General features: G+C 40.6%; 2 protein-coding genes across 3 annotated transcripts in view; one reads left to right on the forward strand and one right to left on the reverse strand.

The window, feature by feature from the left end:
* The window catches only part of AZI2 (5-azacytidine induced 2), a 47553-nt gene extending 10620 nt beyond the window's left edge, over nucleotides 1-36933 (forward strand). For both annotated transcript variants that reach the window (XM_026649365.1, XM_026649364.1), the window contains exons 2-8: nucleotides 2201-2430; nucleotides 8357-8482; nucleotides 8851-8950; nucleotides 14288-14424; nucleotides 21321-21382; nucleotides 30121-30239; nucleotides 35377-36933. In XM_026649365.1, the coding sequence (XP_026505150.1) occupies nucleotides 2206-2430; nucleotides 8357-8482; nucleotides 8851-8950; nucleotides 14288-14424; nucleotides 21321-21382; nucleotides 30121-30239; nucleotides 35377-35783 (1176 nt within the window). In that variant the 5' untranslated portion in view covers nucleotides 2201-2205 and the 3' untranslated portion in view covers nucleotides 35784-36933. The remainder of the gene's footprint in view (nucleotides 1-2200; nucleotides 2431-8356; nucleotides 8483-8850; nucleotides 8951-14287; nucleotides 14425-21320; nucleotides 21383-30120; nucleotides 30240-35376) is intronic.
* Nucleotides 36934-46210: 9277 nt separating this feature from the next.
* CMC1 (C-X9-C motif containing 1) lies at nucleotides 46211-112657 on the reverse strand. The gene is made up of 4 exons (XM_024202706.2): nucleotides 112413-112657; nucleotides 90652-90744; nucleotides 48702-48792; nucleotides 46211-46524 (listed from the first exon to the last, which is right to left on the reverse strand). Exons 1-4 carry the CDS (start codon nucleotides 112435-112437, stop codon nucleotides 46404-46406), a joined length of 330 nt encoding a protein of 109 aa, XP_024058474.1. The 5' UTR covers nucleotides 112438-112657; the 3' UTR covers nucleotides 46211-46403.
* Between the last annotated feature and the right edge of the window lie 19141 nt (nucleotides 112658-131798).

Below are 131798 nucleotides of genomic sequence, written 5' to 3' on the forward strand. Positions count from 1 at the left end.
CCCTGGGGCCAGCTGCTGCTCCAGGGCTGACCCCTGGGGCCAGCTGCCCGGGGCACCCAACCAGCGGCTGGCCTCAGGACAGAGGTGGGCAAACTACGGCCTGTGGGCCACATGTGACCCACGGGACTGTCCTCCCCGGCCCTTGAGCTCCTGGACGGGGAGGCTAGCCCCGGGTCCCTCCCCCGCTGTTCCCCTTCCCTCACAACCACACGGGTGGCGCTTTGGGCGGCGGGGTTGCGTGCTCCTGCCGAACAGCGCGGCAGCATGTCTGGCTCCGGCCGGGCGGCGCGGCTGCCAGACATGCAGCTCTGAGCGGCATGGTCAGAGGGCAGCGGGGTTGGATAAGGGGTGGGGGGTCCCGGGAGGCAGTCAGGGGACAGGGAGCAGGGGCGGTTGGATGGGGTGGAGGTTCTGGGGGGCGGTCGGGGAACTGGGGGGGTTGGATAGGCATGGGGTCCCGGGGGGCCTGTCAGGGAGCAGGGGTGTGGATAGGGGTCGGGGCAGTCAGGGGACTGGGAGCAGGGGGGTTGGATAGGGTAGCTGCAGCAATGTGATCAACAGTGAGAGAATTTGAGGAAAAACCTGAATATAGACATGCCTGGACAGTCAATCCTGACAACTTTCACCAGTACTAAATTAATTTGAAGTGAAAGATTGATATAGTCTGGTGTTCAATAATATTAAATGCTAGCATCTGGGTCTTGTTCCATCAGTGTGTCTACTCAGAAAAGATAAGTAGAGATGATGTGTCTGAGGTGTGACCTGTGATATGAGCTGCTTTCGTTGCATAGCTGGTTGTATTCTCTACCAGTTGCCCTCGTTTGTTTGTTTTGTTTGTTTTGTTTGTTTCAGAAAATAATTTGTCATTAACTGTGTTCTGGGGGGCATCTTACTCTAAACACTTAGAGCAAGAAGTCCAACCAAAGTGTCTGTTTCTCCCAGTATCAGTCAGCATGAGCTAACTACCTGTCAGGTTTCTTTTTAAAGAAAAAAAATATTTTGAACTGCAAGAGTCATAAAGCAGTTACAAAATACAATAAAACATTATTTTTCATAAAGTTTTTAACTATTCTAAAGCCTTGTTTATGATGATAATCATTCATCAGAATTAATTCCCCTCTGTAGTGACATGATGAGAACAAAATGTTGTGTTCTGTAGAGCACTTCCATTTAGGGTCCAAAGCTCCAGAGTGCACAGAAATGTATTTAAATGTGCTATTTATTTATTGTGTATTAAGCTACATTTAAATGTGCTTGCAGAATAAAATACATCAATCCAGGATAAAATATAGATATCTAAGATAAGTAATTTTTGTGTCTGTGTGTGTGCGTTTGTCACACAGATGTACTCTAGTCTGCTAGGGTGACGTTTTTTCATACACTTTAGGACAGAGTATGCATGTCATTAAGTAAGTGTGTTCTGCATCTTTTTTGCTGTTGCAAAATAAAGAACGGCTTTGAACTGCTGTGCAGTAGGGCACTTGTGTACTGTGGCCATTCTACTGCTTCAATGGCCTATAGTAGATCGTTTCAAATTTGGATTTGTAGATGGTAGTATTTTTGGGTTGAGAATGTGTATTTAGATTTTTCTAGAATAAAAGTTCTTTCTGTACAAAAAAGTGTGCATTCCTTTTGGCACTGATGCTCCAGTACTATGGTGACTGGTGGGGAGGGGCACTAAATAAATTACTAGACTGCTTAAATTTATACCTTTTTGAAAATTATTATTACTTGATGTAGTTCAGAGATGTCAGCCCTGTTTCTGTCATGGACTTGCAAAAGCTCCAAAGACTGTTTCTCCTTATGATCCAGATATAACTTGGAACAAGCCAAGCTCTAAAACAGCATTAATAATTGTTCCATAAGTGTTGTTTAAACACATAAGAGATTATGGATTTTGGTCAATGGAAAATATTGCAGACAGTGAAAGTTGTTGAAGTTTATAAGTACAGAAGAGTGTAAATAGAGAATGAGAAGTGTAAGCATATGGAAACATCTGACTGTATAACTTGAGCATTTTGATGAAAAATGGGTGTCATGGATTCTCTGTAAACTTACAATGACATGGCAAAGATAAATAAGAAGGAAATATTTTTTTTAAGTGCCTATGGCATTATGCCTGAAGGCTTTTTAAACTGTAGTGCTTTTGGCATGTATCTTGGTGAGAATTTTTTTAACACTATTATGTCTTTTCAAACAGCTGTCATGGAAGAGCTGGGAGAAGATGACATCTATATTTTGAATCATGAAAAAGCAGATGGTATTCACAGAAGAGAGCGAGAGATTCCTGTTCCAGCATATGCAGGGGATGAGTCCATTGCTTCACATTTTGCACTTGTCACTGCTTATGAAGATATCAAAAAACGACTAAAGGAGACAGAGAAGGAGAACTCCTTCTTAAAGAAAAGAGTAAGACTCTTAGAAGAAAAGGTAAGTGCCATTTTTTTACTACTTTGTAATAAGACTTTTTTCCCTTAAAGTTTGGATAGATGGGTGTCAGTTCATAATATCATTAATCCATATATCCTTTAAAGAGGAAATACTATGTTTGTAATTTTATTTATTTTTATATAGATAGTCTTTTAAAACACAATTTGTTTTCCTCTGACAGCCTAGTTTACTGTTAAATAGCCTTTGGCTCTTGAGTTCTAGAACCCCACTTTCCTGTGAACAAAATTTTGTAAATAGCAAAATCAAAAAACGTAACTAGAAATGTAAAATAAAAATATTTGACTCACAAGTTCAGAGCCTCAGAGAAAGGGCCAAAATTGATGTTAAGAGGGAAACAATAGTTCTTATCCTGGTCTTCTAAAACTTTATTTAAGAATGTAAAACTTTACCGTGTTTTTGTGTGTTTGTTTGTTTAAACTACCCAGGCTATGAATTCCCTACAACTTGAGCAGATATATTATATAGTCATCTCTCTACCTCCCTATAAAACTCTAAAGTTGCAAGTGGGGAATGTCCTTGTCACAATAATGTAAACATTTAGTGAATATTTTATTTCACTGGCCAGATGGGTTCTAGATTTGAATAGACAAATGAGATTGTCTTCACAGTAGTTAATGACAGGCAGTTTCTAAATGAGTTAGGAGTGACCTGATGATGTATTCAAAGACACTCATTTACCTTTATCCATCTTTTTATAAGGCACTGTAGACTGCTGACACCCAGAACCTTTTGAAGCCTCACGTCACTTTGATTTGTATTGGAATAAAGAACTGAATTGTGCTTAGTAGGGCTTCATAAAAACAAAACAAAATACCTCAAGCTATTGAAAGAGTAATTTTTCTCGAGGGGTAATTCTTGAAATAGTTATGCTGGCAAAACTTTTACTTCAGTGAATTTTTTTTGCCTGAGTAAGGTCATTATGATTTGGCCCTGAATTTGTGTAAACTTCTTGAGAAATTGTAAAATACTTAATTTATTCATACAGATTTCATAATGGATTGATTTAAATCAAAGCAGTTTAAATCACCAATTTTAATAATGATTTAAATAAGCAGGCAGGAAACCATGATTTAAATAATTTATTTTAATCCTGTTGTGGATTTGTACTTTAGTTATTTTCCTAAAGAGAGGTTAATTCTTATTGGTTGGTAACCATTAAAAGATATTGATTTGCAGTTTATTTTTTTTTTTACATTATTTTTTTTTTTTTTTTTTTTTTTTTTTTTTCCTGGCTAACCAGGAGGGTACACTAGATCTATCCATGTTTAAACAATTATATAGCCTAATTTACATTGTATTCAAATTATGACATTTTAGATTTTTTTTTTATGATGTTAGAAAATGGTGAATGATGCATTTCTTATTTACTAGATGATAAATCTTAGTCCAAAATTAATCAAGGTCTATTTGGATTGAAATTTAATTTTTTTGTTATATAAGACTACCTTTAAATGTGCTGAATGTATAAGAAAAGTTTTTTATATAAAAAATAGGGCTGTCAAATGATTAAAAAAATTAATCATGCGATTAAAACAATAATAGGATTCCATTTATTAAATAGTTTTGGATGTTTTCTACATTTTCAAATATATTGATTTCACTTACAACACAGAATACAAAGTGTACAGTGCTCACTTTATATTCAATTTATATTCACTGTAAAAAATGAGAATATTTTTCAGTTCACCTAATACAAGTACTGTAGTGCAATCTCTTTATCATGAAAGTTGAACTTACAAATGCAGAATTATGCACAAAAAAATAACTGCATTCAAAAATAAAACAATGTAAACTTTAGAGCAGGGGTCGGCAACCTTTCAGAAGTGGTGTGCCGAGTCTACATTTATTCACTCTAATTTAAGGTTTCGCGTGCCAGTAATACATTTTAACGTTTTTAGAAGGTCTCTTTCTATAAGTCTGTAATATATAACTAAACTATTGTTTTATGTAAAATAAATAAGGTTTGAAAAATGTTTAAGAAGCTTCATTTAAAATTAAATTAAAATGCAGAGCCCCCCGGACCGGTGGCCAGGACCCAGGCAGTGTGAGTGCCACTGAAAATCGGCTCGCTTGCCGCCTTTGCCACGCGTGCCATAGGTTGCCTACCCCTGCTTTAGAGCCTACAAGTCCACTCAGTCCTACTTCTTGTTCAGCCAATCACTCAGACAAACAAGATTGTTTACATTTGCAGGAGATAATGCTGCCCGCTTCTTGTTTACAATATCATCTGAAAGTGAGAACAGGCCTTCACATGGCACTGTTGTAGCTGGCATCACAAGATATTTATGTCCCTATATGCTATATATGCACTAAAGATTTGTATGTCCCTTCATGCTTCAACCCATCATTTGAGAGGACATGCGTCAATGCTGATAACGGGTTCTGCTCGATAACCATCCAAAGCCGTGCGGACCGATGCATGTTCATTTTCAGCATCTGAGTCAGTCAGATGCCACCAGCAGAAGGTTGATTTTTTTGTTTTTGTTTTGTTTTTTGGTGGTTTGGGTTCTGTAGTTTCCGCATCAGAGTGTTGCTCTTTTAAGACTTTTGAAAGCATGTTTTATACCTCATCCCTCTGATTTTGGAAGGCACTTCCAATACTTAAATATTGGGTTGAGTGCTGTAGCTATCTTTAGAAATCTCACATTGGTGCTTTCTTTGCGTTTTGTCAAATCTGCAGTGAAAGTGTTTTAAAATGAACAACATGTGCTGGGTCATCATCCAAGACTGCTATAACATGAAATATATGGCAGAATGCAGATAAAAAGATTAGGAGACATACAATTCTCCCCTAAGGAGTTTAGTCACAAATTTAATTCATGCATTATTTTTTTTTAAGGAGCATCATCAATCAGCATGGAAGCATGTCCTCTGGAATAGGGGCCGAAGCATGAAGGGGCACACGAATGTTTAGCATATCTGGCACATAAATATCTTGCAACGCTGGTTGCAACAGTGCCATCTGTATTAGATATGTTGTCACCATTTCCTATTGTGCGGCACTGTGGGGGTGCTAGTGAAACATAGAAATCATTTAAGGGTAGAAACATTCAGAACTACAAGTCACTATCTTTTGTGTGCCATCACTTTTCACAAAACAAACTACAATATCGTAATAACCCATAAAAGGCTAAATTTTCAGAAACCGACTTGATTGTTCATAAAAGGGTTTTAAAGGTACTAAGCCCATGTGCAACTCTGGAAATATGATTGTATGTATAACTGTTTTCTGTGAGGTGCTGGGCATTTCTTTAGTATGTGTGCATGTACAATTCCACTTAAGGCAAGTTATGTATCTACCTAGCAACCTGCAGGATCAAAACTATGGGTATTCAGTTTAATCTTGAGTGCACATGCATACCTAACTCTCTGTTGTTGTTGTTTTGTTGTTTTAATTGCAGTACCTGGGTGCCAGCCATGGTGGGCATGCAGTCTTGTCCACATATATTAGAATATACCAATAACTCTGTCATGTTAAATATTGTGTGTACCAATACAATACATACAATATGTGTCCACTAAGTCTACTGTCAAACTGACAAGGAAGCCATAGTGGTGCTGATTCATTATAGGGAGGCAAGGTGGATTGATTTAAATAACTGATTTTAATTCTGATTTGATACTCACTAGTTGCAAATCAACATATTTTAATGGTTATCCACCAAATATAGCATTTACACTAAACTTGGTGCTTCTTGCTAACCAGGAGGATACCTAAATAAAGGTGTATAGATATAGTGTAATTGAATAAATGTAAGTTAAGCTCTACAAATTCTTAATTTTTACATTTTTATTAGATAATGGTGAATGATGCGTTCATTTACTAGATCATCCTTCATTTTTTACTTGTGATTTGTGTTAGGCTCTACTTAGATGGAAATTCAGTTAAATTGCATAGAAACAGCATTTTAAATTATTTTAATTAAATGAAATTACTTTAATGCATCCGAAGAAGTGGGTTGTAGCCCACGAAAGCTTATGCTCTAATAAATTTGTTAGTCTCTAAGGTGCCACAAGTACTCCTGTTCTTTTTGCGGATACAGACTAACACGGCTGCTACTCTGAAACCTGTTTAATGCACTAGATACATATGAAAAAAAGTGTATCAAAAAGATAACCAAAACATGTTTTGCGTTTAAAACTAAGTGATTTATTAAACAAAGGCAATATTATCTATAGTTATTGACTTGAATTGATTATTTCTGGTCACTTGAAGATTTTAGAACTAGTTGATTTCATGCTCTTACCTAGTTTTTTATTAATAAATTGACAGAAGAGAAAGTAGGAAACCTTGTCAACTTCCATTTTTTTTAACTTAGAATGAACTAATCATTGAGCCAAACTAGTTGAATAAACTGAAATGAAGAAAATATTCTCTCTGCATCTGCAGAAGAGGCTACTGCCCTGTGAAGTGCTTTCTCTCTTGCCTCAGCAGCTGCCTCTTCTGTATGGTCTGGATTGTGAGTTAACTCTGCTTGGGCTCCTCTTGTGTGTACACACAGGAAAATCAGCTGCATATGCTTAGCTGTGGTTCTGAAACTAAATTCGTGCTCACAACCTGTGCCTAGTTTTAGGCATTTGCATAAACAGTTTTTGAAGTACTATTTGCCCAAAAGAGGTGGCTTACAAGTCATTAAAAACTTAAGACATGAAGGGATTAAGCATTCGGTTGTAAATGTTAGTAAAAGCTAAAGCAAAGAAGTCATTGTGTAATGCACCTAATTGATGTTTACTGAACTTTATTTTGTCTAATTTTATACTGTAAAGGTGTTATGGCTCATATAACTAGAACTGGGCAAATTATTTTTCTTTTTTGGTTCAGCTAGAAAACAAAAAAAAATCAGAAAAAATATTCACGTTTTGTTTCTGAAAAAGTTTGTAATTAGTCAGCAAATTGGAAAAATCTGTTTTGGACCAGCAGAGTGTGTCTGAGTCTGTCTAGTCATCCTCCTTTATAACCTTTATTCCAGTGATTAGGGCACTTGCCTGAGATGTGGGAGACCCAGGTTTGAATCCCCACTCTGGAGCAGATACTTGAACTGAACTCAACTTCCCCCACCCTCCAGCCAGGTAAATATCCTAACTCCCCAGGCAGTGGACTAATGTGGGGTGGGTTACTCTCCATCTCTCCTGTTGAAACTGTTCATTGTGTATAAATACTTAAATATTCGTTGGGTCAAAGCGAGAGAGTGAGTGACTCTGTCCTGGTGACTAATTTGCTCATCTGAGTGGGAGGAGATGTGGATTCACATCTTCTCTCTGCCTGATTCAGAGAAGGGATGTGGAGCTTCATGCAGGGATTCACGGGACCTTCAAAAGGAGAGACTGAGAGCAGCCCACCCCACATTAGTCCACTGCCTGGGGGTTAGGATGCTCATCCAGGAGGAGTGGGGAGAGCTGAATTCAAGACCCTGCTCCAGAGTGGGGATTCAAACTTGCACACATGCATTTTCTTTCGTCTTTCTTTCTTAGCTACACTAAACCAGGTCAAATTCAGGAATATTTTTGATTGGCCAAATCTGCATTTATTTATTTTTTTGGCAAATAAACTATTCTTCTGGAAACTTTTGCCCAGCTCTACTTGTGATAAGACACACAAACTTCTGGATTATCCTTGAATTGAGCTTTTTAAAAGGATCATTCTTACATGTAATCTAACCATCACTAGTGATGACTAGGAATAGACTGCAGAAGTCATAGGTAATTTTTATTGCTCTCTTAAAATTTTGGTGCATATAAATGTACATGTGTGACATGACTTAATGGCAGCTTCATATTCTGGAAAACTAAGTTTACAGTTGCTGGCTGTAAAATATCAATAGTTTGATAAGAAGACAACACTGACTGTTAAAAGCTATTTCGAATATAAAAGGTGAGGATTATTTCTTTTGCCTACTAAACACAGCTCCTTGGCTCCCGTTTGGAAGAAGAAACAAGCTCAGTTGGACGTGAGCAAGTAAACAAGGCCTATCAAGCCTATCGAGAGGCCTGCATCGACAGAGATAATCTGAAAAGCAAACTGGATAAGACGGTATGTCCATTTGCATAACAAATTAAAAACAGATGCACATCATGCAAGTATATTATAGAGTAAATATATAATAAAGAGGGAATTCTTGGGTTTATTTTACTGACTTGCTGAAGACCCGTATTGCTTAAAAATCTAAACAAGTGAGCATATGTGTTAAATACATTTTGGTGGTGTTTTGGATAGGAATAAGAGATAAAGTTCTAAATAATGCCTCTGGCTGTGGGCCACCATTGTTGATGGTCTAGTTTAATATTGTGGCTAATCTCCAAAAGAATGCAGGAACTGTAAATAGTTTTGTAAATAAGAGTTAGCATTATAACTAGCAAAGTGCAGAAAGTTCCCTGACACATTTTTTTTTCTTAAACTAGATAAAAGAGAATACAGAGTCCTTCAAAAGCTTGAGTGAGCAGTTGCAGTCTAAAGAAGTGGAGCTCCTACAGCTAAGAACTGAAGTGGAAACTCAACAAGGTATTCGGTTTTGTCACTATCTGCTTGCCTACACAGTATATTAGCTAGCACTAGAGAGGTGTAAATTCTAGTGTGCACAGGATTGTTGTTCACTAATTATCTGATGTGGATCCTACTGGCATGCAGTAAGTGTTTCCTAGTACATGTTAATGTCATCCCATTTGAAACGACATTAACATGAACTAGGGAACTTTTAATGCACGCCATCAGGATCCACATCGGGCCAGTTAGTGTGCAGCACACTAATGAGCACTAGAATTCAGTGCTCTAGTGCAGGCTGACACACCGTGTAGACAAGTCCAACGTCTTGGCATACAACTATAACTAAGTGTCTCAGCATATGCAATGCAGACTCTTCAGAACTTTAACACTACATAGTGTTGGCTTGATGTGTTAATGAGTAAGATTGTAGTGCATTGTAATAGTGGAGGAACTTTGGGCTAGCATGTTGTGTGTCTATCCATGGTCATCAGTTTATTTTGTTGTACGGCAAGTCACTTGCGTGAAAGAGTTGAGGCTGACAAACTTTTTTTCACCTCCTCCATTGTTCTAACTTTTATTTACAGAGCATAAAAAACATCAGGTTTAACAAATCAGTGGCAGATACATACTGCGTAACTGTTTAGTTTTTAATAGACATCATGGCAAAGGAGAGATTTAAGAAGAGATTTGAAGGAGGATAATGAGGTAACTTTGCGCATGTTTGTGGGGAGCTTCTCCCCATCATGAGGGGCAGCATGGGAGAAAGCAGGAAGGTACTTGCAAAATTTAACAAGTGGGTGATTGGAGGCTAACCTCATGGGCTGATCGAAGGCAGGAGTCAACCTCTCGATACTGAATGATAGAGGAAAGGCTGGGTGGGGATAGGTTGTGAAGGACCTTGAAAGTGAAGACAAGTGTCTTTGGTTTGGTGCAGTACAGAAGGGGAACCAGTGGAGGAATCAAAGAGAGTGGAGACATGGTCAGAGTGATGGGCTAGGAAAATGATCTATGAGCCGCATTCTATATGGATTGAGACACGTGCATTTGTCAAGGTCAGAGAAAAGAACATTGCAATAATCAAGACCAGATGAGTTTCAGCTGAATGGGTTAGTAGGAAAGTCCATAACTTAGAGATGTTATGCAGAAAGAATTGGCAAGACTTACACATAGCCTGGATGTGAAGATCTGGAGATGGGTCAGAGTCAAAGATGACATTCAAGTTCAGGCCTGAATGGTGATAGCATTGTCCTTAATGATCAAGAAAGGAGGTAGCAGGGAGTCTGTTTTTTTGTGTGGGGATGGGAGAGACTAACCTATGTTTTAGTCTTGCTGAACTTGAGCTGATGGTTAGACCTCCACACAGAGATTTCTGGCTGAGATTTTAGTTTTGATAAAAGGGGGCAGGTCTGGAATAGAGAGGTGGAACTGTGAATCGTCTGCATAGAGATGGTAGTTGAATTTGTGTTGGTGGATGAGATTACCCTAAAGATAGGGTGGAGAAGGGAGACCAAGGACGGAGCCCTGTGGAACCCCCACAAAGTGTTGGTGGATGAATGAGGAGGATCCACTGAAGGAACAATTAGAGAGCTAGGAGGAGACCAGGAGAGGATGACATCACAGAAGCTAAGGGAGGGCAAGATTTCAAGAAGAGCATGGTTGATGGTATCAAAGGCACTCACAAGTCAGAGGATGAGGATGGAGGGTTGCTTTTGAGACTTGGCAAGGAGGAGGCTTTAGTTTCAGGGGAGTGGAGTGGAAGCATAAAGGGGTGAAAGCTGGACTGGAGAAAGTCTAGGGTGGAATTGGAGGAGAGGAATTCCAGACAGCAGTTGTAAAACATAGAGTGGTAGTTGGAGAGGCAAGTGAAGTCAAAGGTGGGATTTTTAAGGTTGGAGAGACTAATGTATGCTTGTATTGTGAGGGGAAAGAGCCAGAAGAAGTTGAGAAGAGTATAGGAGGGGATAAGAATGGGCACAGGGAGATAAGAGCAAAAGGGAGAGGTTCACTCGGGGAAGTGGTTGGGTTAGAGGAGAGAAGATGAGAATCTTTTGCATTTGACTGCTGAAGTAGAGAGTTGTGGGAGGCAAAAGGGGACGGAAGGTAAGATGAGGGGAGGGGAAAGGCTACATTATATTTTGTCAGTTTTCTCTTGAAAGAAATTTGTGAGATCCTGTGCAGAGGAAAAAGTAAGGATTTGAGTAGTGAGTCAAAGCTGTCTGGGAATGTGGGCATGGGATTCAATTAAGTTGGAGAGGTAGAGTTGTTTTGCTAGGAATATGGCAGAACTAAAAGGAGAGATTGAATTTGTACAGGAGGATGTCAACCTAGTGATGGGATTTCTGCCTGAGATGGTTTGCAGCAGGAGTGGAGGAGATGGATGTTGGGGGTAAGCCAGGCCAGGGTTGCCAGGGTGGACTTCGTGATGTGAAAGAGGGGCAAAAGAGATAATGGTGGAGGAGAGCAAAGCTTGGAGAGAACCAACCATATCCGTGGAAGAAAGGAAGAAAAGGGCTGAGAGTGGATGAGAAGTTGGAGGTATAGAAAGCTGTATCCTGTACAAACATTTGAAAGGCTTACAGAAGAACTTCAGAGTTACGGACACCTCGAGAGTGGAGGTTGTCCATAACTCTGAACAAAGCGCAATTCAGGCTCCAGATCCAGCAGCTGACACTCCAGGCCAGGCTTCAGAAACAGCTGAGCTCCCTACTCAGTGCCTGGCATGAGTTTGCAAGCTTGTCCTCCTCCTGGCGGGGTGTGTGTGTGTGTGTGTGTGTGTGTGTGTGAGAAAACAGCGCATCCCCTTCCCGGCTGGGGGTGGGAGGGGTGAAAGTTGCGCAGACCCCAACCCTGCGCCTGTTCTGCTGGCTCTGGCTGCCTTGGGCTGGCAGCCCCTGCATCTTCGCCTCCTAGCTAACTGTAAATGGCAGCCCTGCACGTGGGGGTGGGGTGGGTACAGGCAGCCCAGATGTGCCTACCTTTAAGATGCAATACAGGTACAGTACTGTATTTTTCTTATCTCTGCTGCTGCCTGATTGGTTACTTCCAGTTGCATATGGTGTCTGGTTGACCAGTCAGTCTGTAACTCTGGTATTTGTATCTTTGAGGTTCTAATGTATATCAAAATACAAATGGCATATACATGAAATTTGGGAATGCTCCATTCTTCCATATTTGAATCATGCTACCTTCTATGGGGAATCGAGAACATTTTGGGTTTTTTTTTTTTTTTTAAGTGGTGCTTAGGGGAATTATAGTTCAAATTCCACCCTAAGAAAGTTGTTTACGAAAGCCATGTCTATATTTATGGGGACTATAACAGCATAGCTACAGTGCCATAGCTACGCTGGCATAACCCCAGAATATAGACACCTAGAACAACAGGAGGGGTTTTTCTGTTGCTATAGAAACACCACCTCCCGGACTGATGGTAGCTAGATTGAGGGAAGTATTCTTCTATTGACCTAGCTGCAGCTATATTGGGGGCTAGGTAGTCATAGCTATGGCACACAGGGGTGTGGATTTTTCACACCCCTGAGTGCCATAGCTGTGTCAGTCAGTGTTTCAAGTGTAGAATGGGTCTCAATGTGGATTATTTTTATATTGCACTGTATCGGGGTTCACTAGTCATTGCTGGTGCGCCTCTTTGTGGCTCATCTGGGGATTAGCTCGCCACTGATCAGATGGATGCCCCCTCCTGCAGTGGCTCAGCCCATTGACCCTTCAGGACTCTAGGTAGTTGTTAGGTACTTTTGTGACTCAGCTGCTCCCTCTTTTTAACTTTGCCCTACAGACAGTCACTCTAGTCCTCGCCTTCCAGGGTATGTCAGTCTCTCAGGACAAGCTGTCCCTCTGCCATTGAGGACAGTACTCCATTCTCCGTCCACACACACACTGCCGCTCGGACAGTGGCTGGAAGGGGAACCTGGGCCCACTGTCTACTCTGGGTTCCATCCCACGGACTAGATAAGGGTCTGCAACTATGGTCTGTGTACCCCAGACCTGTTTCCTACTTCCCTGGACTCTGACCTACTATCCTCTGGCACCTCTGGGTTTACCCCCCCTCTGAGCTTCCTCCACTTCCCGGGGCTCCTCTTCTTGCCAGACCCTATCATCTCCAACACACCTCCCTTCTGTCAGGAAGTGACTGCACACTGCTTCCCCCTGCACCTCCTCCTGGTTTCTGCTTCTTAGCTTTATAGAAGCCCAGTCTGTTCCTGCCTGGGTGAGCTTCATCCTTAATTAAGCATCATTGACCCCTATCTCCCACTCAGGATCAGCCTACATGGCTAAGTGGCCCATCTAGCCTACCTTAACCCCTTCAGGACTGGTGTGGAGTGAACATCCTATCACATACACTGTATGATAATACATTTAAAAACTAAATCATTCAATTTATCTTGAGTTTGGATCAGTGTTCTGTGTTAAATTATTCAGATAGCTAATCTTGCAGTGAGAGCCTGTATGCTATGGAAAACGGTTTTTTTTCCACCTACTGCATTGATATTGGGATGATCTCTACTTGGGATTAAAAAAGCCTTGCATATTAGTCTTATTTGTATGTCTAGGCCACCTCTGGATATATATATATATATATATATATATATATAGTTTGTTTCCAAATAAGAGGCAAACATGACTCAGGGTTCTTTAGCTAACCTTATTCCATGGTAGTGTATTGTGCACTTCTATTTGAAACTTCCCAGTAGGCATAATTGGGAAAAACTTCTAGTAAACCTAGCTTGTATAAAACTGAGAGAAAAGGAGCAATATTTTCCTATGTATGCAAGTTGGGCATGCACTAGCTTGAGTAGTTGGATCTGATCACTTCCCAGTATCAAATCTGTATTTATGGTGTGTGGGGTTTTTTTTCCCCCCCCCCTTCCTTCAATCCTGTTTTTGTATTGAGGCATTTTACAATATGCTTTGGAGAGGTTATGTAAAAGAAAAACGGGGCTACATGCATTAAAGGGACAATCTATTTTCTGAGTTTTCTGCTGTCAACAAATTTCTGTTAGCTCTCTTGATAAATAACCATTGGGAAGCCTATTGCTTTCACTTCCTGAATGTGATCTTTGTACAAGGAAGGCTAGTCAAGAAAACTGTTTGTTTAGGAAAGGAGATATGAAATATCAGATGGTGAGTAATGCCATATTACACAAAGCAAGATATTGTCAAATATATTTAAATTGTGATACTAAATATTTTTAAATTAACTTTATTGATGAAAACAAACTGAATCTTTGAGACCTTTTTATTTTGTCTGATGCAGATGCTCATCATGAGCCATGACATGATGTCTAACTCTGAAACCTTATAACGGGAGTGGAAATCAGTCTGTTGCTTATTTTTTTGTAGTGATGAGGAATCTAAACTCTACTCCATCTAGCTGGGAAATAGAGAAGCTGAATAGTGACCTGAAAGTTCACAGTCTGGAACAGGAACTAGAAAAGCTGAAAAAAGAATGCAATAGTCTCAGAAAAGAACTGCAGAAGGTACTGTTGAATTATGGAATTGAAACATTAATAGACTTGTAAAATTAAAATGAATATATAATATTGAACCTTGACATTTACCCCATTCTTATGTTCACATGAGAAATATATATATGAAATATATAATGAAAAATGAAAACCTTTTTCTTCATAGTAAAACTGAAATTATCTTCCCATGAAATTATTTATCTCTTGTAAATAATACTATATTATATGCAGGGCTGGTAGGACTGCCAGTTGTTAAGGTTGCCCAAAACCTGATTATAAGACCCTGTTTTAGTTGCTTATAATTTTGCCAAACTTCAACCATGTGAGCTGAAATTTTCCATGCCCAGTATCTGCCTCAGGTTGTGTGTGTGTGTGTGTATAACTTCTGCCAGTACAGTTCAGCTGTTTCAGACAACAAAGCTAGAGAAAAATATGTTTTGCCCATCTTTAAAACAAAACACAAAAACAACTGATGACCTTTTATTTGAACACCTCTATCATCCGCATGCTTAATGTAAGGACTTGGCAGAGCAGTGGCCTTGTATTGGGGATGTGTTGTGCTATCCCTATGAAAATCCACCCAAATAAGCTTCAAAGCCTTCGAAATACTGCAGTTTGCACTTGCTGGTAGAGACTTCTTAAGATTTATTAGCAGCAAAATTCCCAAAGATTCTGACTGCACTGGGCATGTCTGAGTCTCTCAGCTCCTGGTGCTGACCAGACTGTGTGTGCACCATTCCCTAAGAACAACTGAGCATGCACCAACCCAGGACTAAGGGGGTAAAGCTAGACTTTCCCTGCAATGGCTGCTCCCTCGTGCTCTGGGCCTTGTGGGTCCAGGACTTGAACTCTGAGACCAGAAGCCTGTTTCTCCTATGTTCCCAATTACCCCTTTTTTGGCATGTAGGCAGCCTGAAGTAGGAAACCACCTGATTTTTATGTAGAGGGGTCGAACACTGGACCAAGGGGGCAGGAAAGGAGCAAATTGGGAAAAGGAGTCTGGTGAAACTGGGACTGGAGGCTGATGAGGGAAATGAGGTGTGAGAAGTGGGATACAGTTGGCATGAGGAGGAACACTGGAATTGAATGAAGCACTGGTAGTGAGGGGGGAGACTGGGACTCTCTGGGCAAAGAGACTGGAACAAGAAGTCAGGGAAAGGGAGAGGCTAGGACATGGAAATGTGGAGGCAGTTTGAGGGAGACTGAGAATGGATGAGAACCCTGGAGAGGGAGACTGAGAGCCAGTGGAGGGAGGCAGATTGAATGAGGAGCTGGGAGGGGGGGAACTGGGACTGGCAGGGCAAGGAGACTGGGACTGAGATAGAAACTAGACTAGTGGAGACTAGAACACGGTAGTCAAGGAGAATGGGACTGGGACAAAGAGCCAGAAATGGGAAAGAGAGAGGATGGGGACAGGGAAGAAGTGGGTCAGAAGGTTTTATGGTTGGGTAACTTGGCAGAAGTCTGCCCACTAGAGCCTGCTCCCCTCCAGAGCCTGGAAAGAAACACAGGATTTTTACCATTCTTCTGTTGGCAAATATCATCTGTGAAATCCGCTGGCAAAATGTGTGCTTCATCCTCATCTAGTGCTGGTCCACAGAGGTTGTCAACCTATTACTGCCATCAGTTACTGTGTTAGTTCAAGGGCAGAGGCTGTGCAGTGGATCTAAAAGTTTCAACCCTAATGATGAATCATGTAGATGTTCATATGATGCCACAAAATAGAATGTCTCTTTTTTCATTTGCTATTTTAACAACCCAAGTGACAAACTCAGCTACTTTCAGAACACTATTAAGGTTGTGAAGTTAAGCGCTCAAAAGTTAGGAAATGCCAGAATTAAGGTTGCTTGTTTAACCTTAATTTGGCCCCTTCTATGTATGAATTACAATAGTCCTTAATTACATAACATATGAATTTTTTTCCACAGGACCCCTGCCTCATTTAGTACACAGAATGGACCTGCTCTGTGGATGAATCAAAGCTGTGCAGTAAAAGAAGCTGTTGTCTGTAGGACCCCTGCCTCACAGAATTTGCAAGGTATATACTGAATGAGGCAGGGATTGCAGGAAGAAAAAGGACAGTCTCATGGTTAAGGAAGTAAAATACTTTATTGCGTGACCCTATGCCCAGTTTTACTGCACTCCATTCAAACTCAGCTCTGAAGACAGAATTATTAATTTCCTTAAGGGCTTGTCTATGGCAGTGGTTTTCAAACTGTGGGTTGCGACCCAGAACTGGGTCACGGAATGTAAGGCAGTGGGTTGCGGCGGCTCTGGTCAGCACCGCCGACTGGGCCGTTAAAAGTCCCATTGGCGGTGCTGCCCTGCTAAGGCAGGCTAGTCCCTACCTGTTCTGACACCACGCTGTGCTCCAGCAGTAGGCCAGCAGTAGGTCTAGCTCCTAGGCGGGGTGACCATAGGGCTCTGCATGCTGCCCCCACCCCAAGCGCTGGCTCCTGGCCAATGGGAATGGTGGGGGGGGGTCGCGCGGTGCCTGCGGGCAAGGGCCACGCGGAGCCGCTTGCACACCTGTGCCTAGGAGCCAGACCTGCTGCTGGCCGCTTCCGGGGCGCAGCGCAGTCTGCGGTGCCAGGAGAGGCAGGAAGCCTGCCTTAGCACCCCCGCTGTGCTGCTGACCGGGAGCCGCCCAAGGTAAGCCTGCGCCCCAACCCCGCACCCCAAACCCCTGCCTGAGCCCCACCCCAAACCCGGAGCCCCTTTCTGCACCCCAACCCCTCATACCCAGCTCCGTTGGGTCACCGGCATCAATTTTCTTCAACTGGGTCTCCAGAAAAAAAGTTTGAAAACCACTGGTCTATGGCATTTATCACTATCGTATCTGAGTTTTTCACAAACATGAATTTATCTTCACAACATCCCTGTGTAGTGAGGGGATGGTATTATCTCTAGTTTACATGTGGGAAGTTGAGACAGAGAGAGTAAGGTCAAAAGTTTTCACTAATTTTGGGTTCTAATTTGAGATGCCAAGGGCCTGCTTTTTTTTTTTATTTTTTTTTTCCAAAGTACTTAACGTTATTTAGCATTTTATATGTTCAAAGCACTGCTCCTATTCACTTTGGTTGCAGTTGTGCATGTTCATCACACTTCAGCAAATCAGACCCCAGAGTCTCAAGTTTGGCTCCCAAAAAATGAAGAACACAGTTAGTGGCCACCTGTGGAAAGCTTGGTTTAAGTGACTTGCCTAGCATCACAGAGGAACTATGTAGCAAAGGCAAGGATAGAATCCACTTTTCCAGGACAGCATTCAACTGCCTTAACCACGAGACTTTTCTTTCTCTTCCTGCAATCCCCTGCCTCATTCACTCTACTGCTTCCAGTTCTGTGAGGTAGGGGTCCCACAGACAACAGCCTCTTTCACCATACAACCCTGAGTCATCCACAGGCAGGGGCTCTGTGGAAAAGATAGTAAGTGATCATGTAATTAAAGACAGTATCATGACACATAAGCATAAGGAGGCTGAATTAAGATTGCACAGGGAGTCTTAATTCTGCTATTTCCTAACTTTTGAGAATTTGATTGTGCAACCTTAAATGTTCTTTTAATGTAGTTTTTTGTGTGTAATGCAGTATATTTATTAAAAGGTTTGTTTTATACAGTTCTGTACATTTACACAGCTCTCTTAGAGTAAGACACATTCCTTGTCCTGAACTTCTTATATCAGACGTGTCCGCATCCAGCAAAGGGGCGGGGGGGGGGAACGGGACAGCAAGCATAATTTCTTAACTAACAGTATTATATAAACTATTAACAGCAAGTCTGTACTGAAGGTATCTTAATGTTCTTTTCCTTGAAGATGACTCCAGAAATGCAGTCTTGTTAATGAAATGAGAAAGCAGCTCGTGCATCTTAAAGGAAAGATGTTTACGTCACCTTAACTTCCATCTGTATTCTGTATTGTGCCTCATTTTTAGGTCTCCGGTTGAAAGCTACAACTTTCCAGTATTTTTTTATTTTTTTTTATACAGGACTGTATTAGAAATGTCTGTGGAACTAATGGTAATATTTAGACTTTGTTTTTATGCCCAGCCATACCAGAAACAGCCAATGGGTGCTGAAGCTTTGGTTGATCTCATTAGGAGAGAATCGAGGAATTGAACGCTTCATGTAACAATTTTTCATACTCTTAGGCCTGGTCCACACTAACCCCCCACTTCAAACTAAGGTACGCAAATTCAGCTACGTTAATAACGTAGCTGAATTCGAAGTACCTTAGTTTGAACTTACCGTGGGTCCAGATGCGGCAGGCAGGCTCTCCCGTCGATGCCGCGTACTCCTCTCGCCGAGCTGGAGTACCGGCGTGGACGGCGAGCACTTCCGGGCTCGATTTATCGTGTCTAGACAAGACGCGATAAATCGATCCCAGAAGATCGATCGATTGCTTACGGCCGGACCAGGAAGTAAGTGTAGACCTGCCCTTAGTACGTTCCTCTTTGGAGGGCTGACTTTGAGGTTTTTCTTCAGGATTAAGACCAGAGCCCAGAATCTGATTTCTTTTGGTGTTGTAAGAGCACCATTAATTATAATTATTATTACTTTTAACATTTGCTGTAGATGTATTAAGTTACTGTTTGTCTTGGTCTTTAAAACTTGGCTCATGTGGAAGGGATGTGGTCGCTTCTGCACACAGGTTTTTATAGCTGTTCGTTAAAGACACTGTTTGTTTTGTAGCACACTGCAGTCATGAGTGAGCTCTCAAATTTAAGCTACTGATCTGCTAAATGCAGCTACATGCTGCAGATACTAAATTAAAATGCACCTATAATTTTAGAAAAAGGGAAAACAGAGGCAGATGAAATGATTTGACTTTTTTAACTTAAAACAGAGGATATGCTACCTTTGTGAGTAGAGTAAGTTCTCTGTTTTTTCTAGTATTTATTAACACTATTAGGTTAGCCCTATGTTACAGATTAAGCATTCATTTTTTTTTTTTTTTAAGATAGCCAGTATTTATGGTGTGTATATCATTCTTTGGGGACTTTGTTGGGCAGTCTGATCAACTGATTGCTGTCATCAGTCACCTTTGTGCAAACATGACATGGTTTAATGTTTTAAGAGCATTTGAGATCTTCTTACTGAAAGTGTTTTATTTCTTCAGTATCTACATGTTCATATATATTATGTCCACTAGATGGTGCTAAAGGGAATTGATTACCTTGAATTGAGCATTTACTCACTGTTAGCTTTCCTCTCCTTAAGCAGGTGGTTCTTGTTTTTTGTTTATATCTAGAGTTATTGTAGGTGCCTTTTCTGACTAACTTCATAAATTTAAAGAATTAAAAAAATTGCAAACAAAATAAAGTATTTTGTTCAAAATGTTTTTGACACACAGAGTTTGAATAATGGCAACTCACATAAAGGGATTTATTGCTTGTGTGATGCATGCTGGGAGAGCTAAAAGACTTAGGCAAGTTTTGTGTAGATGGTGCACAGAACTCTGAATCAATAATGGTTACAGTAACTTTTGTCTTAAAGAAGAAATACAAGAAACTACTTCTTCCCCTCGAATCCACTAACAGATCAAGAAAGGAGGCACATAGTGTACCCTAGTTTAAAATCTTGTTCATAATTTACAGTAGCTATTTTTATAGCACAGACATTGAATATCTTGCACATGAGCAGTAAAGCTTTGGAGGAAGAGGAAAGTGACATTGCCGGTTGAAATATTGAGAGCGCTGTAGGATTTCTTAATACAAAGACCAATTTAGCAAACCTAGTTTAAAACCTAGAATTAAAGAAAAATGGCTGCTATCGTGACATTCTAGTTGTCTTTTCTATATTTTTAGTATTCTAGATTTTCTTGTTTCAGATTTGCATGGTAAGTGTATGGGATACTCATCTTGCATCAACTAAAAGCTATGCTAATAATAGAGTGGGGTCTCTTAAAGCCACAGTGATAATAGATAGCATGTTTAACAGAATCTAATATTTTTTTTGCTCTTGTAATTCTACATTATATTTAAAAATTAACTAAATTTTAAATGTTGTTTTTAGTGCCACTGCAAATAGGGTATCCTACTTCTACAAAACTGCTATAAGCAAAAAACAATTTTTTAAAAATTAAGGCTCGGATACTGTAAACACTACAGCAAGTACATTACCTTATGCAACATGTTATTTTAAATTTATTTTATTTTTTAAAAATTTAGTGGGGATAAAATCTGTCACATGAAAACAAAATTGCTTCAGTGTTAATAGAAAAAAGTCATTTAGATTTTTTAATAAGTTAGTTATTGTGAACTTTTTATACAGAAGCCAGAATTTTTCAAATCTAGATGTCCAAAGTTAAACTAATACTTAGGTACCTAAAGGTGGGATTTTTCCAAAGCATGTAGGTGACACAGAAGCACAAATCCCATTGACTTTAATCTGCAAAAATTGATGGAGTATAGCCTGGTTGAAACACTTGAGTTTACATGTCTTGTGGAAGTTGGATATATTGAAAGGTGGTGTCTGCAAGTATAGCCCGGACTATTTAGTTACCAATTTTGTGGTTGGTTTGTTCTCCCAGAAATAACGTTAATGAGACTCTGGATTTGCCTTTTTCTGTATAGATGAGCATTTTGTGTGAAATTTCTTACTAGGAAATCTCTAGATCCCATAACATTCTGAAACATTCAGTGTGGTGATAGTATTGTTGCATTTCACTCATTTTCTCAACACAATTGATCTTGTTCACACATTAATTCAGGTAGTCACAATTTATGTTGGAAACTTTTGAATTTTTACGAACTTTGTATTGTAAAATGGCACATCAATCTCTTCTTCCCTTCCCAATGTACGTCAGCTAATGAAACTGAAGACCCTCATGCTCGTAAGATTAGATTTTTGTTACAAAGGTTTTGGACACTAAATAGAGTTAACTGTTCGCTTTTTTTTTTCTTTTCAGGACCAGGGTCAGGAATTAAATCTGTTAAATGGAGACCTCCTCCAAAAACAAAATATTCAGAGGTATGAATATTTGTGGTTCTTCTGTGTTTCATTTTGTTAGTGTGTGATTTAGAAATGATGCATTGAACTGCTGTGGCAGATGGTTCTGTGCGTGAACTTATTTGAATAATATGCTAACTCAACCAAGGTAGCTTGCTATATAGATAGTTACCAACTCAAATGCACTTGATATTTGACAAAATTTATTATTTTTATTCATGTTGATAAACTATGATGAAAGTTAAATCTACTTATGTGAACTCTAAGATAGAGAAGATAGTGTCTAAATCTTCTGGATTGTTTCCAGATCACATAAGTTAAATACCAGATTTAATAGGCAGTTTTTAAAAAAAAATAAAGCTTACTACAGTCAAGGATGAAAACACTCTAGAGTCAGGAAGAGAAATGGATGTGTCTCAAAGAGGTGGGTTAGTACAAATTAGAGATCCAACATCCAAGAGTAAACTGAGTAGACAGAAATTCAAGATGAGAAGTTGATTTGATGGAGTAAGGCATTGGATAAGACTATAGTGTGAGAAGGATAGTGTAGCAAGTGTATGGAGTTTTTTGCAAACTTGTATCATATTTTGAGTTTGCTTTGGTAGTGGCTTCAAGGCTAAATTTGGTGGAGGATGGGGGATGTATGGTTCTAATTTTTACATCTCAATAGTATATCTGGATTCCTTTAAGTTTAGTGACCAGGAGTTGCAATTACTTTTTGTACACTGTTGAGTAGACAACATGGAACACTCTCTCAGGGAGTGAGTTGGCCCTTTAAATGCAGTGGGCCCAGCTCTGCCTTTGGTCTGGTTTCTTCTGAATCCTAGGACTGAGGTGTCCTTGGGTGAAGCATCTGATTGGAGGGAGCATGTGACCAGGAAGGGTCACCTGGATTAAGGTTGGATGCCTAGGCTGGAAGAAGAGCCTGCTAGAAAAGACTGTCGTCTTCTTAGACTGAGACACCAGGATTTGGGAAAAGTTCTGGGTGAGGCCCTTGACAGTGATCAGACAAAAGGCTTGTGAAGGGCTTATCCAGAAGAGGAGTTGGGAATGTGTCTGACTCGGGGTGGAGGGACAGATGTGGACGGGGGGGCAAGGACACATGGGGATGCAGGGACACGAGGATAAGGGCAGATGTGCCTGACTGAATGGGAGAGGCTAGGGGTCAGCCAGGGTCTGCATGCAGGAAGTTCTCTAACAATCCCTCCCCACCCCAAAAACCCCGTTCCATACTTTTCCCACCCATACCCAATGACCCTCCAAGTTCACACCCAGGCTCCTTCCCAGCAATTACTTCCCTCTCCCTCAGCTCCTCTGTTACCCCGACTCCCACAAGTCTTTGCACTGCTTCTGACGGGTGTGGGCAATATGGTTCTGTATTGTAGTTTTAAATGAATTCTTACTCAGAGTTCTGTATTAATAGGCCTAGTAAGGAATCTATTTGTCAGTGGTTTGAGCATTGGCCTGCTAAACCCAGGGTTGTGAGTTCAATCCTTGAGGGGGCGACTTGGGGATCGGGGGCAAAAATCAGTACTTGGTCCTGCTAGTGAAGGCAGGGGACTGGACTCGATGACCTTTCGGTGTCCCTTCCAGTTCTATGAGATAGGTATATCTCCATATATTTAATTAAGGAGAATAATAGTGGAATCACAAAATGGGATTAGGGCTCTGTCTAGAAGTACTTCCGTTTTTGGCAAATTCAGTTGTAGTTTGAAGACATTCAAGACAAGCAGATGTGAGATGACATTTGGAATGTGAGTCAACAGACATAACTACGTGAAGCCACATATAAGTGGTGGTGAAGGTAGAAGATAAAGGATCAAGGAATCAGCTGTGGGGTGCTCTATTGTGGAAAGTGTAAAGTCTCCACCTGAAACCTTAAAAGGCGTGGTTGGAAAAGGAGCATTCAAGCCAGGAGATGAGCATGCTAGAGAATTTAGCTGCTTGTTCAGTGCCATTGAAAAGGATAGCGTGAACAACACCTGAAAAGCCACACTGATATCAGGGTGAGAAAAGGAATCTGAGATCAGAGATAAGAGTAGACTAAATGCTTCTAGTGGTGATATCAATTATGTGCAAAATGCTGTGTCGTCTAAGCACATTATGTAAACTAAAACATTAGCCAGAACTGAGCATATTGTGGAGCAATAATAGCCACCCCCATCAACCACCATAACCTGCCACTTGATCTTAATCTCCATAGTTTTATCAAAAGGTTAAAAAAAACCTTTTGAGCAAAAAGAATGAGTCTCATGTGCCACCCTTAAAGCCATCTGGAAGTTCTCAAATCTTTTAATAGTAGTCAAGTGAAGTATGTAGAAGATTCATGGGTAGCTAGACTCCAACCTAATATAGTGTTTAAAAGATGAACACCTTGCATCGTTCCAGGAAGGAGATAGAAGCCAGCAAAAATTCATGGATGATAGTGACCTGTTCCATTTAAGTATGTGGCCCACTGAGGGGCAAGCCACAGGCAGGCAGTTTGCATTGGCTGAAGCTTAACTGACCTTTGTGGCTTGCCCCTCATAGTGCATTGCAACCTGTAGATAACAATGGCATAAGACATCAACTAAAATAGTTCCTGGCTTTCCTATCTACTCTTTTCCAACTTCCCAGAGACGTTCACAGACACTAGAAGAGGCTTGAAGGGTAAAAGAAATTTGCAGCTGCTAACAGGAAGGAGTTGAGTCCTGCTAGTAGTATTGAAGCTTTTGAGGATCTCAAAGGTTTTCCCTCAGTACTCCAGAAACAGCTGTTTGTGAATGTGCTCCCAGTTGAAATTTACCCTTTTCTCAAATAGTGTATAACACTGAGGTATTTTCAAACTTACATTGTAGAAGATGGAAGCAGAATACAGTGACCCAGCCTAACCTTGCTTCCACTGGTCTGTGCTGTGCTGCCTGCCTTCACCAAACAGGAAATAAGGAAGATGTTACAAATTATTCCTTCTATTCACTTGACTAAAACACATAGTAGTCCTCTTGAAAAGTGTTGGCAAATCAGATGACTGCTTTTCCTGTTGGAATAGCCCCAAAACATCTTTGCTCCATAATTGTGTGTATTGTAATCCGATACATTGTTATCCTGCTTGACTACAGGGAATGCAGTATGAGGGAGAGTTCAAAAATATTTTGGAAAATGCCCTTTAAAGAAAATATTTGGGTTTAAAGGAATGTAGTGGTTATACCGATAAATTTGTGAGCTTATTTGTACCTCTTATCCCAACATAGGCAAATTGTGTACTTACATAGTTTTCCACAAGAGGGGGGAATAGTACTTACTAATAAGAAATTGTTATGGAGTCATATTGTGTTGAGTCTTGCTTTGCCTGTTGAGAGGGGGAAGGAAGAAACATATTTTAAAGAATGAGTAGTGCTACTGGCGTTCTTTTCATTTACTCTTTAGTATTTTTATTATGACTATAATATAGGGCAGGCTGTATCCGAACTACTGCTACTCACCCTTCATCTTAAACTTGTCACATAGCGAACAGGTTTTTTTTTCCTTGTGGTTCCAATTGCAGCATCTTGCATGATCAATCTTGCATGTCTGACAGCAGAAGTGTTATCTCAAGATAAAGTAGTTATCTGTCCTTCAGTCTAGTAGAGTAAATTTTGGTTTTAAAAAGCAGCTTCCAGGTAGCAGCCCTCTGCAGGAATTCGCACATGTGCACTGTGGTTTTATATTGTAATGTGAATAACTATTTGTAATGCATATTAATGTATAGAACTGTACCGAGCAGTCAGCAACTCTTTTCACACCCTTAGACAGGTTCCTATGTGAAACATTTATTGTAGCAAACAACCTTATTGTTTACTGGGGGAGGACATATGCCGTTAACTAATTTTTTGTGAAGTAATTATTTCACACTTGTCAACCGCTTGCAAAATCTCTGTGATTTAATATAATACCTGTTTTGGAAATCCAGTTTGCTGAAGACTTAAACAGTTGTGTTGGTGCTAAGAGCTTGCCAAGTAGTATTTGTAAAAGGATTGTATAGTGGTGGATGACTTTACTGGTGAGAGGAATATTTTAGTAAAATAAGTTGTAGTATTTCACAGATGTTTGCAGTAAACATCTTTTTTTAAGATGTTGCAGTAGTGGGATGTATGTGTAGTGAGTGGATCAGATTTTTTTATGCTAACTCAGTGGTTCTCAAACATTTGTATTTTCACAGCAAGCACACTCTCTTTCAGCAAGCCTCTGAGTATCAGCCTCCCCTCCCCCATAAGTTAAAACGAAACTTTTTTTTATGTTTAACACTATTATAAACGCTGGCGGCGAAGTGGTGTTTGGGGTGGAGGCTGACAGCTTGCGACTCCATGTAATAACCTCATGGCCTGCTGAGGAGTCACAACCCCCAGTTTGAGCACCCCTGTGCTAAATTAACAGATCTGGGAAGGTTAAAATAAAGGTGTGTTTATGTATATCAATACAGCTGCCACTGTTACTTAGTAATTACAATTTACAATCTGGGTATATAGAATACTTAATAACCATGAAGAAAAGGTTTGTAGTAATTTAAATAGTTAACCAATACATGCAAGGTTCCATATTGTACATTCTCATCTGGCGGAAAATTGTACATACGACGTGAAAGTTTCATAAGTCCCATTGACTTTCAGTGAGACTTTTGAAAATGGGATTTAGGCTCCCAAGTAATTTAGGCATTTCTGAGCATTTTACTCTTAGTCTGTGGCAGATTTGGAGCTGTTTTTAAGTTTTATATAACTTGGATACTGGATAGTTTTTGTTTGGTAGAATGAGCATTGATCCAGTCATTTTCAAAGTTGAGAGCTTCTGAATAAGTGAAGCATAAATATGATTTGTCCTCTGTTTAAACAATAAAATAAAATAACAAACTTGAGATAGTTACTTAGTTTCAGTTTTCAGGTGTCACATATTCTGCAGTAGATATCCACAAATTTAGGATATGCTTTTTTGCTCTCCGTGCAAATGTGTTCAGAACATAAGAATGCCCATACTGGGTCAGACCAAAGGTCCATCCAGCCCAGTATCCTGTCTACCGACAGTGGCCAATGCCAGGTGCCCCAGAGGGAGTGAACCTAACAGGTAATGATCAAGTGAGCTCTCTCCTGCCAGCTGTCTCCACCCTCCGACAAACAGAGACTAGGGACACCATTCCTTATCCATCCTGGCTAATAGCGATTAATGGAGTTAACCTCCATGAATTTATCTAGTTCTCCTTTAAACCCTGTTACAGTCCTAGCCTTCACAACCTCCTCAGGCAAGGAGTTCCACAGGTTGACTGTGCACTGTGTGAAGAAGAACTTCCTTTTGTTTTAAACCTGCTGCCCATTAATTTCATTTGGTGGCCCCTAGTTCTTATATTATGGGAACAAGTAAATAACTTTTCCTTATTCACTTTCTCCACACCACTCATGATTTTATAGACCTCTATCATATCCCCTCTTAGTCTCCTCTTTTCCAAGCTGAAAAGTCCTAGCCTCTTTAATCTCTTCTCATATGGGACCCATTCCAAACCCCTAATCATTTTAGTTGTACTTCTCTGAACCTTGTCTAATGCCAGTATATCTTTTTGAGATGAGGAGACCACATCTGTACGCAGTATTCAGGATGTGGGCGTACCATGGATTTATATAACGGCAATAAGATATTCTCCGTCTTATTCTCTACTCCTTTTTTAATGATTCCTAACATCCTGTTTTCTTTTTTGACTGCCGCTGCACGCTGCGTGGACGTCTTCAGAGAACTATCCACGATGACTCCAAGATCTCTTTCCTGATTAGTTGTAGCTAAATTAGCCCCCATCATATTGTATGTATAGTTGCGGTTATTTTTTCCAATGTGCATTACTTTATATTTATCCACATTAAATTTCATTTGCCATTTTGTTGCCCAATCACTTCGTTTTGTGAGATCTTTTTGAAGTTCTTCCCAGTCTGCTTTGGTCTTAACTATCTTGAGCAGTTTAGTATCATCTGCAAACTTTGCCACCTCACTGTTTACCCCTTTCTCCAGATCATTTATGAATAAGTTGAATGGGATTGGTCCTAGGACTGGTCCTTGGGGAACACCACTAGTTACCCCTCTCCGTTCTGAAAATTTACCCTTTGTTCCCTGTCTTTTAACCAGTTCTCAATCCACGAAAGGATCTTCCCTCTTATCCCATGACCACTTAATTTACGTAAGAGCTCTTGGTGATGGACCTTGTCAAAGGCTTTCTGGAAATCTAAGTACACTATGTCCACTGGATCCCCTTGGCCACATGTTTGTTTATACCTTCAAAGAACTCTAATAGATTAGTAAGAAATGATTTCCCTTTACAGAAACCATGTCGACTTTTGCCCAACAATTTATGTTCTTCTGTGTGTCTGACAACTTTTATTCTTTACTATTGTTTCAACTAATTTGCCCAGAACTGACGTTAGACTTACCGGCCTGTAATTGCCAGGATCACCTCTAGAGCCCTTTTTAAATATTGGCATTACATTACCTATCTTCCAGTCACTAGGTACAGAAGCTGATTTAAAGGACAGGTTACAAACCGTAGTTAATAGTTCCACAATTTCACATTTGAGTTCTTTTAAAACTTGGGTGAATGTCATCTGGTCCCGGTGACTTGTTACTGTTAAGTTTATCAGTTGATTCCAAATCTTCCTCTAATGACACTTCAATCTGTGACAATTCCTCAGATTTGTCACCTACGAAGGACAGCTCAGGTTTGGGAATCTCCCTAACATCCTCAGCCATGAAGACTGAAGCAAAGAATTCATTTAGCTTCTCCGCAATAATTTTATCATCTTTAAGTGCTCCTTTTTTATCTCGATCGTCCAGGGGCCCCACTGGTTGTTTAGCAGGCTTCCTGCTTCTGATGTACTTAAACATTTTGTTATTACCTTTTGCGTTTTTGGCTAGCTGTTCTTCAAACTCCTTCTTGGCTTTTCTTATTACATTTTTACACTTATGTGTTGATAACATTTCATACCCATTGACATCACTGATACCCAACAATCTTAGAGCTGGAATGAAGTGAAAACTATTGTGCTGTCACATCTGTAAAGCAATTTTGAATGTGGATTCAGAAATTCTGATTCTTGTATAGCACATAGCACAATGGGGTCCCAGTCCATGACTTAGGACTCCTAGATGCTATGATAATACAAATAACCATTAATTCCCACAAATAAGTTTGCCTTGTGTGTATATTTACTGTTAAGTGGTATATCTGGTCATATTCTGTTCTGAAAGAAAGTTTTAAACACTAATGGTGCAGCTTTCTTTCTGAGAACTTGTGGTGAGCCAAGGATTTTGTTAGAGCAGGATTCTTAATTTAAAAAAAATAAAAAAAGCTGGAGATTTTCTGTGGCCAGCAGTTGACTGACAAAAGAGTAGTAGCCCAGTGCCTCTACATCAAAGGTAACAGTGCATGCATATTTTAAAATATTCCAGTAGGTCTTTCAAAATGGTAGTTGATATACAGTTGCTGTTCAATATGTGTAAAAGCATGAATGATGCTATCTAATTATTTCATTTGAAAGTACAGGGACAGGTTTTCAAACCAGGTTGTCTCTCAGCTGTTCTTGTTGTTTTCAATAGGAGCTGCAAGGTACTGAGCACTCTGAAAATAGTCTTCATGTACTTGCATAAACAGAAACGGAATTCTCTTGAAAATCTGGCCCCGGTTGTGGGTGCTAAGCATTTCTGAAAATCTGGTTCATAGAATTATGTTCTGAAATAATGTGTTTCAGTGGGGCTCTAAGTGTACCTTCTTAAGCATTTATTAAATATCAGAAAAATACTCTGAACACTGAATAATCTGCTTATTGCTTAGATTAATAAATAGCTCTTCATAATTGATATATTTTGCTTAGACATTCTCATAACTCTTTCTTGGGAAAATTTGACTTGCTGATTACCTGTTTAAGTCGTCATGGATAATAACTGCCTTAAATAACAGGAATCTTTAGAGGACAAAACAGTTCTGCCCACCACATCCCCCCGCTTCTCTGTCCACCACCAAAAATGAGAACTGGTTCTTGATAATTTACACTGTATTGTCACATTGATTTACATTCAACAGCATGAGACAGCCCAGTCAGACATAAAGTATTATTTTAATTTGGCCTGGGCATGTGTTCAGCAATTTGGGTATCAAGTACCTAATTAATCTGAAATCACTGTGGCAAACGGAGTGGTGTGAAGACTAAAATACCAAGTTTGAAATATCAGATGCTTAGTTTTTGACTAATACTGTAGCTCTATTAACATGATCTGGAATATTATGTTAGTTTGTGTGTGGCAATTTGCTAAGTCACAAACAAAGCAATTCATATTTGATTTCTTTACCACGTCTGTTTCGAAGTATCCATTGTGTGTATTTGAAATGGGCACTTAGAATATTTTTGAGGGTATTGGCTTTACATCAGGATTATAATTTAATTTCAGATGTGAAACTAGCAGAGTATTCTTAATCTTAATTTTCCATTTGGAGAGTTTTGGAATTATTGCTTTAGTTCAGAGTTTTTACGTACTAGTATGCGCAGCATTAAGAGCCACATAATCTGATGGCCTCTGCCTTACTGGCTATACTGTCCTTTGGCAATGTCAGATTGAAACGATTATTTAGTAAAACTGAAAAGAGAATATATTATTCATTAAGCAAAAAAGGCATTGTTCAGGGTTAATGTTTTTTTGTATCTCTTAAGAACTGCAATAGAGTCGGGGTGGCCAGTTGCAACAGCAGCAGAAATTTAACTTTTTAAAATGTCTTTCAGTGAAAATGTGCAGCAAGCATACTGGGAACTGAAGAGGGAAATGTCTAACTTGCATCTGGTGACTGAAGTGCAAGCTGAGGTTCTACGAAAACTGAAAACCCCAACTGCAACCAAGAAAGGCAAGTCAGTGTTTGCAGGAATAAGCCTTACAAGTACAAACCACTGATCCAAGCTATACCATTTTAAAGAGAAACTAGCTATCATATCTTATCAAAATCTCATCAATTGAAGTTGATAAGCCAGAGTGTATTATAGTTCCAGCCTAACCATTTACTGCTTTGGCTTCTGTCTCATACTGGTCAGCTTCACACATAAAGGTGTTGCTGATGTGTTTTTTCTTCAGTACTGTATTCTGTTCCCCTTGTGGCTTTTTTCTCAGTCAAGTGTCGCTGATGTGTACAAGGCTGAGGTGTTAAGTTTACTCATATTTGACCTTTTACCACAACTACTTCATATTTTTAAAAAAACAAAACAAAGATTTCACTTTTCAAATGCATTTTCTTACTTTAACAGTATCAAATATATAAAACATTTTGGTAGCATTTTAAAATTCAGGAACAGATTTTGAACTCTTTCCCTATAGCTATAATTTTTCTTACTAGTGATGAAAACATCCTGAAAACTTATCTCCCAGTGAAATAGAACTCCAGATGATGACATTCCCTGTAATCAAAATATTGATGCTGCAAAACTGGTTTACCTCCACCACCCTCTTAAAAACAATTGACAAAATTGGTCATTTCCATTGCTCTGGGTTTACTGCAGATTTTATACATTGCTGACTGAAATTATTTCTATTTCAACTCTTGTATGTAATATTTCCTTCCAATGCAGGGGTTTTACAAAAGACCAATATTTGGCACTGTCACCTGTGATCTAATGATTGAAAGCTAAAGAAGAGAACGTTCGGTTAGTGAGTAGCAGTATCCCTATTTTTCACTGGGTAGGAAATTCCAAAATGTAGGTAATAAATAGGATAAGCAACAGTCACTTGTTTATAGTATGTTTGATGATTGGTGACGACATCTGATGGTGCACTTCTTTGATAAGATAGAACAGGTCAGAGAGCTCAGATGACCAATCCAAAAGGCTAAATATTAGAGGAACACTTTGCTAATACAGAATTGGATGGTTCAAGGAATTGATAATGGGATTCACCTCTAGGGCACCAGTTTGACTTTGGTCCTGGTCTGTGACTGATGATTACTATCTGAGGTATTCTACGAAATGAGTTGGTAGCTTCAGTCCAGTTTCCACTGGATGCGTGTCTGTCTACATTGAAAAGATACACTAGTGACACATTTAACATCCAAGTTCAGAAGAGAAATCAAGGATTGCTTGGACTCTGAATAATTCTCTAGTCCTAAGAAGTCTGTTCTGGCCACGGTGTGTGATGGTAGTGTAAGGAAGCATGCATTTGCTGTACTGTAGTGGTTGTGTGGCTGTTGTCTTTCTCTCATCTGCACAAGTGCTAACAATTCATTTCCCAGCCAGAAAACTCATTGCAGCAGCATTTTCTGCAATCAGTAGTGGAGTTGTGCATCAAGGGATATAGAAGGCGGCATCATAACTTGGTCTGTTGGGGTCTGTGGATTTTTGCCAGGCTTATTTTGTAGGTTTCTTTGCCCACAATCATTTATTGGCACATATAAGCATCTGGCTTTATTTCCTGTTGCAAGCATCCAATCTTAAAGCTGGACTTGGCTTACTGATTCATTAATGTCTTGTATTAATGCAGTGCAGTTATGATGCACCTGTATTGTTAACATGCAGAGTATAACCTTGATTTGAACCATGTCTTGGACTATTCATGGGAGAAAATCAGTTTGCCTCCTAACTGTGTTCATGCAATCCTCATCTCCTTCTAAACATGAATTGGCTTTTAGGGGTCATGATTATGATAAAAGAAACTTCTAGAATTAAGAGAGCTAATAGACAAACCTGATCCTCACTTTAACAGATGTTTCCAAATATTCCATGACCTTCTAAAATGATATCCTTGCATATTATAGGGTTGACTTGAGTCACAAATTAGGCAAGTAAAACAGTGATGTAAAGGTGACTAGACTGTGAATTAATATAAGGGAAAACCTGTGACAACAGCAAAGAAGTCAATTGCTTTCTCTGCTTTCTTTTACAAGTACCACTGTATTTTCAGAATGTTTCACACATGTAGAATAGTATGTTCCCAAGCAGGCATTTTGTTAAGGAAAAGGCTGGTAGAATCTAGAATGTTTTTGGAGAAAGTCATGAGTCAATGTCTATTGAATCTTGTTCAAAAAGTTATGGGCAGGGGTAGAATGAACTTCCTCTCCTTCCCACAGTGTTTTACTCACTATTGTAAGTTCCATTTTTGAGCACTTTGAAGTCTGTTTTATAACAAGAAGTGAGGCTTTTTTTCAGAAAGCCTTTTACTTTTCAACACCGTGGTTCATACTCCTCAGAGAAATAGAGAGGGTAAGCAATTTATAGAGTTCAAAATAATTGATGCTACACGTTAATCTTGCCAACAGAATGTCAATTGCAACATGTATGTGGATTCCATTAATCCATATACAAGACACTGTTCACAAAAAGCAGCTCATCACTTCTTGAAGCATTTTGGAAATCTTTACGTGTAATGGTGGATGAAAAACAATGAGAAACTGGGGTGTTTTCTAGTGCTTTACAGTACCTTAAATTTAACAAATTTAAGATTGAAGCCTATATAATGCTGTAGCTCCTTACATGAATTGGGCATTATATAACTCTTAAATGTTGAGAGAGATCCACCGTAGGAAACTGTCTGAATTGACACACTTTTGCTGTTTGTGTTTAGAAGCAAAAATGTTCTTGAATAAGGAAGTTGCTATCTCAGAAAAATTAACAAAGTTCATTCTTGTTTTGAGTTCTTGCTTGGCTGATACAGTTGGTCAAATCTTGACTACAGCCAGCTTATACTATTTACTATTCAATTCTCTCACTGCCTCATAGGAAGGATGAAATGGAAGGTTTCTCTTTTGTTGCTGTCACTTAGAATGCCCTCTGTCTGTGGAAACAAACATTTTCCTCAGAATTTATCTTAATATTTCAACCATTTGTTTCTGTCCTGAAATAGCGCCAGACCACTGAGACTCAATCATCATAAAGTGCACTGATTTTTTGAATGGGTTTTCTCATCCTTACAATTTCATCTAGTTCTCAGTAGGCCATTCCTAGATATAAAATACACACACATGCTCATAAGCAAAATACAGCAAGCTCCGCAGGGATCACTTAATACAACAGGGCACCAATCCTGATTGGGCCTACCCACTGCTACAAAACAAACAGATAGTATATGTTGTGTATGTAACTACTCAATAGTAGGACAAGGCTGCCTAAGTGGCCTTGTGTGCTTCTCTTGTCAAATAATCTTAGTCTTTTAGAGTGTAGAAACTTGGGTCATTTTATTCAGCTGTTAATGTACTTTCAGGTTGAACATCAGAAATATTGACCTTGAAAGTTTTATTAAGTTACAACCCAGACTGTTAGTCACAGACAATAGACAGGTTGCATTGTCCCACAATTTTTTAGATGAATAGTTATGCTACTAATAGCTTGGTTGTCAATAGAAGGTTCAGTTTAACTAGAAGTATCCAAGGAGTAATAATACAATTCCCTTTCTGCACTTCTGACTGAATAGCACTTCGTCTGCCCTAAAGCTTCTCCAATCCCAGTATTCACAGCATTTGGACTACAGTATGTGGTTGCCATTTGTCCTTGTACCTATGAATAGCTTACATCTCAAGCACTGCTTTTTACACCTATCAGCACAGATGGGGTGAGTCACAAATTTCCTAACTATATCTTCTGGATGTGACAAACCAGCCATTGGAAAGTGCTTTTTACTGAAATTTGCTAATTGGTCACCATTTTTTCACTTTCCCTGGCAGGGTGATACTACATCCTGCTGAGAGGGCACTGACTCTTCTGTTTGTCCTTTATGAGCATTGTGTTTATAAACCAGAGTTTGTATTCTAGATTCATAGCTATTATAGGAAACTTCACCTCACATGTGAAGTGCTTAGCTTGTAGGATCTAACTGACAATCCTCATTTAATAATTCTCATTACATTTGTAGTGAAATGAAGAGAAGTAGAGGTGGTATGGGCAATTCATCCCTGCCCTCTCCTTGTCACATACTCACTCAACATGTGGCCAGTCCCATTCCCACTTCTGGATAGTTGCTGCCTGTTTTCAAAAGGCCATCCTCCCCTTCTTAGCCTGTTTGAAACCTGGCCCTTGAACAGAGAAGCAATAAGCTCCATGCCATCTCCCCACTGTTGCTTCATGGATTGAGGATGAGTTCAGGACCTGGCAGCAGAAGGAGGCTGCTCATTCAGAGACAATGAAATAGGATGCAAGATTCTTTGCAGGCAAGCAACATTCAGAGATTCCAAGGCCAGAAGGGACCATTGTGAATCATAGACATTTCTGAGCCCACGTAGATCATACTGGTGCAACACTCTATACTTGCCTCACCAAACTCCGAAAGATTCACCAGTCCCTCCCACATCTCATAGAATATCAGGGTTGGAAGGGACCTCAGGAGGTCATCTAATCCAGTCCCCTGCTCAAAGCAGGACCAATTCCCAACTAAATCATCCCCAGCCAGGGCTTTGTCAAGCCTGGCCTTAAAAACCTCTAAGGAAGGAGATTCCACCATCTCCCTAGGTAACCCATTCCAGTGCTTCACCACCCTCCTAGTGAAAGTTTTTTCCTAATATCCAACCTAAACCTCCCCCACTGCAACTTGAGACAATTACTCCTTGTTCTGTCATCTGGTACCACTGAGAACAGTCTATATCTATCCTCTTTGGAACCCCCTTTCAGGTAGTTGAAAGCAGCTGTCAAATCCCCCCCTCATTCTTCATTTCTGCAGACTAAACAATCCCAGTTCCTTCAGCCTCTCCTCATAAGTCATGTGCTTCAGCCCCCTAATCATTTTTTGTTGTTGTTGCCCTCCGCTGGACTCTTTACAATTTTTCCACCTTGACGTGGGAACGAGTTGATTTGGTTTTTGAGAGAGTGCTATTTTAATGAGTTATAGTGAAACTTGCAAAATATTTGAATAAAATTTGTGTTAACTCGGATTAATGAGCACTCAAAAGCAGGATATGGGATCCATTAGCTGAAAAGTTGTCCTGTTACACTAGGCACATTTCTGAATGTATGTACACTATATCTTCTAGATACATAAATTAAGAATTACATTTAGTTGTCTTCTCTCTTCAGCTTCTACTAGTGCACCAGTACAATGTGTTGAAGACGTGGAGAAGAACCTCACAAAGTTATATTTGACTTCTTCTGGGGCAGTCTACAAAAAACCCTCTCTTTCACAAAATGACAAACTTCTCTGCAATGCCGTAGCTCCCCCTCTCCCAAGAGATGTAAAAATCCTGTCTGAACAGGCAAATCTCCAGTCGTGGACAGATGAGAGACCCATCCCGATTGGCAGCACAACCTGTCATGAACAAAACTCATATGGAAAGAGCTCTCTGGAAGATAATTCCTGGGTATTCCCAAGCCCTCCAAAACCTAGTGAGACAATATTTTGGGAAATGAAAAATAAATCATCTTTGTCAAACTATCCAATAGATTACCTGGATCAGTGTAATCAAAACTGCCTGCACAAGAGCTAAGTAGTTCCTGAGACTGGGGCTGGTTCTGAATAGGTACCTGAATACTAGAATTTTTTAAAGAGAAAAGTAGTTGGCTGAAATGTGGAGGTAACTACTTTTGTCTTGTTCCAAGACCGGGGGGGGGCTGATTACTCATTGCTGTAAATCCGGACTAAATCAAAGGAGCTATACTGGTAATACAGGTGTAAGCAAATCAGAATCAGCCCCTAAATGCTTGGTCCTCTTATACTGAGCATGACACACACTTGCAAATATTACAGAGACTGAATATTGAACTCTTGGAATAAATCAAAATAATCCAGCTCTGCATTTCAGTTCGCTGTATGTACATAACACTGCTCGTAAAGGCATTTGGTATCCTGTGTTAGAAATGTCTAAAAGCTGTGAGCTTACCTCTGACAGAAGTGTCTTTCAGATATAGAACTCTCAGGTAAAGAATGGAATTGGAATGTTATTTTTACCCCCTCTGGTTTAGGAATAGTCACTGGATTTATAATGTGTGAGATATGCCAGGAAGAAAAGGTGAGATTTATAGGGTTTTTTTTTTTTTCTCTCCAAAATCATGTTTATGTAACATGTATAAACCAAAACTGCTAGGATACACTGTTTAGACTGCACTCTTTCTTTAGCCTTACTGTAAGTATTTAAAGATCATAAATGAAATTCACGGACATAGTTTTTATTTGTTGCCACTGACAAAGGAAATTAATAGCATTCTACGCACACTAGTGCCTGTTATAGAATCACCCTAACCACAATGCAATGATCTTTGTGTGCCTCATTTGTATATCACCAAAATCTTCACTTTAACGTATCGTTTCTAAGGCCACCAACCTTTTTTTTTGGTCGCAAGAACAGAAGCCTTAACTTGAGCAGCTCAGATGTTAAGTATTAGTGTTCGAAATACACAACTGTGCCATATTGATAGGGGTTTTTCATCTGTTGTGTAGAAAACTAAAGTGTTTCAAATTATAAATTTGCCAACTTTATACAGTTGAGTGTCCATATACTGATGTATGTGGTTAACTGGTAAAGACCAATTTCTCTTTAAACCAAGGAAGCTTCTAGGCCAGAAGTTCTCGAACTTTTGTATTGGTGACCCCTTTCACACAGCAAGCCTCTGAGTGAGACCCCCCCCTATATAAATTAAAAACACTTTTTTATATTTAACGCTATTATAAATCCTGGAGGCAAAGCGGGGCTTGGACTGGAGGCTGACAGCTCACGACCCCGTGTGGGGTCATGACGCCCAGTTTGAGAACCACTGTTCTAGGCAGTTAAGTCTTGCTCTTTGGGAGGGCAGTTTTAGAACTATTTGGCTTCATACACCAGGTTTAAAGTGAAATGGTTGAAATGTACAATACTTGCAAGGAAAATTCTACATTGGGTATTTCATATTCTCAGTGAATATAAAGTTTAATTGGGAGTAAAATGATTAGTACTGGTAATTACGCATCCAAATTCACTGGTCCACCTTAAGGTCAATGTAAAGAAAAACTGGATTTCACAAGAGTTAAGCAGTAAAATATAAAAAAAGCCAGTAACTTCTGCAGGAAAGTTACGACTGTAATGCAGCCATATCAGTGATGTACTATAAAAGTGTGATGAAATGTGGGCACTACGTGACTTGTGGGTCCACTTCTCCCCCCACCCCCTGCATTCAGTACTTCATATGATATCCATCTCCTTTTCATGTATTAGAGTTTTGTCTATCTTGAAGTCAAAAGAATGTCTTTGATACCATCTATTTTATTAGCAAACAGCATACATAAATATGCCTACCTTTCACCAGATATGTTTTTATCTTTCTGTTATCTTGCTCACGTATAGTGGTTTGTCTGTGATTAATGGAAATAGTGTCAGATGCTGGAATTTATTCTGACCAATGAACATGGCTGACTCAAGGGAGTACAAGCTCTTGCAAAGTAATAGAACAAACCCCAATATGCATAAAACAAATCCAAGTCACTAGGCTTTAGCTGATAGAACCAACTACCTGTGTAATAACAAAGCAGCAGAAACTATTTCTCATGTGGCTGCACTATATTGTATCTAGTTCTAATGTAATTTACTGGGTTTACTCCCTTGGTTACAAAGATTTTTGGTAAGTTTAATGTATTCAACAGCCATCAACCTGATTAACAGTTAGAATTATGCAAGGAAGGAATCCTGTTGTGTAAAATTTTAAATAAATTTATTTTTGTTTGAAATGGGCTTCACTTATAAGTCTCCTTGGGCTTTGGCAAGCATAGTGTTTCCTTTGTTGTTGCTCTCTAAATTCCTTATTTTTAGGTTGTGTGCAAAACGGGGAAGAATTTGAATCTGAGCACAGATCAGTGAAAATATAAAAAAGATTAAATTCAAGGTCCCTTCTTAGCCCTTAGGAGGAGTGTACACCTCCACAGATTGTTCTGACATATGGAGGAGGAGTATTCTCCTCCTGGGCAAATGAAGGTAGATTCTCCCTCCCCTCTTCCAAAAGTGCCCCTTTCCAATCTTGTCCTACTCTTCACCTGTTTGTAAACAGCTAGGCTGAACTTCAGGATGAAGCTGCTCTGTTCTCTGTGCAAGGAAGTCCCTGGGCCTAGGCCTCTGCTACAGACATGTGCTGAGGCAGAGGAGAGGAAGGAAAAGCAGCACTCAATGAGGGGGACTGCTAGATTCTGACAGATGAGACAAGGTGGGGCTTGCTGTAGGCTGGAGTTGCAGTCCACTAATAGCAACAAGCAGCTCTACCATAACCCTTGAAAAGGGAAGCTCTGGGTTTGGAGTCATTTAGGAACTGGCCAGTTTCTGAGGTGGGAAGGCATTTGTTGGACTGAAGTGTACAATCAAATCTTGACTAAGAAGAACAATTTAAATCATACTTTTTGTGGCTTGGAAGAATTTTTCCATTTTCAAAAATCAAAGGTTCTTATTGCACATGCTCACAAATTGCATGCTAATGCCATCACAAAAGGTAAAGAATGGCTGTAGTTTTTTGGGGTTTTTTTGTATAAGAAATCAACATTCAGTCCAGTTGATCAATGTGAAAGTGGGAGTAGAAAGCAAAAATCCCCACAACACAGAAAAGTAAAAATTCCTCAGAAAATGGGTAAATTTTATGAATTTAAAAATACTTTTTGAAAAATCAAATTGTATTAAATGTCATGACCCATGTGAACTGGTCACTGCTGTGGCTCACAGCCCTACTCATCCTTGATGGAAGTAGTATGAAAATGTTACAGAATATTGAACTTTTCTTGGAAAGATACAGTTAGTATTCTGTCCTAAACATTTTTTGTTGCTTTTTATATCAAGTGAACATAAAGCAAGTTGACTCATACTAAGTATCTGGAAAGTCACTTATTTCCCAGGGTTTTTTACTAATTGTTAACACTGGCATAGTATAAACTTAGACACTGTCAATTTTAAATTCAAAAGGTAGGAATAGTTTCAGGAACTTATGTCCTGAGTCTACTGACTGTGGTTTTCTCCTCCTTTGTTGCTGTGTGAAATATCCATGCCCAGAGGGATGAGAAGTGAAGCACCAAAACTAGCTTCCTCTAACAGGTTGTCAAGTGTATAAAGTGAACAGATGTTTTTTTCATCTGTTCTAGTTACAATAAGCTTGGTAGTGGTTGCAACGATAGTAGATTTAAAAAAAAAAAAAGTCCCTTTAAGTTGATTGTCCCTTTTTGTTTTCAATGAATAGTACAAATACAAACTAAAATCGTACTTTTCCCCATAAATATAAAGTAGGGAACAGTCTTGTTCCAAATGCTGATCAATGTTTGTGGGAAAGTCTTACACAACTTTAACAGTGAATACTACTGCTCTTCTGAAGATCTAGTACATTTAGCTATAGAGTGAAACACCTGTTAAGTTGATTAGGGACTTGGGGCAAGCAAGATGTGGATCATGTACTAAAAAAAAAATCTCTTCATCTAAGGGACAGTATTTTTTGATAAATACAACTGTTTGTGTTGCTCAGACCAGCCAAATTTGGAAGGTAAACATGCCTGTGTAAACTGAAATGAGAGGTGAAAGTTACAATTGAGGAGGATGGAAGAAATAAGGTGCAACTTACCTGGGGTGGCGGTGTGAGCAAGTCAGGGGCCCCTTTAAGCTGAGGAGGAAGCATGATTTTTATATCCCTTCCCCTGAAGTATCTGGCCTGACACACTGGAGTGTGCTTGGCTCGTCTTTGACTTTCTCTTCTATTCTTTCTACCTTGAGTTTTCAAACAGGAACTGTGAGGGGGGGGAAAAAGCACAGGAGGGCTATGGCATTGCTCCCTGCTTCCAGTGCAGGTCGGCAAACTCTGGAGGGGGAAAAAGGTGGCATCTAACTATTGCAATCTGTCTTCTTGAATGACATGTTTTTTGCTTCCTTACTTCCTGGTAGGTGGGGATTCACTGCTGAGTGAGTGTAGGAAGAGGGGATGCTAGACAAAAACACTTCACTTCAGCCTTAATATTTAAACATATCAATATGTTCACCTTCCATTAAAACTTAACCAGGTCAGACTTCTCCCATTTCAGAGACTGACAAGCAATTGTGTTAATCTTAAATAATGGAAGAGGCTCTATAGGGGCAGGAACTATACTGCCACACAGTCTGAGATTGGCTCCTGGGCCTGTTAATTCCTTCCTGGGCTAGCAGGAACTGAGCAAGTTGTAAAGATACTAGTGGGGGATGAAAGGCAGAAGCACTTAAGGTGGGTCTCCAGTTATTCCATAACAGCTAATGCTGGGACTAGCACTGAGTGGTGTTGGAGAGGCATTACCATGGTGATGGTAATGTAGTGGGGGAAACTTTCATAGGCAAAAATTAACTGTGCCACCCTTACTGATGTGTGGTACCTACTTACTTCTCAAGCAGTCCTAAAAGGACTTCAACCTAAGCCCTCACCGCATTGGAGGCTTGCATTTCTCTGCTACAAGTGCTCAAAACAGCTTCTTCTTTACACGGCTGGTGGGGTGGTTACCTCTTATTTTAAGATAACACTGTAACATCTTAAGCAAAGTTTTCTAAGTGGAATTAACATTTTGGAAAAGTGTACAACTCAATCTTCCATGGTGAAGGGGGAAATCTGAATCTCTTCCACACTTTTATCCTGAACTCAATGCAGGGTAAGAAGGATGGATATGGCTGCATTGTCATTTCAGTCCTGTACAGGAGACATTCTGTGGCATACTGCAGAGATGTAGGCAAAAGAAAGTAAACTATAGAACTATCTAACGTGAGAGTCGGCATAATTCCATTGATTGTACTGCTGTTACTCTGCTGCTATTAGTGTCTCTAGTTCACATAAAAAAAAAAAACATAACTACAGAGCAACAATGACATACCTATATTCAATCACTACCGACTGGTGTTTGCAGCACCTACAATGTTAAAATAAAAATTGAAGGCTTCATAATGCCTCATTAGGCCAAGTTTTGGGAGATAGTGGGCCTGATTCTGATCTCACACTGGTTTAAGACCCATGAGTTGACGTACTCCAGACTTGCTAATCTCACATAGATCAATGTATTAGTCTCCTTCACTTTAATGCTTTATATTCAGACGCCATTGTGTTTCTCAACTTAGCTGCTACATTTTCAAAACACTAAGGATGTACCTGCCTGAATTCCACTGTAGTGCCTTAACCCTTTTGTCTCTTAGAATTGGCAGCCCCAAGAGCCAGGTTCAATATCTAGGGGTTTCTCTAACAATACACTACAAAACCACCTTGAGTCATCACCAAGCAACCTGGGACAATTACAGACCACCCCATGGGCACCACTAAGAGGCAATACTTCTCCTCTCAGAAATACAGAATGTGAGTGTAGAAAATAAACTTTTAATAAAAGGAGGGAAGTAACCTGGCTATAAGTTGGGAAAACACCACCACAACCATGGTTCATAAACATAACCCATCAGCAAAAGACCCACCCCCCAAATAAGTTGGGTAGTGTCCTTTTCAGTCAGGTTCTTAAGTCCAGCAACCAAAAGTCCCTTTAACGTGCCCATCCTGTCTCTGCACCCTACTCACAGTTGTCGTCCTTGGTCAGTGCAGACCCAGAGTCCAGAGGTGCATCCACAGAGTTCCCCTCCCACCCTGGTTGGTGGTAGGGTAAGAAGGCACTTCACTCGCTCGCTGCCCTGCCAGCTGATCAGCACTCTGCTCCTCTTCATTGGCAGCCCTGCCACCGGATCTCCATACCACCCTGCCGACCACTTACTAATCTGCTGGGATGTCTTCAAGTCCCACCACTTAACACAGCTCTCTGTGATTTCAGCTGTCAGTGGGGGGAGCCTCACTGCTGGTGCACACTGGGCAGTCTCTTGCATTAGAGACACTGTCCCAAAACAGTCTAAAATTTAGACCTAGGTATCAATGATTTCAGCTTTGTGGTGTGTATCAAGACTCTCAATTGAGTCTAAATTAGCTGTTATTACACAGTGGAGAGAGGAAGGGTCAAATGGTGTCTGAGGCCTCCCCATACAAGTACCTATCCCCACCCTCTCTCAATTCACTGGGCTTTGGAACCTCTACCTAGCGAGTGCCATTAAAGTGAGGGTGAGTTCCTCAATCAGGATATGCCAAGTACAGTTCTGCTGCCCTTGATTCACACAATAAGGATAACAACCGTTTATTACTCCTGCCCCAATAACAAGGAGACTGGGAATCCAACACCAGCCAAAAGTGATCATTTGGACAAACAATCCCATCATGCTGAGCCCCTAGGCAGGGTACGTGTGCCCATGTAAACAAGACCACTAGATGTCAGGGGAGGGCTCATTCAGACTCTGCTTACACATTTATACACAATCTGTGTAGCAGATGCCATGTTGTTTTTCCTAGAGCATTTACATGGCAGCTCCCACTATGTTTAAGATTCTGAAACTTTTCAGGACAGCTGACTTAAAATGCACCAGCCTCCCCGCCCCTCCTCAAATTCCTGATAACTTCTGACAAGGACAAAACCTGCCTTATCCTTAAAAGATGTAAGGCGCCAAGCTAAGACTGTTCCATGTCACCATTAATACACAATTTACAAGCACTGGTAATACTATAGATTTCATATTTTTATACTGATTAAAATCTAAAGTTGTTTCCTGTTAACTTCAGAAGGAAGGAAGGGCAGTGACAAACAATACTAAACTTGCTGTTGGGAGTTTGACCCTCTTTCATAGTTATTTTCATAAAAGACAGCTACTTTAGTGGATAAGTAACATGATTTCTATGAGTGGCTATATAAAATATATTCAGGTACACACAAAACAATACATTAAAAGAATGTTAAGGTTGCAAAATGCCCAAAACTTAGCAAATGCCTAAGTTAAAGTTGCGAGTGCATTGCACTGGAACAGAACCCAGCTGGCATCCCATCCTGGACACTGAATGAAGCAAGGGTCTAGTGGTTGACAGTGCAGTCAAGCCAAGGTTTGGAACAGTCAGCATAGATCAATCAATGAGATTTGGGCCTGCCGGCATAGAAACAATGCAAGTGCCAGCTCTGCCAGCAGCGAGCTTGGACAACCGCTCAGGTTCCATATCCATAAAACAGAAGGAGAATGGTACACATAGGAGTGGAAAGGCTTGTTGCATCTGAACTGTGGACTGCACAGAATGAAAACTAGTGAATGGAAGGTCATCTTTTGGCTTTCAGCTTGGGATATCTTCTGCTAGGCTGCAGGAGAAATTCCTGCTACTGGTATGTCTGTGTCCCCTGAAGCTCCAGCTCCTACTATGCAGGAGGCAGAGTGGGGCCTGGGAGCACGCCCAGGGCACCTGGTTAGTAGAACTTCTGTGCATTTGGTGACTGCTGAGGCTAAGTCCCACAGGCCTTAAAAGAATGATCAAGAGTCAATTGTTGGAGACTTTAGCAGCAAGCCTCTAAAGAGCTCTTTGAGCATGTGCAAATGGTGATTTTCAGCAGCTTATAATTGGGCCAAATCTTGATAGATTTTCAGAGGGACAGTAAAAAGTATCTGTTCCCAGGCCATCCTACTGCTAAACTTAAAATTCCTTCTCCAAAGAAATGGTTGGAATTAACATTGGAAAAAAGCTCTTCTCCCTATCCTCAGAAATGGCTTGTCTTCGTTTGCTGAAACTTCCCCCAAAAGATCTGCTTGCGGCAGACAGCAAATGTAGAAAACCTTAGCATATAGTTAATTTGGCAACTGAAAATAGAGTGTTAAAATAGAAAAAGTGATAGGCAATCCTTAATAGGTGTCACTGCCAGCTCTATCTGCAGATGTTCTCAGGCTTCCCAGTTCATTAGGGTACACCTACACCCCATTGATTTCAGTAGTCTCAATGCCACTGAGACAATAATCAAGGACACCACCCTTTTCAGGTAATAGGCATAGACTTCAGAAGGATAGGACTGTAATTTCTACCTATAATTTAAGATATTCACATTTCCAAATGTCAAGGACAAACATATGACCAAGCAGACTTTCCATTTCAATAATTCAGGAGCAACCCATACTTGGTGGTGATAAAAGATACTGACAGGCAACAATTAAATACAAAAATCACTGAACAAATCTCTTCAGTGGGGGAAAAGCAGTAGAAGCTTCCCAGAGTCTTACATACTCAAGTAATTTGTTCATCTGAAACGTACTTACTGGTTTTAACAGTGCATGTAAGTCTCCGGCTGTAAGAAATGTATTCTCTTCCAAATAAAGTTACAAGCAAATTCTTTACAGGAGAGAAACTCCCCAAAACGTAGCAACCCCCAAACTGCCTTTTAATGCTTAGACAGGATGCTACAGTTTCAAGTTTTATCTTTTTAACTAACACACCTGTGTAGGGTTTTTTTTCCCTTCTTGGATTTTTCAGATTCAGTAATCCAAGTGCAAGACAGCATTTTAAAGAGACAGCTTCTTTCAAACAGTAAGCAAAGGCAGAAAATGCTATATAACATATCTAGAAACAATTCTGGCTTTGTCTATCACTTTCATTTCCTTGATTTATTACTAGACCCTTGCCTTACCCATAGTTTTGTTTCTTATACACATTTGGTTGCTTACTTACCACCATCCACAATAATTTCGCAAGTGCAGCAACTCAATTCCATTGTGTAAACTAGGTTTTTAATGATATAAGCATTATCACTTCTTTTGAAACAGGAAGGTAGGGGAGGGATGATACTAAACTAACTGTAGCTATTTTGACACTTCAGTAAGCACCCTCTCCCCCTTCAAAAGACAGAAGTGCTCTTGGTCTTGATCTAAATTTTTCTGAGGCCAATTTCAGATTGTGACAGCCATTTTCTTATTCTATAAAGCAGTATCTTGGTCTGCTAACACCTTCTCTTCCAGCCGTAGATGCTGAGTTTAAAAACGAATGAAATGGAGTAACACTGCCTGGCAGGAAGAGACAGATTACCAGTCTCCGCCCTCTACTGGCTGGACCATTCATTCCATCATGCAAACTTCAAAATAAACCCTACTGCCTCTTGTTTGCTCTTCTCTACCACTCTTTCTTACCTCCTAGCATTATCTTGTTTGGGGCATGGTCTGCTTTTTCTTTAAGTGATGGTTAAAATTCCCATTACACTTTGTGCCTTGTCTCTCTTCTGGAGACTTCTTTAGCCTACTATATTCTTGTTTCTTTTCCTCTCTTCCCGTAAGCCTTTTCTCACAATCCAGCTTTCACTAAAAAGAAACCTTACATTGTGAATACCTTTTCCTTAAACTATGCTCCTGCCAGTATCTCAGCTGCATTCTGTCTCTGAATGAGGTTTCCTTAAGAAGTGAGCTTCCTGAGCAGAGAAAACTACTCTAAAGTAATGAGTAATGGGGCAGTAGCCCGAGATATAGAATTGGGCAGAAGGGACTGTAATGAAGATTGAGATGGCATGTTCTCAGGAGCAGAAAGTTACTGGTGCTCTGTGCAGGCCTGACTAAACCTTTAGTTATTATATTACATACTCCTTTTAATGATAATCTCTACCATAGTGAGCTATATTATCATCACACTTTAGCTGAGTAATAAGAAACAGAGACATTAAAATCATTTGATCAGAGTTAAATTAGTCACAAGTAAAATTTTAAAAATACTGTGTTTGAACAGTTCCTGATAGGGCACTTTTCCCAAGCTAAGTACAGAATATTTTTTCAAGCCTAACTGGTTCATGCATACACAGTGTTTTGTTGTACAGCAGCTGTAACAATGTTAAATGAGAGTAAAGGCACACCTTAAATTGTTCTTTTACATAGACAATAGCTGGAATTTATTATCTTGGGTAAACAGAAGCAAAATGTCTTCCTTTTATTAGAAAAAAATCTAAATTCTACAGAGAGGAATATTAGTGGAGGGAGAGTAAGTCAGGAGAACGTTCAGTAGGAATGGATTGGTCTAATAACTTTTTTACTCAAAATATGCTACACAACAGAGTTCCTCAAACCCTTGGAGCAGGTCAAAAATATATCCTAGTTATTTTGGATTCATTCATAAAAGAGTTTATTCCTAATACACAAAATACAACATGAGATACATTTATTTCAATCAAATCCTGCCTCGGACAACTTGATTTTTTTAAACAAAATTGAGTCTGCTTATTCAATTAACTTACTTATTCCACCAAATCAACGCGTCGATAACTGAAGTAAATTTCCAAACTTCATTTTAGGATTTAGCTACATGCTTGTAGGAAGCTTCTGTTGTCTTTGTTTAGCAGGAATTCCAGTAGCTCTGAATTCTTCCCTTTGCTTCAAGTATTCGATTTTGCATTCTTCATAAAATGCTGGATCATTATAGCTACAAGAAAAACAAACAATATTGTGACTTCCACCTTAATCAAAAAAGTTAACATTTGTGGAACTGAGATGCTACCTACAGCATTAGTAACTCTATACGTTTTGAGTTTAATGACCATACACAAGTTGATTTTGAATTTGCCTCTTTCCAATAGAAATTAGCTTAAATTTGCATGTCTGTCTCCTCCCTAACACTGCCTTCTGCTGGAGAGTATGTTGTTTTCAGACCTGAAGTATGCCACTATGGCTGAAGGACAAAGCCGAGGAACTACTTCTGATATCACAATCCCACTAACCACTGCATTTTTCCTGGATACCAGCTGCTATTTCCTCAACATTTATAGTTGTACAGTTGCTTATCTTAAAATTAAACCACTTTGATAACTTGTGTTCCATGGAATAATATACTTATTTGTAATAGGAGCAGAACACAAATACCTTTTTACTCAAAAGTAGGATTTGTGATTCATGTATACAACCTATTGCTAATAACCTAATCATTACATATTAAAAATGGTTTAATTAAAAAATGACAATTGCAGATCATCTCATCAGGGGGTAGGTTAGGGCTTCTCTATAAAGGGGTGTTAGTGCAAAATAAGCTAGGGTCTGCATTCAAAATGCAATAGATTTTCTGCACTAGCGGATATTTACTGCACACAAAGACACTTTGTGTGGTTTAGCTTTGGAAGTGGATTTAAGCTAAACTGCACAAAGGTACTCTTAGTGCAGAGCCGCTAGTGGGGGCTACTTCCTCACGTCAACAAGCCCTTCATATCTGCAGGAATACACGAGTTGTGCCTTTTTTTCAACTAAGGGCTTGTCTACTGGGGAGTGTGATTTCTAAAGCGCACAGTAATTGGTCAGACCCTGCTGGTGTGCTTTAACATAGTGCTATTTCAGCAGTATCATATTAAAGCCCAAAAGGGAACCTTTAGTGTGCATCAGCAGGGTCTACACTGACCAATTAATGTGCAACACTTCAGTGTGCTTTAGAAATCACATCCCTGAAGAGCACATTACCCCATTATGTAAACAAACCCTAAGTAACCAAATCTGCCCTGTTATGGTGAAGGGCACAGTGTGTTTGGTCCTGTACAAACAAGACAGGGCCCATAAACAGTAGATTTAACTAACTTTTTGAATTCACCTTCATTTAATTTTTAGAAATACCACTTACGGTTTAGCAATAATCTGAATTTCACATTTGTTCTATACTGGTTCCCCTTGTAGCACATCTGCTATACACCCAATACTCAGATCTGAGTTCTCCACAGTCTGCTGCAGAGGCCCCAGGAAATGAAGTGCTTATATAGATATATATACACACACCTCTGAAGGCAGTTGTCAAAATTTATTTTATACAACTTCCACAAGGAAGTCCACAATTAACATACAGATTAATATTTACAGTAATGCAAACTTCCACTACATAAACAGAACTGTTAACTTGTGCCTGGCAACACATACCTTTGATATAAAGTTGTTATAAAACAATGCTGACTGTTCTGAACACCAACAGAGTAATTGTTACAGTTCCTTGTAAGGACGTTAATGTATTTTTTTTCCCCTTCAGTTTCAGACTTTTGGCCCTAGAGTGACATAATTAATCTTCAAAAACAGCCTGGCTGCAGATACTGACACCTAATAGAGTACAAGAGAGAGACTAAAGAAATTTCCAGAGTCATTGATCACATTCATTGGACAAACAAGAGCTTCAAAAGAGAGCTCAGTACAGGTCTCTTTGACACCATGGTAGAATATTAGTATCTACCAGCACTTTGCCTAAAACAGTGCTGCCACCAGCAGAGCTGCAGCAGTGTTCACAACCATGGGAAATTTTTCAGAAAAAAATGCTAGTGTAAAAGGTGCCTTGCTTTCCCTGATCCATGAAGCTGAAAATATAATTGCTTTCCTTCATAAAATACCCCAACCTAGATTCAGTAGTGGAAGGCCCAAGTCATGAGACCTTGCAAACTTGCTTGAAGTGGCTTAGCATCTCCATGCACTTCTGGAATCATCTGAAGATACGTGGTACCTTTTCGAGAACACCTTGAAACTATATAACGGACTCAGGCACTGTCTAAAGGACTTGGTGGTTGTTTTTTTCCAGTTTCTCAATAGCATCATGACTATAGCAATATACATTTATTTTTTTTAAGTCTCATGTTGACTTACTATGTAGTTAGACATTCTTTCAATGCTGCATTTTCCTGTTGACATTTCACCACCATAAGAAAGCCAGATTCTTGGCAGCATTTGGTAAAAGCTGAAATTAAAAAAAAATTAGAGTTTAGATTCTTTTACTATGGATCCACATTAACACAAGTACAATACACTATTTTAAAAGGTTATCTGACTCCCAAATTGACCTGTTTCTGGCATTATGGCAAGCTTGGAACTTTTGTAACTTCAGTATATCCAAGCATTACACTTAGGTCAGTGATGAACTTCATTCATTATTTTTTTTTTTTTTTTTTTTTAAGACAACTGCAGGCTGGCGGAAGTCAAGGCTTCTCATTGATTTTAGTTGAACATCTTAAAAGCTGATGCTAAACTGTCAGGAGATTACTACTCTTTTAGCTGTTGCAAAAGCAAGCACATACACTGTGTGACTATGGGTATGTCTATGCCGCATCGTAAACCTGGGTCTGTGGGGCACAGGCTTGTGGACTCGGTGTTTCCAAGCCTGCACTTGAGTGTCCATACCAGGTTTATAATTGCTGGACTCAGGTCTCACAGCCATACTAACATGTCCATACTACAAATGACAGGGCTTGGGCCCAAGTCAGAGTGAGACTCAGGTTCTGATCCACCTCCTGAGCAGCATCCTAGGATCTGAGTCCCGAGTGCTTGCTGACCTGAGTCAATCTGATGTATATATGTGGATAGAAGGGGGACTTGAGCTCAAACTTGAGTGAGAGCCTGTGCTTAGTGTACAGTGTAGACATACCTATGTAACTTAATCTTTACCTTTGATGTGGATGATAAATAATCAAGGCCTGATTTGCCTCTCAAACCAGTTGTACACCAGTTTAAGGCCATTTATTTTAATGGCTACACCTGATTGTTGCTGCTGGAAGTGAGAGGACTATGTATTCCAAACTACACATTTTGGGAGCACTATATGCTGCTTGGCCAGGGTGCTCTTTGAGCAAAGGCTGGTTCTGAGCTCTTGAATACCAGGGGGGTCCTCTGCCAAATACAGACCTCACAAACACACAGCCTGAATGATAGTGAGAGACCTTTAGTATCCAACTAATAATTTAATTGGGTCAAATACCATGCAGATATAGCTGTTCTGATATTATCTAATGTCTAAATCATATGACTCACTCCCCCAGCCACTATGAAATATATCCAGAAATTGCAGTATGTATATTAAGCTGAATAAACCCACTAATGCTGCTTGGTTATATTTTTGTGTGTGTTATGAACAAAACAAACCACATTATAAACATTTTCCCATTCACTGACCGAGTCTGATCTTCAAGCCCAACAACGGCTAGCCTGGAGCCTTAAGCTGTTTGTAAGGTCTTTGTCACTTGTTTAGCAACAAGATTTTAATTAGGATCTTTCCTTCATACTATATAACACATTAACACTCTCATATACAGTGATGTTGCTAATACCGCCAACCAATTTCTGAAGCTGTGTATTCTGTGACAAATCCCATTTAAAACTCTACTCGGTATGAAAGGCAGAGAGAAGTCAATGTTACTGTGGTGAAATAGCTTGTGTATGTTAAAAACACTAAATCAATGACTTCATTAGTGTTGTTAAATAAAAGTTAGGACTCTTAATGTTGTTTTTCTTCTATGACTAGGGCTTCCAAAATTTGCTAAGCATAATAATTACTACAATCTAGTGTAGTAATGACAGTAATTACTAAACCAATTAAATACCACTGGCTGGATAATTTCCTCTTGTGAAAGAGCCCTTTGGAGAGGAGCTGGAAAACACTGAGGTGAGGTTTACGCCGTGGAATTTCCAAGCAATCCTCCCTTTGGGTGACAGGTCCTAGGGGACCTGGGAGCATACAATGGGCATGGTCTCCCACTCCTACAGCTCCTGGGGCTGCACGAAGAAGGAAACCACTAGTTCCATGGAGAAAATATGCTGCCCTGCTGATTCTTCTCTATAGCAGCACAGCTCAAAGAAGCCTTGCTACTACTAGTTGTATCTCCTGTGGACTGTGCAGTAGCATGTAGCAGCATTGACTCCAGAAGGCATTTCCTCTTTAAAATCCAAAGAGTCAGCAGGGGGTAATGCCAAGGAGAATAGCTGATCTACTGCTCCGCTCCCTATCCCCAAATCCCACCGATCACTCTCAGGGGTGTCTCAAAGAGGGGAGAACACAGAGTAGGTACATCCCCGAGAGAGAGAGAGAGAGATGATGGATCCCAGTTCCATCTACTTAGAGCAGTGAAAGGAACCACCCAGCCTTAAGAAAAGTATCTTATTTTGTTTAACACAAAGACAAACTAAAAATGGAATGTATGAGGTTTTTTAAATATCAACATTTAAAAATACACACCCTATAACTAATTTCCTACTAATTAGTTACCCTGTGTAGTGTGCAATTCATTTTCTTTCCATTCAATTACTTTACAAAAAAAAAAAAATCTAAGGAATATAATTGAATAGGTTTTGTTAAAATTAATTGGCATTTGCTTAAAAGTACTTACGACTAGCCTAATAATACGTTGCTTACAAGAGGTGGTGGGTTTTTTAAAATGCTAAAATAGAAAGCTACTACGATTGCAAAAATTAAAGCCATTGTTAAGCTATATTTTTATGCTCAACAATTAGATGTATTTTTAGAGGCCAGCTAAACGTGTGCAGATATTTTAGTGAATATAATCGGTAAACTGACTTTTCAGAACAGTTATTTCATGCCAGATGAATTTAGGACACTGTTTAACAATATAATAAATATACTGCTGATTCATTAACAGCAAAATCTACCAAAGCTAAACAAGAAAGAATAAATCAAATTATGTCAGCTGAAAATTGGAAATATACTCTTTTGTTGAAAAATGTAAAGTAATGAATATTGGAAAACATAATCCCAACTATACAGACAAAATGATGGGGTCTAAATTAGCTGTTACCACTACAGAAAGAGATCTTGAAGTCATTGTTCATAGTTCTCTGAAAACATCTGCTCAGTGTGACCCAGCAGTCAAAAAAGCTAACAGAATGTTAGGAACCCTTACGGCTAACAAGATAACAGACAAGAAATATCATAATGCCACTACATAAATCCATGGTACACACACATCTTGAATACTGAGTGTAGTTCTGGTTGTCCCATCTCAAAAAAGATACATTAGAAATGGAAAAGGTACGGAGAAGGGCAACAAAAATTATTAGGGATATGGAACAGCTTCCATATGAGGAGAGATTAAAAAGACTGGGACTTTTCAGCTTGTAAAAGAGACGACTAAGGGGGGAGGGATGTGATAGAGGTCTATAAAATCAAGAATGGTATGGAAAAAGTGAATAAGGAAGTGTTATTTACTACTTGACATAACACAAGAACCAGGGATCAACCAAAGAAATGAGTAGGCCGCAGATTAAAAACAAACAAAAGGAAGTACTTCTTTACACAATGCATAGTCAACCTGTGGAACTCCTTGCCAAGGAATGTTGTGAGGCCAAAACTATAACTGGGTTAAAAAAATAATTAGATAAATTCGTGGAGGATAGGTCTATCAATTGCTATTAGCCAAGATGGCCAGGAATGAAACCCCATGCTCTGGGGGGGTCCCTAACCCTCTGACTGCCAGATGCTGGGACTGGACAGCAGGGAATGGATCACTTGATAAATTGCCCTATTCTGCTAATTCCCTTTGAAGCTTCTAGCACTGGCCACTCTTGGAAGACTGGATTACTAGGTTAGATGGACCATTGGTCTGACCCAGCATGGCCAGTCTTATGTTCTTATCTTGTTGCTCTGATTTTCCATGTTTCTCCTCCACATTTGTACACTAATGTTTTCACTCCCATGTTTTTTTGCAAACGGTGATCAATGTGAAATAGTTACACAGTAGCAAGTCACTGGATCAAATACATTTTACAAATTTAGTGTACATATAGATACTTTCTTGGGTAGGCTGATGCTGGGAGACAAGTTAGAGGAGAAGGGAGCTCAAGGCTAGGGCCAGGCTCAAGTCATTGACTGTAAGTGCAAATGTAGCTGAGTACATTTGCATGCATAATCACATTCTTTAATATAGGTGTACATTTATATGCAGACCCCCAACATAACTCCTTAAAAAATTTGGCCATGCATATTTGCCAGGACACTATTTCCAGTGGTTCACGTTGACTTACTGAGCAGTTGCTAGTGCAATGTTATTCTGTTAATGTACCCTCCACAGGCTCAGCCCTGCACGATGCTGGTACATAAGGAGTAAATATAGATAGAGCCCTGTGCAGATACAAAATCTGTATCCACATCCGATCCGCAAACATGGTCCACGGAAAACCGCATCTGCAGATATTCGTGGCTACAAAGCAGGTATCTGCAGATTTGCCGGGCTTTACACATAGGGAGATTTGTCTCCACAAAAGTAGCAGGGCGAAATCTTGCTGTTTTGCTCAAGAGTGGGCTGGCTGTGGGTTTGATCCTGATTCTGTTGAAGCCCTATCATATTATATACTGACTAAAGAGGAAGTGGGCTGCCAGTTAGACGGTTTCAAGCCATCTGAGCAGGCTAGTTGTGTACTAAAATCAGAAGGACTTCTCCAATTCACAGGAAAGCAGAGAATCTGTCTGAAATTTCCCCAAATATTGATGGGAACCTTTTTACAGGCTCATTTTGAGAAGAGGTAAGGTCAAGCTTTACATTTTCTTTTTCTTTACAAAAGATCTGTGAATGAAAAATACAGGAATGATGCACTGCCTATTCTGACCATTTTGGGGGAAATTTTCTAAAGGGCCTCAGACTGGTTTCTAAAAGGTTACATGCTGTTTTGTAGTTTTCCTGGGGCAAATTTCTGCTTGGGCAAACTCAGAAGTGTGTATGCAAACCACTATTTTATCTGCCTATACAGTACCCATCACCATGCTATCTTCAAAATACCCCTGAGTTGGGAAAGTATTCATGTCTAAGGGAGTTACATGAACAATATCGTTCAGATGTATAATGTACCAATATCACCAGAGGATGGTCAAACCTAAAGGCAGTGCAGGCTATATACTGATATAATGCACTTTTTGAGGGTGAATGAACACTGAAAAACTTTCCAAAATAAGTGTATTTTAAAGTGGGATTTGAGTGAAAAGAAGGTGCCACGTGCCCAAGGGAACATTTTCATGCACAAATTGAATACAGTCTTAAAATGCCAGACTACTTGATATATGTACACTAGTTTCAATTTTAGCAAGTTGCAAAAACTTAAAAGTCCACAAAAATGAAATTTTAAGGATGCTTTTGAACAGTTGGACCTACATGTATTATAAAATGGTGTTACTAGTAAAAAATCAGACCAATATAAGATATGCAAAATGTGCTGTAATAGCACCCAGGTATTTATTTAGCTTCTTTTTAAGATAATGCTATTACTGAATTAAAATGTATAGCTTTTTTGTTGTTTCTTGGAGATTTGTACAATGTGGCCCTATGTCACCATTTCATAGTAACGTGATAGCTATAATCAGGATAAAAAATGAAATGTGGTTCTCTCATTAAAAGCCTTCTAAAGCTTAAGACCTGTATAGTGAACAATCTGATTTCTAGTCCCCACAGGCTCATGCCTAAGTGCTGTGCTGCTTTTTTGTAATAATCAGTCCTTCTGGAAGCTGCGAAGTAAAAAAAAAAAAAAAAAAAAAAAGCTGAAGACAACAGGAGGTCCCTCTCACTTGTTAGCTCACCAGTCTTGATTGGTTAAAGGCGTGATGTCCCAGTGAACAAATCTGGAAATGCATAGCACGCATCCCCTAGCTTCAGAAGGCCCTGCTTGTGGTATATGGCCATGCAAACAGAAAGCATCATTACAAAGTGATAAAACTGCTTCAAGCTATATAGCTTTAATGTTGCCAACGCTTAACACAGAAGGAAAAAAAGGAGCAGGTTAGAGCATATTAGACATCCCCGCATGAACACTCACTACTTAATTACTCACCCTAAGCACTTTAAAATCCCTGTGATAATGGTGTAAGGGTCTATGGTGCAAGACCATTTTAGTTAGAAATATTTACCAGAAGCTCTCCAGCAGCCAGGAGAGCATTGTTCTAATTTTAGTTGTATTCAATTTTATATTTTTTTCATGAAATATCTTATGATCTCTAAATGCAGAACATCAAAAATTTCAGTGTTAAAAATCTGCTTTGGGGAATAACTGCACAAATTGGGAGCAGTATTTTCAGATGTAATCTCAAATCAAAATCTACAGAAACAGATATTAGGTTTAGCTGTCACCACAATTTTCTGGTTCTAGCTATTTTCATACTGCAGACCGATAACTTCAAGGTACATAATGGGCTATGACAAAAAAGTAAATACGTAAGATCTGATTAAACTCAAAATAGTTTAATATTTTCACATTTTTAACAGCTACCAATGTAGATTGTAACTCCAGGGGTCAAACCTTTCACATTCAACAGAATGCAGCCTGTTTCCTGATATTACATGCTGAGTGGGGAATAGTTCCTTTTTCAATAATGATCTCAGCTCTGGTGATGGGAGGCACCAGAGTATAGAAATAAAGACAGAAATTTGACATTTTGTTGGTACAATAAAACATTTTTTAAAACCTGCCCACTGGTTTGTGTGTGCAGCTAATGAGTACTCCCTCTCCTGTGGGTGTCAGCCATGCATCAAAAGACCAGGCAGGAGCAAGTGATGGGAAACCAAGCTTGTCCCATTTCAGACATTCTGGGTGCAATCCTGGCCCCGCTGAAGTCTATTGTAAAGCTTCCATTAACATCAATGGAGCAGGATTTCACTCTCCATTTTCAGAATCCCCAGTTAATGACTTCCAAGCTGTCAAACAAACCTGGTTAGCCTACACCAGTGGTCACCAACCGGTCGATCATGATCGTCCGGTCAATCGTGATCTCCAGCGGCGTAGCGGGGCTGCCACTAAGACAGGCTCCCTGTCTGCCCTGGGGGTGGGGGGACAGGGGTCTCCCTCTGTATGTTGCTCCTGCCTGTAAGCACCATCCCCGCAGCTCCCATTGGCCGGGATAGGGAGCTGTGGCCAATGGGAGATGCGGGGGCGGTGCTTGCAAAGACGGGCAGCGCACGGAGCCATGTGCCGCTCACCCCTATACCCCCAAGGGCCGCAGGGACGCGTTGGCACTTTCCAGGAGTGGCGTGGGGCCGAGGTAAGCAGGGAGCCTGCCTTAGTGGCAGCCACGCTGAGCCGCAGGCAGGGAGCTGCTGGAGGTAAGTGCTGCCTGGTGGGAGGCCACAAACCCCAACCCCCAGCCCTGAGCCCCCTCCCGGAGCCAGCACCCCAAGCCCCAGCCTTGAGCCCCCTCCCAGAGCCAGCACCCCATACTCCCTCCTGCACCCCAAATCCTCTCCTGCACCCCAAGTCCCAGCCCTAACCCCCCTCCCAGAGCCAGCACCCCGTACCCCATCCTGCACCCCAACACTCTGCCCCAGCCCAGAGCCCCCTCCTGTACCCATACTCCCTCCCAAAGCTTGCACCCCTCACCCCCCTCCTGCACTCCAACCCCCTGCCCCAGGCTCAGCCCAGAGTCCCCTCCCAGACTACGAACCCCTCGGTCCCAGCCCAGAGCCCGCACCCCCTCCCGAACCCCAACCCCCTGCCCAAGCCCAGTGAAGGTGACTGAGGGTGGGTGAGAGCGAGTGACGGGGGGGGATAGAGTGAGTGGGACGGGGCTTTGGGGAAGGGGCGGGGCCTCAGGGAAGGGGCGCGGTAGATCCTAGGTTGCCCTTAAATTCAAAAATTATCTTGGGCGTAAAAAGGTTGGAGACCACTGGCCTACACTAATCACTCTTTGCCCAACTCCTCATCCCAAAGGGCTGCCTGGGTGGGTGTCCATGCTTGCTCACCAAGCCAAAGAAAGCCAGTTAGAAGGTAAGAAATGTTGTTTGTCTGAGGCTTCTCTCCCCAATGTGGATGATGGATCTGGCTGGCAGTACGAGCCCAGAGAGAGCGAGGACATGAATGACCAGCTAGATGGGCAAAGATGACAGAAAGTGGGAGAAAAGAGAGTGCCTTGTTGATGGGACAACAGCTCCTTCCTACTAGGAAAGCAGGCAGGATTGTGGCATAATGACTGGAAGGCTCTATATTTAAATACTACACCTACTGATGAGGGCAGATCCAGTGAAGCTTGGTGAAGATATAGACAGAGTTGCAGATATCTGATCTGCAGAGCTTGGCCATGGAGGCTTCTGGTCTCTTAGTCCAAGGATTATGACTCTGGGCAACAGGATTTAAATGGATCAGGCTAGGGAGGCTTGCGGAGGCACAGGTAAACCAGATTCAGGAATTAATCCAATGGGAGGAGAGCACAGATGAGAACATTATGGGTTTCTCTCAAGAGTCTGAATGGGGAATAGGACCTTCTGAACTCCTGTGTCCAGGGCAAGTTGGCCTGGATGGGGGGGGATGAGTGCAAAGGGCTCCAAATCATCGTCCTCCTTGAGGGGTTCTGCTTCCAGGGTGAAGGAAAGGGAGGGAGAGACTCTCTTTGGCAGTGAGATAGCAGAAAGCTCTTTGGAGAAAGTGAGGGAGGAGAGAACCCAGGGTGGATAAAAAAAATCAATGATTAAAAAAAAATCATCTTTTTTTATTTAAATCGGATTTTTTTGATAAAAAATTTTTTGAGGAAAAAACCTATCTAAAGATAGTTTTAATTAAGATATAATGTATCTCATAGAATCTCATCAGGGATTATAAATTCTAATTCTATAATGAGACAATATATTAATGTAATGTTTAAGAAAAGTTTTGTAAATGAGTTCCAATAGTTTATGGATTAGGGACGCAATTTTATTGGGTTCCAGGGGCTTCTGTATAGATTATAGAAGCCAATATTTTAAGTTTCTCATGTTGACCTGGCTGACATAGTCGGTTTAATTATTATTATTTTTTTTTAAGATATTTCATTTAACTATTTTAGTTAAAAACAATTTTAACAAAAGCAAACCTGATTTTAAAAAACTTGAATGTTTAACTAAATTCAAAAACGTATATGCTTGTTTTGTTAAAATATTATGTTTGCTATTAAAGAAAAAAATCCAGAATACATAAAGTTGTTGTTTTAGTTAAATAAAACAATTTAAATGTCTGTCTGGTGATGTTCTCCTCCTAATACAGCATGGCAAGAAAATCCTCCAAATATTAATGATTAACCTGTTGAATTGGAGATGGTTCACCTCCCAATAACTTCATAAATATCTGCTTCAATTACCTTTGGTAAATGAAATAACCAAACAATCATTCATTTTCTGATATAGCTGTAAAACTAATCTGAAAAGTTTTCAAAATAAATCACTTTAAAAACACATAGTGTGTACCTTCTAAAAATGAAACCTACATCTATCTCTGAGTTGTGAAGAATATGTGTTAAGGTTATAACAACCAACAAGAATGCACTTTTATATAGAAATCCATGATTAAATCGAGTCTTCCTGACTAGTGATTTAAATCAATTTGATTTAAATCAAATCCAACCTGAGAGAACCTGTGGAAAAGGGGCCCACTTAGAGAGTTTCTCAGGGAGGAAAGTGGAAGAGAACAAAGGCCCCCCTTCAAAGGGGAAAGTAGGGAGATGATGTAGGCTCTGTTGATGCAGGGAACGGCTCCAGAATTAAGACTTTGTTTTGAGGGACAAGCAAAGAGTGAGCAAATGGGGGCAGCCCTGGAAGGAATCCCCTACTTCCTCTTTCCCTCCACTATCCTTCCAGATCTGGATCTGGAGGAACACTGAAGCAAGATGAATTCATCCAGTTTCACCCCGGTCCGTGCCTTCTGGCAAGTTGGGTGGCGAAATTGCAGAGTCACTGCTTTGTTGGATCTTAGCCGCACAAAATACACAGGAATATAAGAAAAGATGCTTCTTGTAAGTAGTCAGAAAGATGTGACTTCCTGCCAAAAAGCGAGGATGGATAGGTCTCAAAACTATGGGAAAAATAGCCTCACAACATGTGGCAACACCAAAACAGAAACAGACCATCGTTAAATGTGATATAAAACTCCATTTCTAGTGTGATACCCTATCCTAGGCAAAGACACTTTGAGGCATATTGACTTTGGTAGCATTTGTTTGCTTAATCATGCTTAGTCGAGTTACTAAAACTGTAACCACCTCCAGTTTTACTGATATGTATCCAAAGATAACATCTCTGATTCACAAGTAGTGAAGCCATACGAGAATAATAAAAGGTATTTCCTCTTAAATATGCCTCTCAGAAGTTCTTTGTCACAGGCACAAGGGCCATCTCTCATTTTCAACACCAATTTATCACCTCTCTCCATTTCAGACAAAGCTGACTTACCTCATTTTTATTGTTGTAAAGAAATTAAACCCAAATTAACTAAAGCTTTAGACACATTTCTCATGTATACCTCATTCTGATTCTCTCTCACCCTTATCACACTGAGGAATATTATCTCAAATGCTAGGATAAATGTACTGTCCAATTTAATATCCTTCCTGATTCCCTTATTTCATTTTTACATCTATTACACAACAGTTACTTCACTGAAACAAATCAGCATTTTAACGATTATTAAAACATTTTGTTCCTCTTACAGTTTGAAAAATAGATAACCTAGTACACCATTCTAAATGTCCTCAATTTGGTGGTTTACTTTAGAGAGAATGAAAATATATTACAATATGGATAGTCCTAGTATATAGTGCAAGTACATTTATTTCAGAAGGGTCGAGACAGGCTGAACCAGTATCCAAGTTGAGCCAGAAAGAAATGAATACAAAATACGAATTTCTAGCCAAAATATCTGTGTGTGTGTGTGTGTGTGTGTGTGTGTGTTTGTGTGTGTGTTTTAGCACATGAGATACACATTCTGTTTAGCTTTATAGAGTATCATTATTTTTAGTAACAAATTATAAAAGAAATTGGACTATAATTTATGAGGTTTGTTAACATACTGTATTGCATTTCTGTGATAGACAGATTTGGTATATGAAAGAGTTTGGACTGGTGTGACACTAAAGGGTAGGAGGCGATAAAGTACATGCAACTATAATTTTATAGTTTCTTCAGTGCTACATCAAAATGAAAGGCTGGGGTTACATATTGTTCCAGTACGTATAGGTACACTAAAGAGTTCTGACACACAGTAAATTCACTTGTATTCACTTGTTAATGTGTCTTAATAGTCCTCTTTGAATTATAAGCTTAAATTACTACCAATGGAGAAAAAAAAAAGCTCTCTGTGAACAGCTGACAAGTGGCATGCAACAGAATCACCTACCCATTGAATTATTTTTCTAAAGATGATTGATGTGTCAAGGTAATGTAAGAAAAAGATCTTGAATAGGTAAAAAAAGATCAAGATACTGAATATTTTTATATATAATATATCATGGAAAATTAATACGATTGTGAGACCTTTTGGCCCCATCACAAGGCTTTAAATATATTTTAATGCTGTTTAAAAAGGGTTCCAACTAAACTGATTGCCAATGCTGTTAGACAACTAATGTAGGATCAAATTATGCTCTATGTTAAAAAATAGTGCTATAGCCTAGCTTGGGATTCATATCAGAAATTGGTTTGAATGGAATCACATTTAAACAAAATTTGAACGTATTTCCTAAACTTTGAGCCCCAGTAAGTACTGGGCCTTTGTTTCTGGCTAGATGCAGAAAAATGCATACTAAAACACTAAGGGTGGAGGAGGATGGGTGTGTCTATTATATAACACACACTTGAATTACAAACATTTATGCCATTTATGGTCACATTCAGTGGGACAAATAAAATATTAAAATATTTTATAAAGTTTTAATATGTATACTTTTTTTGTTTGATCATATAGAAAAAAAATCCTTTGAATTTACTGAAGTGCTCTCCACTAAGAGGAAGAACTGCCTGGACTTCGATTTAATGTGGCAGATCCATATCTGGTGTAAATTGTCAGAGTTACATTACACTAGATGAGGATCTGCCCAAAAATCTTTAAACCAGGCAAAGGTTGAATTTATGTGAGATTAACTTGCTGTCACAGATATTTCTCTTCTTACTGACTGATGGCAGATAACCAAACAACACAGCAGAGAATGACAGCTGCGCAGTAGGGAAAATAAAACGAAGTATTTGTATTTTCTTTTAATTGTTTATCTGCCCTATAAAATTAAGGGGTGATGGATTTTCCCAACACTTATATATATAAAGTGATGTTCTAATATTGGATTTTAATTTATTTTAAAAATGTTCACTTTGTATTAGATTATGACAGTTTCAGATAAAGATACACAACAAAAGGATTTTTAATAGGAAAATTACTTTCCACCCAAAAGTAATTTTAAAATTAATCACAGAAGACTAGCATTCTCTGGCTTTAAACGGAGGCCATTCAGAAAGCTAAAAGTGAATTTGAGGGGAACAATGTTGCTTTCTTCATTTTTAAAGTGTTCGTGTTTGAATAATATTATGGATTCAAGAGCTCCCATGTACAAAGATGGTGAATACTAAGCCGATTACCTATTTTATTACTACAATTTATCACGTCTGGACAACAAGAAGCATGGAAATACTATGCCCATATATCAATACACAAAGAATAGCATTATTCTTAGTGTACAGGCGTTATCAAAAGTTACATTACAGGTGTGTGTGAAAAATTCATTATGTTGCAGATTCATGACAATGAACCTATTAAAATACCTTGCTAATAAATTGTTATAATACTACTACTTTGCACTTACCTAGTACTTTGTATTGTCAAAGTGCTGTGCAAGCTAATTAATTTATTGCAACCAGCAATTATTGTACACCCATTTTTAATATCCATTCAATATATGTAGTATTACCCATTACCAAGGTCAATCGATCCTCAGCTCTGGCTGTAGTTTATTTAAAGACTTTACAATTTTACTACTTAAGAGCAAGTCCTATTGAGGTGTTATCTCACCATTTATATTTTCTCAACACTTATGATACCGCTATCACACTCTTAAAATAAAAAAAAGCCTGTATCATGATCCAGACCAGGTTTAATGTTCTCTCTTTTTCTTTTTTGGAAAAAATAAAATAAGAAATGACATATTTCTAAGATTTGAATCACTCTCTTAGCGCTATCAACACAGGAAAAACCATCAAAGCAGCAATGGTGTTTAGGAAAACAGCAGAATCTAGCTGATATTTAGAAGAGTACACAGCCAAGGCTTTAAATCCTTTGTTTGTAAAATGTGTACAAGATATTAAAATGATACAAAACTTTGTATATCAATAATTATTTTATGACAGTTATGCTTTTAATTTTGTATTAAATTGTGATTTATTAGCTTGTTACTTTGAAGATTACTCAGTGTGTACAGAACGGATTTACTGGTGCATTTAATGAGCCAAGAAGGTAGTAGGATGAACATGAAAAGATTGTTTTTACATTGTAGTGCATGAGCTATTTGATATTTCTAACACAGTACAAAAGAAAGCTTCTCTGTAGATTGATCATGGTTCAGTTAACATCACTGAATATCTAATACCTCCAACTCAATTAATTCTCACCTGATTAAGATCAGACTGATATTCAAACTAAATCATCTCTCCAGTCAAGTAGAAATCAATATTTCTGATTTTACTTTTAAATTACAATAACAAATAAAATATATGCATCTCAGTATGCCAAGAGTGGCTTTCTTATTCTAGTCTACTATGGCATGCATAACACAGCTGATTAAAGAATTATTCTAATTTGGGCACCAATATATATAAGAATAAGATTAATTTGAATACAGAAAGATGGAATGAAGTAATTAAATACATCTTATATAGAGAAAACAAAAATTACATAAAATAAACCCTGATTCTTTTAAATGGATCTCACTGTTACCAGATCAAATATTTTATTTGCCTCCAAATGTTCATGTTATAACACACTAATAATATTATATTTATATAATGCTTTTCCTCCCAAAGTATCCCAAGCTATATACCAGCTTCACCAGACAAACACCTCCAAACTGGGGGTGGCAGACAGGCAGACAAATTAGATCATAACACGCTCCGTGGGAGAGGGGAAAACCAAGAATCCCTTTTGCGGGGGGGGGGGGGGGGGAGGGAGGTTATTCACAATATCAAAAGCCACTTTTCCTATCCCAACAGTGCTCTCTCAGCATGGAATGGCAGCCACCTCTTGAAGTGACAACATGATCAGTGGATCCTACAATAAGTTGGAGAAGGTCTCTTATTCTCCAGTATGAAATGTTGAAAAATGTCTCATAGTTGAAAGGGGAATACACACACAGAAAACTGGTAAAGGGAAAACCGGGATTAAATCACAGTGTGTAGAGGAAAGTTGCTGGAATCCTCTGAATTAGACTGCCTCTTCACATCCAGTGTAGCAACTGCATGCATCAAAATTCAGGAACCAATCTCAAGTAGTTGAACTGCCAGGGACATAAATGCTGCCATATTGGATCAGACCAATGACCCATTTATTCCACTAACTTGTTTTCCTCCGTAGTTAGTAACAGCTGCCTCAGAGGAAGATGCAAGAAATCCTGCAGTAGGCATCTATGGAATAACCACTCCTCAGGGGACATTTCTTCTTTACACTCATCTGGTAGAAGCTTGGTTTATGCCCTGATGCATGAAGTTTTCTGTCTCTTCCAGAACACTTGGGAACACATCTTTAGGTTGTGTAAATAGGCATATCTCCACTAATGTTAATAGAATTATGTCAATTTACATCAGCTGAGTATTTGGTCCTTGGCTATTTGGTGGTGATCTTTTAAATCCTTATCCATATCAACGTCAAATCCTTTTTTGAACTCTTGGCCTAAAAGATGTACTCCAAGTTCTAGAACATCCCTGCCTGTATGATCATATCCACTTCCTCCCTGCCTGATCTTTAAAGTAGCTATACAATGGCAAAGAAGTCAGGAGAAGAGACAGCCCATATGGATCTGCAGAGGCAATATATTCACAATATTTCAGGTGACTGATAAACTTTCTCATCTAATTGCTTCTGTGAAGCCCCACCATAGGAGATTAGCAGCAGTAGTAACCACCAGGAGGAGGGCTGAGAAGTTAACTAACTGAAGACTAAAGGACTGCCCTCCTGGAATGAGAATGCAATTTGACTCTACATTGGAAATAACAGTTGAGTAAAGGAGTAAACCAAACTCTAATGGTGCCCTTATGAATCTCAGAGACCAGCTACGGACAGGGGTCAAATGTCCCTCTGGTAGTGTTACACTAAAAGCTCATAGCAGGGTTGGACAGAATCATATTTGGATTATTGGATAACCTCTGGGCTGAGACAGATTGTTCTTGGCCTTTGAAGAAAAGCCCGAGAGGGAAGCAATCTCCTGAAATGGCTTGGTCATTTCCAATTAAGAACTCAAAGCTCTTTTGACATGCCATTGATGCCATCTGCCCTCTCCAAGCATGCTAAGAGACTTTTGTTTCTTTGTCTTGTATTTTACAAGAGACATAAGACAACATGGCATCTCTTCTTTACTTCCCCATTTGCTTACCAGCATCATCTAGAATGTCAGCATAGCTCTGGGAATAGGATTGGTTAATTTTTGCTTCCTCTGCTTATTGGCTGTATAGCTGCTGAGTACAATGAAACCCTACTTTAGTTTCTAAACATGCAAAGATCACGATTCTTAAGTCATGTCTACACTGAAAATGCTACAGCAGCACAGCTGCAGTTGCGTCACTGTAGCACTTCAGCATAACCACTCACTACAATGATGGGAGGGGTTTTCCCTGAGAGGCTGGAGCTAGGTCGAGGGAAGAATTCTTCCATCACCCTAGCACTGTCTGCACCAGGATTTAGGTTAGCATAGCTAAGTTTCTTAGAAGTGTGGATTTTTCAGATCCCGGAAAGACACAGCTATGTTGATGTAAGTTTTCAGTGTAGACCAGCCCTGAGTTTGTTTTTTCCCGCCAATAAAAAAGCACTAGGTTTTGTAAGAGATTTATTTTTTTAAAAAACAGTTTGGAGAATTCTCTTAGTCTGACTGTTGGGAGTTCTTTAAATTTAACTATGGTCTTAAAACTAGTTGCCTTTAGATAGACATTACAATACAATGTGCATTTTATACAATGAAAGGAAACAACAATTAGTGTTTAATTTGTGCCAGGGCTGGGCCCCAGCACCTCTAGGTTTGGCAGTGAATAGCCCCAGCACCTCTGGCTTGCTGAATAAGTTATGAAAGTAAAAAAATTGCCTGATCCCCGGCACCTCTTTCATTACAAATTAAGCACCAAGTACAATGTCCATAACGTTTATTTTTTTAAAAAGTCAGGGTAACAAAAAAAGTAACATATTTGAAATAGAGACTTTACCATTCAACTACTCTTCTACTTCTCTTTTTACAAAAAGTTTTAGTAAATGTTAAATTTTTCAGGATAGGGTCTCAAATGATTAGAGGCATGGAAAAACTTCCATAAGAAGAAAGTCCTGATCTTTTAAACCTATCTGCCCACTCATATTCTTCTCCACTCTAAAGATGTGCAAAATAATTAATGGCACAGAGAAGGTAGACTGGGAACTTCTATTCTCCCGGTCTCATAAGACAAAAACAAAGGGATATTCAACAAAAGCAAAAGGCAGTGAAAGGAAATTTTTCACACAATGCACATAGCCTGTGGAACTGATTGCCACAAAGTATTACTGAGGCCAATAATTAAGCACAACTCAATATTGGACATTTATATAGATAAGAATATCTGTAGTTATAACAGTAAGGATTTTAAAAGGAATTTTGGAAGGGCTTCAGGGCACAGTACAGACTTGGATTAATGGGGTTTAGAAAGAACCTTTTGGCAGGACTGGGGTTATTCCATAACTGCCTGATACAGGATTACTTCCATCTTCCCCTGATTCAGCTAGTGCTGGCTGCTGCTGTCAGAGATTGGACAGTGACCTAGATGGATTAAAGGTGTGATGCAGTAGGGCAATTCTAATGGCCATTTTTAACTCTATTGGTGCAGCACCTTGTACAATTGCAACTGATTAATTACTGCTGTAATATTAATACATAATAATTTATATTTATTTTTCCCACATTACTTGCAAACTCTGTTTATCCTGTGTTTCATACCATCACAGTATACAGGTGCTGAAAAACATGAAAGATCTTAACTTTTTAAATAAATTCTCAAGAAAGAAAAGGAATAACCCAGTTTCACCTGTGTTTAAAAAAAGCAAAATATTTAAAAGACAAGATGTCATGAAAAGCAATCTGATTCAAAATCAAAATGTAAAATTGAACATGAGTGGGGGTAAGTGCTTTACTAAATAATGACATAGCTAGAACAAAAGATGTTTTTAAATGTTGTATCTTAAAAATGTAACCGAAGTTTACTTTTTGACTACAGCTGATGGTTCAAGGGACACTTGGCAGACACGCACCTATCACTGCTGCTAAAAGGTAACTGGTATATCTCAATAGCACTTCAATTTCAATAGAATTTCAACTTAAACCGTAGCAAAAGAGAGCTGGGGCAGAAGAAATGATAAAGAGGGCAAGAAGCAAATAGTGAAGTGCACTGTCAGGAGTTACCAGGCTCAACATTTGACCTGACCTGATTTCCCTCTATTCTGTATGTGGTTTTTGCACAAAATAAAAACGCTACCATATATTTTCTTAAATTAAAAAAACCAGTCGGTTCCAGCACCTCCACTTAGATGTGCAAATAAACCAAAAGAACAGTGTAAAAAGCAAACACACCCATTCCCCACAATGAAAAAAAAAGACTTGTGTTAAACCTTTAAGGCTCATTAATACGAGGAAGAAAGGCTTTTAAAAAATATCATGAAAAACACCTCAATGTTTTTTGAAGTGCACATACTCTCCTTTAATTTACTTTACACTTAGTTGCTTAGGTTTTTGTCCTCTCTAGAATGCCTGCTTTACAAATAGGTTTCTCAGGTCAAAATAGCTGTAAAAAGTGAGTAGGCTTTGTCAGGTTGCAAATATATAGTATGCAACAAATGTAGTCATCTTCAAGCCTATTAGTCCAAATTGCTTCAAACAAGTGCTACCTTTAAGAGTGTGGGTTTAATTTAATTTTTCTCCCCACCCTATGCTAATAATCCTTGACATCAAATGTTACAATATCAGGCGCTGGAAGAGGCAGAACTGGAACAAATGCAAGTTCCCCCGTGGCTACTGCCCGTCAATGCCTGGTTCTATATAAGCAACCTACATCGGACTTGAGCAGTGCAACGTAGCCTAGGTGCTGATTTTCCCCTCTCCTTTGGGAGAAGCTGTCCCACGCACAGAGGCATCTGAAAGCAAGTGTAACATAGTTGATAAAATACAACCACTTCATAGTGACTGACTCCTTAGCTGAACTCTCTGCCTAAAGGAAGTCATTCTGTAAAAGCAGATTCATGGTGAGTAGCTACACTGGCAATAAGCCAGGAGCACAGTCTAAAGAGAAGACCTCTTTCCACCACAAGATGGAGATAAAGCAGACAATTTGTTCTTCTCCTGGAGCGGCAGTCACATACCAAAATCTGTACAGCTACAGCAGCTGAGGCTTAACACTGACTATTTCATCTTTGCTTAATCAAGTTACTGTACTTTCTGTGGAAGGACCTTTTCCATTCAAAATTAAATGGAACACACAGAGAATATAATATTGTGTTTCTTTCTTGTCTGAATGAATAACAAACCTTCCATAGTTGGAGCCAGATCATGTCCTGTGTCCCTGCACAGGTGCAGGGGATAGCCAGGAGTGGGGAGTTGTGGCTGGCTGCAACCTGGCTTCCAGCCACCACGTACCCCCATGCAAGAACTGGGCAATCACAATCCTCCTTTTGCTCACAGGGCCACAAGCCATCCCAAAGTGTTGCATGAAAGAGGTAGGACCATAATCGCAGCCAGGGCTTGTCTACACTGGCACTTTACAGCGCTGCAACTTTCTCGCTCAGGGTGTGAAAAAACACCCCCCATGAGCACTGCAAGTTTCAGCACTGTAATGTGCCAGTATAGACAATGCACCAGCGCTGGGAGCGTAGCTAGCCCCTCGTGGAGGTGGTTTTTTTAGAGTGCTGGGTGAGCTCTCTCCCAGCGCTATGCCGTGACTACACAAGCCATGTTAAAGTGCTGCCGCAGCAGCGCTTTAACATTGCCAATGAAGACGTATCCCCAGACAGTTGACCAGGCTCTTTGTGGAGTATGCGGCACCATCCTAGAGGGAAGCAATTGTGCATCCCAAGTCAGAGTCCCGCATGGAACTCCCCATGAATTGTTATGGCTTCATCCGCAGTACAGCATGTGTAACATGTTATTCTTATCATCTTGCTTTAAACATATAGAGCCAAATATTTAAGAGCAGCCTCCCATTTTACAAATGTACATGGCTGAGGACTGGACCGCTTGTGAAGTAAGATACTACTCAATCGAGTAAGAGTGACAGACTCTGGATCATATATTTTAATGTTTCTTTTTCAGAAGCATTTTATGCTGTGCTTACATACTGAAATTTGTCATTAAAAAGAATATTTTGGGTCCTTGTTACAGGTCCCATGTTGAGATAAAATATGCATCTGTACTTGAAAAGAATAATGTGTATGTTTGATTATGCAGGTCAGTATAAGATTTATGATTTCCTTAACTGTTTATTTCCATATTTTTAAATAGTTGAGTACACTATCACAGCTTAGTAACTTGAACTGCTTTTGAACAAAGTACTTGTGGGTTGGGGATTTCTTAAGTGGTGGTTTTTGTTTTTTTTAATTATACTTCCTTCGTTCATTTACATACACAAAACAAAGGTACAATTTTTAAAAGTTCAAATACATGGCTTGGAGGAGCATCCAGCTTATTAAGAAAGAGTGAATAATATTGGCCAACTTAATAATGGTTGAAATTCCCCCAGTAGCTTTGAAATTGTTGTGAAAATATTTTTTCGGCAAAAATGCACTATGAGCAAGAGTGATTCGTATTTTGTAAGGGTTATGGAAAATAGTGAGAATGCACTATATACAAGCAGTATATCACAAGACTTTCAGTCCCTGATTCAGGAAATGACTTTAGAGCACGTTTAACTCTAAGCATGTGTTTGTCCTGCTAACATCAATTTGCTCAAGTACATTCCTGAATCAATGCCTGAATCAAAGTGCTCTTAGAGTACTTTCGATCACCTTTCCAAAATACTGCTCAGTTCTGCTTGTAATCAGTGCACTTGGCTCAGTTATCACCCATTTTCTTCAAATATGGTTGCTAATGAGTTTTCAAGGAGATGTAACCAAATGCAATCTTCAAAGGGATAACAAGTTATTTTTGATCTAGAGCGTGATGATGACACATTAGACAAAAGCCAAAATTTCAAACCAGTGTAATGTTTGAGTTACTGGTCACTAAAACACCTTAATTTTTATTTCAGACTTTTCAGAAACATTCTCCTTCAGCATAAATCTGGTTATTTTCAGGCCAAAGCAATTTTCTAAGCCAAATCAGCATGGGGTTTATTAATGGAAGTTTGTGACCAAATTCACAATGGAGTTACCACTGCTCTATAACAAGTTTAATAAATAGACACGTGTGTAAAAATAGGGAGTAAGCCTGAGCTCATCTGCTCAGTGACTCTGATGAGGACCTGCCCTGGTCAGCAAGACTTCTGATGAAGGGGCAAGTCCCCTTGGGGACCTAGCTGAGCTCAGGGTGTAGGAGTTTCCTGCATCACTAGTCCCAGGGCCACAGTCTGGATATGAACTGCCAGGTGGGGATGGACAGGGGAGAGACAGAAGCAGGAAGAGGCAAAACTGCCACCACAAATCCAAGGTCTGCAGCCTAACAGCCACCGCTCAGAGCAGAATTGCTGGGGGAAGTTGTTTGCTGTGACTGGTGGACAGACACAGACAACTGAGGCTGTGATACAGTGCCCAGGCTTATAGGGAATACCACCACGCATTCTATCAATGGCTGCTTCTGTGGCATTAGTGCGCATGGTAACCAAACAGTTAGTACTAGACCAAAAGAGTATCTGTATAGGGCTTTATTAATAAAACCTGGTTTTAACTTCGCTACACAGGAGCTACCACTTCTCCAAAATAAACCCAGTTATTAGATGCTTGTATAAAAGTTATGTGAACTGAAACACTTAAAGACAAGCGGAGGGGTTGAAAATAAGCCTTTGGCCCAAAAGAACTTCTTAACTGTGAAAGAACCAGATTACAGAAAGATCGGAAGTCTGTTTGTCAAATCATGGCACAGTGGACTTGGGTCTGATCTCACATCAATATAAAACCTGTGAAGTGCCACTGACTAATAGAAATACTCTTGATTTATACCAATAGAGGCAATAGCAGAATCAGGGCCTACAGCTACAACACCCTTAAACCCCCTCATTAACATACAGTTACCTCATCTGCATACAAACACATTTGGGGTTTGGAAGGAGACAAGTGCTTGCATATTCATTGTGAGTGCACCTGTAGTACGTGTTTTAAATGTTGGATTCCAGTAGGTTTTTGAAAGCTTTATTTGAAGGGTGGTTTTTTTTCCCCAAAGCTTTTAATTTGAATGACACAAATAATTTTTAAAAATATTATACCCCAAAAGGAATACGCATCTTTTCATAAGAGTAATGAGACAGGAAGAGCTAAAAATTTTTGCATAAACAAAATATATTAAATATTTAAACACACAACTGCACTTTAAAGAACGTAATTGAAATATTATCTATGCATCCCATTAGAAAACTACTAGCAAAACCTGCATGTTTATAATTTAGACAAAGAGATGGTATAGCTTTGTTTTAGAAGAGCATTCTGGTCATGTCTCTTTCCACAGCACAAACATTCTACACCAGACAAAAATGAGATAAGACTGCTCAACTCTAATGAATTGCTCTCCAAGCAGTTTGGTAATGAAAAGTCAGTCATAATGATGCCCGTGCTGCAATTAAACTACAAAAATGAATGCAAGTTCAATCACAGTTTTAACACCGCTAGGTGGCTTGTATGAGGAAAGATTCAGAAAAAGTTCTCCACATAATGACCTCACTCTGAAACCATAAGATATTGTTATTTCGCAACAGATTTATCTGAGACTTAATTTTTGGTAGACTATAGCTGGGAATTGATACCTGGGTGTCAGAAAGATGAAGATTAGAAGCAAATATGGAGGGGAGGGAGAATGACCCAAAACAGAACTAAAAGACATGAGTGAAAGGGGTTGTTGAGCAACAAGATCATGAACTTGTGGAAAGCGGAGAGCCTTTAATTCTCAGAGTCAGTGGGAGTCAGGGCCAGCTCCAGGCACCAGCCGAGCAAGCTGGTGCTTGGGGCGGCAGATTGAAGGAGGCGGCATTCCGCCCAATCCTAGGGCGGCACGGCCGCTTTTTTTATTTTTAATTTTTAATATTTTTTTTATTCCGCTCCGGCCGCCCTGTGGGGGGGGGGGGCACGGAGGACGGGAGCGCCCTGCAGCAAGCCCAGCAGGGCAGTCCTCGTCCTTCCCTCCCCGCCGACTGGAGCGGAGCCCTCCCGGCAGGCGGTGTGGCCCGGCACAGTGGGAGGGGCCACGTGGCAGCACCTTGCTATAGCCCTGGCCGCCCCCTTCTCTTTCTCTCCCGCCCGCTCCCTCCCCCCGCTAGCCGGTCCCCTTGCCCCCGCTTTTTTTTTTTTTTTGCTTTGCCGTTCTGGCCACCACGTTGTTTGTTTGTTTGTTTGTTTGTTTTTTACTTGGGGCGGCGAAAAAGCTAGAGCCAGCCCTGGTGGGAGTTGAGGGTACTCAGATCTTTGCAGGATGAGAGAGAGAGAGAGAGAGAGAGAGAGAGCGAGCGCAGTATCTAACGGACAGAACACTAGACTGGAGACTCAAGAGATCAGGGTTCTCCTCTGCCACTGACCCGTCGACTGACCATGATCAAGTCACTTCAACTGTTATTCTGTTTCCCTTCCCACCCTTTGCCTATCTTGTCTATTTAGCTAAACTCTCTTGCTATGTGAGCTCCAATCATAGCTGAAGCATTTTGGTGCTACCGTAATACAAATAAATAATAGCTGGGCCCCACTAAAGGTTGAAAACAGAGCATTATTCTGAACTCGTTTACAGTTGGATAATACGGGGTAACTCCATTGATTTAAGTATAATTACCATGGATGTGTCCCCCCGGAAATGAATTCAGAATCTAGCACAAAGTCTTTACTTAACTGCTTCCAGGCGCTGAACCAGATGAACTATTTATTAAAAAAACAAAAATAGAACACCCTCTTCACGTGGTAGGTATTTCAAGGATCTCTCATACCTTTCCTTTCAAAATCAAAACCTAACATGTGCTGTATTAACATAAAACCCCTAGAGGGCAACTAAGCTTCAATTTCAACCGTCTTAAATATTCAGCTGCTTAACTAGTTTACAGATTATGTAAACTATTTCCTTCAACCTTCTATTTTTTCATTTAAAAGAAGTGAGTCCTTTTCATGCTCAAATCACATTACTGCTGCCCATTTAATATAGATTAATCACTACTGCCCATCCAGAGACAAAGTTCTCAATTTAACAAAGCTCAAATGTGGAACAAACTCCTTTCAACTGCAACAGTGAGCCACAATATCAAGGACCTCATTTAAACAAAAACTCACACGGCTGAAGTCATATTGGCATCATTTCTTTAATATAAAGATTTCCACAGCTCAGATTATTCTGTGGTTTTGTTGTGGTTTTTTAAAAGGCAGTAGCGGGGTGAAAATATATTTGCCTGAGACTGTAACAAGCGTGAATTTGGGTCTATAATGATGGGCTTGCCTTGGAATGATATACAGTTGAGAGGAACAGATGGAGGACATGCTGGGATATTTGTCTGGCCCTCCTTGCACACTATCCATGATTTAAGTTTTATATAGCAAGTATTTTGTGAGCACTGAAAGGGAAGAGGGGGCAGCAGGTATTAAAATAAAAATCTAGAAAAAATAGATTAATCTCTTCTTTAGACTGTCTTAGGTGACATATGCAATGTTATTGTAGCCATGTTGGTCCCAGGATGAGACACGTAAGGTGGGTGAGGTAATATCTTTTATTAGACCAACTTCTGTTGGTGAGAGACAGAGCTCTTCTTCAGGTCTGGGGAAGGTACTCAGGTGATGTACTGAGGGCTAGCCACACAGTGAACTCAATCTAGTCCCATCATTAAAGGTAAACTGAAACACTTGGGGGAAATAACTCTAAAGATCTGGGGTCATGAAGAGTCAGATTCTGATACCCTCACTTTGTAGAGTTCGGTTTCTGTTACTGACTAGGGAGCAGAGCATTCTCCTGAGGTTGGTGAGGGGTGAATTCTTTCTGTGCACATGCGAACTCTGTTCATGAAGACAGTAGGAGGATTCATCGGTCTCTGAAGCACCGTCCCCACTTTCCACCAGACCTTGCTGCACAAAGGGGAAGCATGCCAAAAGGGGACATTTTGTCTTCTCAATCCACCTTGTAAGGAATCCGCTGACAATGTAGCTGGGAGATGCATGACATTTCACTGGAGTTCCCTTTCACACTGTGGAAGATCCTTGAAGTGGGGAGAAAAAGGCAGCTCACTGAGGAGTCTGCAGCAGGTGTCCCCAGAGCTCAAGGGCCCCTCTGTGGATTTTGTAGATTCTATGACCCCTACTAGGTCTGTGTTTGTGCTGTGGAAAGAGACATGACCAGAATGCTCTTCTAAAACAAAGCTATGCCATCTCTTTGTCTAAATTATAAACATGCAGGTTTTGCTAGTAGTTTTCTAATGGGATGCATAGATAATATTTCAATTACATTCTTTAAAGTGCACTTGTCTAGGTCTATGATGGGGAAGAGACGGGAGGGCAAAACCTCCTCCACCCTATCTGGCTCCCATTACCATAATATCACAGCACATCACCATCTTTTTAATGTGTTATCCTCAGAACACCTTGTGATGTAGGGAAGTACTATTATTCACATTTTACAGATGGGGAACCGAGGCACAGAGAGACTAAGTTACTTGCCAGCAGTCACACAGGAAGTCTGTGGCAGAGCAGGGAACTGAACATGGGTCTCCTGAGTCCCACACTAGTGCCATAACCACTAGACCAGACTTCCTCAGAACAGTCTAAGAAAAGCCAAAAAAGGGAGCTCTGGATCATACCCTTAATGAGGTTATCACACTGAAATTGGAGAAGAGAGAAGAAGGTACTAAGAGATTTACAAAACTTCATGAGCATCAATTATTGCCAAATCAGCCATTAATTTAAAAAAAATTAATCCTCATTACATTCTGAATTGGTGCCAGAGATCCATACAAAGCTTCAATCAGTGCAGGTTTTAAAGACCTTGAGAGCAAGAGGACTGGACAGTTCAGAGTATTGTTACTGCCATGCGGACCATTTGTACTATATAAATCACCCTACAGAAATAATTAAAATCAAATGCCCATTTAATGGCTTATGTGAAACAAACTGATGAACAGTCCAATGTCTAATGGAGAGCTGCCCACATCACCAAAATCACTATATACAATTAAAAGAATAAATGTGGAGGGTAAAGAATTGGTGAAAATGCAGACTGAACTCCTTCTAACCCCTAGAGGTGATCCCTTAAGGTCAGAATTGAGGTACATTGGTGGGACAGCCTAGGAAACCTTGCATTTCAGTTTCCAAAGGTCAATAAACAGAAGACTTCATTTTCTAGTGCTGATAATCTGGCAACTTTCATCAGCCAAATAAAGACAACCCACCGCCCCCCAATCTTTGCATTTCCATGTTTCCCTACTCATGATAATAAAAATCTTCCACTTTTTGTCACCAGTGACACTAGTGGGATATTCCAATTAGTGCCTTGATTCACTTAAGCATGTGAGAGGCCCCAATGAAGTGAATGGAACTACTCATGTGCTTAAAGTTCAGAACGTGCTTAAGAACTATCTCGAATAAATATGTGCTTAAGTTCATCCCTAAGAATTTTCCTAAATTGGGGCCTAAATGAAGAAAGGCAAAACAGCAGAGGAGGTTAGGGTTATTATTAATCTGCTGGGAGAGAGGGACAAACAATTAAACTATCCCCACTAAGTAAACATCATCTAGTGCTGCCATAAGAATTCCTTCTGAGTTGCAGCGTCCATGCTTGGTCTCAGCCCAACAGTGAATGTTTCTGGAAAGTTAAAGCAAACACAGTTCAGCCATTTTGAGTTATGTGAAAATCTGGGGGAGAGAAACATCACACTTTATCCATATGTTCCAAAACTCTTGCATTCCCATAACTCCAGCATAGCTGAAGAAATAGACATCAAAATCGGTTTGTATTAAAGTCCCCACTGAGGAAGGAAAAACAATTCAAGAGTTGAGAAAAATCTGTTCAAGTCATTTTCAATGTTTAAAATTAGCATTTTTGTGCACATCTGCTGGAATTTTATATTCTCCCCTCCCTCCCCCGACATGTTTAACCAACAGTAGTTTACAAAGCTGAGAGGTGCAGATAAGGACCCTTATGCTAAGGACCCCTTCAGTCAATGCCTCCATTAAGGACACCATATTTTAAAGGTCACTGATAAAATGATTTAATGGAGTTGAAGCATCTTTACAATGATTTGGAATCACCCTATCATTTGAAAAGGGAAAATGAAAAACAAAACAAAAAAATCCAGGATATTAGATAGAAGACATTAATATGCCACTGAATACGAGAAATCGAACACTTAAGGTTTAAGGAGTTCCAAAAATTAAAATTCCATCTTTAGCCACAATGCACATACAGTATGTATCATTTTTAGTCTTGCTTGCCGTGTTAAAACCTTAGGGTATTACGGTTTATGAATTAGATTATGCCATTTACACATAGCCCATGTTAATGGGGCAATACAAAGTAGCACCACCACAGGGAGAGCACCAGGACGTACTCTGCCCTGGCAGAGGATCACCTTGAATCCCCTGGCATGCAGAGGGTACACACTTACTATTACACCCCACTATGGCCTGGTCTATAGTGTGCTGCTCCCACTCTGTGGGCCTGCCCACATTGGGAAGGAGGGGGGTATGAGGGTTTTGGTCATGGTCATTCTACCCCACTTGGGGTGTCATCCATCTCCAACTGCCTGCCTCTTTGGGCTGCCACGCATCCTGAGAAAAGTGGGATGCAGCAGTCCCAGCACCTCTTGAACGAAGGGAGTGAAATTCTGCTTTCCCCTTTAGGCTGAACTGGGTGGAGGTGAAATAGAAGGCCCCATTAGCTCTCCACTCCCACCCACATAAGGGCCAGACAGTCTAGCCTTATGCTATTTAATCTATACCATAACATTTACAGAAAGGAAAACACGGCTGAATTAATGTTGTGGCAAAGGCCCTAACTTCTGGAACTCCCTGTCTTGAGTGCTCAATTTCTTGATCTTAACATTACATACAACAAATTGTTACCAATGACGGAATTTTATGCCAAAAAAAATAAAAATTATGCACACAATATATTAAAATTCTGAAAGTTGTATTTGTCAATAAATAAATGTGGCTCCAACATGACAGTGGGGAGCACAGGCCACTGACTGCATTGAGGTGGGAGATCACCCTGAAGCCCCCCATCTTCGCCAGTACAAGGACTCGGCAGTGAGGCTGCACCTAACCCTAACACAGTGCAAGGGCTGGGCCTGCCCCCAAAACACGCCGGGGCCCTGCCCCTCTGCACCATGTGTGGATGGGCAGGCTCAGCCCAGCAGGATCCAAGTGTGGAGGGGCTTAGTGTTGGGGAATCCAGGTGTGGGATGACTGGTTTCTGTGTGGGGCAATCTGGGTGCACGCGGCTCAATGGGAGATCTGGATGCACAGGAACTCATGGGTGGGGGTCTGGGTGCAGGGACAATGGGACTCTACAGGGGATCCAGGTGAAGGTGGTTAGGGCTCAGCGGGGGGGTGGCGGGATAAGGGGGGATGGGGCTCGGAAGGGGGAGGGTCTGAGTGTGGAGGGTTCAGTGGGGGGGTCTGGGTGCTGGGGGAGTGGGGCTTGATGGGGTGGAGGTCCAGGTGCAGCTGGTTGGGACTCATTGTGTGTGGGGGTTCTGGGTGGGGGGGACTCGTTGGCGTGGTCCAAGTGTAGAGGTAGGGTGAGGGTTCAATGGGCCTGCTTAATGGGGGAGCCCCAGCTGCTGCCAAGGGGACACTGCATGCCGGGCTCCTACTTCCCCCGCGATTCCCCTATCACCTTTTTCTTCCCCATCTCATCCCCCTCCCCACATTCCCCTCCTGCTACCATATTCCACCCCAGTCCTTCCTTACTGCCTCTTTCCCCCACCCCCTCACCCTCCTTCCCTCATTTCCCCCTCACCTCCCTTACCCAGTAGGGTTGCCAACACTCCAGGATTGGCCTGGAGTCTCCAGGAATTAAAGATTATGTCAGGTGATTAAATCTCCAGGAATATGTCCAATCAATATGGGCAACCCTATTACCCAGCCCCTCCGTGGGCACTCAGTTGCACAGAAAACAGGAAGGCTCCCAGCACACAGAAGGAGAGCACAACTGGCACTGGGACCCAGGAGGCGGCCTTTAGCTGCAGAGTCAGCGGAGCTGAGACGCAGCCTCCTTCAGATGGGCAGCTTTGCGCTCGCAGATATGGGGATGGGAGGGGCAGTGGCACATAACCCCGTGCACCCCCTCATGCCTCGCCTCTGTTTGGGGGGGGGGACAATCTCCTCCCCCCAAACTGCACCCATGGTCACCCCCCAGCAGCTTCCCTTTGCTTCCCTGCCATTTTCGGCAGGGAAGCACAGGAATTTTGCAGGGGATAGGGCATTTTCTGCAGGCATGCATCCCACAGAATTCCCCCAAGAGTAAAATTGTGTATCTAAATGAAATACCTGGTCATCGTCATCATCCCCCCCACAGCAAGATGAATGGAAAGGAGACTATCAAGAAAGTTTATATATGTTAGCAAGGATTGTTTAAAAAAATATTAGTGAGACAAAAGCAAAGAGAAGGAAGAAATGAAGGAGGAAACCAGAACAAGGGATGGCAAAGATTAACTGGGGGGGCAGGGGGGGAGTAGTTTTCACTGTTGCCCTTACCAATTATTTTGACTAGAGTTCAGATTCACGCATAAAACTACTACCCCAAAGCCTGAAAAAAGCCTGAAGCCTAATACTTGAAGTTGCAGGCTAAGAATTCAAATATCCTGCTAAAACGTCTCTATTTGAAAGTCACAAGGTCATATGCCTCTCCTAACCAATAGTGGGGAATGAGCAGTAACAACACCAGCAGCCATCCTGAAAAAATAAATGAACAATTTCTTATGTTTTTACAGACTGTCCCAAACTCTTCCTTTAAATTTTTGGTTTTTATTCAGACCATTATTGGGAGCCCTCCAGATGCACAGGAGTGTTTAAAAGTATTTCTATTGACTTATTTTCACACCATAGCTGCTTCATATGCCCCCCCCCACCTCAAGAAATATTGACTGTTTTATTGAAAATAAAACATTTGCTCATTCTTTTGATAATGGAATAACAAAATGATATTTTTAAAAGAACAGCCCCTTCAGTTGCAGTAGTAGAGTAGAACAGGGATTTGCCACTATTTTCTGCTACTGGTGGAATTTTTATAACACGTAAGGACATTACTCTCAGTGCAGGAAATTGTTGCCTGTTAAAACATGCTGCATTTAAGTCTATTTAACACTGCAATCCAGATATTAGACATACACAGTCATCGACCCTGTTCAATTAGCATATCACACTAACGCAGGGCAGGATCTTCCAAAGCACGCTGGATTGGCATAACTCTGGTCCCACGGAAATCAACAGCAGAGTGCACAATTAGGACAATCCTGAGCACTTCTGAAAGTCCTACCTGTTGTCTTTAACTGTTTATCACTGTGAAATATTCATCCACCAATTTTAACTGTAAGATTAATACACTACTAATATAGTATGTAGACTATGAATTACATGTAATAAAAGTCTATATGCAAAAAACTCGAAGTTGTATTGTTTGTACAGAATTATTTTCTTCTTGCAGTAGGTGATGACAAAAATTAGGCATCAACACAGATCAACATAAAGAAGTCCACGAGTAATGTGAGTACAAGCTAAAGAACAGTGTCAATATCAACAAGTACAGGCTAGTAATCCTCCCTAAATAAACTAAGATCCCAATTTAGCAAAGTATTTAAGCATATATCTGAACTTAAGGATGTGAGTAATCTAATTGATTTAATACCACAATGGGTCCGCTCACATGCTTAAAGTTAGGCACATGCTTAAGCATCTTGCTGAATCAGAGACGAACAGAACTGCTTCCTGTTAAAATGGCTTAATTCGAGTGAGAAGATGGAAGAAGTAACTAGATTCTTCGACAGATGATGGTCATAAATATGAAATAACAGTTAACCCACACAGAGGGCTGCATTGACAGGTGTGTGCCATTTCATTTGGTAAAGAGTATATCATAAATATCCTGAAACTGAAAATCAGAGTGGAAAACAAACATGCCAAACTTTATGAAATGTTTATGTTTTAACCCATAATTTTAAGTAAGATGAGAAGGTTGGTCCCTTCTCTATCGTGATTGATAACTGCATGTTCCTGTCAGTCAACCTTGGACAACTTCTCACCAACACTGACTCTTTGCTCTATATACCCTCTTATTGCTATCAAGGTTAGATGTTGCTGGGCTCTTCCTTCATCTCCCCAAAAAGCTCTCCCTTCCTCTCTATTCCTACTACTAAGGCAAGAACCTGAGGCTTGGTCATCTCAACCTCTGCAACCGCCTCCTCTTTTATGGCCAACCTGATTTTTGCATCATTCCCTTCAAATTTATCTAATATCTAAAATCATCTTCCATGCTCCCCACTCCAATATCGTAATATCTCACCCTCACAGCCCGACTTCTGCCTGACCAACTTCCCCCACTCATTCATGCCATCTTGCCAACTTGGCAGTCCCTGGCTCCTTTTCACCCAAACGACTCCACACATTTTGGGCCAGAGACCTGTCTTTTTATTTTTCTTAAAAGTGCCATATACATCTACTGTACATATGAACAACAATAACTACAACAATGATAATGATAAATGTATTCGGGGGTTTTATAAATGGGAGTATAATAGGCTTTTAGTCAATAATATAGAACACATTTTCTTAATAAACCATTAAGTTTTGTAGCTATCTCATTGCCATGGGCTCCATTAAGTACTATGTCAAGAAGGACAAGCACTTGGGGACCCTGGAAGGGGTAAATGGCCTCACCCTTCAGTGGTCTCAATCAGACGGCACAAAATTCAGGATTTCTGTCCCGCAGGAAATTCCATTTTTTTGCATTTATTTACACCCCTAAATGAAACAAAAAGTTGAAATGTCAAAGTTTTTGATGGAACAGAAATTCTGAAAATTGTCAATTTAGAAACACAAACATTTCAACATTTTCAACAGAACCAAAATTATCTGACATTCCTGGAATAAAAATGTTTCACTTCAGTTTGCTGAACTGAACTGCATTTCACTGTTGCCTGATGGGAGTTGTAATTCTGACCCCCATTCTCTCCTATGGGCCAGGGTCCCTGGCTAGATTACATTTCCCATAATGTGCCCAGGGACATGTAATGATGCACAACACAAAAGAATGCAGTTTTATGGTTTTTTGAACTGATTCTAAACCAAGCACTTCAGGTCAGTTCAGGACATGAAATATTCCAGTTTGGGTTGAATAGGCCTGAAATGAAATATTTCATTTTTATTTTCCTGGTGGAGGTTTGAAAATTTTCTACAAAAATCAAAATTTCAAGTTTGAAATAACTGGATTTTCCATAGGAAAATCATTCCTGAAGTAAATTCGCAACCAATTCTAGTCCCAATCTTTTCTTTTACCTAGTCAATCCCAGAGGTGATGCTGGGCAATTACTTAAATGCCCCAAGGGTTCTGTAATTTGGCATTCCACAGGGTTCTGTTGGGTCATCCATCCTGTTAAATGAGGTGGGCTGCAGGGGAAAGATTGGGGACAGTTCAAGCTGAAATACTATCAGTAATTGGATGACACACAGCACAACTCTTTTTCACCTGACCTGAATGGGGGAGTCTCTTTGCTTTGTGTGTGTCTAGTGGAGACTGGGACTTGAATGAGAGCGAGCTACAGTCACGGCTCAGTCTACATGAAAGTGAGATCTATTTATCTATCTAGGCTCTGATATGGCTTCATTGCTGTGGTAGCTGATTCTGGTGGGGAGGCAGAAACATCTGAAAAGGGTGGTAATGTTGAAGTGTCTTCCCATTGTTACTGAGGGTTTGGAGCACCTTTTGTAAGGGAGGTTTCACAATAAAGTTGATGCTTATGGGTACCCAAGAATCCCAGGATTTTCGGGTAAAAGCTGTAGATGGAAGCATCCTTTTTATTTCTAGTCTGACTTTGGGTGCATTATATCTGCTTTATGAGATCAACTTGTTAGCTATTTGAGAGCTCTTCTGCTATTGGTTTGTAGTTTTGAATACACAATAAGAATCACTTAACCAATGGCTCTTTTGATCAAAAGCATAGTCAATTTTCCACTGTTGAAATAAATCATTTCCACAGCAGACACATTGACTTCAACAGGAGAAAATAACCCATTTCCAGTGTGAAAGTAACCCCAAGGTAATATTAATAATGTATACAGTATGTAAATATTTATGCAGATACATAGGGAATATAGCACAACCTCTTGAAATTTTAGGTTTATTTACACAAAGTACTAACTGCATTATTCCTGAATGTAGAGTGAAAAGGGGGGAATTACTGTTTAAGTTGCCAAGGAACAGTTTTACTGGTTAAGCAGATGCAGTTAAGATAGCAGTTACTGTGGAAGTCATATGTTGCATTTCCATAGTACTGTAGCAAGCACTCATTAACAATATGCGTTACCATGTGCTGCTATTCCATAGTAACACGTTATTCCAATGTTATTTTCAGAGTAGCTATATGTGACATATGCTTCATATGTCAGAGTATCTGTAGATTTCTATTCCCACCAATGCAAGGTGTAATATTAATTACCCTGAAAGAAAACCAAGCATGTACTCACAAATAAGTGGTAAAAGTGACAGACAAGTGACTACCAGCGATATAAACAAGACCTGAATCAAGTACTAAATTTCTGGGAAAGGAAACTATGAGGAATTTGCCAACACTGTATATAAGCTACCTCATTATGCTTCTTCTAATCTCTCCTTAAAACCCTCCTTTGCTGTGATGCCTATATAAACCTGACAGTGGTTAGGCCACTGGAGTGCTGAAATCAGACCACTTCCTATTCTGCTGACCAACAGTGTTTCATTGCTTCTTTGTAGTCCCTTGTCTATCTATAGATATCTGATGTCTTGTCTTATATTTAGATTGTAAACTCTTTGTTGTGTTGATGTACAGTGCCTACAGCAATGGGATTCTGGTCCATGACTAGGGCTCGTAGGCGCTACGGTAATACAGATAAAAAATAATAACAAACAAACAGACACTCTATGGAACAGATCCTCCAGCACATTCAGGCAGCTTTGCATCACTCCATCACTGCGCAAAGCTGTCCTAAAATTGACTTAATTGGCCACAAGAGCATTCCTTAGTACAAGACAGTGGTTTTCAACCTTTTTTCAGTTGCAGACCCCTATAAAATTTCACATGGAGGTGCAGACCCCTCTGCGAGATGGGAGGGTGCCAAAGCCCAGGCTCCAACCCAAGCCTGAAAGTCTACACAACAATGAAATAGCCCCACAGTCCGAGCCAGCTGGCACTTGTCTAGTTCCTGTGTAGACATACCCTAAGTGACAGAGAGGATGGTTGCATTGTCAATAACAATGGTCAAATAAGGGAAGGGAAGTGATTTAGAGGGAAATGCAGGGCCCTCAGCTCTCACTGTGTTGGTTTAAAGTAGTGGTGAGCTATCCAAGTGATGACAGAAAGACAGTCCAAATTGAGAGACTGGACAGAAGCAGGAAGATCAGGGAGGAGAAGCAAGACCTGTGAATCATCAATACAGAAGTAGTTGCTGAGCCTGTGTGAGTAGTTGAGTTAAGATGACTGCCCAGGAATAATGTGTAAAGTGAAAGGAATATTTCCCCAGTTCTCATTCTCCCTTCACTGTTTAGTAATTGTTAACTTCATCTCTGATATTTATGCCTTCTACCAATCCAACCATTGGAGAAAGTTATGAAAACCAAACAACTACCAGTATGTTCTCCCTCTCTTTTTACAGGATAAAAATGCATCAGTTCGGCCAGAGTCCAGGCACTTTTAATCAGTCTACGACCTGGAAGAACAACTTCCCTCCTGAAACTGGATCTCCAAGTTAACCCCTCAACACATTGCTTGTATATCATCACAAAAGCGGAGAAGAAAATGCGTTCATAAGAAATTTACTGTTTAACCCTAAGTCAGCTGGGTCAGCGTTCCTGCCCAGGGCATTAATGCAAATACATTAGAGCAATGTCTCAGGCTATAACACCTTCTAGTAAAAGGGTAGTTGTTAACATGATGGCTTACAGTGCCAAACTTACAGCATGTATGTTGTGTAGGGAGAAAATTATGTAAGATTCTGATTCTTAAGTATAATCCAAGATCAACTTCTTAAGAAAGCCCAAATGAAAGATTTAATAAATGGAATGTAAATAATCTGACATCAAATGTGTCATCTATGGGCATTAAACTATCAATTCAGATAATTAGGTATAGATAATTAAAATATGATAGAAGGTAAAAGAATCAAAATGAAGACAGTCCTGGTAGGAATACAGCAACCTGGCTGAAATTGATATTCATTAGGGTACTCTTTGCATGAATAGGGAGCATTTGGACTCTGTGGTCTTTATCAGAGCCCCAGCTGGTAATGGCTGAAGGTTAATGCCTTACCCCATTCTGTTCAATTTTCTGTCCTAATTAGTCCTCCAAATCTATAGCTGTGAACACCAAGTGTCTGTGCTCAAAAGAAACTAATTAATGCTAGCAAATTAGATCAAGTCCAAAGATCCAACAGCCAAACTCTTAAATGCTCCTTGTTAATAGGAAGTGTAGCTGTCAATAACTGCTGTTGGTGGCTATAATGAGGCCTCTTTCTTTCATTGAAAGTGATTTCATTTCTCTTTGTCCTGGTAAAAGCTGTTCCATTCCCCCACCTTTCTCCTCCCCCCCTCCCCCAAAAAAACAACCTAAGTTGCGGTGGTGAAGCTAGCAGTCTGACCCATTTCTTGTGACCAGCTGGGTTGAAATGACATAAGAAATCAAATAGGAAAAGTTCCCTCCCTAAATTATGTTTTATACAAGTCTTCATGAAAGTCCTATCATTTAGTTGACTATCTAAATTTTCATTAATGAATAATATACTCTCATATTTCCTTGAAAATTTCTTTATTAGTTAAACAGAGCTAGGCCTAAAAGCATCAGAAGTAAATCAACAGAACTAGGTCCAATTTCTTCAAATTGTAATTTACATATAGCTGTTCTGTTTGCCTAGCTTGTTGGAACAAAACTCAATAACGATAATCCCTCTAGAGGTTGTGTTAATTCACATAGTTAAATGGGATGAGAGTAAATGCTTATTGGAAGTATATGGGGCTGACTCAGTATTTCTAAAATAGAAACTATTCTGCATAAAATGATAGTATAAAGATTCAGCATTGTATTCTCAATAACAATGTTCAGAGGAAAAAAGCTAATTTATAACGACTCACAAAATAAGACTAGACACTACTAACATAATCAAAATGAATCTCAATTATACACATAAAACTCCAACACAATACGTACAATACCATTCACGGTAACTACATATATAAACAGAATGGCCACTTTAAACATTATTATAATACAGACACTTTAATATTCTGGATAATAAATAGAGCAGCAGAGGATAAAGATTTTCTCCCTCTCTCTACCTGCAGCTTTGTTGCTGGATTGAAATGAAGTTCTCAAATTATATTGATTTTCTTTTCTCACAAAAATCAGACTGCAGATAATAAGGCAGCATACTCTTTTCACCTTCACATGGAAGGCTATACCAATCATATAATCCATGATTTGTCTAATTTATCCAACCAGACTTTGCATTCAAATCTCAATTATGTGTCTTCCAACCAGTCAAAAAAACAAATGAGCAACTTCAGATTAAAAAAAAAGAAAAAGAAAAAAAAATGAGAGAGGGAAAAAGAGCTCTAGCTGCATAATCAAAAAGTGGCAATGTCAGCTGGCTCAGTTTTCATTAAATAATTAACTAGATATTTTTATTTTTATCAGCCTCAATGTCTGATGTTGCAACGCAAGTTACTCAGTTTACTGAATCATCTAAATCCTGAATAGTTCCAATATTTCTATTTTAATGATTATACAACAATACATTTTCACCACTACACAAGGCAGGTGAGCAAATTCCATTTATGATAATGGATAGTGTATTCCTTAACTTTAAAGTCATTATATAGCTTTAATTTTCCCAAGAGAAACAGGATCAATAAAATTGTAAACATGCTAGCTATTGGGCAAATGTATCATAAAACTCTTGGTGCTGTCAGTCACGGACCAACCAACCAATGTCAGCTGTGCTTCAGAACCCTGACTGCAGGAACCAACAGGTTAATTTGTCCCAACACCTGGAGAGTGTTTGCATTGATTAATGGAACTTGGTCCTCTTTATTACAAAAGAGAATGAGCAATGCCAGTGAATAGCATCAAGCTAAGATCTACTAAGTATTTCACACATTTTTTTATCTACATTTCTTGTAAGAGAACATAATAAGCCACTTATTTATATGGAAGTAAGTGCTACTTAAGGTGTCCTTGGGCATTTAAATATACAGCACCAGTGTTGTCCAAGCTTAAGAACTGCTCTCCTTTTGTGGGTCTTGATATGTCAGGTGCAAGGGTCATGGTCTAGAGCAGGTGGCCCCTAGAGGGACAGAAATGATCCCAGTGACAGGACTGTTGAGTAAGTGCATATAACTAAAACTATGGTTGACACTGGCCATGCTCTACTGTAGGGAAGCCTGCAGTAGTGTTGCATCCCATCATCTTCACTGAGTATCAATATGGGCCCTGGGCAGAGGAGGGCTAATAGGGAAATTGGGGGAGGGGAATTAGGAAATGCCCTTTGCCAGCAACACTTTCCTAACTCTTCTTTGATAGCACTGCCAAGTGTTTTTAAGAGTTTATTCAGCCATATGTATCTACAGTTGCTCTTTCTAATTATACACTTTTTTACTGACCACAGAAGTCATTTTGAGATTTTTCACATTGGTCACTAGAGTGTACCATTAGTTCCCTGGTTCAGAGAATGTACCTATGTATATTTCAGACAGTCAGAACATCTTAGCTGTAAAATAGTTTTTCAACAGTATTACTTATTAATTCATACAGCACCTTTCACCAGGAACCTTCTTTTCAGTTATATATAGGGATCACTTTAACCCACCATTGAAATGTAGCCAGCTCTGGAGAGATACACAGCAGTCAAAACAGTGTTAGCAATGCCAAACTCTTCAATGCCAGAAATTTAGATATGCAGTGTAGTCGTAGCTGTGTCAGTAGCTGTGACAGTACCAGGATATTAGAGAGACAAGGTAGGTGAGGTAGTATCTTTTATTGGACCAACTTCTGTTGGTGAGAGACACATTTGGATAGACAAAAGTAATTAACCAAATTAAAACATGGCCAGGTGAGATGCCACCACTCTTACAAAAAAGCTGTTAAACTACAAATGCAATCAGGACTAGGGCCGGTGCACCCACTAGGCAAACTAGGCGCTTGCCTAGGGCGCCAAAAAGCGCCCTGGCTCGGTAGGGAGGAGTCGCCTTCCGGAGGCACCGGAGAGCCAGAGCGTTGGCTTGCGGGGGTGGCGAGCCCCAGCCATGGAGGAGCCGGCGCGACGCAGGGGGGCAGCAGCCCTGCAAAGGCAGCGGCGCCGCTAGCAGGGAGCAGCTGCACTCCCCGCCCCCCCTGCCGAGGCTGCGGTCCGCCCTCCCCCCGCCCCCCCCCCAGGGCTCCTGCAGGCTGCAGCAGATGCATGCAGGCAGCGGCCCTCGTGCGCCCCCCAGCTACCCCCTCGCTGCGCTTGGGCTCTGTGGCTCCCGGCGGCGGCTCACACTCCCGGGAGCCGCAGAACCTGAGCACGGTGAGGGGGGAGCTGGGGGACGGACGGGGGCCACCACCCGCATGCGTCCAGTGCAGGAGTCCCCCGGGGGGGGGGGGGGCGCGGGCCCGCCCCGGGGGGGGCCCCCCCCGGGCCCCCCCCCCCCATGCTCGGGTTCTGCGGCTCCCGGGCGTGTGAGCCGCCGCTGCCCCTCCCGAAGAAGGCTCAGGGCCCCGTGTTCCGGTGGCGGCTCACACGCCCTGGAGCCACAGTGCCCAAGGAAGGCGAGGGGGGAGCCAGGGGGTGCATGGGGGCCAGCACCCGCATGCAGCCGCTGCAGTCTGCAGGAACCCCCTGGGGGGAGGGGGGGCGCGCCGGGCCGCAGCCTGGGCAGGCACGGCTGCTCCCTGCTAGCGGCACCGACACCTTTGCAGGGCTGCTGCCCCTCTGCGCCACGCCAGCTCCTCCATGGCTGGGGCTCGCCGCTGCCACAAGCGGGACGCTCTGGCTCTCCGGTGCCTCCAGAAGGGGGCTCCTCCCTGTCGAGCTGCTGCAGCGTCCCAAGCCTGGCAAAGCCAGTGAGTGGACTCAGGGCAGGGAGGGCTCGCGGGGGGGAGGGGGGGGGGTCTGTGCACCCTCCAGGGGAGTTCAGGGGGCAGGGAGGGGGAAACCTGGTCTGGGGAGCAGCCCCTGGGCACAGCTGGCCCCTGGGGTCTATAAAGGCTCATTGGGATTTGCCCCTCAATGAACCAGTGTGCAAGGGAGGGGGAAGAGGCGCAAGATGGAAGTTTCGCCTAGGGCGTAAAATATCCTTGCACCGGTCCTGATCAGGACCTTGTTTTTTCTCTCACTCAAAAGATGGCAACTCCAACAACATTATGCCTGATAAACTGATACCCCATTATGGGGTTAACTGTGATTCAGATCAAGATGTATTTAGCTGTGACACTCTGAGTAAGTTTCCCAGATGTGAAGAACAGATCTGTGTAAGCTTCTCTTGCTCACCAACAGAAGCTGGTCCAATAAAATATACTACCTCACCCACGTTGTCTCTCTAATACATATATGAGGACTTTTGAGTGCTTGATGATACAATTTCTGTTCAAATAGAGCTTATGCTTTCTTTTTTATTACAAGGAGTACTATTTACTCTGATTAGCACCTCTCCTTAGGCATACTTCTGTCCAAGAACTAATTTCACAATGGAATTAAAAACAAAAATAGTCCCCCACAGAAACTATTAATTTAAAATAGATTATATTTGTTTTGCTTAACGATGAGAATGAAAATACACCTCTTTTAGCATTTTATTTTTTGACTTATAAAGGCAAGAAAGTAAAGGAGGAGCTGCTGGATGTACTACAGGGGCTCTGAATCTATACTGGGGGGGAAGGGTCCTATTTGTAATTGAAGCTTTGCCTTATTTTACATAGAACAAATTCTACAAAATCATCGTTTCTCTGGTTTATCCCCAACACTCAAGATTAACTAAAAGAAAACAATGCAAAGCAGCTCCTATCTGAAATATTCTTGATATCCCTCTTTGGCAAGAGCATATTAAAAATCACCCCATGACAACTAGTTCATGAGTGAAACATAACCCTAAAAAACTCATATCACAAACATACTGAATTACTATATTTGCGTAATGTGAGGGTATCATCAATCATACTTTAACAGAGTTTGGAAAGTTTTTACTATGAACTCTCACTTTCTCTTTCTGTGACACTTTTCTTCATTTCTAAAGATAAATCCTGGCAGATTTGGAACCTACCCATTACATGATCCCATTTCCCTTTGGCACTCTCAGTTCCTCTCTTGTTCGCAGAACTTGGGTTCTTCTTGCATTTCTTAGAGCATCCCTCCCCTTTTCCCTGTAATTCCAAAATACATACAGAGTAGCTCCTCAGGTTAGGTGTTTGGCCAAACTGACAGAGGTGAGAGGCCTGTGCCAGTTCCTTTCCTTTTCTCAACTGTTTTTTCACAACTGACATGCTCCATTAAAGGACCCTCTTTACTTTAAAAGGGATATCACTTCAGAAAGTATTGTCCTGTTGTTTTGATCAACTGGACTCCAGAGAAGACTATTATTCCAAGAGTGGCCACATATCCTCTGCCATGATCCTCCATGTCCTAAAGCAATGCTGTATTTCCCCTGGTGTGTCCATATCTTTGTAGCACTAGTGCAGGTTCTCAGAGTTCATTTTCTTGCATATCCTATCTACTGAGAGAGTGGCTGTGCATGCTTTGGAGATTTTTTTGTTTTTGTTTTTTAGATATCCATTACCCTATTCATTTATTATATTCTAATGTTTACTTCTGTCCCCTTAATCAGACCAGGCTACTTCTCCACCAGCATAGTTGGAAAGTTGTGTGTAATCTTTCTCTAACTCATGGGTTCCCAGGGCTCCTTGCAGAATGAATTCTTCTTTGGGTCTCCTCCTAGTCAATTCCTTCTTGTTACAGAACTTGATGACAGACAGTGAGCTCTCTCTGTTCGGATCTATTCTCTCTCTCTCTCTCACACCATGAGCACTCATGCCAGATGTACTGTATATCAGATCTATGCTCAGGCTCTGTGGAGGGCAGGCTCCCTGGACCCCCTCCCTCACGGGTCTCACTGTCCGTCGTTTATCCCCCAGTTTGCAGCCTTTGCAGAATCTCTCTGCGGGCTACCCACACAAGCCGGCGTTTGGCTCCTGTTCTTCCCTTCCCTTTGCAAGAGGGGAATGTCTGGCTGGAACAAGGACCAGCCTCTCAGGCAGCCCCTCGAGAATCAGTTCTAAGGGCTCAGTCTCACATAGTCTATTGCCCCTTCATGGGGATCACCTTTTACCCCTCTTCCTGGGGCCACATATTGCTATCGGTCAGGGCAGCTTCAGCAGCGGTGCATCTCACAGTTGTCCCCTCCTCAACTGGACTCCCTCTGTTGCCAGCACTCCCTGAGCGGCACAACCTTCTTACTGTTCGCTGCCCCTTCTGGTGGTAAGCTTCCCCCTTTTAAGTTCCTTCCCCTCCAGGCGAAGCAAGCTTTGCAGGTGTGTCTCGTTAGCATGGAACAGGCCCAGAGGAGCTTGTTAGCCTCTTTCATACCAGGATGAGAGAGTGTCCCTTCACAGGCTCCCATAAAGAAAGTCTTTTCTCACTGAAGATCTGCTTGCTCTTGTCTTTCTCATAGTGACTTTCTCTACTTAGCTGGAGGTAAACTAGGCTATCATTCAGACAGTTCACAAAAGCGTTCCAAGCTCAGGCTTCCTGATTCTTAACTACTACTTATAGTACAGGTCTGCCACTGGGATATATCCCAGTTAAATTTGGACAGACTTGTTGACTATGTCCCACGCTATATCCTTACAATTCCTGGAAGAGAAAATTAATCAACTCCAAAATATTTAGCAAAAGAAATAGCTAGAAAAATTTGCTTTATAACTATTAGCCAGTATTACCACCCAAAAATGTTTGTCATAGAAAAATAAATCCAACTGTTAGCACGAGAAAATATTCATCTCTCTCTCCCATCTGTCAAAACTTAATTTTTCCAAGGCACATGGAAAGCAGAGAACATCTGCAAGAAACATTCTTTTAAACAGAGGTATGTAATATTACATCCGGGAAGCCTCCTTGTAAAGTGATTACATGTGGGAATTCCACTTTCACTAAAGGAACACTGAAGAGATTGTTTTGGGGAAGCTATTGCTGCTGTTTTCCTCTTCCATCACACCCTCCAGACAAAGGCTTGGAAAGATTTCCCTCAGCCTAACTCAGCTTCTATCCAAGTGCCTTCTAACTACATTACGTTGGTAAAGAGTTTATATTGTAAATCAACTAAAGCCAGTTTTGACATTTTGTAAGCTACAATAGTGGTCTCACAGCAAATGGATGAGAAGCAAATCATACATGATAATTCACTGACTATTTGACTGAGGTGAAGGATTGAAGTCAGGTCTTCTGATAAATATTTGAATCTTACCTTGCACTTTATCTGAACATAGCTCTCTGGCCTTGTCTCTCATCATTTTTGGAATTAACACATCTTTTTCTACATGTCTCAGCTCAGGTTCCTCTGCAAGAGAGCAAAAACATTGCTATGTTTCAAGGAAAGCCAAATTTCTATTTGCAGAAACAACGTAACACTGTTTATAGATGACACACTAAATCTGGCACAAACAATCAAAAGAATAGTGAGGTAGGAGAAGCACATGAAGATATTAAAATCAAGAGGCAAGCAAGTCTGATTATCACAAAAGATACAAAGTTATATCAGATAGAAATATGAATATTATCTGAACTTTTTTTGTTTTGGTATTATTTACTGTACATAAGGAACCAGAAACAACTGCTGGTAAGGCTGGTGTCTATTTCTCATTAGCTAGCTTGTCAATATGGTCTGGAGATAAACTGCATAGTAGTTCAGAAAAAAGTTAGTAAATTGAAACAGACCATTATTTTCTACATTTACTTCCATACTTCATCATTGTATATATTCTGTGGATTTTTCACTCAGGGTCATTGAGAGTGGAGAAATGTAACATACAGTAAATTGAAGCACAGTTTAAAGTTGTGTGTGTTTACTCTTCTAATGATATTAGTTTTCTAAAAAGATAGCTTAACCTAAAATCTCCTTTTTTGGATTAATTTAATCAACAGGAATAAATACGAATGACCGGAACTCAATGTTTAAAATACTGTCCCAATTCTCATTTGACTGTCTTTGATGATGAAATTCAGATCTCCAAGTAAAAATAGCATTTCGGACCGTGACTAATTCAACATACACCATTTAGTAATACTATACTCCTTTTCATCCCCAAATTGAAAAAGACATTAGCACTCATCTAACAAGCAGAGATACACTTTTCAATCTTTGAGTGACTAAGTGAAAGAGATTTGTCAAGAAAAGCCTACTGTCCACCATGGTTCTACAGACCATCATAGTCTGTCTCCTTAAATGCACAGTTCTCAGTCTGCATAGATTATTTTTCAGAACACCAGAACAGTAAAACTCACATTACACTGTTATACTTCCCAGATGTGCTCATACTCCAAGTGAGTGTATCTGATTTAGAATATATAAGTGAAAAAGAAGTGAAATAATGAGGTATTCAAGAATAGGCATCCTTGATCAAATATTATATTATACAGATTTTCAAATATCAACTAATTTACTTCTCAGACAGAATCCTTGGTTACTTTGTAGATTAAAGGGCAATACAGAGATCAACATTTGTCAAAAGCTCCCCTCTCATTCCTATCTCACCATCTCTTGAAGTTTGCTAACACCATGCGGTTACAGAGTACTGAATCTGTGATATTACTGTGGGAATCTGGCAATGAAACAGAGGATTATAATATAGCAATATACAGAATCAAAGATAAAGACAGTTATCCTTTTGCTCACAAAGCACTCTTACCTTGGAGTTCTAGGGCAGGCATAAAAACAACCCCCAAAACAACCTTCTACAGAGGTGAAGAGGGAAGTGAAAACCCCTTATTTTGATTTGAGTTTATGTTCTAGTTTTCATGACAAAGATCACCATTACAGCTAATATTTTAGCTAAATCAATATTCTCAATTTTAACTTTGTTTCATATACCAGCATTATTATTCTATATAGAGACTATTTATAATGTTACTCAGTACAAAAGTGATATTTAGGCACCATGAGAAATCATATTGGTCTTGTCTACATGGGAAGTTATTCTGGAATACCTATTGTTGATTAACTACTCCACTTTGGAAGTAGATTAAGCTAATTCAGTATAAGGCACTCTTATTCTGGAATAGGAGCATCCACTCATGGAATTAATCATGAATAGTTAATTTGCTATTAATTCACATGTCATATTATTCCAATTAACTTTCATGTGTAGACAAGGCTCAATCAATCAAAATCTATCAATGTAACATTTGGCTGCTGGATAAAGTGTACATGAAGCAACACAGCCCTTTTCAGCATCTTTTTCAAAAAAATATTAGCAAGTCAGTTAGTGCTGAGAATGGTACTAACTCTGATTTGATAGTGTTTAACACTCGCTTTGTACAGTTGTAAATAACTATACAAATGCAAAGCAATGGAGAATCAAGGCCCAGTGTCTCAAATTTGAGTAAAATCTGTAACTTCAAGCACTATGGGAAAACTTCCACAGACATCAATAGCTCCAAGATTTCACCCTAGGAGAACAAGTATTCCCTCTCAGCTTTCTAAGTCTTTTCTCTCTCTCCCTGTCCCTCCCCTTTAAAAAACCCAAACAAATAAAAAACTCCCTTTTTTCTATAGGCCATAGGAAAGCTAAATGGTCTAATTATGATTCCCCAAATTAAATTAAACACAGCAGCAAACATGGAGGAGATAATGACCACTAAAATTCTTGTTACGTACTACATTCAAACTCTATAACTTTAATACAGTGACCACAATTATACAGTGTATGCTGCATATGAATAAAAAGAGGAAAAGGAAAATGCTAAAATCATTATCACGTGAGATCAAAGAATCACTAAAAAACTATAGATTCAACCTTTAAATAGAACTACAGTAAACACACAAACACACACACACACACACACACACACACACAGACTTGAGTTATTAAGCCAAAGACATAGGACAAACCAATAAACATAGCTGCTGTATATTAACTGACTACGAAATGTACCAACTAAATGACGGATATGTTAGTGTTATTCGCCCTCCTTTTCAGGACATGATCCCTACATAACAGTCCTTCGTTCTGTTAGGGTTTGTCTCTTCTCGATCACACAACTTGTTCTCTTGGTGTCATTAATTTAAAAGTCAACCTGACGTTAAACTGCAGTTTCCATATTTTTAAGTTCCATGAACATTGCACAAAGACAGTTAAATCACTTGTCTGTGCTCTCTCCAATAAAAGCCTAAGGCCTTATCTACACACAATTTGAGCACTCATTTAAATAAATCTGTAGACCAGGCAGTCCCCTAGGCTACATCTACACCACAGCCGGGATCAACACTCCGAGATCGATCCACCGGTGGTCGATTTAGTGGGTCAAGTGAAGACCCGCCAAATCAATAGCAGATCGCTCTCCAGTCGACCCCTGTACTCTACCCCTCGACGAGAAGAGCAGAGTGGATAAAAATCAATGATTAAAAAAAAATTTTTTTTTATTTTAAATCGGATTTTTTTAATAAAAAATGCTTTTTGAGGAAAAAACCCATCTGAAGATAGTTTTAAGTAAGATACATTATAGCTCAAAGATATCTCATCATGGAATAGGGATTATAAATTCTAATTCTATAGTATGAGACAATATATTCATGTAATGTTTAAAAAAGTTTTGTAAATGAGTTCCAATAGTTCATGGATTAGGGACCCAATCTTATGGGGTTCGAGGGGCTTCTGTATAGATTATTTAGGTTAATCTTTCTATCTACCCAATGGGACTCAGTGCTCAGTCTGGAAGATACCATCAGAGATGCTTCGTTTTGCAGTTCTCAAACTATGGATTTGTGTCTCCAGAGATATTATGCTTGTTAATAGCAAAAATGTTTTTAAATACATACATACAATAAAATATAGAGGTGAGAAATAACAGACCTCAACCCTATTGTCCCTCTGCAAATTTGTGTACACAGAGTCAATCCCTTACCTCTCTCTAAAAGTGTAAAGTTTCAAAAAGTTCAATGAATAGAAGATTGTTGAGGGCTGAATAGATCTGGACTAGGAGAAGAAGTGTGGAGATCAATGTGAGAAGGGAGGGACAGGCAGCAGAAATAAAAGTGAAACTGTTTGAGCAGCATATTCCAGAAGTCTTGAGGTCTTTCCGGTTGTAGCCTTCATTGATTTGAGATCTACCATACCATTCTCTCATTAGAAGGGAAAACCTATAATGGCAGCAGGCCGTAAGAGAGACCCAGTTTGGGAATATTTTAATGAAGTTCCTCTACCTGTGTGTAAGACAGGCATGCGTGCAAAATGCACAGTGCAACAAAGAAATGCGAGGCCTGGTTGCCCGAATGAAACAGCATCATGAGAAGTGTTCCTTCTCAGGAGAAAGCTGCGCTGAAGATGATGAAAGGAACATGTCTGAACATGCAGGATCTTCAGGTTGGTAAACTTTTTTATTTCATACTTCTTTCTTAAGGACTGCCTGTCTTCCTTCTAGACTATTCTTGAATTCTCATGTTTGAGCAAAAAATATAGTTGTTACTCTATGGTACTATCATTTTAGATGCAGTTGTGATAAAAATAAATAGCTGAAATAGGCAGATCTTCCTCTTACAATTTCACCTTTAAAGTAGTACACTCAGTACACCTACTTTAAAGGTGAAATTGTAAGAGGAAGATCAATGAGTGCAAAGAATGCAATGAGTAATATTCAATGAGCAGTATGGTAATAATAATTAAATAACTGCATTGACTTATTTTGTTTAGGAGCATCCATCCTCAACATACAGGACTCTGAAGACTATCCACCTTCAAGATCACCATCATTTTCTATAGTTTCAGAGTTATCTGCCAATGATAGTGTTTCAGTCACATCATGTAAGTCACATAGCCACAGGATATCACCTGTAGCAAAAGGAGAAAAAAAATCTCCATCATCCAGAAACAACCGTAGAGCAGATTGTGATAAGAACCAGCCTCTTACAAAAAATGATGAAAAAATTGCCCAGTTTGTTTATGCAACAAACTCTCCTTTCCGTATGATTGAGAACCCACACTTCATTAACATGGTTCAGTCATTAAGATCAAGATACAGTTCATCCAACAGAGCAGATGTCGCAGGCAAACTGCTGGATAAAGTGTATGAAAGAGAAATGGAGCAGTGTGCAAAAGGTCTAGAGGGTGAAATTGTTAACCTGAGTCTTGCTGGGTGGAGCAATGTCCACAATGATCCTGTTGTGTGTGCTTGTGTGACAATAGAAGAACGGAATGTCTTCCTTACAGAAACAATTGATACATTAGGAAATGCACACACAGGAGAATACTTACAAGAAGTAGCAGTAAAAGCTATAACAAACTGTGAAAAAAAATTAAAATGTCTGACCAAGCTGCGTACTACAGACAATGCTGCAAATGTATCCAAGATGAGAAGAAATTATTTAGAAGAGAGTCCCAAGCTAATAACATATGGTTGCAGCGCTCATTTGATGCACCTCCTAGCCAAAGACTTCAGTGTTCCAGAAATAAAGGCTAATGTTGAAACTGCAAAATACTTCCATAACAACCACTTTGCAGCAGCTCCTCTGAAAATAGTGGGAGGAACCAAGTTAACTCTCCACAATGCAATGGAACTCAGTAGTGAACAGTTTTGAGCACTATATCAAGAACTGGCCTAATCTGATGACAGTTTGTGAACAAAATCGTGAAAAAATAGATGGCGCTGTCACAGCCAAAGTCCTCAACATTGGGCTTAAGAGAAATGTTGAACATGTGCTGAGTACCCTGAAGCCTATTTCTGTAGCCTTGAACAAAATGTAGGGAAATTGCTGTTTTATTGCTGATGCTGTTGAAATGTGGAAGGAACTGAGTGAGATCTTAAAAAGAGAAATACGCAATGATAGAGTTAAATTACAAGCATTAAAAAAACGAATGGGACAAGCACTATCTCCAGCTCATTTTCTTGCAAATATTCTCAATACTCGGTGTGACGTTGTGCAGTCTATATGGTTTTATAAAAACACGGTAATAAGTGAATATAACATAACTGGGATATGCTTCATGCAAAAGGTCTCTTGTAAGGTATTATTACAAAGCTTATAATCTACTGAGTTTGATCATCTGATTTGTATAAATGTACCACTCTTGTATCTAAAACTAGAAATATAAAATATAACTCTGAGGGCCTATTGTAATTATGTAAAGTGTGGGCCATTAATGATGGTTTGGAATCTTGATGACTCCCATTAACCAGGACCATTATCCGCAGATGGCTGTGTTTACCTGTGAGTCTTCCTGTATATGTGTGTGCTGGCAAGTGGGCAATTAAGTCTTGCAGTGACATGTGATCATGTCACCTGAACTGGAATCCATCTTTAATCTGGTGCTTTTCCAGTGAGGGGGGGTGGAAACCCAGAGGGACAAAGGGTTCCCGCCTTATCCAAAAGATATATAAAGGGGTGGAACAGAACAAAGGGGGGAGAGGAGCCATCATGAAGAATCCCCTAGCTATCACCTGAGCTGGAACAAGAGCTGTACCAGAGGAAAGAGCTGGAACAAGAGCTGTACCAGGCCTGGAAGGTGTCCAGTCTGAGAAAAAACTTACTGAAGCATCTCTGAAGCATCTGTATTCAGTTTGATTAGGCATAGATTTGCGCATTTTATTTTATTTTGCTTGGTGACTTACTTTGTTCTGTCTGTTACTACTTGGAACCACTTAAATCCTACTGTCTGTATTTAATAAAATCACTTTTTATTTAGTAATTTACTCAGAGTATGTATTAATACCTGGGGGAGCACACAACTGTGCATATCTCTCTATCAGAGTTATAGAGGGCGAACAATTTATGAGTTTGCCCGGCATAAGCTTTATGCAGGGTAAAACGGATTTATTTGGGTTTAGACCCCATTGGGAGTTGGGCATCTGAGTGCTAAAGACAAGCACACTTCTGTGAGCTGTTTTCAGGTAAACTTGCAGCTTTGGGACAAGTGATTCAGACCCTGGGTCTGTGTTGGAGCAGACGGGAGTGTCTGGCTCAGCAAGACAGGATGCTGGAGTCCTGAGCTGGCAGGGAAAACAGAAGCAGGGGTAGTCTTTGCACATCGGGTGGCAGCTCCCAAGGGGGTTTCTGTGATCCAACCCATCACACTCGGTACCAGGATCAAACCTTAATTGCTGAAGAAGAGGAGTTGGCTATGACATGGACATCCAGCAATCATCCCTCCATAATGCTAACTATAATAAACTTCAGAGCTAATGGTGAACCATTCAAGAAATAGGTTTGCTGATGATGTTTTAAAGGAAGTCACACCAATGAACTGGTGGAAGTCACTTAAGCACTTAGATTCAGAGACTGTTGAAGTGATAATCTCACTTTTAACAGCAGTAGCTTCTTCTGCCGGTGTAGAAAGAATAATTTCTTCCTTTGGACTAATTCATTCCAAATTGAGAAATCGTTTGGGACCTGAAAAAGCAGGAAAGCTTGTTTTTCTTTTCCAGATTATGAACAAACAGGAAAATGAAGGTGAAGATGACTGAGTTAGCTGCAGAAGCCAATATTTTACATTTCTCACGTTGACCTGGCTGAACAGTCAATTTAATTTTTGTTTTTTTTAAAAAACTATTTCATTTAACTATTTTAGTTAAAAACAATTCTAACAAAAACAAACCTGATTTTAGAAAACTTGAATGTTTAACTAAATTCAAAAATTCATATGCTTATTTTGTTAAAATATTATATGTTTACTGTTAAAGAAAAACGTCCAGAATAAATAACGTTGTTTTAGTTAAATACAACAATTTAAATGTCTGTCTGGTGATGTTCTCCTCCTAATACAGCATGGCAAGAAAATCCTCCAAATATTAATGATTAACCTGTTGAATTGGAGATCGTTCACCTCCCAATGACTTCATAAATATCTGCTTCAATTACCTTTGGTAAATGAAATAACCAATCATTCATTTTCTGATATAGCTGTAAAACTAATCTGAAAAGTTTTCAAAATAAATCACTTTAAAAATGTATAGTGTGTACTTTCTAAAAATGAAACCTACATCTAGCTCTGAGTTGTGAAGAATATGTATTAAGGTTATAACAACCAACAAGAATGCACTTTTATGTAGAAATCCATTATTAAATCGAGTCTTCCTGACTATTGATTTAAATCATGATTTAAATCAATTTGACTTAAATCAAATCCACCCCAGAGAAGAGTAAAATAAGTCGACGGGAGAGTTTCTCCTGTCGACCCCCTGTGGTGTAGACCCCGCGGTAACTCGACCTAAAGTACATAGACTCCAGCTATGTTATTCACATAGCTGGAGTTGCGTACCGTAGGTCGACTTACCGCGGTAGTGTAGACATAGCCTTAGATCTGGAGACTCTTAACCCATAATTAGAGGGTCTGCACCAAGGGGTTGCATTGATTTACCTAAACTAGTTTCTAAACCAATTTAGTTTTGGTGCTCAAATTGCATGTATACCAAGGATGGCCTAAGTTAGGGTACGACTATACTTACCTCCGGGTCCGGCGGTAAGCAATCGATCTTCTGGGATCGATTTATCGCGTCTTGTCTAGACGCAATAAATTGATCCCGGAAGTGCTCGCCGTCGACGCCGGTACTCCTGCTCCGCGAGAGGAGTATGCGGAGTCGACGGGGGAGCCTGCCTGCCGCGTCTGGACCCGCGGTAAGTTCGAACTAAGGTACTTCAACTTCAGCTACGTTATTAACGTAGCTGAAGTTGCGTATCTTAGTTCGAAGTGGGGGGTTAGTGTGGACCAGGCCTTAGAGTATAAAGGTAGAAAAGGTGGCAGTTTAAAGTATCTGAGAGAACACACCTAATTCATATTTTGTGACAGGGTCTAAGAGAAAAGATTGTCATAACTATTACACTTGAAAAACTGTTTTTACTCAAAAGAATAATTTGTCCATGTTACTCCAATCTTACTCACATTATGCCATAATACTTACCTCTTTGTTCTATTAGAAAATGAAGTTGTTTTCTTTGAACAGGAAATGAAAGTTGTGACAACACTGATCAACAAGTCCTTCTCAGTAAATTGACATGTGCACAATTTTGACTATCTCCCCAGCTGTATCCCTTGTCACTCTGTATTGGAATTTTAAGGTTACGTGACTCTAGTAAATAGACAGGGCTATATCCGCAAAAGGACCTACATGCGTAATTACCACTTTAGGCACTTAAATCCAACACTGAGATCCTCAAACCTCCACTCATCTGCCACCTAACCACAGAAGTGCCTAAAGTCCTGAGGTGTCCAAATTTCCACTGTTAAAAGTCCCCTAAGTGCCTATGCTTCTGACAGTGGGCATGGACACAGCTGCCTATCTCATTCCTAAGCCCCAGCAGCATCTTCAAACCAGGCATTCAGTAACTTTGCAAATGTCATGCAGCAAGTCAGTGGCAGAGCTAGACATACAACACAGACCTCTGTCTCCAGTTCTACTCCATTATACAGTACACCCTCCAACACAGTAAACCTATTGGGGCAGATCTTAAGCTGGTATATCAACTATATATATAAATCAACTATAATAATTTACACCAGTTGAGGATCTGCCCCAATGTGTGATACAGTATGCACTTCTAGAGAAGTTAGTGACCAAAAGACAATACTAACCACTTTAGTATCAAGTAAGATAGCAGTTAAGAAAATAAAAATCAGTTGAACAATGCTTAGAAAAAATATTCACTTGATATATAATGTAAATAGTTTTTCCACTTCGAGTCTGACAAATACAATAAAAAGATAACTTGTGACCAAGATCACAATCTACTACACAGAATAGCCAGCAATAACTACAGTGAGCTTTACCATCAAAAAGGTTATGCCCTGAGATCCCTTCATTTCCACTCCTTTCACCTCTTCCCCCACACTGTAGCCTCTCTCTCTCTCTAAGCCTTGTTTACTCAGAAGACAATTAACATCCAGAAAGTCAGTAACAACTGCTGCCATGTATGAAATGCAGGACTTCATAAGGGGATACCTGAAAGTAGAGTCACAACCCATGCTGTTAAGTCCGCAGTGCCTTTTGCCATTTCCAACAGTATTACACCTTCCCAAAGAAAACGCTCACTATTCTGCGAGTTTACTGTTCAGCACTGAGAGCCAGACACCACTTTTTATTCTAACAAGTTCATTACAGAACAGTCCATTCATAACTATGTTATGACAACATATTATTGTTTTGCATTACGTTTCCTTTGCAAAGGGACATGGGAAACCCCACAATAGTGTAAATGAAACAAACTGCAGCAATCTAACCATACGTACTCAGAAATTAAGAAAACTAATACCAGAGCTTAAAAACAGGTGAGTGGCACCGTTCCCCTGAGGGAAACGGTGTTGGCTCCTTTCAACAGAGTAACCAAGCACTACTACTTCACCTAGAGAGATGGTAAGAGAAAGAGAGAGGAGAGAGCAAGGGCACAAAAGTAAAGAGGTAAACAAAAGAAGGGAGACAAAGAAAAATAAAGTGAATGTGTAGAGGGGAGAAAGGAGACACAGAAACTATAGCCTAGACTGGAAGAGAATACAATGTAAGGAATTAAAGGAAGGGATTCCCTTCCTTTAATTCTAGAGGGGAGGAAGCAGATATACTGCTGAATCAGGGCCTAACTTTATTCAGCAAAACACCTAAGCAGGCACATAACTTTCTTCACAAAAGAAAAGCCGTCGGTTTTGTCAAATCTCATTGCTTGAAACGGTTCTCTTGTCATATGCACAAGACAACATTTATAATAATCTTCTGTGGTTGATTAAAAGCCTCAGCTGCAAAAATTATTTATTGCCTTGGATGGCAAAGAGCCATGGCCATTTGGTTTAACGGTTTTCATTATTTTTATGAAGGGGGGGGGGGAAGAGACAGGAAATAGATACATCAACAAGAACCAGAGTATCAGAACTAAATTCTAGAGAAGAATAGAAACCACATGGAATTCACAAAACATGGAGTACTGGTAACATCTCCCACCCTCCCTCCTCACAGAAGCCAGGAAGCTACAAAGGAAAGAATACTGTAGAGGGGATCTTTGCAATAATTAGGAGGCTCTTGAGGGGGGAAGAAGAGACAAAAAAAGCTTCTTTTTGCTTCTAGCAGCTGAAGTAAAGGGGACTGTCACATTTAGTAGACAACTACTATTAGCCAAAGGCTGTTATGACAATGAAGACCCTATAAGAACAGCATCCTAATAAACGTCAATACCCTCCCCCATTTCATGGCTGCTGTGGTTGCATTGGAGCAACTCACCAGGGTGTGGTCCCTGGACCTTGCTGATGGCCTCCCAACCTACCACTGCCTTTCTTATCAACCTCCAGCTGGCAGGGTTTTGGGGGTGAAAGAAAAGGTGTGTCATTGGAAATACATCCTGTTAATTGTTGTCTTCTTCCTGTTTAGTTAAAACTGGCTTCATGGGCTTCTGTTTAAGTAACCTCACATCTTTCTTTCCTTTGCTCCTATAAAGGACAAATGAGAAGAAAATATTGATCCGTCTATGCAAGTCGGATTTATATGGTCCTCATTACTGGAGTATCAAAAAGTAAAAGTGGTGGGGGGGAGGAAGGAAGAAAGAGGGGGGAAATTCTAACAATACTGATTTCTCTCTCACTCACAATGAAACTTAGAGTTCACAGCATCAGCCAAAAATGGCTGACAAAGATAAACAGAATGGAGAAAACTAAGTCAATTAATCTCTAAGAGGAAACAAGAGGACCAAAGAGGTGTTTTGAATATTTTAGATGACTTTGTATCTTGGTAAGAGGAACGAGGAAAGAGAATGCTAGTGTTGTCAACTCTCATGATTTTATCGTGAGTCTTAATATTTGGGGCTTTTCTTGAAGCCCCAGTTCCTGGACTCATTTGATGATGTGTGAATTTCAGCTTTCATTTTTTAAAAATAAGTAAGTTTCTAATATTTGGGTTGCAGAGAAAAGTTTGATAACAAACTCTAAAATGTTCAAAAAGCAATAAGGGCAATAAATAAACCCACCGTTATTTGTATTAAAAAATCTGTTTTTATGTCAATTTCATTATTTTTTTGGGACCTGGATCAGGATTGCTGAATGCCTGGGCTTGGCAATACTGTAGCACAAAGGTAAGTGACACTGTTTCCACACCTTTCTATTCCCTGCTTCCTATCAGCTGGCATCCAAGATGTACATCTGCCAGTAGCTAGTTTTCCAGAGGACAAGCTGCACTTCATCCAATTCTTGCAGCCATCCAAGGATCAAAGCATGCTAAACAGGTTAATTACAAAGTGACAGACTTTAAAAACATCTGCATTAAAAGAAATAAGATTCATTTTCCTGCTTACTTGTATGTTACAAACAAAAATGGAAAAATTCCCCACAAACACGCATCACATTTTAAACTCTAGATTATAAAGCTGGGAGGAAGGGCTTGCCTTCATCTTCCTCCCACGCCATTTCCCTTAATTGACACGTGTGTGTGTGTGTGTGTGTGTGTGTGTGTGTCATATTTTATATATAAGAATACATACACCTCTACCCCAATATAACGCGACCCGATATAACACGAATTCAGATATAACGCGGTAAAGTAGTACTCAGGGGGGTGGGCTGCACACTCCGGCGGATCAAAGCAAGTTCGATATAACGCAGTTTCACCTATAATGCAGTAAGATTTTTTAGCTCCCGAGGACAGCGTTATATCGGGGTAGAGGTGTAGTATATACATCATTTAAAATGATTAAATTATGAAATATAGTAATTACTTTAAGTTAAAATTGTTCCATTTTTAGCTGATTTACACAAGCTTTTTAGATAAATTTTTGCTTTTACATAATTTGAAAATTGACTCAGTTAAAATAATTCCTGAATAATAAGACTCAATATTAAGTTTCAGCCCAGAGCTTTGTTTGTTGTTTTTTTAACCACTGCTACTATGTTCTAGTTAAAAATCTTTTAATACATGGTTTATTGATAAAAGTGATAGTACGTTAAATACAGACGTACTAGTGGGTACTTCCTTCCTGTTCTATTTTTATTAAAACACATAATCTGCATTATTTAAATTTGGGGAAGGGGATTTTAAAGCTACCAAAGAACTCAGATATCTTTTAATATTCTCATTACAGTGTTTTTGAATGTACAAGAATGAGTATCTCTTGCTATCCCTCCAGGGAAATAATGCGTTCCTCCAAAATTTTTATCTCCTGCTTACTATTTTATGCCTATAGTCTTAAAATTACCAATTTGTGTGTCAGATCTTATGTTGGAGAATTTACCATGTTTAATTGTTTTACAACATTGGGGGGGAACTGCACGATGGTGTTATGAAATTATAATTTTCATGTAATTTGTATATGTATGTATGTATGTATGTATATATACACACGTATATATATACACACACACACACCAGTCATGATTTAAAAACATGTAAATTGTTGTATTAAAAAATCTCTGCTCCTGATAGTAATTAATATTGCGAAAAATGGGGTACAAGAGATTTTTTAAATGAATAATGTTGACTAGATTACACAGATTTCTTAAAGATACGGAATATGAAGATGACATTTCTAAAGTTAGGATTTTTTTCACCCCTACAATAGATAATGATTAAAAATCATTTATGTTTGAACATTAGTTGAATACACAGTTGACACACCAAGGCCCCAATCCTACAGCCTGTGGGAGGATTAGTGTACCCACAGAGAGCCACACTGAAGTCAGAAGGGCTCCATGTGAGTGCAAAGGTCCTCCCAAGCGCTATTGGTTGCGAGGCTGGGGCCTTTAACCCCAATTCTGCAGTGAACTCTACCCGCAGTCCCACTGAAGGTGGTGGGGCTCCATTGAGTACAAAGGTCTACCTGTGAAGAGCTCATTGCAGAACTGGGATTTTAAGATCTGAATCTGCAGACACTTACTAAGTGAGCAACTTTAGGCATGTGAGTAATCCTATGGAGTTCAGAGGGCCCACTTGTATACAAATGTTTGCAGGATTGGGCTCCTAAGTAGCTTGCTCTTTACTAATGAAATTTTGATGATTTCATTACCTAAAAATATAAAAACAAAACGAACAAAAATAACACCAACTATACATACAATATGATGGGGGCTAATTTAGCTATAACTAATCAGGAAAGAGATCTTGGAGTCATCGTGGATAGTTCTCTGAAGACGTCTACGCAGCGTGCAGCAGCAGTCAAAAAAGCAAACAGGATGTTAGGAATCATTAAAAAAGGGATAGAGAATAAGACAGAGAATATCTTATTGCCCTTATATAAATCGATGGTACGCCCACATCTTGAACACTGCGTACAGACGAGGTCTCCTCATCTCAAAAAAGATATGCTAGCATTAAAAAAGGTTTAGAGAAGGGCAACTAAAATGATTAGGGGTTTGGAATGGGTCCCATATGAGGAGAGATTAAAGAGGCTAGGACTTTTTAGCTTGGAAAAGGGGAGACTAAGGGGGGATATGATAGAGGTATATAAAATCATGAGTGGTGTGGAGAAAGTGAATAAGGAAAAGTTATTTACTTGTTCCCATAATACAAGAACTAGGGGCCATCGAATGAAATTAATGGGCAGCAGGTTTAAAACAAATAAAAGGAAGTTCTTCTTCACACAGCACACAGTCAACCTTTGGAACTCCTTGCCTGAGGAGGTGGTGAAGACTAGGACTATAACAGGGTTTAAAAGAGAACTAGATAAATTCATGGAGGTTAAGTCCATTAATGGCTATTAGCCAGGATGGTTAAGGAATGGTGTCCCTAGCCTCTGCTTGTCAGAGGGTGGAGATGGATGGCAGGAGATAGATCACTTGATCATTACCTGTTAGGTTCACTCCCTCCGGGGCACCTGGCATTGGCCACTGTCGGCAGACAGGATGCTGGGCTGGATGGACCCTTGGTCTCACCCAGTATGGCCATCCTTATGTTCTTAACAGTAAATCTGACATGAAAACCCTGAAATCCTAATTAAACAACAATTTTAAACAGTCTGGTTAGTGCAGTTGCTCTATACAGCAGTATATTTAGGATTTTCTTAAAACCGATGGTAGTATATATCTTTGTACTTAAAAAGTTACAGATTTTGAGATTTCTCTATCCTATATTCACATCAATTCAAATTAAGATAGAGTACAAGGATGACAACACCAGGGAAAATTTCTGAAGCTCTAACTTCTCACCATTCTATCATCACCTCGAAGTCAATTTTCACCTTTTTCACTGGCTGAATTTGTTATCTTACATTTTGCTTTGGGGCTCATGTGTTCTTGCAATATGGCAGTACTGGATTATAAGAATACTGACAAGCATGTTTGCTAGTACAGTAATCCACAATGGCTATACTGCAGTAAGTCAGAAATCAGTTTCAGCAATACTATAACACTTGGAAAGAAAAGGAAAGGCAGACAAGGCAAAGTGCCATATTTTTGTTAATTATGGGGATTTTAAATACCCAGGTATCTGCTTAATAACTAATACAGCCAAACATACTTCAAAAAAGATTCTAAGAAGACAACTTTATGATCCAGAGAGTAGAGAACTGCCAGAGCTGAAGCCATTCTCTATTTGCTTCTTATTAATAGTGAGGAAATAATTAAGGGCCTCATCCTGCAAACACTGACTACACAGCATAATGGTTACTACTGTGAGTAGTCCTATCTGATCAGGTTCATCAACAGCTGTCCTAGGCCAGTTGTTCCCAAACTGGGGTTCGTGAACCCCTGGAGGTTCGCAAAATGTTACAGGGGGTTCTCGGGAAAAAATTCCCTAATGGCGGACAGAGCTGTCCCTAGGGACCCCGGGCAGCACGGGGCCAGCAGCCTGGAGCCCCTGGACTTCCAAGAGCTAAGCAGATCAAAGCAAGCATATCTATCACACTGACGAGATTTAAACTTCAAGACTCCTTATAAGAATTGGAAAGGGAGATGGATAGTTTTTGCTGTTTTTAAAATAGGCAGCTAGTATTGTTTTTAAAATAATTATGAAGAACAAGTTTAAGCTTTGTTGTAACGTGCGTTGTTTGCCTGGACTGCTCAAGACCTGAATGCTTGTGTAGGAGGAACTCTTTGAGTTGGCTTCTTAAATACCTTCATGCTGTTTCACATCTGATACTCCTTGATGAAACATAGGAGCCTTGTCTTATAACAGGCTTATTCAAAGTGATACAAGGATGTTAGGAATCATTAAAAAGGGGATAGAGAATAAGACTGAGAATATATTATTGCCCTTATATAAATCGATGGTACGCCCTCATCTCGAATACTGCGTACAGATGTGCTCTCCTCATCTCAAAAAAGATATACTGGCACTAGAAAAGGTTCAGAAAAGGGCAACTAAAATGATTAAGGGTTTGGAACGGGTCCCATATGAGGAGAGATTAAAGAGGCTAGGACTCTTCAGCTTGGAAAAGAGGAGACTAAAGGGGGATATGATAGAGGTATATAAAATCATGAGTGATGTGGAGAAAGTGGATAAGGAAAAGTTATTTACTTATTCTCATAATACAAGAACTAGGGGTCATCAAATGAAATTAATAGGCAGCAGGTTTAAAACAAATAAAAGGAAGTTTTCTTCATGCAGCGCACAGTCATCTTGTGGAACTCCTTATCTGAGGAGGTTGTGAAGGCTAGGACTATAACAGAGTTTAAAAGAGAACTGGATAAATTCATGGTGGTTAAGTCCATTAATGGCTACCGGTATTAGCCAGGACGGGTAAGGAATGGTGTCCCTAGACTCTGTCTGTCAGAGGGTGGAGATGGATGGCAGGAGAGAGATCACTTGATCATTGCCTGTTGGTCCACTCCCTCTGGGGCCCCTGGCATTGGCCACTGTCGGTAGACAGGATACTGGGCTAGATGGACCTTTGGTCTGACCCGGTACGGCCTTTCTTATGTTCTTATGTACAAAAGTGAGATCTTGGAAGAGTGTTGCCGTTTTCATAATGTAATAAAAATACTGTAATGATAAATAATAATTAATAATTGTGTGTAATAAACATGTCATTAAAAACAAATTTTATATTTCCAAGATCACTGCTTTTATAATTTATACTCAGGTAAAGGAGACAATCCCTGGAAATATTCATTTTTAGGAGGGGGTTCGCGAGACTTGACATTTTAGTGAAAGGGGTTCACAGGTTGTTAAAGTCTGGGAACCACTGTCCTAGGCTGATGGAGTTGCTCTGATCTGTCAGGTCAGGACTCCCTTCTGAAGGCTAAGTAGAGGTGATGAGATGGATCAAGTGGCTGGCTGAAGTTTGCATGAGCAGCCTGGAAAAAGACTGCCCATTCAGCCTACCAGCCGCATATATGGCAGGGAACCTATAGGGAGTATGGCATTGGAACAGGTCTCCACCATGTAATTCCATTCTCACACTGCCTCCTTCGCCCCTCTGCTCTTCTTGCCTCCACGAGGAGCGGAGATAGGGAGCAGAGAGACAGGCTGGACAGCAGGACCATGGAGTACACTGGGACCAGAAGTAAATCTCAAATGCTAACAGATCCATCAAATGAGGCAGGTACCCTGTGGAAAAAAAACAGTCTTTAATTACATGATCATATACTATCATAATGCATATTCACAAGGGGACAGAATTAAGGTAGCATGGGCAACTTAATTCTGACATTTGCTAACTTTTGTCTTTGTAACTTAAAATTCTTTTAAACATATTTTGTGTTATATGTATGACACAGACACACTCTCTACATAGGTGATATTACAATCAAAAGATATACACAAATACAACAGCAAGAATAAAATGATAGCATCAGTGCAGATCAGGTCCCAGGTGCAACACTATTTAACATTCCTGAAATCAAACCTGAACACTTTAGCTTCTCTTGCCAGAACAGCAGTCCCAAGAGTAACATCCCTATTACCCATATACCCTCGATACACTTGCCACAGTTATTGTTACATTTATTAGCTCATCACCAGCCCCAGATGAGAAATTCTTGGCAGAACATGGCATTTAGAACTCCCCAAAGACAAGACAATGGTTTGATAGTGCAGCTGAAAATATGAACAAGATGCTCTACGTCCCAAGTATGACAGCATAATTGGAAAAAAAGGAGGTATGCAAGTCATATGAATTAATTGGTGTACATAAAACATAAAGCCATTCTGCTCCTAACAGGCCTGGAAACTAACGGACAACCTGGAATACAGCCTTTTAAATCAGTGACAAACTCTTCAAGAGAAATGCTATATGTTTATGAAAAACAGGAACAAAATGAGAATGTAGCATAAAATTAACATCCCAGTGAAAACCAAAGATAAACAGCATCTGGGTAAACAGAAAAACTAACTTGCAGGAAACGGAAACCAAACTATTTAACAGCATCAGCACTAAATCAAAAATATAAATAAGATGGGGTACTGTTGGATTAGATCTCACCACACAATAAATCCAATCAGTGACTGAGTGTAATGTTGTATGCACCTCATTCCTAACATACATAATTATTTATGATTTATGCCATTTATTTTATTGGTGGATGTTATTGATGACTTTTTAATCCATATTCCAAATACTTTTTTGTACAAAGAAATCCTGTCTGAAGAACTATTTGAGTGCTAGACCCTTTCATTTAAGTCCAAAACCTCAAGGATACTTTCTTTTTTAAAATAGTTTTGTCACTAATATATTTCTTTCAAGATCCAGTAAGATGCTGCTTAATGAGAGAGCCCTCCTACAGCATATTCTTTCACAGCAGAGATAAGGAGTGGTGTGCATGCGTTTTAAAAATTAAGAGCAATGAAGCGAGTACAGAGGAACTTGATCCTCTTATTTTTGCCTAGAAACAAGAGAAAGGCCTAAGAGAGGAAATTCTTAGCTATGTGCCTAACTAGCTCACACTTAACTTTGCTTGCACCTACACAGCCTTCCATTTTCTCTAAAGCACAACCACCTTGAATTACAATTACAAGCCACACACACAAAAAATTAAAAATCAAGGCTGCCCACAGTAAATATATACGTACACATATAATATAATAATAATATAATATAATATAATAATATTTAAATGCTCAAAACACAATTGGTTGTGACCATCCTACTCTTCACATATTGCTATGGGCAGCTATCCCAGCATGCAAGTGACTGGAACATGCTTTTCAAATGGGGGAGGGGGTGTGGAGTGTGACAGGGAGTGTGTTGTGTGTATGTGGGGGGAGAGAGAATGGGTTTTGGGGGGGCTGAGAGCATGTCAGCATGCTATCTTGTAAGTTCAGACAGCAGCAGGACCCCCCGCCCCACCTCTCTCTCTCACACAGCATTCCACGCTAATCTGTCTCGGAGCACACTTATCTGTCTCAGAGCAGATAAGCAGCCAGCTGTCAGAAACGGAGCTTTCAAACGGCATATCTGCATTCCTACAGCAAGTTCAAAACAATGAGAAGAGTGGCCACTTGACTAAAGGGGATTATGGGACATTTCCGAAGGCTGATCAGAGCGCAGTAATGCAACACCTCGTCCACACTGGTGCTCCAGCGGGGGCGCAGCAAACATTATTCCACTCGCCGAGGTGGAGTACCAACAGCGCTGTAGCCGCACAGTCAGAGCGCTCTATGTGCCTTGACAGTGTGGATGGGTAGTGAGCTAGTGCGCCCGGGGCTCCTTTATTGCACTGTAACTCACAAGTGTAGCCAAGCCCATAGTGTCCACATAGGGGAGTTCCACCGCAGCACTTTAATCCACATTGCTATTCACACCCCTATAGTCCAAACTGCAGAGCAGCGTAGACATAGCCTGAGTTTTATTTAAAAAAAATTGAAGCAGAGTTACTGGAAAACAAAATAGCAATATACTGAAAGGTAGCAATATGCGGTGACATTGCATAACAGCTGAATCCAGGGCCTGGCCTCATACAGCATAGCAATTCCCCAACTGCATCCTGAGGAATTCTAAAATGTGTTCATTGCCATCCAATCTATGTAACTGTAGAATAAGGACAGATCAAATGCAGGTTTTTATTACTGATGAATGCAAAGAACAAACAATTTTATTAATCTAACAATGAAGATATAGTTGCATATCACCATTTTCATTGATTCTTCATTTTAAAAATTGTGTCTATGTATATAAATAGCAGTGGAGTGCTGCTGACTGCTAACTCCTGGGGCTGCCCTTCTTTCACATACATCGACCATACACACCATAGTTGAAACTGAGCCAGCAACAATGCCTAAACATGGGCCTTCCTACCAAGTTTCTAAAACATTTTCTATGATCAATGTGTGACAAAGGTTTTTTTTCCTGAGCATTATGCTACCAAACACTACCACCACCTAGAAGAGTACAGCAATTTTTATAACATGTTCTTAAAACCCATTTACACTGTGCTTTCTGCTGAGTTTAAACTTGATTTATAGCTATGTGTTTACCAAAAGTAGGGTATAGGAAATCAGACTTCTAGCAAGAACTATGAACTCTGTTGCATGGACAAGGCCTTAGGGCTTTTCTACACAGGAAAATTTTGCCAATGAAGCTAGGTCTACATTACAGACTTCTCCCAACATAGCTATATCAGTCAGTCAAGGTGTGAAGAAGTGTGATTCCTGACCAACACAGCTGTGCTGATAGACATTCCTACTGAAAACACAGCTATACCAGCAATGCAACACTTTTATCAGTATTACTTATTTTACTTGTGGGGGGTGGCCTTACTATACCAGTACAAAGTGTAGATTTGCTGATTTAGCTGTGTCTACTCTAGGGGTATGTCTACACCCAGCCGCTAGTTCGGCGGCTGGGAATCGAAGTTCTGGGTTCAACTTATCGCGTCTTGTCTGGACGCGATAAGTCGAACCAGGAAGTGATCGCCGTCGACTGCGGTACTCCAGCTAGACGAGAGGAGTACCGCGGTGTCGACGGGGGAGCCTGCCTGCCACGTGCGGACCGAGGTAAGTTCGAACTAAGGTACATCGACTTCAGCTACGTTATTCACGTAGCTGAAGTTGCGTACCTTAGTTCGAATTGGGGGGTAAATGTAGACCAAGCCTAGGAGTGCTTTGCCAGTATAAGCCGGTATATACTACACACACACAATGCAGGTAAAGCACTCCTACTGTAGGCATGGCTTTATACTGATATAGTTAAACCAATATAGTTATGCCAAAATAAACCCATGTGGAAGTTATTATTCCAGTATAAGAAATGGCTTTTTGTTTGTTTAGCTTGAACCCCTTCCCAAGCAATATAAACTGAACTGGGAAAAGGCCCTCTTATGCCAGAATAAGAGCATCCACATGGGGACTTATTATGGTATAACTATATTGGTTTAAATATAACAATATAGGTTTAAATTCACACCTTAACTTGTATCAACATAATTTCCCTGTGTAGACAAGCACTTAGTCATCAACTGTGTTTACACTCGATATTCCCCCACATTCCCCAGTATCCCTGCCTCTGGTGGAGCAATGGGAATGCTAATGTAGACCAGATGATGACATTTCAGCCATCTAGTCATCGAACCCAGCCCAAAGCTGGTTTACACCGCACAGTGGTTAAGAGGCAGGCAGCTGCCAGCACCCTGTCTAAGCTAAGACTTGACCCCAGTTGTTACTGTTGGCAGTGGCAAGTGAAAGTCCAGCAGGGGAGTCACAGGCCGGTATCAGGAGGTCATACCAGAGCTGCCTTCCCCGCATTTCTAGGCTGGGGAGAGGGGCCCTGCTGTAGAACAGGTTGCGAATCACAGGTCTAGCATAACCAGGGTCAACGATAGCATCAAAATCCCAGGCAGGGAGAGGGCGCAAGCTCACACCAGCGCCCAGCTTGGGCCACGTGGCCCCAAGGCGGGGCAAACACAGGGTTACTTTCACTCCCCAGGGCGCCCTTCAGCGTGACCTTTAACGTCAGCTGGCAGCACCACAGGCCAGCCTACCGCGACGTTTCCCTCCCACCACCGACCCCCGAGGCGCGCAGGGCAGGCGCGGGGCTTTCCCGGTGCCCACAGCACAGCACAGCACACCTTGGGGCGGTGAGAGCGGAGCGGCACGGGCAGGCGGCGACGGAGGAGGAGGCGGCAGCGGCAGGCGCTTGCTGCTGCTCCCCGCACGGGGAGGGGGGAGGGGTGCAGCCGCCCCTACCTGCTGTGCCCGGGGGAGGCTCCATGTGGGGCTTCTCACTACAGCAACCGCCGCCACAACATAACCACTCCCGAGAGCCCACGCTCTTTGCGCAGGCGCAGAAGACTACGAGAAGAAATCTGCAGGCCGCCGAGGGGGGGGGCAGAAGAACCCAGAAGCGGGCGCGCGCCCGTGGGCCGAGTCGGCGGGCGGAAGACAACTGGCCTCCAGCGGGGGCGCGGACAGAGCGGAGCAGCCCGCGAGAGAAAGGCCGCGGGTAGACGCACGCGCCCTGACGGGTGAAGGGAGGCGGGGAAGGGGGCGTGTGTGCCGGCACCTAGCCAGCGAGATGAGCGCACGCGCCGGCAGGCGACCGAGGCGCAGAAGGGGGGTGCGGGGGCGCGTGTTGTGAGGAGGCGGGCGGCGCCCACAGCCAGGTGGTTGCTGTGCTCGGCTTAGGGGGACTCAGCCCCTTAGGAAGCCCGCGCCCGCCCAGTCCGAATCAGTAAAGTGCAAGGGACTTGTGGCCTCGGTGGTGTCTTGGAGCGGCGTGTCTCTGAGTCGTGCCTGGGCGTTAGGGAGCTGATCCCACAACAGCCACCAATTCACTGTCTGACCCCGGGCAAGTCACTTATCCTTTCTGTGCCTCAGTACCGCATCTGTACCACGGGCATAATAACACAGCTACTGTGAGGGTGGCGACGGGGAGATGCCAGGTAGAGGGAGTTACTGAAGTGTGTTTAATTATTACCACTTATGACTAGTCAGTGGTTAAGGGATACCCTCAAGTGCATGCACCTGAGCACAAAGGCCTGGGAGCACCCTCCCTGCTATTAGGGGCTGAGGTCCCACTGTACTAAGCACTGGTCTCACAATGAAAAGAGAAAGGATCAGTGAGTTTACAGTTTAAGGATACGCTGCGCCGTGGATGCACAGATGATAACAAGGAAATGGAGATGATCGAGATGTGTCTCAAGCAGTGGTCAGAACCATTTTTGTATGCATTATAACATACGTGAGTTTTAAGGAGAGATTTGAGGTGGACCATGTGCATATTTGAAGGGAATTCTGCCATGCATATGGGAAGGCATATAAAAATAGTACTAAATTGCTTGTTGGAAAAATTCATTAATAACCCTTATGAGAGCTCAAAAATTAGGTTATTTAAAAAGCATAGACAGTTGTTCAAACTCTCTATGTACCTTGTGTGGGCTGAGTTTGGCCCCGTGTGCCTTTTAAAAGTATCTTTGGGATAGTCCATAGTTTTTTGAGATGAATGATATTGACACAGTGGGTAGCAAACAAAACAAAAGTGATGCTAGGCTGTCTTCATAGAATCAGAATATTAGAATTGTGGGACTGAAAGGGACCTCACTAGTGTCAAACCTGCTCTTTCTTTAGTTACTGTAAGCATGAGTTAGGATTGCCAACTTTTAGAGAATGAAATGTGGAACAATAAGCTGTTATAAAATATAACATTTAAGGGCAAGCATGGACCCGGACCCTAGAGTGTGCTGGAATAGCAAGCTATCATTTTCCCTGGTCCTGCTTGTAGGCTTCTTTACCTTCTATAGAGAAGCATGTGGTCAGAGTCTCAACAGTCTAGAAAGTGCCAGCCTAAAACAAGGTGGGGTGATCTGTGCCCCTCGGCCTTAGGGAGAAGCCTGCTTTGTGTGTTTCTGTTTTGGGTTCTTGTGTGTTATCAGTCTGAATTCTACAAAACTTATTTTGCAACCTGCCAGCAAGAGTGTTTTATGTTTTTATCCAACTTCTCTATGCATGGCATGAACATAACACCCACAACATTCAGAAAAAATAGATATTAGGGATACAGGGCAGGAGTTGAAACTTCAGGAACTGTTGCAAGGTATAAAAAACAGGCCACTCTCCTTCCACCCCACATGACCACCCCTCCCCCCCAAATAGCAAATTGACCAATTGGCAGGAAAAGATACTATACTTGGGGAGTGCTGCAAAAGTGGATTTTCACTTAGCAACTTTTCCATTATTTTGCATGCTTATATACTGCTCCACATAGAGAGTCCAAGCTGAAGAATTATATTTCTGAAGGCTTAACATTTTCAAGCAAGCAGGAAATCTAGGAGTCTTCTCAACAAATTTTTTCAAAAATAGGTGCAGATGAAGGATCATTTTTGTGGCAACCTGTGTTTTCAGGGTTTTTGTTTTGTTTTATCTTTACTGTGGAGGATCCTCTCCATCCTTGTCACAGTTGGGAGAATCCAACCATTTCTATTTCTTTAAACACCCTAATTAGAGGCCCTGTGTGCTTCTGGAAGGGATCTGGGAGCAGATGATTGGGGAATCATGTGGAACAAATAGAACACAAAGTTAGGGTTATCTATTCTGAACATTAATGTTCATTAAGGAAAAAAAGATCTGAGGCTTGGAACAGCTTATTTTTTTCCAGACCCACTTCATTCTCCTCTTATGAGAAATCAAGTCCTTTTATTTGGAAGTAGATTGTTTCAACTTTTGTGGCCACATTGAGGATCAAATTCCTCATACTTATGCATTCACAGTAATTAGCAGAGCATGAGGTAGACAGAATCTTCCAGCTGATCACTCATGGCCTAGAGCATTTCTTTTAAGACTATTATGTGCCCTGACACTTCCTACATCCACAAATTTGAGCTTAGTCCTTTAAGTTGAGTAGAATTGACTTTGTTTCGTCTGTCTCTGTAAAACATGAATTTCACGCCAAAAATGGTACCACCACCACCTTGCACTCAGAACCCCCCCGATGAGCCCCACTCCCTCTGCACCTGGACCACCCTGATGAGCCATCCGGATCCCACCCCACTGAGCCCCAATCAGCTACACCTGGATCCCCACCCCATTGAGCGGCACTTCCACAGCATCTGAACCCCCCCACTGAGCCACACACACCCAGACCCCCCTGCCAACCTCCATCCCCCCCACACCCAGACCCCACCCCAACCACCTTCACCTGGACCCCCCTGCAGAGCCCCATTTTTGTTGCACCCAGAAACCCCCAACAAGCCCGTGTTTATTCAGATCCCCCCGCACCTGGATTCCCCCACTGAGCTGCCCGCACCCTGATTGCCCCACACAGAACCCTCTCAACCCATACCTGGATCCCCCCACATTAAGCCCCTCCACACCTGGATCCTGCCTTGCTGAGCCTACCTGCCCACACAGAGTGGCAGGGCCCTGGGGTGTTTCTAGGATAGGGTCCTTGCACTGTGTCACGGTTGGGTGCAGCCTCACCGCTGAATCCATGTCCTGGGGGCAGTAAGGGGGAGAACTGCACAGTGATCTCCCACCTCTGCAGCTGGTGGCCTCTGCTCCCCAATGCCATGCTGGAGCCTCTACATTTATTTGACAAATAAAATTTGCAGAATTTTAAAATTTTTGGCGCAGAATTTTAAAATTTTTGGTGCAAAATGCCCTCAACAGTAAGCAGCTTTGCAAATATTTACCATGCGCTCCTTCCATGCATAAGGGACAATATGGGAGAAAGTGTAAAAAGGTGCTCAACAGAAAATTTGACAAATGAGCAGTCAAGATTGACATCACTTGTGGAGCAGAGTCATGGGGCTGACATCACAATAGTGTATATGAGACAATAGGTTGGGGATTGGCCAGACAGGGCCTTAAAAATGAAGACAGGTAGTTTGTTTTAGCTGTAGATGGGGCAGCCAGTGGAGTGCAATGGTTGAAGCAATGAGCCAGGAACATGACAATTGCAGCAGCATTTTGAATGCATCTAGGTAAGGCATATGGCATTTCTCAAGGTCAGAGAGGAGGAGGTAGTTATAATCATGACACGAGAGGATGAGGGCCCAGGCAAGCATTTTAGCTGCCTAGACAGAGAGGAAAGGCCAGTGCTTCTAGATATTTGAAGGGAGAAGCAGCAAGGTTCGGACATGGCCTGCATGCAGGGGTCTAGAGAGAGGTCTGAGTCAAAGAGTATACTCAAGTTACATGTCCAAGTGACCCAAAGGAGGGTGATGTTGTCCATAGTGACTGAGAAAAGCAAGATGGGGCAGGCTTAGGAGGAAAAGAATAAGAGCTCTGTTTTTAAGCATAAACGAATAAACTTGATATCTTCAGGTTGGTATCAGAAAGACAGACCAAAATGTTAATTTGAATAGGAGACAGGTGAATGTCCTACAGTTCAGTGGGTGGAAAGAAAACAGCCACATTATGTACCCAGGTATGATTAAATGGTCACATCTACACTGCAAAAAGTGAGTGTGCTCAACTGGTTGCCAGAATCAACCACATGCCAGCCAGTGTCACTAGCAAGGATGAAACACTATTAGGTGCTATAATTAATTGAGTATTAACTATATTGTGTGTGGTCACAATCCTGCTTAGGGATAATGAGATATCACTAACAGGCTATGTACTAGGTAAGTTATAGCTTAGCCAAGGCTTTAGCAACATGTCACTTACCAGTTTGGGCTCAAATAGCAATACAAAAACTGGAGCATGACAGGTGTATTATCCTCTAAGCTAAGTAGGTCAAATAACGGTTGCCAACTTCTGATGAACCAGATAAAGAACATGGTAAAAAGTTTCAGCACTACCCATGTTTGATAAAATCTGACTTGCAGTGAAACCTATGTGAGCACCGATGATGATTCACGTAATCAGGATTGGGGGAAGCTTTTAATTGAATCCATTGAGACACCTCACTAAAACATGAAAGTTAACTAAACTGTGATTATTTTTTCAGCATTTACAATATTTCCTGGTAGACAAATTAATTACAAGAAATTTGCGTGATTGATTAAAACATGATTGCTTTAGTGAAGGTCTTTTTCTTTTTATCTTTTTAAGATAAGCACTGCTTAAAGACTACTTGCTGATAACATCCAACTAAATATTTTTAGAAATGACAATAGGCTATGGTTTAATAATTGCATTCTGAATTCAAATAATCACCTCAGGTATATGAAAGTTATAAGATAATATTGTAATACTCCATTTCAGAATTATCACATCTAAATTCCCTACAAATACCCAATAGGTCTTTTTGAATCATATGACAAGGTGGCTCACATTGGATTTCTCTTGTTAATTGTGATAACTGTCAACTGTACATCAGTGGTAACCCTAGCTGAAAATTTCCAACTGGTTCCTATTGTCTCCAGCTGGCACTTACATTTTGGATAAGTACATTGATCTATTGGTCCACTGATTGCTCATTTCTGTTGGAAGACTCATAGACCTCGGAGAGACCAGCAGAGACTAAAACAGCGGTTCTCAAACTGTGGGTCAGGAGCCCAAAGTGGGTTGGGACCCTGTTTTAATGGGGTCACCAGGGCTGGTGTTTAGACTTGCTGGAGCCTTGGCCCAAAGCCCGAGCCTTGCTGCCTGTGGCTGAAGCCCGAGCCGCACCCCTCGGGGCCAAAGCCCCAAAGACTTCAGCCCTGGGGGGTGGGAGGCTCGGGCTTTGGCTTCAGCCCTGGCTTGGACTTTGCCCCCCTCCCTCCCCACCCGCCTGGGGCAGCAGGGCTCCGGCGGGCTCAGGCTTCAGTCCCCCTTCCTGGGGTCGTGTAGTAATTTATGTTGTCAAAAGGGGGTCATGGTGCAATGAAGCTTGAGAATCCCTCAACTAAAAGAAACCAAGAGAGTCCAGTTCAAGGGTCTAATGGATTCTACTGGAATTTCCACTGTGGTAGGTTAAAGGGACGTTGTTAATTTGAAAAATCAGATTTTGGTCTGAAAATGTTGGCTCAACATTTTCAAAGTGTCTGGTTATTTTGGATTCCCTCATTCTTGTGTGCCCAATTTGAGACACCTTAGCAGAGATTGATTTTCAGAGTGTGTATACTCAGCACTTTCTGAAACCAAGCCACTTTTGGAAGCCTTTGGGCACCCAAATTCACTCACCATTTTGAAAACTTATGCTGTTGTACATACTAGAGTTACAAGTAACACCTAAAATTACCATAAAGAATTTAGCAGGAAAAAATATTTTTCTACGGGTTTTGTACTGTTTGACAGCACCCCATGTGTATTACTTTTTACTGTTTCTCCTATATAGTGAGTCAGTTTCTCCTCTGTTAATGAGCTTTACAAAAAATAACAGGGGGACTGAAAAACACTTACAATTTTTATTGTAAGGATTAAAAATATCAATGCATCATATTTAAAGGATGATCTATTAGAAAATGGAATTTAAAAGGAATCAGTTTGACAATGTCTCCTTAAATACTATAAATACAAAAAAATCTACATTAATGGGAGAGATTTTATATGCTCAGCAGATGCTTTCCACAGCAACTGTAACTTCTCCCCACCATCAGCATAATGTTTGTAATAGTGTGATCCTAGTGTTTCAATTATACCAGGTGCTTGGTTGCAGTCAGATGTAAAGTTGCAAAGCATTATGATCCCTTGCTTTCACAAAATCAAAAATTCATGCACAGTCACTTTCTGAAATGTAAATGTATGTAAAAGAAATAATTATGTATAAAAAGAAATAATTATCAAACAGCAAACTGCTATCTTGACAGTCTGATTATATAGCTTAACAACTGTTAACCAAAAAATATTTCTGAATAGTTGCAGAACTTATCTTAAAACAGTTTTGTAATTTTCTTGCTTTTAGCGTGCATCCAAATTGTGACCTGCATTTCCCATGTTTCAAACTACCTCCTCAGACCAGACTTCCTGCTGGAAATTATCAGTAAAATTGACAACTCTTGCTAAGAGAGATCGGCACTATTCATTTGTATGGAGCTACTGGAACATTAGTAGGTAAGAAATTGTTTTGAAAATCATATTTGAAGTATATATTTTAAATGTAGTAAATAATTATTTGAGTGTGAATCCGCCAACGAGCTCTGCACCCATGTGGAGCCCTGTTAAAAGCTGTAAGGTTCTAGCTGCATAGAACTCGTATGTAAAGGTATTACAGTATGCTCCACTTAACTGGAACATACTTTTCCAGGAAAGCCGCTTAATTGGGAAATCTCCCAGGGAAGCGATTTAAGATCAATGATGCTTAATAGCACAACTGTTTTAACAGAGTCTCTATGGGGCAATGACTGCTGCTTAATAGCATCTGCCTGCTGGTGGTCTGATGGTGCTGAGGTCATCTGTCTCGTGGAACTCCTCTATGGTAGAAAAATGTTTGCTAACACCAGTTTAGCTCCTCTGGTGGAGCAATGTTAGGAGCACTAGTATAGATAGACAGCTGGCTGCTGCCCTGATTTTCAGCACTTTTGTGTGGATTACAGTGGGAAAAACCTGCTAATTTTCCCCATATGTTTGAGGAACAATGCTGTTCAAAAAGTTTGAGAAACTGCTTGAGATGACTGAAAAGTGCAGCTTTTAGGGTTTTTTCCTAAATGTTACAAAGAAAAATATAGTCATAAATAGCTCTAGCTTGCAGTCATTTCTGTGTTTCTGTCTGAGATTCATATTGTCATTTGATTAGTTAATCACCCATTTTCTAAGGTGTGAATGTGTTTTCACACTTCTACCAAGACAGTGTTAACTATGAAACTATAGATAGCAATAGAGATTAATTATCTATTGCACAAGTCTCCACACCTTGTTCTTACCAGATAAAGGAAGAGAGAGTATATGTCTGTACACAGGTGTGATTTTTAAAAAACCCCAAATAACCCTGGTCAAATGAGTTCAAAGGAATATTTTCAAATGTCATCTCTTCAAAATGTAAACTATGTTTGACACCTTTCATCTTGTTTCATAAAATATTTGATTTCCAGTTAAAGGCTGTGATTCTTGACTAAGCCTACTTGTGTGAAGTATATCCACTCATAGGTGACATGTGGGGGAGCAAAATGAGAATTAACATTTAGTGGAATCAAAGAAGAATAATGGCTTCTCTCTTTTAAGGGAGGAAAAACTGCTGTGAAGCCACTCTAAAATTGCTCATGGGGCTATTGCACTTTCCCTCTGAGATTTCTGGAGATGCCCTTTTCAAAAGAAGAAAAAAGAGTTAGTAGCTAGTCTCTTATGCTGTCCATGTCACTAAATATTTACCCACCCATATGAGCATAAATCCTAACCCAACTGCTTCTGGTTCTTGGAGGCCCACAAGTTCAGGGTCTTTACAGGAGAAATTGTTGTTTGTGGTGGAAGAAGTCAGGCTTGAAGAGCTGGGTCTCCCTCGTCTGATTAACCTGTAGTTAGGAGAAAAAGGGTCACCAGACGGGAGAGCAGATGATCCATCGTCACTGCAAGAAGCTGCTGTATGTGCCGAGGAGTGGGTAAAAATGCTTTGTGGTTCCCTGAAGCCACTGACCTCTGTGTCTACCTGCTGCCCTGAATTCCAAAAGCAGCCCCTGTACTAGCCAGCCTTGTAGGCAGCACATGGGGAAGCAGCCTTCTGCTCATTTAGGGAGGTAGCCCCAAATAACAGTCATTTGTGTCAACCACCAGCAGATGTGATAAATGGGAGGTGGGAGATCAGTAAAAAAAATCCCAGGGAAATAGAAGGTCTGCATCACCTGGGACATTGAGGATTATAAGGGGGTCAGAAGCTTAAGAAGAAGTGAGGAATGCAGAGCTACCAGGTACATCATATGGGGTAAAGGAGAGAATAAGTTAGGATGTTGTGAATTAAGACATCTTAAGTGGGGGACAAAACAAGCGTGGAGTGGCCCTACAGAGTTATGTAGGGGGCCCATTTTGAATATGTTTTCAGAAGCCCACCTGAATATTGTGTATCGGGGCATAACCAATTTAAATGAAACATCTAGTGTAATAGTTCTTAAATCATAGTCTGTGGTCCACCAGCACAGGCAATGTCACAGAGAAAATATGGAACTCATGGGGGCTTAACTCCCATCTCCCCCCATTCCTCCCACCCAGCCTACACCTAAGGAACAATCTGTCACCAGCTTTTGATTCCTTGACATTTCCCTCTTCATTTCAATATTTTCATATGTAACTTTAGCACCCTCATGGCCAAGATGGAATCTGCTCTGCAGGCAGCTCTGGCCAAGAGAAGGTGCACGCAGGAATGCAGCAGGGAAAGTCTCTTCCACCCCAGGGGCACCTGTTCCAGACCCCCCAGAGTGAACACACAAGCACCGGAAGACTACAGTGAATATAGGAAAGAGAAATATTCATACACAGAGGGATGAGGGGAAAAACAACAAGGGAAATATAGGGGGAGCAGTAAAACAGGGTTGCATTCAAAACAAGGCCCCACAGGCCCAGTGGTACCACAGGGCAGGCACCGAGCAATGTGTCTGCACACAGAGATCAAGAATCCTGGGCAAAGTTCCAGTCCAGTGGTGAGTCTTGGGTGCTCCTGGTCATCTTTGGCGCCAGTAAACTTTCCCCAACAAACCCCTCCGGTGCCCTCTTCTGGTGCTCTCTGCAACGCCACTCAGAGCAACAACCTCCCCACTTAATGAGCTAATAGCGTCCCTCCTTATTCCCAATGCAAAGTCACAAGCCCTAGTACTCACAGCCCCATGCAGCTCTGGGCAGAAGTGATACTAGGTCTGTCCTTCTCGGGCAATTCCTCCCTGGCACAGTGCTCCTCCTGACTCCTGTCCTGGGGTGTCCACGATCAGTCGTTCTGTTCCTCCCAGGCTTCAGGCACGTTCTTGGCTGCTTCACTCTGCGATGGCCGGCTTGCTGCAGCCCTTCCGTCTGGAGCTCCCGACACACACCCTCTTGCTCTTCCCCCTCTCTCTGCTCCCCCTCACAGATGCCAACTGTCACGTGGTAAATAAGCACCTCGTCTTTCACAATAAGCAAAAAATCAAGCTAATCCCATTTCAAAACAAGGCCAAAACAAGCCAATCCCTAAGAACCCCAACACTCTATGTGACTAGATCCCCCTGGTGTGCAGTCTGGGACTGTGGTGGGCCCACTGTGCACCCCGACACTCTCCCCCCCCCTTGCCCCTGCTTGCCCCCTTTTGCCCCTGCTTGCTGGGAGCCGATCAAAAAAAAGAAGCAACAGGCTGCAACAAGCTACAAGCTAAAAACTAGCCAACAAGCAACTCACAAGCCAATTAAGCCAAAAACAAGCCCAATTTCTGCATTTTTTCTGTGGGTTTGGCATATCTGTTCCCCAACAGCACTTCCTCCTTCTGGAACAATCAGAACTTCCCCCCTCAGGAAAAATATTTAAAGGGCCATGCTATCTGAACCCCAACAGGGTTACACATATTTACCTCAATACTAGGGCATCCAGGAAAAAGGGGTAAAATTAAGATTTAAAAATTGTAGTAGTTCATTAATGCAAATGAGAGGAGGTCAGGCCACTACTAACCACACTCCCTCCCCCCTCTGAAAAGAAACAAACCCAACCACCAACAGTAATTTGATTTCCTCTGCTTACAAAAGAAATTGTTCTTCACATCATGGTGAGGACTCTTCCTTTTTATACAAGTAATTAGAGCAATGATGGGTGAACCTCACTTTGTTTGGAGGTTCGTTTTGGAAATGTATCTGAACCATTATTGAAACTCCAAACTTTTAGAATTTCCCTGCTTCCTGCCCCTTATGTAGTCCCCAAACTTCTCCCGTTTTACGACATGCTCTCATGTAGTAGACCCCCTAGCCATTCCTTTATTTTGTTCTTTCCCAGGTGACAACACAACCTTGAAAGGGGCCAGTTTCTGATAAATATTTGTAGGCTCTTTCCTACAAATATTTATTTCTATCTGTCTGGCTGATCCACACCCCCTCAGTGTGGGAGAATGACTGATGGAGCCACTTAAATGAGAATCCACTGGCATCATCCATACTATTTCCCTTGCCAAGCCACTCCTCAAAAATCTCCTTTGTACGGGGGCACAGGAAATCCCAATGGAGCATAGGTCTGAGGTACACACCATGGTCTCTTACCCCACCCTTTCTGCAGTGGAACAGCTCTAATTTCTCTGGGTCAAGAATCTCTGTAATCATAGGGGTTGGTGCAGGGTACCGTCCTGAATGACTAACACAGGATATAGTGATTCCTCCTTGAATGGAAAAAAACAGGCACAACAGAGTTCATCAGCAACAAAAAAAACACAGACTTTTTTAAAAGCAGTACATCCCTCTTTAGAGCTTTAAATTCTGTTTTATTGCTGAACGGTTTTCTGAGGATTATTTGCAGTTTATTTAGATCTATAATTAACATGGAGTCCCCCTTGTCTGGAATAGTTGCTGTCCCTTGATTTTAATAATATTATTAATAATCATTAATAATCTTTTCATCTGTAGATCTCTAAGTGCTTTACAAAGGAAGTAAGCACTGTTTTCCCTCATTTTACAGATGGGTAAACTAAAGAACAAAGAGTTTATAGTCAGTGACTTGTCCTAGGTCACACAGCATGTCAGTGGCAGAGGCAGAAATCAAATCTAGGTGTTCTGATTTATAGGCTGCTGCAATAGCAACTAGGCAACACCATCTCTCTATGTTTAAGACAGAAAAAGCCTAATTTAGTGTGATCTTGGCCATTGGATATGGTTCCGAAGAGTGGTTTACTATCCCTGGAAGAGATAAATGGTGGTGTAAGTATCAGCTATCAGTAACAGAAAATAAACGTGATAAAACAGAAGCAACTCATTGGTTGATTGCAAGAGAATTTTGAGGAAACTATCACAGGTAAGTCCAGTGACTTCAGTAATTGGATATTTCTCTGATATATTCCTCAAAAGTCTCTTTCCTTCCATTCCTTGTGACTTCTTTTACATCAAGCGAATTTTTGGATGGATGAATGAATACAAATTTACACCATATCTTTTCCTAGTGTGTAGAACTTCAGGAAGCCTTTTATCTAGCAAATCTCCACTGTTATCCACATCTGATCTTACAGTAGGTTAGTGGTTGTGGCATCATATAATTCATCCTATGCACATCTCAGTAGATTTAATATTTGAAAAAAAGATATTGCTGTTTCCTTCATTCTTATCATCAAAAGAACAATCTATGGTTTGGTTTCCCTTGTTCATTTATTTATTTATTTATTCATTTGATTAGATATACTCACTGCATCTTATGTGTTCCAAATTTAAACCTGACACCTAGATAGAAAAGTAACAAACAGGATGTGAGCAGGGGAAGACTCTTTTCCTACCGTGGCTGATCAAAACATGTTGTTTTTATAAAGCCTTCCCTCCTGCCTCTATTTTCTTTGGGTGTATAAAAAAGTGATACAACAATAACCTATTTTCTTCACATTCACCAGTCTGGAAAATTCAGTCTGACTTAAATTCAGCATCTTTCTGCCAATGACCCTTTGCTGACCAGCAATAATTTCTGCATGTTTGCTTACTAGAACATGAACCTCATCAAGAGACAATACTGATAATCATAAAACCACATCATTTTAGTCACAGCTAGGCAAAATAATTTCTGCCTCTGTGTACTTCTCTGTTGGGCAGAACATTTCAACCATTGCTTTTGAAATGAACCTATTGGGGTTTCACTGACTAGGATGTTTTATATTCTGTATACCTAAGACCCCATTTTCAGTAAGGTACTGAAGCACTCTGACTTCAATAACATTACTCATGTGCTTAAAGCTAATGAGACTCCTCATGAGCCTAAAGCTAGCCAGGTGTTCAAGTACCTTGCTGAACTGGGGACTAAATTCCCTCTGTATTTTCAGCTGAATATGCTTTGTATTTTTTCTCATCCCAACATTTTGTTTAGTGTTGCTGTGTGCTGTTAAAACTGCTGCTGTGTTCCATTCTAGCAGCTGCTGCATTTGAGTAATAGGTAAAGTGATCCACGATACAGATTCGCCTGAGCTGTTAAACTCAGATCTGAATCTGTATTTCCTCAGAGTATTGGGCCCATTTCTAATTGCTTACTTCATAAGGATGTTCTGAAAATTAATATAGGTGCTATGTAAGCCCAATTATTATTATTATTACTGTCTTTATTTGTTGTTGTTACTCGTGTTGTAAACTATGGTACTGTTTGGAAAAACAGATATCAAGATACTGTTCAGATTACATTTAACTGTATCTAAAAATTCAAAGCTCCGCCCGAGAACCTCTTGGTTATAAGCCTTTAGATTTATTTTATTAGTAGTAGTATTTATTACTTTATTTATTTATTAATTTCTAAAGAAAGCTCAGACAAATTAAGCTGTTTTACCTTCTTACCTTCTTTGCCTTCTTATCTTAGCCCCAGGGGTGGCCAACCTGTGGCTCCGGAGCCACATGCAGCTCTTCAGAAGTTAATATGTGGCTCCCTGTATAGGTACCAACTCTGGGGCTGGAGCTACAGGCGCCAACTTTCCAGTGGGTGCTCACTGCTCAACCCCTGGCTCTGCCACAGGCCCTGCTTCCACTCTACCCCTTCCCGCCCCCTCCCCTGAGCCTGCTATGCCCTCGCTCCTCCCTCCCTCCCCCCCAGAGCCTCCTGCACGTTGCGAAACAGCTGATCAGGAGGTGTGGGGAGGGAAGGGAAGGCACTGATCGGCGGGGCTGCCGGGTGGGAGGCACTGGGAGCGGTGCGGGGGGAGGAGGAGGCTTATGGGTGCTGCTGGCTTATTACTGTGGCTCTTTGGCAATGTCCATTGGTAAATTCTGGCTCCTTCTCAGGCTGGCCACCCCTGCCGTAGCCCATTAAGTGCATATTGCATTATTAAGAGCTTAATCCAAAGCCCAAAAGAACTCAATGGAAAAATTCCCATTGATTTCAGTGGGCTTTAAATAAGGTCCTAAGATCCCAGCTACTGTAATGCTTAAATCACAGTTACATTCTTTAATTCAGCAAGTGTTTTGCTTTAAATGGGTAAAGGGTAAAATCCACTTTTAATTCTACCCAGAACTGACCCGTGTATCAGGAAGCGTAGTTGAATGAAGCTGATTAAAATCAATACAGTTTGGAAATCCTTGTAGGAATTATTGAAAGAATATTATGAGGTTTTAGAACTGCCCAAACAGTTTTGCATCTTGAGTCATGGTGGCAAAAACTTAATCTGTGACAAACTGAAATTAGGGGATAAGTAAAGATACCATTACTTGGTGTCTCTCAGTAAATAAACAGTACTTAAATCGGAGTGGAAAAGTGATGGTATGCTCAAAATGTTCTCCTTTTTAGCCAACTAGCAGCATTGTGAAGGTTGAAGATTTATAGACACTAATGCACTTTACCTTTCCTCAATTCAATCACTATATGTTATATTTAATGTATTTATTTATTTGTATTGTGGTATTGACTGCAGTGAGGGATCAAGGCCCCTTTTTGCTGTGCACAAAAGAACATCTCTTTTCCAAAGATCTTACAGTTAATCATGTAACAAGACACAATAGAATTAAACAAATGGAAAGGAGGGCTAGGTAACACTAAAATGATCGTATTTGGTATAATAAGGAGCAGTCACAGTATACCCACTGCCTAGCTATTGTTCTATCATATATATGTTTGTGTATATATTTGAAGGTGTAATTAGCCCTCCTCTTTTCCCCTCCACACCACAGAATGGAAAGGAGCATAGGACCCAAAGTTCTGTCATTTAAAAGTGACGTGTACCGGAAAAAAACAATTGAGCATTTGCCCTTTTTTGCTCTTGATGTATAACTGAGGCTTTGCTTTTTTTGACATGTTTTTACATAATAGAACTAAGAGAATGAAAATTAAGGGGGGGGGGAGAGATTTTTGGTTTAACTAAAACTATTGGACTATTTAAAATTTTTTGTTTCTTGTTTTTTTTAATAATTACAATAACTAATTAATATTTTAGAGAAAGGAAAGCTCAACACCTTCACCCCTTCAGTGAAGATGTTAGAGCTGATAATAACATCTCCAAGACCTATCACAGGTTCTTCCGCAAAATTAGGGAAGACCAAACTTGATATTCCTGATAATTCGAAGGTAAAAAACAAGCAGGGGAGGGAAACAAAAAAAAATTACAACAAACCAAACAAACAATCCCCCTCTTAGTGTTTATCCTTTGTATGCAGCATAAAGAAGTAAAGAAGAGCATGAGCTCAATTTTTAAAAACTCCTTCTCAATTCAACTTTAAGGGAAGTCTGTATTGTACTAAATCCACTGCACATGATAAATCAGTTTTTCCTGAGCGCTGTCTTCTACAACACAAACATGTAAATCTCTTTCAGTATCTTAATTTGTATTCAGATAAGTACCGAAAGGACTGATTGCAGTGTGATGAATCAATTCCCTTGATGAGACCTAAGCTGCAGAATGGGGAAGCTGATGCCTGAATTTCATCAGTGTCTGATATGTAACATCAGATTATGGGTAACATCTAGATTTTAACCCCTATGTTTTTTAAAAGTGACATTTGGCTTTGTAACCAAGTAACTCCCTTTCACTTTAGGGAGAGTCACCTAACTCATCACTGCTTTGAAACTTTAGGAGTAGGGGCTCTGTTCTGAGAATACTTTCTCTGTGTACATGCCAATAAACTAGAAGGTTAGGGATTGGAAAGTAGTTTTGGGGCATTGGTGTCCTAAATCATAAAAAACATGGTAAGAATAATTGAAAAAACTCAGACCTTTTGGAGAAATCAAACTGCCTTTGCAGAATCACACTTCTAAATATATTTTTGAAGATGGTTTGGGGGTTCTTTTCAGTACCCAAGTGCTGTTTCCCACTTTTCTTTTGTGCTCAGGTTTCTAATTTTTCATTCCACAGATATTATGCGACAATTTTGTGGAATATCTTGCCACTATATATTTTCTTTCACCAAAACTTCTGTAGTCTTATATTTGTCAGTGCTTTACCCTCCATTACAAGCCTCATAGTCTGGCCCTTTTTGTCCTTGCTTTTTACATTGTGTCAAATTCAAAGAAAGTGTAAACCTACACATCAGTAAGTCAGTGGTGTTCAGGCTCAATGCTTTATCTTATGCTTTATTACAGTCTCTTGGCAATTATTTTTCCTGCTATCACCCCATCTTTCCACCCTTGTCATGTTGATTACACTAATTTACACCCGCTGTGATTTACCAATGTAAAACTTACACCACAATTTACATCTTCTCTGAATTTGCCTTATTTGTTGGCCTCCTCCGTCATCCTTTATAGCAGGAGTGGCCAAAATTACTGACCCTCCAAGCCACATACAATAATCTTCAGAAGTTCGAGAGCTGCAAGACTTGCACAACCTGTCCCACGGGGCAGCACCTGCCAGGGTGTGGGGCTTCTGCCCCGATGCCCACCCACAGGGCTAAAGTCCTTAGACCACCCCCCTCCCTGCAGGACAGAAGCCCCTAGTCCCACCCACTGCAGGGCAGAAGCCCCGAGTGCCCCCTGCCCTGTTTTATAGGCGGAGAATCAGGGGGAGGGTGTATGGGGGACTCCGGGAGCCACACTTTAACTGTAAGAGCCGCATGCGGCTCACGAGCCACAGTTTGGCCACGCCTGCTTTATAGGCTTGTAGATGTCATAAGATTTTAAACAAAGGAACAGATTTCCAAAAGTGCACATGCACAACCCCTGATATGCATGGGTATATAAGGATGTATGCGTGCAAATAAGGTTGTATCAATGCATTGAAGTTTCTGCATGTGTACTTTTTCTCACTTGCTTTTGAAAATCTGGTCCAGTGCAGGGGCATAGACAACATTTTTTTTATGGGGAGAGGGGATAGAGTTAAAAAATAATAAAATGATAGCTGTTGAATATTCCTTTAGTGATGATTAAATTTGTCCACTTTCCATAAGATGAGATAAATGAGCTTCTATTCAACGATCAGTGTATTTTTTCTTTCTTAATGCAATCCCTACATTTTTGGGGGACTAAAGTCCCCGCCCAACCCCACTGTTGTCTACACCAATGCATTGTGCGTCCAACTCTTCACCTTCACATACACCTGCGCTTTCACTCACCCATTATGATGGAGTATATCAGGTCTTCATGGCCCCTTGCTTGAAGCCCCACTGTTCTGCTGCACCCCAGTCCAGGAAACAATTATCTGTGAAGAAAAGAGCAGCCGTTTTGAAAACTAGCAAGATATGGTTGTCCAGCAGCCAGAAGGGCTGGGGACCAGCAACAGCCAATCAAGCCCCAGCGCATACCGAAATAAAAGGAGCTGCATGCTGCCAGTGAGTCAGTTCTTAGCTGGAGCCAGAGAAGTGAGGAGGGAGCTCCCTACGCTGGAGCCAGAGGAACCAGGCTGAGCCAGCACCTATCACTGGCCACCTTCAGTGGCAGAGACTAAGAAGGGGAACCCCTGCTGTTTCTATCCCTGAGAGAAAATTTAACCCAGAAAGGGTAAGAGATTATTTTGTTTATAATTGATCCTGAAGGGCAAGGAACAGTTTCAGGTTTTGTTTGTTATACTCCGGAAAGGGTTTTGGATTGTGTGACTCGGTGGAAGGCTGAGTCACAGAAGACCCACAGAGGCTTGCTGACAGCCTGCAGGAGGTGTTGGTAGCCAAAGAGAATGACAGCACTGCGATTGGATGGCAAGGGTGTATTCAAGAGGTAAGTGAAACCCACCATGCCCATTTACTCACAACTTGCTTATTACGGCACACACACACACACACAATCCTAATATGTCAAAAAGTCATTAACATGTAATAATTATACACATTAATACAAAGTTACCATAGACAATAAAGGGGAAGGGATGCAGATCAGGATAAGTAAAAAACACATCAGAGATCTTCTGACCAATATGAATGAATTCAGATCAGCAAGGCTGGATGCTATTCGCCTGAGGGTACTGGAAGAATTATCTGAAGAAATCTCGGAGCCACTGGCAATAATATTTACAAACTCAATGGATGACAGGAGAGGTCCCAGAAGACTGGAGAAGGACTAACATAGTGCCCATCTTAAAAAGGGGAAAAAGGAGAAGCTGTGGAACTACAGACCAGTCAACCTGACTTCAATACCTGGGAAGCTACTAGAGCAATGTATAAAATATTCAATTTGCGAATACCTGGAGGATGAAGGGGTAATCACTAGCAGCCAGCATGGATTTACCAAGAACAAATCATGCCAGACCAGCTTGATTTCCTTCTTTCACAGGGTAACTGATTTGGTGGATAAGGGGAATGTGGTGGACATAATATACCTGGACTCCAGCAAGGCTTTTGACACAGTGCCACATGACATTCTGATAAGCTGGGGAAATGCAGGCTCATCAGAACTACCATTAAGTGGATACATAATTGGTTAAACAACTGCAAAGAAAGAGTAACTATTAATGGAATGATATCAAGTTGGAGGGGGGTCTCAAGTGGAGTTCCACGGGGATCTGTTCTGGGTCTGGTCTGTTTAACATCTTAATTAATGACCTGGATGTAGGTATAGAGAGCATACTGATCAAGTTTGCAGATGACACAAAGCTAGGGGGATTGCCAATACTTTGGAGGATAGAGCTACAATTCAGAGGGATCTAGATAAATTGGAGAACTGGACTATAGACAACCAAATGAAATTCAACAAAGACAAGTGTAAAGGGAAGAAAAACCAAATGTACAAATACAGAATGGGAGAAAACTGGCTTGGCAGCAGCACTGCTAAGAAGGATCTGGGAGTTCTGGTGGATCACAACTTCCAGGTGAGTCAGCGGTGTGATACTGCTGCAAAAAAAGCAAATGCAATTTTAAGTTGCATTAACAGAGGCATAGCATGCAAGTCATGGGTGGTGATAGTACCACTCTACTCTATGCTTGTAAGGCTGCAGCTGGAGTACTGTGTCCAATTTTGGTCACCAATGTATAGAAAGGATCCAGAGGCAAGCAACAAAGATGATCAAAGGGCTGGAATGTAAGCCATATGAGCAAAGGCTGAAAGAACTGGGTATCTTTAATTTGGAAAAGAGGAGATTAAGAGGGAAATAATAGCAGTCTTTAGATATTTGAAAGGCTGCCATAAAAAAGATGGAGAAAAGTTGTTCTCTTTTGTCACAGAGGGCACGACAAGAGGCAATGGGTTCAAACTGCGGCATTGCTGATTAGATTAAATCTCAGGAAAAGCTTCCTAACTGTAAGAACAGTAGGATAATGGAACAGACTGCTTCAGGAGGGTATGAAGGCTTCTTCATTGGAGGTTTTCAAAAGGAGACTGGATCGCCATCTGTCTTGGATGGCTTAGACACAACAAATCCTGCATCTTGGTAGGTATTTGGCTGGATGACTGTTGTGGCCCCTTCTAACCCTGTGATTCTATGAATATCACAGAATCTGGACACTCGTGACAGTGATGGCAAAATTTGTCCTTAGTTCTACCGCAAATAAAAATCCACATACTGCTATTCTTTTATTCCTTGAGCTGATTGGAAAATGTAAGATGTTTTGACAAAAAATGGAAAATATTTCCATGTAACTTTTTGAGGATTTTTCTTCATTTACATAAAAGAGAAATATACACTAGTTTAAAAAAATTCCCCATTTAGGGCCAGATTGTTATACCCTGAGGCACACTGAACAGCACCTGGCTCCACAAAGTGGCCCTCTGAATTCAGTTAGACTATTTGTGGAGTATAGTGCTTCTCAG

This window comes from Terrapene carolina, unplaced genomic scaffold (assembly GCF_002925995.2).
Source record: "Terrapene carolina triunguis isolate 2854851 unplaced genomic scaffold, T_m_triunguis-2.0 Scaffold84, whole genome shotgun sequence".
Lineage (NCBI taxonomy): Eukaryota > Metazoa > Chordata > Testudines > Emydidae > Terrapene > Terrapene triunguis.

Excerpts from the sequence above, each read along its gene's own strand:
- CMC1 (XM_024202706.2), bottom strand. The coding sequence starts at position 112,437 with ATGGAGCCTCCCCCGGGCACAGCAG. Across the intron at positions 90,745-112,412 it reads GCCTCCCCCGGGCACAGCAG|AGGAACCTGAGCTGAGACAT; the intron begins GTAGGGGCGGCT and ends GCTCTCTTGCAG. Across the intron at positions 48,793-90,651 it reads ATGTTCAGATAAAGTGCAAG|CTTTTACCAAATGCTGCCAA; the intron begins GTAAGATTCAAA and ends TTTTAATTTCAG.